General features: G+C 45.2%; 8 protein-coding genes and 2 long non-coding RNA genes across 10 annotated transcripts; 3 read left to right on the forward strand and 7 right to left on the reverse strand.

Moving 5' to 3' along the window:
- Positions 1-780: 780 nt before the first annotated feature.
- Positions 781-2,725, reverse strand: LOC120699792. Its single transcript, XM_039983871.1, has 3 exons — positions 2,580-2,725; positions 2,060-2,130; positions 781-1,518 (listed from the first exon to the last, which is right to left on the reverse strand). The coding sequence occupies exons 1-3, from the start codon at positions 2,675-2,677 to the stop codon at positions 944-946; spliced, it is 744 nt and encodes a 247-aa protein (XP_039839805.1). The 5' UTR covers positions 2,678-2,725; the 3' UTR covers positions 781-943.
- A 6,846-nt stretch (positions 2,726-9,571) lies between these two features.
- Positions 9,572-10,935, reverse strand: LOC120701557 (HIPL2 protein-like). Its single transcript, XM_039985558.1, has 2 exons — positions 10,398-10,935; positions 9,572-10,279 (listed from the first exon to the last, which is right to left on the reverse strand). Exons 1-2 carry the CDS (start codon positions 10,743-10,745, stop codon positions 10,016-10,018), a joined length of 612 nt encoding a protein of 203 aa, XP_039841492.1. The 5' UTR covers positions 10,746-10,935; the 3' UTR covers positions 9,572-10,015.
- Positions 10,936-19,533: 8,598 nt separating this feature from the next.
- Positions 19,534-22,990, forward strand: LOC120701082 (probable prefoldin subunit 3). The gene is made up of 4 exons (XM_039985247.1): positions 19,534-19,688; positions 21,443-21,500; positions 21,918-21,984; positions 22,761-22,990. Exons 1-4 carry the CDS (start codon positions 19,534-19,536, stop codon positions 22,799-22,801), a joined length of 321 nt encoding a protein of 106 aa, XP_039841181.1. The 3' UTR covers positions 22,802-22,990.
- Positions 22,991-23,467: 477 nt separating this feature from the next.
- Positions 23,468-26,169, reverse strand: LOC120699794 (HIPL2 protein-like). Its single transcript, XM_039983873.1, has 4 exons — positions 25,570-26,169; positions 25,155-25,469; positions 24,110-24,273; positions 23,468-23,995 (listed from the first exon to the last, which is right to left on the reverse strand). Exons 1-4 carry the CDS (start codon positions 25,939-25,941, stop codon positions 23,548-23,550), a joined length of 1,299 nt encoding a protein of 432 aa, XP_039839807.1. The 5' UTR covers positions 25,942-26,169; the 3' UTR covers positions 23,468-23,547.
- Positions 26,170-49,107: 22,938 nt separating this feature from the next.
- LOC120701083 (HIPL1 protein-like) lies at positions 49,108-52,445 on the reverse strand. Its single transcript, XM_039985248.1, has 6 exons — positions 52,331-52,445; positions 51,513-51,683; positions 50,819-51,420; positions 50,414-50,728; positions 50,042-50,196; positions 49,108-49,881 (listed from the first exon to the last, which is right to left on the reverse strand). Exons 1-6 carry the CDS (start codon positions 52,443-52,445, stop codon positions 49,425-49,427), a joined length of 1,815 nt encoding a protein of 604 aa, XP_039841182.1. The 3' UTR covers positions 49,108-49,424.
- A 2,107-nt stretch (positions 52,446-54,552) lies between these two features.
- Positions 54,553-55,050, forward strand: LOC120701084. Its single transcript, XM_039985249.1, has one exon. It carries the CDS (start codon positions 54,553-54,555, stop codon positions 55,048-55,050), a length of 498 nt encoding a protein of 165 aa, XP_039841183.1.
- A 10,783-nt stretch (positions 55,051-65,833) lies between these two features.
- On the forward strand, positions 65,834-66,329 carry LOC120699797. The gene is made up of 3 exons (XR_005685592.1): positions 65,834-65,977; positions 66,056-66,223; positions 66,305-66,329. It is a non-coding gene; the product is annotated as an uncharacterized LOC120699797 (long non-coding RNA).
- A 10,018-nt stretch (positions 66,330-76,347) lies between these two features.
- LOC120701085 (HIPL2 protein-like) lies at positions 76,348-78,959 on the reverse strand. The gene is made up of 5 exons (XM_039985250.1): positions 78,879-78,959; positions 78,122-78,514; positions 77,710-78,021; positions 77,252-77,436; positions 76,348-77,112 (listed from the first exon to the last, which is right to left on the reverse strand). The coding sequence occupies exons 1-5, from the start codon at positions 78,957-78,959 to the stop codon at positions 76,971-76,973; spliced, it is 1,113 nt and encodes a 370-aa protein (XP_039841184.1). The 3' UTR covers positions 76,348-76,970.
- An 870-nt stretch (positions 78,960-79,829) lies between these two features.
- Positions 79,830-81,572, reverse strand: LOC120699795. The gene is made up of 2 exons (XM_039983874.1): positions 80,441-81,572; positions 79,830-80,139 (listed from the first exon to the last, which is right to left on the reverse strand). Exons 1-2 carry the CDS (start codon positions 81,059-81,061, stop codon positions 80,104-80,106), a joined length of 657 nt encoding a protein of 218 aa, XP_039839808.1. The 5' UTR covers positions 81,062-81,572; the 3' UTR covers positions 79,830-80,103.
- An 858-nt stretch (positions 81,573-82,430) lies between these two features.
- Positions 82,431-82,936, reverse strand: LOC120699798. Its single transcript, XR_005685593.1, has 3 exons — positions 82,789-82,936; positions 82,590-82,683; positions 82,431-82,480 (listed from the first exon to the last, which is right to left on the reverse strand). It is a non-coding gene; the product is annotated as an uncharacterized LOC120699798 (long non-coding RNA).
- Positions 82,937-107,049: the final 24,113 nt, after the last annotated feature.

The following is a 107,049-nucleotide window of genomic DNA, read 5'->3' on the forward strand; positions in this document are numbered from 1 at the left end:
GCAGGGCGGGATACACCAAACTGGCACTTCAGCTTGAGCTGCTGCTCATGGCACTGCTGCTCCAGTGGCACCACAGATTAACGACACAATAACTATATATACGCCTACTGGTGATCAAGATACAAATTGTCGAGTCGGGTCTGTGTAAAAATACAAGAGAGTATATATCCACACATTTTTATGTATTTGAAAATTGGAACTCATAACATATATTGTTAGGCTACAATCATAGAATATATATGCCACTATGGCAGAATTTATTTGTTATTACAAGGATCTCTCATCAGCTGCTTTCCATTACGTTACATGCATTCTACTAGTACAACCATTTCACCCAATTGAGTTACTAGTTAAATATTAATCAACCCTTCGGCTTCTTTGAAATGTTTAGAGGAACTGAGATATGAATTATTAGCCCAATATTTGATCCAATGAACATGAAATTTTTACCACAGCTCAAGAATATAATTATTAACCCACCATAAAAATTTCACCATAATTGGACCAAGGAAAAATGTAGATATAAGTTAATTACAAAAAAGTATATATCTAAAAGTAAAAAATGAGTTTCACTAAATTATATCATATCATATGTTCACTGCATAGATCTACTCATGTGGAGTCCAACAAAATCAAATTTTCTATTTTATAATTTTTAAAATATTTATCCAAAATAAACATAAAAGAAAAAGACTAAAACCACTAAGAGAAACTGGCCAACAAGGTCATATGTCTGGTGTCGCGAGTTTCAAATTCATGACAAAAATGAAAACATTTTTTTGAGAAACCGGGACTAAATTTTATTCATATGTTTTGGTGATTACAGCCCACAATTTACAAAGACATCCCTGAAAGATAAAGAAATTACACTGTAGTCATCGTAAGCTTCTCCCGGACCTACTCGCCACCGGCGGCCGGAGCATGCAGCTTGAAGCCGACCTCCTCACTGGCGAAGAAACACGGTTTTTTGATGCCGTCTTGAGCAGCACATCGCTTTCAACGTGCCTTGTTGACGCTGAATGACCCGGCTGAACAAGATCGGCCATCGCATTGCCAGACGATGAGGAATCTGATGCCTCAAGAACTGCCAGAAGCCCCGAATCGCCGAACGACGAGGTACCCAGAAGGGGAACTGTACCACCAAAACAGGTGGGAAGAACCAACTCGATTTCTCGGGTTGGAACAACAAACCCACAGAGGATACTAACCTCACAAGGCAGCCACGAACAGCCCTACCTTGGAGGGACAAAAAAATCCTCCAACCAACAGAAGTCATGTCGATGGTTGCTAGGCCAACGATGCCACAGGCAAAACGGGCACACCCGGCGACAGAAAGCTCACAGAGGAATCGAAGACCGACGCACAAGAAAACGAAGAAACGAACCTCGTCGAAATCAAATCCTCCGCATAAAACGCCAGCTTCATGCTCCGTACGCCCATGAAGCACCGTCAAGCACCTACCACCACGGACACAAACCACTGCCTGGAAGCCATGGAGAATACACTCCAACTCTAACCCTAGCACACAAAGACAGAAGCTAAGAAAACAAGGGTACATACAACGGCCTCCCATTCCGCAATTCCTCCCCATCTCCAGCGCTAGAACGGCCTCCGAAGACGAGGAGGAATTGACGGAATCGGCGCCGGAAATCAGAAATCGCTTGCGAGTCGCCCGTGATCTACTGTAGCTTGGGGAAAGAACACTCGAGAGAATTTTTTGATTAAAAAAAAACTTAGTCCACGGGGAGGTGAATTGGACCTTTTCCATTTCTTTTTGCTACCTGAACTAGGTGGTGGTTCAGCCCATGGGCCTGCGTGTGGAGTCCAGGGGAATAAATGGATTACCAGCAGATGTGCTACTATATCAAATCAAGTAATCAACTCACTTATAAACTAAAGATATGGTCAATGAACTCATCAACTAGAGTCATGAGAACCCTGATAAGTATGCAAAGTATCAGATAGTAGAATATACTAATTACCAGCTGACTTTTTTCTTGATATGCTATTAGATCATCAGCATGTAAAGAGATATAATACTACTGAGTTGACAAATTACCAATTGTGGCCTGCTGCAAGCTGGTCAAATGGCACAGACAACTGTTGCATATGGCCTGTGGGTTGCTCCACCTGCAGAATTGGAAGAAGAAATTAGCCATAGCCGTTACAATCAAATTACAAGAAATGAATTATATGAAGAACTGCCAATCATCTTAACCATACTCACATGGTCGCACCACATACGCTGAAGTGGAGAATTTTTTTAAAAAATATTATTTTAATAAAAACATGTAGAAATAAATACCATAAAATAAAAGTTCAAAATTTGATAATCTGTCGGCTAATAGAAAGCCGATAGGTCCTCTGTCGGCCATCAGAGAGCCAAAAGGAGCTGCTCGGGCCTTGAGGAGCCGATAAGTTCCAGTCGGTGATCCTGTCGGCCGCTGGAGGGCCGACAGACCGAAGAGCTGTTTGCTTTGCGATTGGATATGGGAGAGGGGGAGAAAGGAGCAGAGGTTTGCGATTGGATAGGAGAGCAAGGGGAAAGAGAGGAGCAGAGATGAGTGTAGCACTAGAACCTGCTTTGCTTGCTTGCTTCCTGGGTACCTGCTATTGCTAGCTTCTCGGAGGAGAAGATGGACAATGGCGTGTGGGATCGATGTGCAGATGCCCGCATCGATGCGCCGTCGCCTGATTCGAGATGAGAGAGAGCCTGGAAGATTAATTTAGACTAGTTTGGTAGGCGCGCTATATGCACGCCCGTATAGAAAATTGCTAACTCGAAGTAATATTTTTTTTACTGTTCTCGAAAGAGGATCAAACGATGTTTTATATTATATAAAAAAATATATTACTGTGAAATACGAAATTATTTTTTTTGTATAAAAATGTATATTTTTTATTTTACAATAGACTTGTAGTGTGTAACGATAGGTATTATTGTCTTTTATGGACATCATGGACTTTTGAGATCGTATAGTACAGATAAGATGCTATGATATATTTTTTTAAGTTTGGTTTAGTACAATCAGTTAGTTAGATGGTAAATATTTTTAACGATCTAAAATTCTCAATTGATGTAAAATTAACACATAGGCTACCCCTTTATATATTGGATCATTCATATAAGTAAATGTTGTTAGAACTTTAGTCTCAAGTGTATATTAGATAACTGGTGCTATAAATATTAGGAAGTCTCAATTGTATATTAGATAACTGGTGTTTTAAATATTAGAAAACAAATATTGGGAAGTTTTTCTTTTTAAAAAAACAGAAGGCAGACCTATTCTGGAAAGGGTAAAAAAACCCTCACGAACAGTACTAAACAGTGTCGTGTGGGCCACTTGTGAACAGTTCTAAACAGTGCATGTGGCCCACTGTGAACAGTACATATGGCCCACGGTGAATAATGTTGTGTGGGCCCCACGTGGGGCCAGAACTCACGGCGTTGCGCCTATTCTTGGCCCTAGTATATGTACTCAATGCCCACCTCCTTCCGGAGCAGGCTAGCAGCTGGGGCTGTGGAGCTTCCCCGTGCGTGGCCGGGGCCGCGGAGGACTCTCGCCCGCGCCGGAGGGCTCGCACGCCGGCGGCGGCGGAGCTCGCAGCTGCCGCTCGCATGGACCTCGGCATTTAGCTGGCCGTGTCGGCCCACCAACAACCAATAGGCCTCGGCCCATCAGCATCAGGCAACGCAATCGGCCAGATGAGCGTCAGAGCAACCGATCAAGTAATCCCCACTTGATAAAGATCCTGTAGCAAGTTTTTTATTGTAATTTTAACAAGTATACCTTTTTTATGTAACTATTTATTTCGATTTTCGAAACAGATCTATTTACCATTTTCAAATACACAAACTCAACAGATAAAAGGTAATTAGATCAATGTTTGGAAAAGGTTGAATTGAAAAGCATCAATTATATGTGTGATTGGAGAAAGTAGGCCCTGTTTAGTTCCCAAAAAAAATTTATACAGTATCCGTCACATCAAATGTTCGGACACATATATGGAGTATTAAATGCAGTTGAAAAAATAACTAATTATACAGTCTAACTGATTAGCACGAGATGAATCTTTTAAGCCTAATTAGTCCATGATTGGACATTATTTGTCAAGTAATAACTAAATGTGCTACAGTATCAGAACCAACAACTTTTCACCAACTAAACAGGACTACCCAATGTTTCAATGATATGATTAATTCTTACCCAAAATATCTAATACTCTCTCTCTTTGTCTCTCTCTCTGTTCCTCTAAACATTGCATGAAGGGCCAAGGGTTCATTAGTAATTAATTAGTAACTCAACAGAATGAAAAGGATGTAATAGTAGAATGACTGGTAGAATGCATGGAGAGCAGCCGAGAGATCCTTGTAATAACAAATAAATTCTACCACAGTGAAGGGCCAAGGGTTCATTAATAATTAATCAGTAACCCAACTGGGTGAAAAGGATGTACTAGTAGAATGCATGGAGAGCAGCGGAGAGATCCTTGTAATAACAAATAAATTCTACCATAGTGGCATATATATGCTATGATTGTAGCCTAACAATATATGTTTATGAGTTCCAATTTTCAAACACACAAAAATGCATGGATATACCTCCACGTGTCTGGTTTGCCGAGTGTTAAGGCAGTGGCACTCGGCAAACGTTCAAATCTTTGCCGAGTGCCAGTACTTTAGCACTCGGCAAAGTGACTGCGTTGCTGACCTGTGCAAGCTCCTTTGCCGAGTGTTTTGGCTTAAACACTCGGCAAAGTGGTGAATTTTTCTTTTTTTTGTTTCGTTTTTCTCTGTTTTTCCATACAAATACAACAGAAATATATGTGATTGCAGAGGTCAATACAGGCAGTTATAGTCCATCACATATGATTGACAATGACGAGAATGACATCGATACAAATAACACACTCCATCACATATATCACAAGTCCAATACATAACACGAGTCCGATACATAACACAAGTCCATCACATAGAATATAGTCCACATGTCACAAGTCCGATACATAACACTAGTCCATAAAACAGAATATAGTCCGATACATATAATAAGTCCAATACACTAGTACTACAAGGCACTCACTGCTCAGGTCTGTGGGGCCAAATTATTCCCTGGGTGCTCAGGAATAATCAACGACACAAATATGGTTTGTCGTTGAAAGAGAACACCGGGGGGGGGGGATTCAAGGGAATAACGAACACGGGCCAACATGAGTACGATGCGGCCATCATACCATAAGGATTGAACCCATCGGTTGCTAGCGCAACACGTACATTACGAGCTTCTTTAGCTTTCTCATGATGAATCTCATCAAAATGAGTCCATGACTCACTGTCGGAGGGATGCACCATCTTATCTGGGTTGTATCGAACACCTTTTTTGTGCCATATCATCTGTTTCGCGGTTTCCTCGGTCATATAGAGTCTTTGGATCCTTTGAATGAACGGAAGGTAACGTACGATTTTCACAGGAATCGTGAGCTGCCTCTTAGGCTGACCGTCACCTGCATCCACCTCCAGGAATCTTGAGGATTTGCATTTTGGACAGTAAGTTTCAGCCTCGTGCTCTTTCCTAAATAAAATGCACCCATTAGAACAAGAATGTATCTGCTCATATGGCATCTTCAGTGCACTAAGGATTTTCGTCGCCTGATACATTGTCTTGGGCAGAATGTGATCTTCCGGAAGAATGCTCCCAAAAACGGTCAACATACTATCAAAGGCGTCTCGGCTCAGGCCAAACTGGGACTTTAAGGCCATAAGGCGTCCAATGCCGTCCAGCTGAGAAACCTTTGTTTGGCCGTGAAGAGGTTTCTGTGCCGCCTCCAACATCTCGTAAAACGACTTTGTGCTTGCCTCTGGCTCCTCCTCCTGCGGTCCTTCACCGAAATGTGCCTCCTCATAGTCGTGTAACATGTCCCCAATCCCACCAGCAGCATCACATTCATCGATGCGTTGCCTCACGACCTCGTCCCTCATACGATGGGTTTCACCGTGAAAGATCCACCGGGTATAGTCTGGCATAAATCCATAATTGACAAGATGTTCGCCCATGACCTTCTTTGTCTTTCGTTTCTGGTTTCCACAACTCTTGCAGGGACACCACATGAATCTCGACCCTTTAGCTTGCGCCCATGCCCCTTCCAAGAACTGGTTAGTCTTCTCAATCCATTCATTGGTCATGCTAGCTCGACTTACCCGGCCGGTGTACATCCACTCACGGTTATCCATCTTTCAAGATATCAGCGACTACTATCAAAATTCGGCTTAGTCTAGTAGGTAAGGATAGGTCCTAATCCCACCCGACCATGCGTAGATGCGGTCAGCTTCCATGATCCAATCCTATCCGAGACAAAATTTCGGCAGCACCTCCCCGCTGTTCTCTAGATACACGTCCCGAAAGGGAGATTGTGTATCCCGAGAACAACAGGGAGGTGATGCCGAAACTCTGACTCGGATCGGAGCCGACCATAGAACCTGACCCCATCTACGCATCCTCGGGCTGTCCAAAGAAGCGTGGATAATTCGAAACAGATACGATTAAAGATATGCAGAAAAAACTGCATATCTCCACTCGTATCTCTTCCGAACGGGAGACGCCTAACTAGTTTACGCGATCTACGAACATGATTTCCTAAATAAACTAAAAAACATAAAAAATAAACTACATCAGACTTTAAAACTAAATAAATATTTAAATCAGACTTCAAAACTAACTAAATATTTAGAAACTAACTAAACATATAAATAATATTCTAAATAAACTATAAACCAAATAAACTAAATAAATTAACAAAAAATACAAATTAATTACCTTGGCGTGGGGTGGGGGGCGACGGGGCGGAGCCGAGGCGGCGGTGGGGCGCCGCTGGGCTCGAGGCGGCGGCAGCGCCGGTCGTGTGCGGCGGTGGGGAGGCGCGGGGCCCGGGGCGAAGCCGGCGACGGCTGCGGGCGGCGGCGGCGGGAGGCCCGGGGCGGCGCGGTGGGACCTGGGGCGGCGCGGCGGGGCGTGGCCGGGGCACCGCGGCGGGTCGGGGGCGCGGCGCGGTGGTGGGGAGGCGCGGGGCCCGGGGCGGAACCGGCGACGGCCGCGAGCAGCGCGCGGGGCTCGGGCAGCGGCGGCACGGGCGCGGCCGGCGGCGGAGCGGGGCATGGGGCCGCGGGCGCGCGGCGAGCGGGCGGCGCGGGGCACGGGCCCGGGGCGGCGGCGGCACAGCCGCGGACGGCGGTGGCGCGGGGCACGGGGCCGCGGGCGGCGAGCGGGGCAGCGGCGGCGGGAGGCCCGGCCGCGGACAGCGAGGGGCCCGGGGAGGCGCGCGGCCGGGGCGGCGCGGCGGGTCGGGTGCGTGAGCGGGGGGGGGGGGGGGCGTGGATGAAGAAATGAGTTAAGTTCGGGCACCGGGGGGGTTATCCCCGTTATCTGCCGTGTGCCTGGATCCGGCACTCGGCAAACTATGCCTATGCCGAGTGCCAAATCACAACACTCGGCAAATGGTTTTTTTAAAATATTTGATTCATTTCTTTGCCGAGTGCCGGACCAGGTGGCACTCGGCAACCTGGTCCGGCATATTGATGAGCTATGTTAAATCCAAAAGCAATGATACTGAAATTAATATAATGTAAAAAACATATTATTTCATGCATAACTATTCCAAACTCAAATTAACATAATTTTAATTTCAAGTTTCATGATTTTATGCAAGAAAACCTATTATTTCATGTGTTTCTAAAGTCAAATTGAATTTATATCAACAAATTCGTTTTGATGAGGTATGTATAAAAAATTTAGTGACTACCAACTAAATAATTTGCCAAAATAAAACAACAAATTATGGTTCATGATTTCATGCAAAAAACCCTATTATTTCATATGTTTAAAGATCAACTTAAAACTAAATATAATGATTTTCAATATGTGCCAAAAATAATTTAATATATAGATAACAAATTCAAAAATCAACCAAATTTTCACAAGACACATGTTTTGTTGTTATTTCTCTATATAAAAAGTTTCACATTGAAAATCATATGCAACTTTCATTTCAACCACAAATCCAACCGGATACTAAACATCTCTCCGAAACTTCTTCGGAGATTCTCCGACTTGTGAGCGGCGTACATTGTCACGTGTCCGAAGCACTGTCAATTTTTTTCCACTCTATCCTCGCATGAAACCAAGAGTTTTGCACAATTCCCATGATTTTCAGACATTGCATGCTATTTTTGGTTTTTTTCCGAACGTCCGTGCACACGCTTGTGATCAAGTTTCCTGATAAAGATGCTTCAACTTTTAAGTTCTTTCGTGCATACGGCATCAGTTTTGATTCTGGTACATAAATATCAAATTTCCATTCATTGATTTCGAAATTTTGACCCACTTCTAATTTAATATTAACTTCGAATGATTATTCCCCGCAAACAAAAAATTAACAGAAAATAGTAAACCAATCAATAAAAGTTTTTTATGTTACTAGGGATTAAATTATCAAATTTAACTAGAGACCAAAAAAATTTGAAGGTCAAAAAAAATTTACCCAATTTTGCCGAGTACCTAAGCGCTCCAGCACTCGGCAAAAGAAAATTTGCCGAGAGCCAGGCTCGAGGCACTCGGCAAAATATCCCCTTTGCCGAGTGCCAGGTGGTGGCACTCGGCAAAGATTTGACGCCATCAGCCCCCCTAACGGGCGTCGCACGGCGGGCGCGCGTGATGGGCACGTGCGCCGGATTTGCCGAGTGCCGCCAGGCCAGCACTCGACAAAGGTGACAGTTTGCCGAGTGCCATTCGTTGCCGACAGCTGGCACTCGGCAAAGCTCGGGCATGCCGTGTGACAGATGTTTGCCGAGTGCTCGTGTCCTGGCACTCGGCAAAGCACATCTTTGCCGAGTGTCCGTGTTCTGGTACTCGGCAAAGGCCAAGACACTCGGCAAATTTGGGTTTTCCGGTAGTGGATGGATGGCGCCTGGCCGGCTGTTGGACGGCCGTGGTCGACGACGACCGAGATGGCGGCCGTGGCCGGAGAGGCGCTGTAGTTGGAGATCAGGTAGACCTGCTCGTTCTGTTGCTGCATGCTCGTTTGCATTTACACAAGTTCATATTATTAAGCCATGAGATATATATAATACGTACTGATTCTTTTTATTGACAGAAATTGAATACAATTATATATACAAGGCTAATTAGAATTAATATTTCCTCGCAAACAAATTAGAGTTAATATTAAATTAAGATTTATAGTTAATAATTATAATTATGAAATTATCTATCTCACGCTCTCTTTCATCTATGAAATATTCTAACACATACTCTAAAATATGTATTTATCATTATCTAGTTGTAATAAATTTCATTTTGCATATCACACCTTCATGTGTGTTTGATATATGTATTTATTAAACCATTTATTTATGAATTTTTATTCTTATCTCTTCCATCATAGATGAATACATGGCTAATGATAGAAATAATAATTTAGAATATCAAAACAATGCATTTTAATGTTTTATTATAATTATATAATTTAGATTCAGATTTAGAGGTTACTTTGACTTTTAATAATGAAATAATTGGTAATTCATACACAAATTTAGGGGTTTATTTATATTATTTTTACTTTCTTATAACAACATAGGTGTGTAATTTACACGAAGATTAGGAAGTTACATTAGATTTTTTATAATGGGAGAGATGTGTAATTTAGATACATAGTTAGAGGTTACTTTAGTCCATTTTTGTAATAGCAAAGGTGTGTATTTATTAGGAAATATAACAAATCATATAACTATTATAATTAGAGTTGTTAGATTGATAGCCGGATGTTTATGATTTTGTGAAAATTTTTAGAGTTTCTTTATTTTTCTTTTATGTTCATAGTGTACATCTAGGATTCTAATTAAGTGGCTTGACGTGGAAACTTCAGAGAGGAACCTCCAGCGTGTACTTATGTCACCGTACCTCATCCACTCCGGCGCAGTACAAGTCGGAAGGCCTCATGGAATCGAAGCTGCAGCCCCTCAGTCGCCGAGTCCACTGGCAAAAATCTGGGGCTCGTTGCCCGGTATGTGATCGACATCGAACCTGATGATTTTGCCCGAAAACGGGGAGCTCGCTTCGCCTCCTGCTCCATCACCGCGTCCCACGGCGAGGTAGAGATGCCCATCATCGCCACCCGGACGGAAGAAGATCTGGCCTCCACGCGCGTCCTCCAGCTGCGGCGGCAAACCCATGGCGAAGATACCCCTCACTTCAGTTGGAGCAGCTCGAGCTTGATGAGTCCCCTGATGAAAATCAAAGCAGCAGATCAAAGGGAAATTAAGCATCTAGATATAAGAGCAGCACATAGATCTCGATCTTCAAAATTTGGATATGTATTCTTGAGACGAAGTAGGACGTTACCATGCCATAGTCAACGCCCTTCGTGGTGAACTCCTCGACAACGAGCTGGTACCTGGATCCATTTCCAGCAGCAGCAGACGAGAATGATCCAGCGCCGCCGAACGCCGGCGAGGCGGCGCTATCGCAGGTGTAGGAGACAAACAAGCGTCCGTTGGTCGTGAATTCTGGGTGGAGCGCAAGTCCCGTCAGCCTGAGCGCCGAACCCGCGAGGTCGAGGATGATGGCCCCGTCGCCGTCGACCTGCAACGCCGCTCCGGAGCCCCGTGCTGGCACCGCGACGAGCCAGACCTTGCCGTCATCCTGGGTGTACAGAAAGGCCCTGCCGGAGCCGTCCGGGTGCGCCACCATGCCCAGGTTGGTGGCGGCGCCGGCGAGTCGCTCGAGGCATGTGCCAGCATCCTCTTGCTGGGGCTGGGAGGAGGAGGACGTCGACGGGGGCGGCGGAGTGGTGCACCGTGGGGGAATAGGCCTGATGCTGCCGGCATTGACCGGATTGGGAGAGGTCGTCGAGGGTATGCACCTCTGCACGCAAAGAGGGTAGGTACAAATTAAAGGAAATCAGCAACATCCAGAGATAGGCACCAGGCAGATAGCGCGCGAGGGGATCTGGAGACACTTTGGACGTTGGTTGGACAAAAAAAATGAAAGAAAGATTGAAAAGAAGAAAATTGGGCGTCGATGTAGATTAGCCCCCTTGCTTACTTGGCAGAGGATGGCCTTGACGATGGTGGCGCAGGCGGGGTTGGAGGCGGGCACGTTCAGGGCCTCGAACTGCTCTTTGAGCACGGCGTCGGCGGCGGGGTCGCAGCAGCTGAGGCCGACGACGTTGTCGCAGAAGCGCAGCGGCTGCGACAGCACCACCGGCATCCCTGCACATGGAATTAAAAATCATGTCAACAATAATTAATAACAAGTTAACAACACAGCAGCTTTTTTATATTATAGTTCAATTAACCATTCTAGATAAGCATCTATCTCTAAACAAGCATGGTAGTGAAAAACATTAATCATACAACAGTATTATCATCATCAACATATTCCACTTGTTACTCTATGTAGCAAAAGTGTTAAGCAGTCTCATTGTCCGTGAGCGGCGGAACGATTCGAATCGAGTTTATTAACCTTGCAAGGCAAACCTAACACACACTCCTGGAGCAATGATGGGTCACCCCAAGCAACCTTTCCCCTTTCTTCCCAGGTCGTGGATCAGGGCCACCCCCCTCAAGTACATGGCCTCATGGACTACGAATGACGCCCGGTCGTGCCAACACGTGTACTTGCTAGGGAACAAATTCAAGAGGGTGGGAGAAGTCCACTTGCCGGTCCAATCAGGTACCGAGCTTACCGATTACCATATTCTCGGCTTGTGGCTAGTACGTTCAAATGCTTAACAACCACTACCACACACTGCGACCTTAGTACATTATTCCTACACGGACGGAGTCTCATGATCCCGCCGTAAATCTTATGATTGCAGTATGTGGTAAAACAGTCAAATTCTATAGTCTCGCGAGTAGCAGAAAACTACTCGACTTTTACCGATCCTAGTTAGCAGAGCATCTAGTCGAGCTTATCTAAGGGTAAGCATTACAAAGGAACCTAGGATCATGCATCTAAGATTACAAACAACACCTGAAACTTAAATGCATAAATAAATAATAAATAATAGTACAACATAGATTGAAAATAATAGGAATTAGATGCACCGGGGCTTGCCTTCTTGGGCACTGCTAGCCTTGGGCTCGTCCGAACTTTGGTTCGGGTCTTGGATCAGTTCAAGAGCATTCTATTGCGCACCAACGGGCTCACTCTCGTGTGTCGGCACCAACTCGTATGTACCGTCAACAAGGTTGGCAGTTTCTATATGAATGCAAGGATGAAATTTATTACAATAAGATACAAAACACATTTCATTCCTTCACTATAGAGTTGTAATCCAACATAACATGTTGTATTGTGGTGAACTTAGTTAACTTCATTTACTGGGTAATCATTAATTGAGTAGTTTATAACTTTACTTTACTTCATAAAATGAACTGGGTGGCGGTTATTAATTTGAGTTAATATACATGAAGTTAATTTGACTATTTCAAATCATAAGCTAGAAATAGTTTCTGCAGTTACAAAATTTACAAAAGTTAGTACATCTAATCGTCAACTTGGAGTAAAAATTTCAGACATAAACAGTAAAGCATGTAAACATGAAAAATGATCAAAATAGAATATGCTTAACTGAAGATGATTTTACCCAGAACAAACTACAATAGTTCTGGAGCTCAAATTTTTATAGAGGTATTTAGACATGATTCTTAACCTACTGTAAATTGATCACAATTTTTGTAGACATAAAACAGGAACACTAAAATAGATAATCTTAACTCCTATTTAATAAGATTAAAATGTACAGAGAGTTATATATTGATTATTGGTCTCAAAGTTTTACCCAAGCCTAAGATAATCAGTATAAAGCGACAGTAAAAATTTCAGCATTTATATCCAGATACAAAACTAGAATGACATTTACTCATCTATTCTTATGCATAAATATTCTAGCTAGAAAATGTTAAGAACACATGCTCAAACTTTTTGTATAGCATCCATATACCTCTAATCTGACTGTGGTTAACTTTCATAGGCAAAAACTAACTATAGCTACCAGGAGAATACACAAACAAATCCATGTGACAGAAAGAGTAAATAATATCAACTGTTCTACTCAAGATTTGGTTCCCAAACTTTTCATGCGTGGTTATTTACTCAATAATAAGATTTGGTATAAATTTCAGATTTTTCGAGCTAGTACAACTATTCATAACAATATAGTGCTATTATTCAAGACTAAAATCAAAGATATAGCTACACAGTTTTGAAAATGACCGAACTTTGGCAGTAATGTTTATCTAGTGTTACAAGACCATGGAAAAAGTTTCATGTGCATTACTGTCCTAGAGCAACCAGAACCAAAATATCAATCTCTACCCTAGATCTAGCAAAGGCTAGGTTTTCATCTAGCTAAACATCTTATCTGATGCTCAAAATTTTACAGAAAGCTGGACATATCACAAACTATCTACCATCCAAAAATCAACTAAAGGTACTGAGTAGAGCTCCTAGAACATTCATATCCTATTTAATCTAATCTTTTTCCTAGATTAAAATGTAGGCGGATTCTGAAGATGTGCATGTAACAAAACTTGTATATATTATTGTAAGTATTCCAAAACATTTAGATTTGCATTTTTCTTATTTTTCTACAAATTCCTACGCATTTTCAAAGTTCACTGATTTGAGTTCTAGAGTTCATGTTCATTTCTCAGTCTAGCCCATGGAATCAAGTTTCTAAATTGCAGACAAGTCCTTCGCCGGGGAACTTGAACAGAGCCGTCGGTTCGGGCCGGATTCCGGTGAAGTCCGGCACCGGTGGTGAGGGGAAAGTTAGGGAAAACGGCGAGGAGGTCGGGCCGCACCTTTTGGTGGCCTTCTCTCTGCGGGAGATGGTCTGAGGAGGGCTTGCCTTGGCGAGCGGCGGCCGGCGGCGGCGCTCTGGCGGCGATGGGGAAGAACAGCCGGGTCGAGGAGCTTTAGTGTTGGTCTTGGGAGGTGGTGGTGGGGCCAAATCGGGCAATGTGTGGGTGGAGGACGGCGGTCCGTGGCGAGCTCGAGCTCGCCGGCAGCAATGGTGGCGGCGGCGGGCTGTGCGCGCGCAGGGGGCATGGCTCCCTTTTATAGGAAAGGGAGGAGGGGGAGAGTGGTCTGGGAAACGCAGCGCACCACCTGGGGGTGGCCGGTTTGGTCTAGGAAGGGCGGACAGCGAGGCGACGGCCGGCGGCAGTGCTGGCGGGCGTCAGGGTGGCGTGGCGGCCTTCCGCGCTGGCAAGGGCATGTGGCACGCGGAGGAGTAGTCAGAGAGGAGCGGAATCGCTTGAAACTGGGGGGGGCGCGGCCGAACCTGAAGGGGTTTGCCGTTTCCCCCGCGCCGGCGTACGGACGGCGTGCTGTGAGGGAGAGAGGTGAGAGAGAGTTAATGGCATTTTCGTAATTTTATCGAAGTTCAAAAATCCAGTTCTGTAGACTCCATTTTTCTCCCTCATCTTGGCATCAAATGAAAAACTCTTGAATACCATTTTTGTTCAATTTTTCGAGATCTACAACTTTCGTTTCAGGCACTTTTCCATTTGATCCATGATTTGTGAGCCATTTTAAAGAGTTCAAAAACTCTATAAAAGGATTCAATTAATTTGTTTATTAGGGATGAATTTGAGCCCACTTCCAATTAAACACATGTGACTAAATGTACCAGATTTTCATCCATAATATTTTGGTGCGATAATTTATACATGAAATATAGCTGAATCATTCTTTATTTGTCCTCACAAAGTGAAACCACTATTTGAATTGAATTTCATTTGCATTTTGTTGCCATTAATAATTTGTTTGTTCTCGCATTAATTCTCCTCTTTATTCTAATTTGTCAAATAATGACTTTTGAAAACTTAGGATGTCACAGGGAGCAAGAGACGGCGGCGGCGATTGGCTGAGGAAGGAGGCGGCGTGGCGGGCTGCGGTGTCAGGAGCATGAGGCGGTGGCGAGCGGCGTCAAGAGCAGGAGGGGGTGGCGGTGCATGAGTAAGGAGCAGCAGCATGAGTTAGAGTTGAGGAGATACAATGAACGGGATTGTTTGCATGAATGTTAAATACCGGAAGGTGGAGAAGAATTTTTTTTTGAAAAGATATAAGATTCTGGTCGAAGATAGGCAGGACTGTTGTGTGCTTTCTCGACTCGAGGCCTTTGTTGTCACCGATTGCCCCGCTGCCGGCGGCGGCCTAGATTGTTATTATGCGCTCAATGGGCCTTCTCAGAAACCCAATCCCTAACCTTGTGTTTTTTTATTTTTATATTTTTCAAAATCATTTTTTACAGAAATATATTTTTCATTTCATAATTTACAGATTTATACCCCTACCGCCCGGCTGCGGGGCGGCCGGCCCCCTGCCGCCCTCCTACCGGGCAGTAGGGACCTTAATATAAATAAAATTTATTTTTAATTGCATTTTGGCCCCTGGGGGGAGCCTGCGGCCCGGCTGCCGGGCGGGAGGCCTACCCGCCGCCCAGCAGGGGGCGGTAGGCCCCTCCCGCATGTTAAACCTTGACCGTCAGTGCGGCAGTGCGGCATTAGATGTGGTTTTAAATATTTTGGATAGAAATAAAAACCGTTAGTAAAGTAGATGAATATGAAAAGTATAACTTAGCAATTCATACACATACACAACTGAGAACGAAATAGGTGATGCATGAGAACGAAATAAGTATAACATGACGACATGTTCATAACAAAAATACAGAAACAACTAGAAGCACCTCCTAACCACCCCGGCCATGTCGACCTCTTTTACGCTGTGCGTGGACGTGGTCTGTAGGGTATGTGTGTCGGTCTGGAGGCCCTACGTCTCTACCTGGACGTCCGGTGGCCACATGTGTCTGGAAGGTAGGATCGGCCTGCTGGTTAGGTGTAGAAAATAACCGACTCCAGTCTTCGAAGTTCGCCTCCAAGGTATCTTGTGTGGCCCCTATGCAGTAGCAATTAAGATATCTTAATCATCGTCTTATAAGTCATCTATTTGGGTACATATTCATCATACGTACCTGTTGGTGGTGGGTACGAAGAAGGACCCATATCAGGAAGCTGGTGGTGCGATCCTATAAACCGTTCAAATTATTTAAAATATTCATAGAAATAAGAAGAACATGATAAATTTGGATTACAGATTAGGTATTTACCTTTGCGTTCCTTCTGCTGTCGCCATAGGGTAATACGAAGAAGGTCCCGCATCATATAAATGTTGTGATCCTATATGTAAATGCAAAAGGAATTAGACTTCATACCAAAATTAATTGAAATTAAGATATGGACTATATGTTTACCAAAATGTCGTGGTGGTGCCTGTGTTGGTTGAAATGACATCCCTGCAGCTGGTGCCATGGTACTAAATTGGGTCCCTCCGTGAGGTTGATAAGGTGGGTGTCCATCACCTGTATGGACTGAGAATTAATTGTTGTTATCAAAGTAGGAAGTCAGTAAGTATCCTCACATACCTGGATAATGCTGCTGAGACCAATAAGATGCTGGGGAAGGCTGCTGCTGTGTGGGACCACAAGGAAACGAGGTCGAGGCTTGAGACGAACCGTAGGAGTCCTCGTACGATGTCCGGCTACCAAAGGCTTCAAGCATGGAATGGGCTCTTTGTGAAACTCGAGTCCAGGCCGACTCTTGCTCATTCCTATCCATCATAGATCCCGCTCGAATCCTCATCAAATTCGCCTTGGCATCTATGTCCATCAACCTGCACATTTCAAAATGCATGCAAGAAAAAGAAAGACATTAACACTGTAATCCAAAGTATTTGAAAAGCGATGATAACTTTGACTCACCGCCCCAGCTAATGCCTCATTCCTATGTCGTGCATAGCCATCATGTGAGGTCGCAACATGCGGCTCTGGATGCATGTCAGCATATATGAAGCGGCAATGAGTCTTAGGCTGGTACCAGCTCAGGTACGCCCTGTACGAAGCCTTCGTGTGTGCAGGGGTTGGAAGCGCCACGTTCTCCTCTGCCTGGTCCCAGCCATCGACCCAAGGCTGCACCCTTGTCACCCACATGTTCGAGAAGGGTTGACCAGCCCTCGACAAACTAAATATTGATTAGTTAAAGCAGCAATGCATTATCACTGAAATGACATATGAATTGTTACCTGTGGTCATGACGTTGGACCCGATCTAATGCTGATAGCACAGGATACAACTGCCTTTAACCGAACTGCCTCCTGACTCTGTCCGGGCAGTGGGCCTCAATGTAAACGTCGTACACCAACGCTGTAGTTGTCATCCGAAGGCCCTGGTCCTGAGAGCAAACCGAAGATATCCCGAACAGTGCACGAGTGTTTATAGCCAACTGGGAGTAGGGCTCCCACACAACGTCTTCAGGTGTCAACCGATCAAACTCAGCTACAAACTCAGGATAGGACCGCTGAGACTGTACGTGGGCCCAACTCTTCTGCACGAAATTAATAATATATACCAATAAGAAATACAAAGAGGATCAAATAAAGCAACAGAATTGCCAACAGAATAGTATGAGTTGCAGTCATTTCCGTACCCGACGAGCATACCAGAGAGTCCCCATGGTCGGCCTATCATCCTCTGTGTCACCGTACATATCCAGCTCATACGGTGAGTGGTCAATAATCGGACGACCAATTGCTATCCTCTAGTACGACCAAAGCTGTAGCAGAATCGGACATCCTGTAAGAATTGCATTGTGCTTATTTTGCACCGATGCCTTGCAGAGGCCACGGTACGTGGCTGCAAGTACCGCTGAACCCCAACTGTATTGAGGCATTTTCTCCACAGCTGCCTCTGCGATCTCCTGTGCATAAGGCACAAGCACCCTATCCACATAGGCCCCGTGTGAGTTGTTGAACATTATGTATCCAAACAACCACAACAAGTATGCCTCAAGGGATCGAGTGACGCTATCCACATCAGCATCATGTGCCAAATTGTCGGACTGCATAGAAAAGATGAACATTTATGAGTACAAGATCAATTATAAAATAAAACCATAACTGCACTAGTCAAAAGCATAACTCTAACATTACTCATAACAAAACGAGGTATGTACCTGAAACTGTAGAATCCATGACTTGGCAGGCCCTGTTGCTTTTGGGTGCTCCTCTACATCAATCGCGATGTCAATATTTGCAAAACGCTCTTCTAGATCGTCCAACCACGTTGACGGGACAACGCAAGGCCCTACGGCATCCCCACTGATAGGAAGACCCAGCAGCATCGCAACAACCTGTAGGGTCGGTGACATCTCCCCATAAGGGAGGTGGAAGGTGTGTGTCTCAGGCCTCTATCTATCAACCAGAGCCGTCAGTAGGGACCTGTCCAGCTTTGCCAAACCACTCTCAGCAAGACGAACTATAATAAGAAGACCAGCCTCACTCAACCTGAAAAGTAGAACGATCAAAGGTAAGTACATTATGTAGGAAACGTATACGAAACAAACGTATTCTCAGAAACATAATCCGACGACATATCACCTGGGCACCCATCGTGGGTCAACAGGAATCAACTCCGCTGGTGGACGTGGACACAGCACGTTAAGTTTCACGCGCTGAACCACTGCAAGGAAGGACCGGTGCGACGAGTCTATGACTCAGTCAAGTAGAGCTGGCGTATCTTCGGTCATACCTAACACAAAAAATATAAGTTTTTTGCATTTTCTATAATTTATTTGAAATTTTCATAAACTTTTCTAGCATTTCCTACAATTTTTGTACAATAATTTTTTATAAATAACATTTTCTACAATTTTTTTGCATTTTCTACAATTTATCCTTATTTTTGATATACTTTTCTAACATTTTCTACTATTTCTGAGCTTTTTTAAAAAAATTCTCGCATTAAACAACTAATCAATACCACAAAAAGGTTGGTAAACCTAAATGGTTTTTCTAAAAACTAATCCTAATTCTACATAAATTATTATAAAAAACAGTAACTAAATTGCTAAAATATCATTACTGCTGCATACACTAATTATAGAATTAAACATACAAAAAAATTAGAATAAGAAAGTTGAGAAATATTTATTACCTGCGGTTCGGATCCAAAATCCAGCAGGGCTTCGCCGCTGCAACTCTCTCCCTCACCCCTCCTCTCTCCCTCCCCCTCTCTGGATGTCATGGGAAGCAAATGAGGGGGGAGAGGGGAGCTCAGCCTTTTATGTAGAGGGGGTCCTGCCGCCCCCCTGCCGGGCAGCGGGACCGCCGCGCCACTGGGCGGCAACCTCCCCTCAGGGCCCAAAATGCGAATAAAAATAAATTTTATTTACATTCAGGTCCCTACCGCCCGGTAGTAGGGCGGCAGGGGGCCGGCCGCCTCGCAGCCGGACGGTAGGGGTACAAAACTGTAAATTATGAAACCGAAAATATATTTCTGTAAAAAACAATTTTGAAAAATATAAAAATAAAAAAGGCCCCTAGCCTTCTTCCTCTTTGGGCTTTGACGAAGCTGCCGCCACCGCCTTCTCCCTCCTCTCTCTACACTTGGGCCTTCGCCTCTCTCTCTCTCATGGCGGTGGTGGCGGCGTCGGCATCGGCGTCGACGCCGCAGGGTGTGGCGGAGCGGCGGGGCATCCCGGCGGCGACCTTCGTCGAGGACGTCGAGGCCTACCTCCGCCAGGCCGGGCTCGACGTCAACTCCGCCCTGGCCTTTCTCCAGGAAAGGTAAACCCTGAACAAACTCGGTACCCTAGGGATCTCGCCATGCTCCGGAGCGCGCTTCATCCGGGAACAATGTACCAGAGTCATTGCTCCCGCGCCGTGGCATCGGCTCTGAACTGGATCCACACTGTCTGCCTATCTGCGAGTTCCTCCGACCAGTAGCTTGTGGGGTGGAGATGTGGCTGCTCTGTTTTCGATCCTACCTGCTTGTTCCTGAGAGCGGTGGCTATTGTCCCACTACTACAGATCGGGCCATTTGTCCCGGTTCCAAAGGGCTATTTGTCCCGGTTTTGGAACCGGGATTCGGCCGCCGGGACAAAAGCCCTGGAGGCTTTTGTCCCAGGTGGTAGAACCGGGACAAAAAGTCTCTCGCGCTAAAAAATCTTTGCGCCCTGCGGGATTCGAACCCAAGACCTATTGCCTAGCGCATGGCTTCCTTACCAACTCACCTAAGTAGTACATGTGACTCAGTAAAGAATAACTCCCTTTTGAACTATCATGTGGAGGGTCCTTTTGTCCGGGTTGGTAACACCAACCGGGATAAAAGGGTTGGGCCTTTTGTCCCGGGTGGAGCCACCAACCGGGACAAAAGGGGGACCTTTTGTCCGGGTTAGTACCTCCAACCGGGACAAAAGGCCCCTGTCTCCCCCGCTGGCCCGGCTAGCCTTTGGACTCGGGACAAAAGCCACCTATTGTTCCGGGCCCAAAGGCAACCGGGACAAATGGCCTGGAATAAAGGCCTATTCTGTAGTAGTGTCCCCTCCGCTTGTTAGTTGAGTTGACGAACTGGGAGCGATTGAATCGCCTGGTTCAGGGCTTCTGCGGGGGGTTTTGCGATTTTCTACTGGGTTCATAGAACATAGGCTGATCCTTCGCTTGGATCTCTGCAAGTTCCAACCTTGATAGCCGCCTTGGCAGACTAAACAGACGGTTCGGTTCCTTTCTTTGCGTCCTTCCTGGTTTTGGACCAGGTATATTGCAGAGGTGCATGCTCCCTGATTACGCACCTGGTAGGGGGAGCTGGGGGTGTTGGGTATGGAAGCCGGCATAATTCCCTGAAACTCACTTTTTTTTAAAAAAACTTAGTGTTTTTTGTGGGTTTATAGCTTGTGCCACATTTGTTGCCCCCTTGGATTGGGCTTGCTCTGGGAAAGGCTGTTCACTCTTTTATATTTCACTAATGGATTAGCTTGCAATTCATTAACCATTTCGACCTAAAAGTCTGGAAATTGCCTTTGAACATGTGTCCTTTCCTTTTAGCATGGAAAATTCCATTTGGGCAATTTCTGAGAGGTTGGTGATCACGTTGGACATATTTGTTTTTTTCTTAATTATTAGTGAAATATTGAGTGCAAGCCTGCAATGGAGTGATATAATGCAAACCCTTCCATGAGTTGTCCAATAAATGAGAGGAAGGATTATTTCTGTTCAATCATAAGACAATGTTCTTTCCATGTGGGTTGATTGCTTGTGCTGGCTATTTGCATGTTGGCACTAAAGTTGTGGCTGACTGGCTGCAATAACCGCTGGATATGTTCACTAACCCTAGATATTAGTCCATTTACCTTTTGTTCCTGCTAGAAAAAAAATATTGTAGTCCCATCCATGATATTTCCTTCTGCTTTTATACTACTTTCTCAATTGTCCCCTCCGCTTGTTAGTTGAGTTGACGAACTGGGAGCAATCGAATCGCCTGATTCTTACTTGGTTGCACTGATTTTGAGGAGAAATGGAACATGTATTTGTGTTTTGTTTAGGCTGCAGCAATACAAAATAGTGGAGATGAAGCTTCTAGCACAACAAAGGGATCTTCAGGTGCTCATGCTTTTTTCCTTAGATTTTTGTAGACTTTCTTCTGTGAAGTATGTTTATATACAATTATTAAATTTAGTATTGGTTAACTTTATTAAATTTAGTATTGGTTAACTAAGTCAAACTTAGCTTATGAATATGTGTGATGATTTGGTTTTTACATCTTATGATTTAATCTCTAACACCTTAGCAGTAGCTTCAGAATTGTTTAGTTTGTTCATGGTATGAGCACAAATCTCGGTGTTCCTCATCACAGCTATTCCTGATCTGGTATTAATAAAGTAAATCTTTTAATTTAGTAATGTAAAATTCAAACTATTGTTGATGGAATGAACTTACAATTATCATCATACTGATAAATGTAACAGGCCAATGGTGGGCTTGCATAAGTACCTTATTAACCTTCTATTCTGTTGACAGGCTAAACTTCCTGATATAGAGAAGTGCTTAGATATTGTTGCAGCGTTACAAGCTAAAAAGGCTTTGGGTGAGGTTTTTCCAGTTTCTGAGAAACCAAATTATCTACTTTTGCATTTCCTATCATGATATTGCACTATTGTTGAAGGCTGTACTCTCGCACTCAAGCGAACAAAATGTTACAGTTTTGATGCTTTTGCCATGGTCTGTTGGTTATTTTACCTTACTTGAAGGCACTAGGTTATTACTCTGTGGGTCTGTGTCGGCACTTTTGCTACCCTGAAAATGTAGCTCTTGAGCCTATGACTATATTTCAAATTGTACTTAGGCTCTGTTTAGTTCCCTTTACATGTAAACGCAAAATTTTTTTGCGAGGCAATCTTGCCAATTTGAAGTACTAAATGAAATCTATTTACAAATTTTTTGCACAGATGGGTTGTAAATTGCGGATGGTTACTGTAGCATCACTGTTGCAAATCATGGATTAAGTAGGCTCATTAGATTCGTCTCGCGATTTACAACCCAACCATGTAAAAAGTTTTGTAAATAGACTTCATTTAGTACTTCAAATTAGTAAGATTCCTTTTCACTTTAATGCGTTTACAATTTTTTTGCGTTTACGGGTGGAAACTAAACAGGGCCTTAGTATTAAACGTTGCTATCTACCAACATTCATGCAGATGTTGACCATGTATTGTGCGCAGCTTTGATGTAGCTGTCACTATGTAGGTGTTGCCATCAATGTCGCGTAATAATTTGTGTCGCATAAAATGGTTAAATCAAATGCAACAGATAAGCGTGGAAAATATTGTATTCTAACTAAGCAATGCTACCATAACTCAACAGGTCTTATAGGAAAACAATCCGACCAGCACCTCCACAGATGAGCATCAGAGCAACCGATCAAGTAATCCCCACTTGATAAAGGTCCTGTAGCAATTTTTTTTGGTAATTGTAGCAAGTATACCTTTATGTAACTATGTATTTCGAAACAGATCCATTTACCATTTTCAAATACACAAACTCAACAGATAAAAGGTAATTAGATCAATGTTTGGAAAATGTTGAATTGAAAAGCATCACTTATATGTGTGATTCGAGAAAGTACATACCAAAAGGCTGTTATTAATAGCCAATGTTTCAATGATATGATTTAATTCTTACCCATAATATTTAATACTCTCTCTCTCTCTCTCTGTTCCTCTAAACATTTCAATGAAGGGCCGAGGGTTGATTAGTAATTAATTAGTAACTCAACAGGATGAAAAAGGATGTACTAGTAGAATGCATGGAGAGCAGCCGAGAGATCCTTGTAATAACAAATAAATTCTACCATAGTGGCATAGATATGCTATGATTAATTGTAGCCTAACAATATATGTTTATGAGTTCCAATTTTCAAACACACAAAAATGCGTTGATATATACTCGCTAGTATTGCTAGTATTTTTACACAGGCCCGACTCTACAACATAGCTAGACTCTGCACATGGACAAACTACTTGGTGACAAAAACAAACCTGCTATGTACATGAACAAAATGATAATAAAACCGAGTAACTCAAGCCGTAGACCACCCTTATTTCTTGACCACCAGTAGGCGTATATATAGTATTATTGTGTCGTATTGTCGTTAATTTGTGGTGCCACTGGAGCAGCAGCTCAAGCTGAAGGACCAGTTTGGTGTAGGCCGTCCTGCTCCTGCTCCTGCGCCGCCGCACAGGCACGAGGAGATGGATGGGATCGCTACCATTGAAACGAGTCCAAGAATGGAGATGAGCCACGTAAGCCATGGTGGCATCTGCTGCGGCGGCGCGGGAGGAGGAGCGCCACCGGCGCAGAGGCCTGGCGGAATGACTCGGTAGATGCCGCCAGTGGTGATGATGTAGGCGTCCATGTTGCTGTCCTGGCCCAAGAAGACGATGCTACCGGCGATGGCCTCGCCGCCGCAAGGCACGGGGCTGCTCTCGGAGCACCGGACGTTGGGGATCCGGGCAGAGGGGTATGCGTGGAGCCCGCCAGCTTTGCTCGATGGAGTTTCCGCTGTGGCCCACATGGAAGAATTATATACGTACACGTACCTGTATGTATCCATTGGACAATAACTCAATAAGTATATGGGTTAATCAACGCCTTAATGATCAGCAGCACTGACAGTTTGCTGCAGCAAATTAAAATAAAGCATATGTACGTACCTTTCATTCAAGAAGGGGTCAGCGGGACCTCGTTTGACGAAACCACCTATGATGGATGGCGCCTGGCCGGCTGTTGGACGGCCGTGGTCGACGACGACGGAGATGGCGGCCGTGACCGGAGAGGCGCTGTAGTTGGAGATCAGGTAGACCTGCTCGTTCTGTTGCTGCATGTTCGTTTGCATTTACACAAGTTCATATTATTAAGCCATGAGATATATATAGTACGTACTGATTGTTTTTATTGACAGAACTTGAATACAATTATATATACAGAGCTAATTAGAATTAATATTAAATTAAGATTTATAGTTAATAATTATAATTATAAAATTATCTATCGCACGCTCTCTTTCATCTATGAAATATTCTAACACATACTCTAAAATATGTATTTATCATTATTTAGTTGTAATAAATTGCATTTTGCATATCACACCTTCATGTGTGTTTGATATATGTATTTATTAAATCATTTATTTATGATTTTTATTCTTATCTCTTCCATCATAAATAAATGAATACATGGCGACTTATATTGTGAGTAGTATTTTTATATAATCAATATATTAATAATGATAGAAATAGTAATTTAGAATATCATAACAGTGCATTTAGATTCAGATTTAGAGGTTACTTTGACTTTTAATAATGAAATAATTGGTAATTCATACGTAAATTTAGGGGGTTATTTACATTATTTTTAATTTTTATAATAGCATAGGTGGGTAATTTACACAAAGATTAGGAAGTTATATTAGATTTTTTATAATGGCAAAGATGTGTAATTTAGATACATATTTAGGGGTTATTTTAGTCTGTTTTTGTAATAGCAGAGGTGTGTAATTTATTAGAAAATATAACGAATCATATAACTATTATAATTAGAGTTGTCGGATTGACAACCGGATGTTTTTGATTTTGTGAAAAATTTTAGAGTTTCTCTATTTTTCTTTTATGTTCATAGTGTACATCTAGGATTCTAATTAAGTGGCTTGACGTGAAAACTTCAGAAAGGAACCTCCAACGTGTACTGATGTCACCGTACCTCATCCACTCCGGCGCAGTACAAGTCGGAAGGCCTCATGGAATCGAAGCTGCAGCCCCTCGGGTTGCTGAGTCCAGCGGCAAAGATCTGGGGCTCGTTGTTGCCAGGCATGCTGTCGACGTCGAGCCTGACGATTTTGCCAAGAAACGGGGAGCTCGCTTCGCCTCCTAGTCCACCACCGTGCCCCGTAGCGAGGTAGAGATGCCCATCATCGTCGCTAGGAGGGAAGAAGATCTGGCCGCCACGCTGCTGGTTGGGCGCGTCCACCAGCTGCGGCGGCAAACCCATGGCAAAAATCCTCCTCGCTTCGGTAATCTTGATGAATTTAAAGCAGCAGATCAAAGGTAATAATAAGCACATACATCTCGATCTTCGAAATAATTTAGATCTGTAATCTTGACACGAAGTACGTTACCATGCCATTGTCAACGCCGCCCTTGGTGGTGAACTCTTCGACAATGAGCTGGTACCTTAATCCATTTCCAGCAGCAGGAGGAGGAGGAGACGAAGATGATGATGTTCCAGCGCCGCCGCACGCCGGCGAGTTGTCGCTATCGCAGGTGTAGGCCACAAACAAGCGTCCGTTGGCCGCGAACTCCGGGTGGAGCGCAAGCCCCGTCAGCCTGATGAGCACCCGATCCCCGACGGCGAGGTCGAGGATGGCCCCGTCGCCACCGTCGAGCTGCAACGCCGCTCCGGACCCCCGTGCGGGCAGCGACGCAAGCGAGACCTTGCCGTCCTGGGTGTAGAGGAAGGCCATGCCGGAGCCGTCCGGGTGCGCGGCCATGCCCAGGTAGGTGGTGGTGCCGCCGGCGAGTTGCTCGAGGCATATGCCGGCATCTTGCTGCTGGGGCTGGGCGGACGTCGTCGACGGGGGCGGCCGAGTGGTGCACCGTGGGGGAATAGAGCTGATGCTGCCGGCGTTGACCGGCTTGGGAGAGGTCGAGGGTATGCACCTCTGCACGCGCAAGAGGATGGTAGTTACAAATTAAAGGAAATCAGCAACATCCACAGATAGCGTACGAGTGGATCTGGAGACAGTTTGGACGTTGAACAAATGTTTTGTTTAGTTCTCGAAAAATTTTGGACGTTGAACAAAAGCCTTGGTTAGTTCGGGAAATTTTTTAGGTTTCATACTGTAGCACTTTCGTTGTTATTTAGTAATTAATGTCCAATTATGGACTAATTAGGCTTAAAAGATTCGTCTTTTGCTAATCAGTTAGACTATGTCATTAGTTATTTTTTTCAACTACATTTAGTGCTCCATACATGTGTTCAAAAATTCGATGTGATTGGTACTGTAGAAAATTTTTTAGGAACTAAGCAGGGCCAAAAAAGAAAAGAAAGATTGATTAAAAAGAAGAAAAATTGGGCGTCGAAGATGTACAGTAGCCCTTGCTTACTTGGCAGAGGATGGCCTTGACGATGGTGGCGCAGGCGGCGTCGGAGGCGGGCACGTTGATGGCCTCGAACTCCTCTCTGAGCATGGCGTCGGCGGCGGGGTCGCAGCAGCTGAGGCCGACGACGTTGTCGCAGAAGCACAGCGGCTGCGTCAGCACCACCGGCACCGCCCCTGCAAATGGAATAAAAAGAACATGTCAACAATAATTAATAACAAACAGAGCAGCTGAAAGAAGAGAAAAAAAATAGTACCCCAGTAGCAATACAAAATTCAGCAGAAGGGCCGGTAAGTGAGTTTTTTCTAGGCGATAAGTAGGCCTTACCCGAAGGCCGGTGAGTGGGCCGCCACGATGTGGGTGCGTGCGTGTCTATGTGAGTGGGCCTAATTGGGCGCATGAGATGGAAGACTAGGGCGCGAGTCTCCTCCATCGAGGGAAAACTCGTGGCGCCGAACGCGAACGGCAGGGGCGGGAGCGGCGCCGCGCCGTGGGCGCCTGCTAGGCTGGCACACTCGACGGTCGATGGATTAGGCGTCTTGAGCTTGCTCGACGTACGTCAGCCTCGTCGTCGACGGATACGGACTCCGCCGGGGCTGCAGCTTGATCGGCGGAGCTCACACCATGGTCCATGGAGCTCAAAATTGGCCTCAAGAAAGAAAGCAATTGAAGTGATCTGTGTTACGGATCGGCGCGTGACATACGTACAGCGCGTACGAAACACGCGAATTGTATGTATTATTGAACACCGTACCGTACCGATCGGCATGCAGACGAAGAACAAGAGAAGGTGCAGGAAGCATGATTGGAGGAGGGTGGGACGTAAAGCAAGGTGCATGTGAGGCAGCGGCCACTGCACTCACCGGAGGCGGCGCACACCGACGACATGGCTGCAGTATTCGAACCAGGGGATGAGGAGGAGGCGCCGCAAGCGCAGCGGCAGGTGCAGACCCACACGAGCAGCAGCAGCAGGAGCGGGTGCTGGAGAGCCATGGCTGTAGTACGTGATCGAGGGCGAGGCGGAGTTGGGTGATCGTGGGTCTGGAGGATGATGGCCCGGCCCCCTAGCTCCTTTAGCTCCTTTATAAAGGAGCTGGAGGGTGAACAACGCGTGGCGCGGGGCTGTTGGGTCCAGTGGTCCAACAAAGTGCGCGGTTCGCACTCCTGAGGCAGCTGCGCGGAGGGTGACGTGCGAAATGGCTAGAGCTTTTTTTTTTGGGGAACAGCGAAATGGCTAGAGCTGCTGCTCCAACCACCACGCGCAGCAGTACAGCGACACCTCTGGCCGCGTCGGAGTCGGAGGGCGCGGGGCGAGAAGCTCGCGCAACAGGCCGCACGTCCTCGTTCCATAGTGTGCGCTTGCCGCTGGGGAAGAAGCCGTCAGTTTCAGAAAGAGGATGAAATGTGGGTAAAATCGCCATAACAGAAGGAGACGGGCGGAGTTTAGCGATGCGCCGGTATGTTTACGTACCCGTGCTGTGTATTTAATTTTTCTTCCATTAAGCAACAATGTTATTATTTATTTTCCTTTTAAAAATAAGATATGTTGGTTTCAAAAAAAATAATGCATGTCTTTCTTCTCCTTCATAAAATAATAATGTTAATTACTATTCTTCCTAAATAAATAATGACGCGAATTACGAATGAATGCATGTGCAAAAGAGCGCGGCAAAACCGCTCCAGCCATAGATAAAATAATAAATTCATAATTCTCATACATGTTTAAATTTTAATTGTATTCAATAAACAAAGGGCGCGGCAAAGCCGTGCCAGATTTCTAGTGAAAGTACTGTATTATTGAACACCGTACCGTACCGATCGGCATGCAGACGAAGAACAAGAGAAGGTGCAGGAAGCAGGACCGGAGGAGGGTGGTACGTAAAGCAAGGTGCATGTGAGGCAGGGGCCACTGCGCTCACCGGAGGTGGTGGCGCATACCGACGACATGGCTGCAGTAGTTGAACCAGGGGGCGATGAGGAGCCGCCGCAAGCGCAGCGGCAGCTGCAGACCCACACGAGCAGCAGCAGCAGGAGCGGGTGCTGGAGAGCCATGCTGTAGTACGTGTTCGCGGCCAACGGATGCTTGTTTGTCTCCTACACCTGCGATAGCGACACCTCGCCGATGTGCGGCGGCGCTGGAACATCATCATCCTCGTCTGCTCCTCCTCCTCCTGCTGGAAATGGATCTAGGTACCAGCTCGTTGTGGAGGAGTTCACCACGAAGGGCGTTGATTATGGCATGGTAACGTACTTCTTGTCAAGAATACAGATCTAATTTTGGAAGACCGATATGTATATATGTGCTGCTCTTATATCTAGATGCTTAATTATTATTTCCTTTGATCTGCTGCTTTAACTTCATCAGGGGACTTGAGCTGGAGCCGCACCAACTGAAGTGAGGAGGATCTTCGCCACGAGGGGCTGCAGCTTCGACTCCATAAGGCCTTACGACTTGTACTGCGCCGGAGTGGATGAGGTAGACATAAGTACATGCCGATTTATATGACTGTATTCAATTCCTGTCAATAAGAACAATCAGACAGTACTATATATCACATGGTGGCTTAATAATTAATTAATATGAACTTGCATTGTGTAAATGCAAACGAACGTGCAGCAACAGAATGAGCAGGTGTACCTGATCTCCAACTACAGCGCCTCTCCGGCCACGGCCGCCGTCTCCGTCATCATCAGCCACGGCCGTCCAACAGCCGGCCACATCCTAGGTGGTATCCTCAATGCTTTGATTTACTCGGCACTTACATTGCATCATTTTAATTTACTGCAGTAAACTGTTAGTGCTGCTGATGAAGGCGTTGATTAACCCATACTTAATTGTCTAACAATGGTTACATACAGGTATGTGTACACATATAATTCTTCCGTGTGGGCCGCAGAGAAAACTCCATCCAGCAATGTTGGCGAGCTCCATGCATACCTCTCTGCCCTGTGCCCTGCGGCGGTGAGGCCATCGCTAGCAGCATCGTCTTCTTGGGCCAGGACAGCAGCATAGACGTCTACATCATCACCACTAGCGGCATCTACCGAGTCATTCCGCCAGGCCTAAGCGCCGGCGCCGCTCCTCCTGCGCTGCCGCAGCAGATGCCACCATGGCTTGCGTGACTCATCTCCATCCTTGGACTCGTTTTCTTGGTAGCATCCCAGTCATCTCGTGCCTGTGCGACGGCGGAGGAGCGGGCCGGCTTGCACCAAACTGGTCCTTTAGCTTGAGCTGCTGCTCATGGAACTGCTGCTCCAGTGGCACCACAAATTAATGACACAAACTATATATTCACCTACTGGTGGTCAAGAAGGTTTGTTTTTGTCTACAGCTTGAGTTACTTGGTTTTATTACTGTTCATGTATATAGCGGGTTTGTTTTTGTCACCAAGTAGTTTGTCCATGTGCAGAGTCTTACTATGTTGTCGAGCCGGGTCTGTGTAAAAATACGAGTGAGCATATATATCCACACATTTTTTTGTATTTGAAAATTGGAACTCATAACATATATTGTTAGGCTACAATCATAGCATATATATGCCACTATGGCAGAATTTATTTGTTATTACAAGGATCTCTCGGCTGCTTTCGCGTTACATGCATTCTGCTAGTACATCATATCCTTTTCACCCAATTGAGTTACTAATTAAGTATTAATCAACCCTCGGCCGGTCGGCCCTTCTTTGAAATGTTTAGAGGAACTGAGATATGAATTATTAGCCTAATATATGATACAATGAACATGGAATTTTTATTACAGCTCACGAATATAATTATTAGCCCGCCATAATAATTTCACCATAATTGGACCAAGGAAAATGTAGATATAAATTAATTACATAAAAGTATATATCTAATAGTTCACTAAATTATATCATATCATATGTTCACTGCATAGATCTACTCATGTAGAGTCCAATAAAATAAAATTTTCTATTTTATAATTTTTAAAATATTTATTCAAAACAAACATAAAAGAAGACGTGGAAAACCACTAAGAGAAACTAGCCTAAGAGGTCATATGTCTGGCAAGTCCGAGAAAGTCAAAATACCCGATTTTCAAACACCACGTTCGGCAGGCTGGAGCTCGAGGCTGGAGCTGGAATAGTGTGAGAGAAAAACACTGTTACCTGGCTGGTGGCTAGAGGTTGGAGCTGGAGCGATATGAGAGGAAAATACTGTAGCGCTGGAGCTGAAGGCACCAGCCGAACACAGTGAAATTCAAGATGTACACGAAAACTTAGTCCACAGGGAGGTGAATGGGACCTTTTCCATTTGTTTTTGCTACCTGAACTAGGTGGCGGTTCAGCCCATGGGTCTGCGTGCGGTGCCCACGGGAATAAATGGAGTACCAACAGATGTGCTATTATACTAAAGAAAAAATCATCTATCAATTTGTACATTAGTTTTATGCATAAGTTGTTGTATAGTTGTACATAAGTTACTACTTGCAATCAAGGTTTTTTTTTCCAACCGGAACCGGTCCGGAAACCGCGGTTACCGGTGTAACCGGTCCGGACCGGTTCCGGTACCGGCCGTTTTGAAAACGACCAAATTCAAAACTTCAATTTTGAATTCAAAAAAATGAAAAATTCCTAAAAAAATTCTAAAAATATTTCAAGTTGCAACGAATCTAATGGTGTCAAATCTTTTCAAATATTCGTTCTTTTAATATACTTTGCGGGCATTTGAAGTTAAACCAAAAAAGAAAAAGAAAAAAAATGCGCCGGCCCATTAAGGCCCACTTTGGCCCGATGCGCCGGCGACCAATATACCCCCTCCGTCCCCCAGAACCCTCACTCCCCTCCCACTCCCGTGACTCCTCAGCCACATCTCGCTTCGCTCCGCCGCCCCCACGGTCGCGACCGGCGCTCACCGCCGGCCAGCCGCCCGGAGCCCGCGGTTAGCCGGGCGGTAGCTCCGGTTAGCCGGGTGGGCAGCGGATCTACCGCCCCCCACCGGTCAACCGCGCGCGTAGCCGGTTAGCTACGACACTCCACAGTACTCCACAGTACTCTTCTTCCTCCTACAGCGATACCTCGCAGTCTTTTCACTATCCCATATCTGACATCAGTGTGGCAGAACCGCCTAAATTATCCCGGCTCAAGTGCGTAAACCATCACCATAAAGGCAACATTAGCTTAAACGTACTTCAAACGGAACAATTTTTGGTCTGTCGGGTAACGTCCCGATACAACCACCGATTCTCGGATCGAACAAGCATACCTCGCACGAAGGCGAGTCCAGAGATATTACAACCACAAAATTTACAACACAGGCAAGTTCAGTAGTGATTACAAAATAGTTCAAACCATTATTACAAAACCAACTTAAGTAAAACAGTTATACAAGCCATGATTATAAGTTCAGAGTCTAAACAGCGGAAGATGAAACACGATCTCTACAACACGTCGCCAAAAGTATACCAAGCTAGCCCAAGCCGGGTATCACTCGTCATAGTCATTGCCGGCCGAAGACGTATCCCATTCTACGGACCAGCCAGGAGGCAACGAGCAAGGATAGGTCAAGCTAGCGACCTGATCCTCAAAAGTCATACCTGAAAAAGGGTTTCAACAGCAAGGCTGAGTATTCTAATACTCAGCAAGACTTAACCGACAACGGGTATAAGTAGCCCACCTTAGCTAGACTATGCAAGGCTTTGTAAGGCTCTGGTTTCCCTTTGCTGAAAAGCAATAAAGAGTAGGTCCTTACTTTCAAGTTTTAGCTGCAAGATTCTAGTTGATTAACCATTCTATGTAAGCATCTACTAACCATTCATGGTGAAACTTCTAAGCAAACATCAAGATTAATAAGAATATTGTTGCTCTTATTACTCTGTGTGGCAAAGAGATCAAGCAGTCTCATTTCATCGTGAGAGGCGGACGATTCTGAATCGAAATTCAACCTTGCAAGGGTAACCTAGCACACACGTCTGGAATACCGTCGGGTCATTCCCAAACAACCGTTAACCTTTCTTTCCGGCTTGTGGATAGTGCCACTCTCCCCGACTACAGGGCTCCAAGGCCGAACCTTGTCCCTAGAAGTCGTAGTGTTGCGCAACATAAAATAAAACCTATCCCTACTGAGAGAGTGGGAGGTATATCCACTCCCCGGTCCAATCGGCTACTAGGCTTGCCGCGTACCATATTTACGGCATGTGACTAGTACTTTCAAAAACTTAACCAGCACTACCACACACCGCGACCTTAGCAAGTTCATCAACACAGACGGGGTCTCACATAGGACATGATATCGAACACAACCCCGTCCGTCGTCCTTATATTGTTAACAGAAAGTAAACAAGTAATTCCTATAAAGCTCGCGAGTGACAGGCAATCACTCGACTTTTACCGTTCCTATAAGCTTAGCAGATAGTCGAACTCAGGTCTAGTGTTCAGTACATAGGTTCCTAGGATCATGCATCTAGGGTTTCAATTCAAATCCTAAGAACTGTAAATGCACAAGTAAGTAATAACAGTAAATGATAATAATTTGAAATATAGGTTATGTCCGGGGCTTGCCTTCTCGGTAATTGCTAACTATTTCAGCGCTAGGCTCTTCCGAACTTTGGTTCGGGGCTTCAGTTAGTTCCGCAGTGTTCACTTGAGCTTCGAGATCACCTCCGTCAGACTCCGGAATCAACTCGTACGTCCCGTCTGACAAAGTAGTCGTATCTATATGTAATGCAAGAACAACATTATAAACAAACATGGGCAATCGTTTATAGAGTAGTTAAATAACAAATTTAACTACACAAGGCATCATGATCAAAAGCACAAAAGAAGTTAACTAACTTCATAAAAAGAGTGGTGGCGATTTCCTATACAAATAAGTCATGGTTTGTAAATAAATCAACAAATCAAAGTACAAACAGTAATAAAATCTACCAAATTACTCTAAACAGAACATGAATAAAGTAATCTACCCTACAAAAATCATGTCAAGACATGTAATCATTTAATCACAATAAATCATTTACTCAGATAACATCTAGAACAAGCAAGAATTACACAGGTCAAACTAAAGAAGATCAGAAGCTCAAAATTTAACATGAGATCTAAACAGGGATGATCTAGCTACTGTGAATTTTTCATGATTTTATCTGCACGGAATTAATTCAGATAAATTAAACTAAACAGACATAAGTTTAGCAAGATTTAATTTTTGCTCCTGTTCTGGACATGAACTAAATCTCAAACTTCCTGGACAAGCTAACATACTCCAGAAGAACACTCATGAATATTTTCATGATTTATTAAGAAAAGAAACTATTTACCATGAATAAAGTCTATTAAACAAAGATTAAAACAAATAAATAGCTACAACAAAGAACTGATCATGAAATTTTTATAGCAAAGCTAGTGTAACATGAGTAAACTACCACCAAAATTTCAAAGCAATAAAAGCTTTCAAGCATCAGATAAGAAAAAGATTAAAGAACAAGTAGTTATACACCTAGTAACACAAAACAACATCTACAGCAAAAACTTGCAACTAAGGCCTAACATATTCTGGTTCTACTGCATAGAGCTCTTCAAGAGGATTCCAAAACATCAAGATTTGCTATTTTACGAATTTTCTACGAATTGATCTAGAATTTCAAAGTTCACTGAAAATATTACAAAGCAGCCCCTACTGGCACTATTCATCTGAGTCTATGCCTATGCAAATAACCCCCTGGGTTTTCTTTCCTTTCAACCCGAGGTCCCTGGGCCGGGTCAGAGAGGGGAGGCGGCGGTTGACCGGCCGTTTCCCGGCGAGGGGCTCACCGGCGGCGAGAGTGGAGGGGTGCGTGAGCTTCACGGGTGCAAGGCGCACCTCTGGGTGGCCTAGGGTTGCGCGGAGGGGCTCGGAAGCGGCGGCTCGGCGGAGCAGGGCGGGTCGGCGGCGGAGGCAAGCGACGGCGAGGGTGCTCCGGTGAGGTTCAGGCGAGGGGAAGTGGCCTGGGAGCTGCGCGAGGTCGAGGCGGTGCTAAAGGTGGGGGCTGTAGGGGTGGAGCGGGTCTGGGGTGGCGGCTCCGCGGCGGGGTGAAGCTCACCGGCGTTCGGGGTGAGCGGCGGCGGCGTTCTGGGGCGTGGGGTTAGGGAACTGGCGAAAAGATGAGGGGAAAAGAGCGCGGGGCTTCTTGTAGTGCTCAGGCGCGCGAAAGATCGAGAGCTGGGCCTCTGGTTTGGGCTCTCCACGGCGGCGGCGAGGTGGCAGCCGGCGGGGAGGTTCTGGGCGCGGCGGGGCGGCGTGGCGAGGGGTGGAGGCGCCAGCGCGAGGCAACAGGCGGGGGAGGAGCTCGTCCGCGACGCGTGGGCGCCAGCGCACGGCGAATTGATGGCCGGGAAGGCCGGGGAATCGTCGGCGGGCGGCGCTGTCGGTGGCCGGCGGCGAGAAGCAGAGCAAGGAGGGGAGATGGTCATAAGGACGATTTTGCAATTTCCAAAAGTTCCAGGGACCTTTCTGTAAACAAGCAATAACTTTTGAACTAAAGCTCAAATGAAAAAGTGCCCAACATGAAAGTTGTTCAACTTTTCAAGATCTACAACTTTGATGTTGTGCAAAAATTTATTTGACCAAAGATTCAAGAGCTAAAATTAAAATCATTGAAGGGATTTTGAAATCTAGGAAATTTGTCTTTTTCAACGTAAATTCACTACAAACATAGACTTACAAGCAAAATTGGTTGCCATGCAATAAATGCACTGAAATTTTGCACAAACACCCTCCATAAAAGCTATAAACACAATTAACTATATAAAGGACCTTGCATAAAATCATAATTACACATATAACCTTTCATAATTACAAAAAGATCCTTTTTAAGTAATTCAAGCACATGATGCATAGCAAACCTACACCATTACTGTGCAGGCACCAAATTAAAATACTGTGTAAACACCCGGGGTGTTACAATCAGCATGCAGCCACCGACGAGATGGGTGTATGAATAGGAAGACCCCCATTTTTACACTATGTTAGTTCAGGAATGGGAGACAACATCGGCGTGGACGGACCAAACTTGGCAAGACTACAAGGCTGAGCTGCTTAAAGTGCGAGGTTTAAATGTGATGTCCACCTTCGAATACCAAACACTACTACAAAAACATTGATTTGTCCCGGTTGGGAAACCGCTGTTGTCCCGGTTTCCCAACCGGGAACGCCTGTCCGGGACAAAAGGGGGTGCCCTTTTGTCCCGGGTGTGGCAACCGGGACAAAAGAGGACCTTTTGTCCCGGTTGGTAACACCAACCGGGACAAAAGGTGCAGCCAGCGCCCACGTGGCTGGCGCACCCTTTTGTCCCGGTTGGTGTTACCAACCGGGACAAAAGGTCTCTTTTTTTTCATGTTTTTCTTTTCTCAATTCTTTTTCTATTTCAATTATACTTTTGCATTTCAATTAAACTTATGTATTGGAATTCAGTGTGTATGATCTCCACTAATATATACATATATATATAGTTACTTATATAATATTTGTCCTAGATAGTTTTCATATATAAATTAATTCACTTATATATATGTATACACATATCTATACATGTGAATTCCTTTACATATGAAAATGTCTAGGACCAATATTATATAAATATATATACATACACATATATATTATTGGAGTGCTTATATATATAATACATACATACTCCATCATATTTGCATAGGTATATTCGTTCTTAATTACATAGTAGAATTCGCCTTTTGGAAATTTAATACATACATACATACTCATAAATAGAAATTTAATACATAGACACACATATATATTTACATAGTTATATTCGTTCTTAATTACATATATACGCGTATATTGTCATATTTACTGTGATTGTCAATATTAGATATTCCATCATAATAGAATTCGCCTTTTGGATCGAGGACTTGCTCAACAATAAATCCGGAGAATTGTTCTTGAATCGCCATAATCTTTTCCTCCGGTATGAGTTTATCGCGCATCTCCCCGACCTATGGAAAAAGGGGATAATTAATTTCGACTAATTAAAATACGAGTTCAAATATTAACAAGTTCTTTTACTTACTTCCTCCTCCCAATCTGTCCAGCCCTTTGGAGGACCTACCAGACTATGGATGTTCTCGCATACATAGTATGCGCACAATACAGTGCCTGGTTTCTGCCTCATACACTTTAAGAGAGAAGAAATTATCAGGTATTTACATGAATATATAATAAAACTAATGAATCGTGCAACGAATCATCCAAGCGCGTACCGGAAAATCTGTCTTGATCTTCAATTCCTTGTCAAATTTGCCTGGATGATTTTTAGCGAATTCTTTCCAAACCCTGTGCATGATTAGAACAATTATAGTCAAGTAACAAAGTGATTCAAATTATCGGTCATGGACGGAGTAGTGGTAGAATTACTTTTTCATCATGTTAAGAAGATTTTCGTATTGTTTTGGAGGTCTCCTCAATGAGTCCATAACCACGAGTAGGCTCTTCTCGGGAATTATGACAATTAGGACAAAGTGTTCACTGCAAGATTATACGGAGGCAGTTCTTGGTAGTTAAGGTTTAAACAATTTGATTATAGAATAGAAAGAGTTAGACGGAAGGAATCACTCACGCAAAGTTGTAAGGAAACAATATCATTTGCTTGTTGTGATGAACGCTTATGTACTTGAACAAGTTTTGGAATATGTCATCGGGATTGTCCCGTAGAAGCCTCCAATTACAAGTAATTGGGTCGATGAAGCCGAGGTGAGAGTATCCCTTTCTTCTGCAAGTATGTATCTCCATTCTACATGATACCGAATAAATCAAGAGATCAGTATGTTAAGATCATGCAAAACAATACATAAGGAGAGTAAAATACTTACAGAACCCACAAGCCGACCATAGAGATGTCGAGGGCCTCCTGATGGAATACTTGGTAAATTTCTTCCCAGTTTATCCATATAATGGCCTCCCCCCATAAGAAATCGTCATCTTTAATCTTTGCGCCCTGCATGAAGATGCAATCGGCCATCGCACGCATGTAGTGCTGGTGCAGCTTATACATTTGCGTTGGAAGCACAGACACTACTTCGGGGGGTACAAGAGTTTTGCCGATCTCAAACGTCCATTTGACGACCACATCGGCCTTTGGAATATCTTCTCCCCCTGCAATCTGAGCAGCCGTCAGGTTTGATTCTTTCAGAAATGTAACAAAGTCTTGTTCTTGCATCGTCTGACCCACTACGAGAGGCTCTATTGATTGTTTCTTTTGGGCTCCGAGCGTCGGACGACGACGACTTTGATTGTCTCTTCTTTTTCTCAGTAGTTTTGATAATTGTGCGTTCGTAGTCTGAAGGGGGGTCTCTCGGAATGAATTTTCTCATATTTGCTTCGCACATTCCCTTAAAAAATTTCAAATCTATCGGATTTATGACTTTCTCGGGCTCCGGCTTCGGCTTCGGCTTGAAGTGCTCTTTAACTCTTTCTTGAGTTATCCGATCGCATTCTTCAAGGCTCATGTCCCAGGGTTTAATAGGAGCCTCCTTGGTTTTCTTCTTCTTTTCCTTCTTCTTTGGAGGCTCCCTAGCCGGTGCAGCTACCTTCTTTGCCGGCGGCCGTTTCTGCTTCTTTGCCGGCGGCGGAGGGGGTGACCATGGAGGCGACGGTGACGCTTGAGTGTTCATCGGCGCATGAGATGATGGTGATGGAGAATGTGCCGGTGAACCTTGCCGAGACAGTGCTGCCCTTGGGGAGTTTTGCGGAGATGCCGGTCTTGGAGAGGCATGCTGAGATGCCGGTCTTGGTGTTTGATCATCCGACTTTAGGACAATGTAGCGCTTATCCCATAGGATGTAGCCATGAATGGCTTCTGCTAGTGTCCTCTCCCCATCGCCTCCAGGAATATCAAGCCCGAGCGTCTCCCAACCCTGGCACACCTGCTCCACGCCAACTCTTGTGTATCTAGGCGGAATTTGCTGCCCGTGGTACACGTCGCCTGGTTCGGTTGGCATGGCGGTACCGTACGCAACAGTGAACATTAAGTTCTTAACGGCAGTCTGCAGGTCACAAGGTGTCCGGTGGGTGATCTCATCCACTGGAAATCGCTGCGGGGCCGACGCTTCAACTGCGGCCTGGATCCCCGTGGGCTCGGCGGCGGCGACGTCTGTGGAAGCGCAGCTGCTTTTCCGCTGAGACAGGTGATCGGCTGCGACACTAGGCTCTGGAGGCAACGTTTGCGCTTGCTATTGCTGGCTCATTGCTACGGCCACTTGGCGTTGAACCTCTTCCTCCAGTCTTTGATCGTGTGACATGAGCCGTTCCTCTAGCCTTCGCAAGTGCTCCCGCTCATCATTCTTTCTTCTTTGCCGGCTTCTATATGAATCAATGTAATCCCTGAACCCAAACTTCCACGGAACCACGCCTTTGCCTCTTGTGCGGCCCGGATGCTCTGGATTCCCAAGGGCGTAAGTCAGCTCGTCCCTCTCTCTATCCGGCTGGAATGTTCCCTCGGCCGTTGCTTATATGGCCTCCTGTAGTCTCTGGGCTGCTCGCTGGATGTTTGGCCCATAGATGCAGTCACCAGTCAATGGGTCCAAGCTTCCCCCGTGACCATAAAACCAGGTCCTTGACCTTTCAGGCCAGTTCATGGTCGCAGGTTGGATGCCTCTGTCAAGCAGATCCTGCTCCATCTTCTCCCATTTGGGTACTGCAAGCATGTAGCCTCCTTGGCCTAGAGTGTGATGGTACACTTTCTTCGAGGCGTTGTCTTTGGCCTTCTGCACCTTCTGAAGCCCAAGCTCTGAAGACTTGTATTCCACAAATGCATCCCAGTGACCCCTGAGCTTTTCGAGCTCGCCGGTAAATACGGGTGTGGTCCCGGTCTTGATATATTTCTTCGTCAAAATTTTCTTGAATGATCGCAGTTGTTCGGCCATCTTACTCAGGGTCCAGCGCTTGCATATCCCTTCGGATTCAGCTGGAACCGTGAAGTTTTTCTTAAGCTCCCGCCAGCACCATTCTTTTTCTCTTTCGGGTACCGCATCCCGTTCCTCGCTTGGATTGGAAGCTTTCCAGAGCCTGAAGCTGATCGGGATGTGGTCCCTGACAATACATCCGGATTGTCTTATGAATTTTTTGGCGGCAGCTTCTGGAGCGATCGGTTCGCCATCTGGGCCAACTTCCGTTATAATGAACCGCCCTTCCAGTTTTTTTGTTGGGCCTCGCTTCGTCTTTTTCTGCTGCGACGATGATCCAGACGGCTATAAAAAACATTCATAGTATTCATATAGATTCAGATGAAAATATGATTGTCACTACAAATAATTATAGTTGTGATATGTACATTAGCACTTTGTTCAGCAGCAGCGTCATCCTGAATAGATGGTGCCTCAATTCCATCACCGGACATATTCAAATATATGTCGGTATTGCTGCCATCATCAGCTTGTTCAGCGACATCTCCTTGACCTTCGCCAATCATATTCAACAAGAACTGTTCGTCTTCCGCGTCTGTGTGTCGCGGGTCCATCGTAACTAAAATATGAATACAAATAAAACCCTTAAAAAATTATCTAAATAATCCACATATTTGCGAGCATTTGACTAAGTACCGATCGATGGACGAGGTCGAGTAATATTCTCTAAGTAATTCAAGAAATGAACTTGAAATATTCTATCGATAATTTCACTAAGTACCGATCGATGGATGAGGTCGAGAAATATTTCACTAAGTAATTCAAGAAATATACATGAAATATTTAAAAGAAATTTAAACTCACTTTACACATACATACATACATACATTCATACATTTAAAAATTTGTAAATATACCTTTATTTACACAACAAATTATGATTTCACTCTTAACAACAAATTATGATTTCACTCTAAATAACATGAACTCTAAATTATGATTTCAAATTATGAGCATGTCCCAAAGTTACATGAGTGTAGCTTCCTAGCTACTGAAAATGAGCCATAATTGGTCGACGATGTCGATCTCAGTGCTGCAAACACTCGACACACTCTGAAAACTAAAAATTAAAGAACATTGGGGAACTATACAGAGGCAGGAGCTTCCCAACGTAGCGAGAGGTTCTGGGGTTCAATGGAATGGAGAAGGTGTTGAGGGGACTCTCGTAGTAGGACGATCTTTTAGGAGATGAAACCTCGGTGTCAAATGCAGTGGGATTCGGCCTTTCTCCAGTATGATTCCATCTATTTTTAGGTACAGGCAGCTTTAGTAGTTTATGTACCAGGCTGCTGCATTACTTTTACCTTTTAGGTATAACAAATGTATTGTTGAATGATTGATCGCTCTTATACTAGTTTACCATGCTTCTTAGTACACAATTCTCGTAATTTTCTAGACCTTCATTGATCCTGTACAATGCTAAATTAACCATATAATTTGCTACTTTCTTTGTATTGTGCCGATTTCATCAGGTTCTTTTGTTGTGGTTGATTTTATGGACTTAGGTCTAAGTAGCACGAAACTAAAAGTTTTTTTATTAGTAAATGTTATAGAAAATTTATGGATCCATGTTACTTACTTGCCAAGAGTTTTCTTTCTAGTAAATCGAAGTCAGCAATTTACGTCAATTAAGTTGGACCCTGAATGTTATTATAGTAAATTCATAGATTCATGTCAATTACTTATCAATAATTTTTCTCTCATGCAGATCATAATTAGAAAGTTATGTTAGTCATTGTTGTGGTACTGTAAGTTTGACAGATGATTTACACGGTGCATTTGTGTCGATCCGTGAGCTTATTTCCTTCCATTTCCTATTTGTGACAGATGATTTAAGTCAGATTCAGGGTGAACACTATAATAGTTTTGTGAAGCCTCATTTCCTATTTGATGACCAAGCATCAATGCTCCTACATTTGAGAGCAGCAAACAAGCATGGTGATTCTGTTAGTGCTCTGTGTTGGAGGGGACGAGATCGAGCTCTACCTTTGGGTACGCGGCGTGGGCTGGGATGGCCTGTAGCGGTGGGTCAACGGCGAGCAGGGGATGGTGGCGAGGGCGTTACGGCGGCGGCGGTGGCTCTGGGCGGCGGTGTGAGGTCGGGGCTCTGGGCGGCGGCGACGTCGATGGCGGCGGTGCTCGGCTCGCGCGGTGGGGGGAGCAGGACGGCAGCGGCGGTGGCTCTGGGCGGCGGCGTGAGGTCGGGGCTCTGGGCGGCGGCGACGTCGATGGCGGCGGTGCTCAGCTCGCGCGGTGGGGGGAGCAGGACGGGCGCAGATGAGAAACCAAGTGTTAGGAGAAGGGCGAAGGAGGAAGAAAATATATGGGGGGGCCTTTTGTCCCGGGTGAAGCCACGACCCGGGACAAAAGGACCTTTTGTCCCGGGTGGTGGCTTCACCCGGGACAAAAGGCCCCCCCTTTTGTCCCGGGTGAAGCCACGACCCGGGACAAAAGGTCCTTTTGTCCCGGGTGGTGGTTTCACCCGGGACAAAAGGGGTTTTTGGGCGGGCCGGGAAAATTCCCAGCCCGCGGCCCACCTTTAGACCCGGGTGGATCTACCACCCGGGACAAAAGGGGCCCGTTTTCCCTCGTTCCCGCCTAATGTTATGTTTGTTTTTGTTTCTTTTTACTTCTCTTTTAAAATTGGCTTTCATTTGTTAATTCAGTTAATAAAATTATGATTCCAAAAATTATGGAACAAAATTTCTTATCTCTATATAAACTTGATACACGCAACAAAAATAATTAATTTTCATTCAAGTGATTGGGTCAATGAAATATCTAACTTTTTTGAAATCATATTTGTTATTTTGACCATGCAAAAATATATTAGGTGAATTTTTTTTCAAACTGTTGCTTTTCGATAGAAAGTGGATTCTATCACGATATTAACGTTTAAAAAGTGAATTTTAGATAAAATTAAGCAATTTCATGATATTAATGAGTAGTGTGTGAGTTTGAGAGATAGTGTGTGTTAGTGAGATTGTGTGTGTTAGTGAGAGAGTATAGTGTGTTAATGTGAATGTAATTTAAGATTCCTTTTATATTGGATGAGTATCCAGATGGAACCTTTATACTGCTCAAGCAGTCAAACATGGTTTCTTTCTCTTCCTTGCTAAGAGTATAGCTGGCATGACTTAAGTATTGTCGTCCATTATCTCGCTGTTGTGGATGTAAGGCATCTCGTTCTTCCATACGTTGCAATTCTTGACGTGCTTTTACTGTATCTTTTGTCTTTCCGTACACTCCCAAGAATGCTATCAGGTTGACGCAAAAATTCTTCGTGAGGTGCATCACATCAATTGCATGACGAACATCTAAGACTTCCCAATATGGTAGCTCCCAAAATATAGATTTCTTCTTCCACATGGGCGCCATTCCGTTTTCGTTCGGAACAGGTTGGCTACCAGATCCCTTTCCAAAAACAACTTCTAGATCTTTTACCATGTTGAAGACGTATTTACCACTACGGTGCATCGGTTTTGTTCGGTGGTCCGCTTGGCCTTTGAAATGATTGCCCTTCTTTCGTACCGCATGCCTGATGGGAAGAAACCGACGATGACCCATGTATACAACCTTCTTACAGTGAGTCAACCATATATTATCGGTATCATCTAAACAGTGTGTGCATGCTTTGTATCCCTTGTTCGAATGTCCTGACAAGTTACTAAGAGCAGGCCAGTCATTGATCGTTACGAACAGCAATGCTCGTAGGTTGAAGTTTTCCTGTTTGTATTCATCCCACATCCGTACACCTTCATCGCCCCAGAGCAATAAGAGTTCTTCGACCAATGGTCTTAGGTACACATCAATGTCATTTCCGGGCTGCTTTGGACCCGGGATAAGCACTGGCATCATGATGAACTTTCGTTTCATGCAAAGCCATGGTGGAAGATTGTACAGACAAAGAGTCACAGGCCAAGTGCTATGACCACTGCTCATCTCACCAAAAGGATTCATGCCATCCGTACTCAAACCGAACCTTATGTTTCTCGCATCCAAATCAAATTTAGGGTACGTTCTATCTATTTTTCTCCACTGCGACCCATTAGCGGGGTGTCTCAACATCGAGTCATTCTTGCGTTCATCTTTGTGCCATCGCATCAACTTAGCATTATCTTTATTTCTAAACAGACGCTTCAAACGTGGTATTATAGGCAAATACCACATGACCTTCGCAGGAACTCTCTTCCGGGGAGGCTCCCCCTCGACATCTCCAGGATCATCTTTTCTAATCTTGTAACGCAATGCACTGTATACGGGACATGCATCCAAATTCTCGTACTCGCCTCGGTAGAGGATGCAGTCGTTGGGGCATGCATGTATCTTTTGCACTTCCAGTCCCAAAGGGCAAACAAGTTGTTTGGCTTCATACGTTGTGGCAGGCAATTCATTGTCCTTAGGAAGCATTTTTTAACAAGTTTGAGTAATTCACCAAATCCCTTGTCGGATACACCATTTGTCGCCTTCCATTGCAGCAACTCCAAGGTGGTGCCAAGTTTCTTAAATCCATTTTGACAATCTGGGTACAACAACTTATGGTGGTCCTCTAACAACTTCTGGAACTTCAACCTCTCCGTTTCACTCTCACAGTCTGCCTGCACATTGTGCAATGCTTGCCCCAGATCGTCGCTGGGATCATTTTCTGCTACATCTACTTCGGGCTCTTCCATGGGAATATCGTCATCGAATGCACCGATTCCAGCATTCCCGGGAAAGTGGTCGTCAAAATCTTCTTCTTCATTGTCTTCCATGGTAACCCCCTGTTCTCCGTGCTTCGTCCAACAAACATACTTTTTCATGAAACCATTTGCGAAAATGTGGCTGTGTAGGATTCTTGAAGATGAGTAATCCTTGTTATTGTTGCAATGAACACACGGGCAGCACATAAAACCATTCTGCTTGTTTGCCTCAGCCACAGACAAAAAATAATGCAGGCCATCAATGAATTCTTTCGAACGTCGGTCAGCATTGTACATCCATTGCCGGTCCATCTGCATTTTAAATAAATCGATTTGAATTCTTTACACGTATCGAATAAATAAAATATATCAAACCTAAATTAAACTAAATGTAACATAACATGAATAATTAAAAGATATGCAATATCCATCATACATCTTGATTAATTAAAAGGAGTACTTAATCCATTACAGAACTTAACAAAGGAGTACTATACATGAAATTTAAAAATTCGGTCAACAACACATAGGTTTTCAACCGTCCTTGCGTTGGAACGCAAAATGTTCTAACGGATTTCTTGCTGGCGCAGAAGAAGATGGTGGAGCTGAAACCTCCGAGTTTGGTGGTGACGAACCGTAACGCCGCAATAAATCCTCAAGATCAAACGGAGGTTTCTCGCCCCTTGCCATGCATTCTCTATATTCTTTTTCCAAATAACGGAGCGCTGCCCTATGAAAAGCACTAGGTTTTTTGGACCGACGACCTACTCGAGTTGTGCCCTTCTCTCCAGAAGGACAACGATCACCCCCACCGGCGCCACTCCCTCCAGTTGCTGAAGCCATATTTTACTGAAAAATACCTTTATTTTCCACAAAATTATAAATTCTTACCATTACAAAGCAAAAATTATTTACTATTACAATTACAATGATCAGATTAATAACTCTTGCAAATAACAATGAAATTATATAAAAAAGACGAAATGTATCATTAATCCTCAAGAAATCTCTAATTAATTGAAAGAAATCTCTATAACTTCTAATTACTTTGACACCCTTCAGTTCCAGGAGTACACTCTTTTCAATATCCAGAAACCCTCTAGAAGAAAAATAAACCTTTATTTCTGAAAATGTATATGTCAGTAACCTCAACCCTGCGGTGATGACACTGACTTTCGGGAGGACACGGTGCGGTACAAGGATGTCACCAATCGGCTAGTCGCAGCACCAACATTTACGATTAATAGGCACAGCACTTGGCACAGGCAGCATGCTCGTTGATATGCTCTCAGTACAACAACGGGCATACTGACTGTGTCAAATGCTGTCTTCTTATCAATCGGAAGTGCTGGTGATGCGACCAACCGATTTACGACGTCCTTATAGCGCATCGTGTATCCCTGAAAGGTAGTGCCATCACCGTTGGATGGAGATTAACGACGTATACTTGTTTCGAAAAAAAGATTTTTTTAGCTTCTAGATGGTTTCAATGTGAGCCTGATTAAATACATCACTAGAGTGTCAAAATAATCCATTCATAATACAAAAAATTCTATAATATACTCATTTCATTAATTCATTCATGAATAAAAAAATCAACTATCCACAATATGGTCATATATACAAGTACATCACATGAAGTATCTACACTCATTCTAAAAATTTCTACTATCCATATACTCATCTAAATCTAAAAGAAAATTACACCTACATATGCAATCTAGCTAGCTAAATGTCCAAGAAATGAGCTAGCTACACATTTTCTCTATTTCTAAAGTATGAAATGAGCTATACAAGCCAAGGAAGAAGAGAAAAACAAGCCCCAAACCTTTAGAGCAGATGGATGGACGGGGAATCAAAGATCTTCACAAATGTGGTGAAGAAATGAGCAAGAACTCCTCTATCCCGAGCCAAGAACCGCAAGAAAACAAGTGAGCTGAATGGCTCGGGCGGGGGGAGAGGGAAGGGGATAAGGGGCGCAAGGCCTTTTGTCCCGGTTGGAGGCACCAACCGGGACAAAAGGGGGGACTTTTGTCCCGGTTGGTGGTTCCAACCGGGACAAAAGGCTACGCGGGCCTTTTGTCCCGGTTGGAACCACCAACCGGGACAAAAGGCTCCCATTTTGTCCCGGTTGGTGTCTCCAACCGGGACAAAAGGCCCCCGTCCCCCCCGCTGGCCCGGCTAGCCGTTGGACCCGGGACAAAAGCCACCTATTGTCCCGGGCCCAAAGGCTGCCGGGACAAATGGCCAGGAACAAAGGCCTGTTTTGTAGTAGTGAAATGACGTCCCAAATGGGGGTCTTCCCGTTCGTACGTTGAACTTTTATTAATGTGTATCAGTGTATGCACGATTATGACTATGGTATTTGTATGCGCGCTTATTACTATTATATTTGTATGCATGATTATAAATTGTTGCTTTGGTGTAATCTTTTACATTAATACGTGCATAGCTCATACCAAAATTTTCATTTATTTCACACCGGAGAACCACTTTAAAACCGTCAATTTTTTTGTTCAACGCCCCGGTTACCGCTCAAACCGGAGCGGTTTACCGGCCTAACCGGGCGGCTAACCGGTGGAAACTGATTGAACTATCGTTTTTTGTTTGAAATTTGAATTTGGCCGGTTTTTTCTGGTTTCCGGTCAAACCGGAGCAGTTAACCACTACCGGACCACGGCGGTTTCAACCTACTGGTCGGGGAAAAAACCTTGCTTGCAATCAATATAATTTGACTAGAGCATAACAACTTCAAAACATATCACATATGGATCCTGGTTCGTAGGTTTTACTCTAAGAAACATAATGGTGCAAACGGATTTAAAAACGGACACTCAGTGAGAAAGTAATAATCATTTTAAGAAAATATACTATTTTTCATTGCTCATGTCACTTGTGAAAGCGACATCCTCTCCCTGCATGCGCTTCTCCTTCCATTGATCACATGGAAGAAGATAAGATATTAGTAACTAGCAGCGGGAAACCCAGAGGTACATGGCATCGCGACTAGTCGTGCGCTAATCATTTAGCGCGAAACACGGTCCTATACCAAATCAGCAACTCACTTATAAACTTATGATATGGTCAATGAACTCATCAACTAGAGTCATGAGAACCCTGATAAGTATGCAAAGTAACATATTCTCTAAATTATAAGTCATTTTCTAAAAATTTTGAAGAGTCAAAGTTTTAAGTTTGACTAGCCCCGGCCTCCGCGCGCTCCGGCTGCTGGGCTGTCGAGGTGTTTGCTTTGCGATTGGATATGGGAGAGTGGGGGTGGGGGGGGGGGGGGGGGGGGAAAGGGGCAGAGTTTTGCGGTGGGATAGGAGAGCACGAGGAAAGAGAGGAGCAGAGATGAGTATAGCACTAGAACCTGCTTTGCTTGCTTGCTTCCTCGGTACCTGCTATTGCTAGCTTCTCGGAGGAGAAGATGGACAATGGCGTGTGGGATTGGTGCGCAGATGCCCGCATCGATGCGCCGTCGCCTGGATTCGAGATGAGAGAGAGAGCCTGGAAGATTAATTTAGATGCCCACCTCCTTCCGTAGCAGGCTAGCAGCTGGGGCTGCGGAGCTTCCCCGTGCGTGGCCGGGGCCGCGGAGGACTCTCGCCCGCGCCGGAGGGCTCGCACGCCGGCGGCGGCGGAGCTCGCAGCTGCCGCTCGCATGGACCTCGGCATTTAGCTGGCCGATTGAACTTGTCGGCTCACCAACAACCGATAGGCCTCGGCCCATCAGCATTAGACAACGCAATCGGCTCCAATAGGTGATCCAGTCGGCCAGCAAGTAGCCGACAGCCCTATCGGCGTCGAAAGTCTGGCCAGCCAGGTTACGGTGGATGCCACGTAGGCTGTTGGCCCTTCAATAGTCGATTACTGTCCAGTGGGCTAAACAATGGCCAACAGGCTACTAGATTTGCTATTGGTATTTTACGATATTTATTTCTACAATTTTTTATTAAAATAATATTAGGACCTCCTGCACCTATGTAAGTTGACACAAATGAATGGAACTCTCTTCTATAGGTGCAGAGAGCGACTCCGACTCCAGCCAGACCCTAGTTGTCCCAACCGGGCAAAAAGTGCTTCTCCGTAAGCCTGTTTGACAACCAAGAGGGCCATGTGCCCCCCTACTATTCCTATTTTTTTTTAAACAATATGGAGTACCCTATTGTAAACAAAATATTATTTCAGGATTTGTCAGTGCAATTTCCTAAAACTCTTTACAAGCACGCAAAATCAATTGATTCTGGTATATTCTGAATCCTTATATGTAGCTGAGTTATCCAAGCGATAGCTTTTGTGGTACATGTTCACCTCGATTAATCTAATTAATGAAGATGATACTAACATTAGGCCACCAAATTACCTTCAGGATCATTGGTCCTCCGTAAAAAAGCATAGATTATCACCACTCATTACCCACACTTGATCTGTATGCATCTACCATAACTCAACAGGTCTAGCTTATAGGAAAACAATCCGACAAGCACCTCCCCAGATGAGCATCAGAGCAACCGATCAAGTAATCCCCACTTGATAAAGATCCTGTAGCAAGTTTTTTTTTATAATTGTAGCAAGTATACCTTCTTTATGTAACTATGTATTTCGAAACAGATCCATTTACCACTTTCAAATACACAAACTCAACAGATAAAAGGTAATTAGATCAATGTTTGGAAAATGTTGAATTGAAAAGCATCACTTATATGTGTGATTCGAGAAAGTACATACTAAAAGGCTGTTATTAATTAATAGCCAATGTTTCAATGATATGATTAATTCTTACCCAAAATATTTAATACTCTCTCTCTCTCTCTCTCTCTCTCGCCACTGCCTCCCTCAGTTCCTCTAAACATTTCAATGAAGGGCCGACGGTTGATTAGTAATTAATTAGTAACTCAACAGGATGAAAAGGATGTGCTAGTAGAATGCATGGAGAGCAGCCGAGAGATCCTTGTAATAACAAATAAATTCTACCATATAGTGGCATAGATATGCTATGATTGTAGCCTAACAACATATGTTTATGAGTTCCAATTTTCAAACACACAAAGATGCGTGGATATATACTCTCGCTAGTATTTTTACACAGACCCGACTCGACAACATAGCTAGACTCTGCACATGGACAAACTACAACTTGGTGACAAAAACAAACTTGCTATGTACATGAACAAAATGATAATAAAACCGAGTAACTCAAGCCGTAGACGACCCTTATTTCTTGACCACCAGTAGGCGTATATATAGTGTTATAGTTATTGTGTCGTATTGTCATTAATTTGTCGTGCCACTGGAGCAGCAGTTCCATGAGCAGCAGCTCAAGCTTAAGTACCAGTTTGGTGTAGGCCGCCCTGCTGCTGCTCCTGCGCCGCCGCACAGGCACGAGGAGATGGCTGGGATTGCTACCAGGAAAATGAATCCAAGGATGGAGATGAGCCACGTAAGCCATGGTGGCATCTGCTGCGGCGGTGCGGGAGGAGGAGCACCGCCGGCACAGAGGCCTGGCGGAATGACTCGGTAGATGCCGCCAACGGTGATGATGTAGACGTCCATCATGCTGTCCTGGCCCAAGAAGACGATGCTGCCGGCAATGGCCTCGCCGTCGCAGGGCATGAGGCTGCTCTCGGAGCACCGAACGTTGGGGATCCGAGCGGAGGGGTAAGCATGGAGCCCATTGCTCGCCGTAGTTTCTGCTGCGGCCCACACGGATGAATTATATATGTACACGTACCTACATCCATTGGACAATTACCGGTTAATCAAAGCCTTGATCAGCAGCAGTGACAGTCTGACAGTAGCTAATGACCTCCCGATCGAAGAGATTACTGCAGCACATAAAAATAAGAATGCAAGTTAAGCAGTTAAGACAGCTGCGAGCAAAGCAAATATACCTTCCATTCAAGAAGGGATCAGCGGGACCTCGATTGAGGATCCCACCTACGATGAGGCCGCCGGTTGGACGGCCGTGGCTGATCACGACGGAGACGGCAGCCGTGGCCGGAGAGGCACTGTGGTTGGAGATCAGGTACACCTGCTCGTTCTGTCGCTGCACGTTCGTTTGCATTTACACAAGCTCATATTAGCTTTGTTTAGTTTGCGAAAATTTTTAAATTTTGGTACTGTATCACTTTTGTTATTATTTAACAATTAATGTCTAATTATGAACTAATTAAGTTTAAAAGATTCATCTCGTCATTTATAGTTAAACTGTGTAATACTATATTTAATGAGAACTAAACATTGCCATCCGTATGTCATCGTACCTCATCCACTCCCGCACAGTACAAGTCGGAAGGCCTCATGGAATCGAAGCTGCAACCCCTCGGGTTGCTGAGTCCACTGGCAAAAATCTTAGGCTCGTTGTTGTCCGGCATGCGGTCGACGTGGAGCCTGATGATTTTGCCAAGAAACGGGGAGCTCGCTTCGCCTCCTGCTCCGCCACCGTGCCCCGCGGCGAGGTAGAGATGCCCATCATCGTCACCCGGACAGAAGAAGATCTGGCCGCCATGCTGCTGGTTGGGCGCGTCCACTAGCTGCGGCGGCAAACCCATGGCAAAAATCCTCCTCGTTTCGGTAATCTTGATGAATTTAAAGCAACAGATCAAAGGTAATAATAAGCACATACATCTCGATCTTCGAAATAATTTAGATTTGTAATCTTGACATACCTTGCCATAGTCAGCGCCGCCCTTGGTGGTGAACTCTTCGACAACGAGCTGGTACCTGGACCCATTCCGAGCAGCAGCAGACGAGGACGATGATGCAGCGCCGCCGCACGCCGGCGAGGTGGCGCTATCGCAGGTGTACGAGACAAACAAGCGTCCGCTGGCCGCGAACTTCGGGTGGAGCGCAAGCCCTGTCAGCCTGATGAGCGTCGGACCCCCGAGGTTGAGGATGGCCCCGTCGCCGTCGACCTGCAACGCCGCTCCGGAGCCCCGTGCGGGCACCGCGACGAGCCAGACCTTGCCGTCCTGGGTGTACAGGAAGGCCCTGCCGGAGCCGTCCGGGTGCGCCGCCATGCCCAGGTAGGCGGCGCCGCCGGCGCCGGCGAGTCGCTCGAGGCATATGCCGGCATCCTGCTGCTGGGACTGGGCGGAGGACGCCGTCGACGGGGGCGGCCGAGTGGTGCACCATGGGGGAATAGACCCGATGCTGCCTGAGTTGACCGGCTTTGGAGAGGTCGTCGAGAGTATGCACCTCTGCACGCAAGAGAAGGGTAGGTACAAATTAAAGGAAATCAGCAACAACAACAGATAGCGTCCGAGTGGATCTGGAGACAGTCTGGACGTCGGACAAAAAAAATTGACTGATGATGATTAAAAAGAAGAAAAATTTGGCGTCGATGTAGAGTAGCCCCCTTGCTTACTTGGCAGAGGATGGCCTTGACGATGGTGGCGCAGGTGGCGTCGGACGCGGGCACGTTTAGGGCCTCGAACTCCTCCCTGAGCACGGCGTCGGCGGCGGGGTCGCAGCAGCTGAGGCCGACGACATCGTTGCAGAAGCCCAACGGTTGCGTCAGCACCACCGGCACCCCTGCAAATAGAATATAAAAAACATGTCAACAATAAATAAATAATAACAACACAGGCACACAGCAGCTGAAGAAGAAGAAAAATAGTAGGTATGTAAAATTCAGCAGAAAATTCAGGGACAGCTATATTTCTACAAGGGCCGGTAACTGGGCCTTTACGGAAGGAATGGGCTTTCGGGGGCCAGTGAGTGGGGCCTCGGTGTTTGGCGGTGGTGTTTAGTATTTATGTAAATGGTGCTCGGCTTGGCCCGTGGGCCTAATCGGAGTTGAGGCTGTAGGCGGGTTAGTTTTGTTTTTTCATGCGGCTCCCAGTTCTTCTTCGCGCTCAAGGAGCTAACGTACTCCTCCTGGCGTCTGGTCGACGGGTACCCGCCGGCACATCGAATCGCAGGGCGCGCGCGGGCGGGAGCACTGAGCATCGCTGCCGCGCGGTTGACGTACTTCCGTCGTGCTCAAGGAGGGGTTTCTCTCCGCGGTTGACATAGAGACGCCGGAATGCCGCAATGGCGTGCCGCAGTACTAGCGCGTGGATGTATAATTAAAACGGACAAATTGAGCAGAGAGCAGCTGAGATCAAGTACAAAGAGAAAGAATGAAGCTGGGGACGGCGGCGGTGTGAAGAAAAGATGAGCAGCTAGAGGCCACTCACCAGAGCCGGCGCATACAGGCATGGCTGCAGTAGTTGAAGGGGACGGGGAGCCGCAGCAAGCGCTGCAGACCCACACGAGCAGCAGCAGGAGGCGGATCGGGTGCGGGAGGGCCATGGCCTGTGTGAGATGATGAGAAGATGGATGGAGAGAGAGAATGAGGCAAGGTTTTATTTATAAGAAAAGAAACCGGTGAAAGGAGATGAAATTGGTCGCGCATCGCTATCGCAAAAGAAACCGGTGAAACGAGATCAAAATTGTCGCGCATCGCTATCGCAAAAGAAACCGGTGAAAGGAGATCAAAATTGTCGCGCATCGCTATCGCAAAAGAAACCGGTGAAGTGAAAGGAGATCAAAATTGTGGCGCATCGCTATCGCAAAAGAAACAGGTGAAAGGAGATCAAAATTGTCACGCATCGCTATCGCTGCCGTAGCTGACGCGTTGTTCTAGCACGGCGGCACGCACACATGCACGCCCTCGCACCAACCCTGCTAAGACTGTCCGCAGTGGGCGCTCTAAACGATCCGCAACGCCGTGCTCCAGTATCGATTTAGAGCAAAAACTGCTACAGCGGCGCGCGGTATCCCATCCGCAACCCTTGCGGACGAGGCGCCTGTCCTCCATTCCGAGCACAATAGAGAAGCCTCGCTACAGGCACACGTGGCGTGGGCCCCGAGCACCAGCGCCATCCCCAAGACCCCAACCACCTCGTGCCGCCCGCCGCGAACCTGCTCCTCCGCACCGCTGCCGCCGCCATGGCCGCCGCCACGGCACGACCGGCTCATAGTTTTGGAGGGCCCCAGGGCGAGCCAGATACTATGGGCCCTTTAGGCCAACTATTTTTTATTTGAGACGGTATTTTAAAGAAAGATAGAAATTCTAATAATATTAATATATATAATTCATGAAGAATAATGTCAATATTATAAACTAAAATGACAGAAACATAAAACTATTATTACGATGATGTGAATTATAATTACCTCTTATAAGAACCAAACTCCAATAACTCCTTGTATAATAATCCTTCAATTCTTCTTAAAGAATTTTCTACGAGCATTTCTTAATTCAAAATCATTAAGGACAACATCAAGATCAATATTGTCCAAGATCTCCCACTCAATGGAGCCCTAGCAATTAAACAAATAAGAAATTGAGAACCTAACAAAACTTACGGCTCATTAGTCTTTCCTGCAAGGCTTCAAACTGCTAGGCTGCTAGCGTCTCGGTCTGGCCGTCTGGGCAGCAGCAGCACGCGCACAGACCCAGCACTAGCAGATATGCTCGCAGGCGCAGCTCGTGCTCGTGCAGTCGGCAGTCGCGTGGGCCGCGGTGCGCCTGCCGTGCGTGCGCTGTGACTCCAGCCGGCGAACTCGCGATCGCCGATCGTGGCGCGGTCGCGTGGAAGGCGGAAGTCCAAAAGACTGGCTGCGTGTGCATGCCTGGGCCTGACTACTAGATTTACTCTGAGTTGGGCCTTGGATCAAGTATTACTACTACCTATTACATACTAGATGTTGGGCCCCCTGTTCCATGGCCCCAGGCCGTCGCCCTGCTTGCCCCCCCCCCCCCCCCCCCCCCCCCCGGTCTCCGGCTCCGCCCGAGCTCCAGGCCGTCGGATCTGGCCGGCCCCGCTCGTCTCCCAGGCTCGGCGGAGCTCGAGCTCGCCGCAGCCCGGCCACGCAGGAGAAGGGAGAGAGAGACAGAGAGGTGGTCGCCGTCGTCGCGCCTCCTCTGCCTGCGGAGTGAGCAGAGGGACCTCCATGGCGCTCGAGCTCGAGCTGCCCTCCTCCTCCATCACGCCGCCATACCGCGTGCACGCCGTCTCCGTCGCGCACGGGCCCGTAGCAGAGGGAGGCCGCATGGCCCTCCGCCGCTAGCCCGCCATGGTCTCCGCCGCCGCGAGGCCCTCCTCCGCCCCCGAACCACCCCGCCGCCACCGCCTAGTCCACGACCCTCCTCGCCATGGCGGCCGCTCACCGTACCGCCCGTCGCCAGGGCGAGGGACGCGGACGCCGCCATGAACCCGCCGCGAGGAACGCGGCCATCGTGCGCCCAGGGCCCGGACGCGCTCTCTGCCATGGGCCCGCCATGAGGAACGCGGCTGCCGCTGCCCCGCTGTGCTCCCCGGCCCGCGTGCCGTAGCGCCCCGGCCACCCCGCCGCGGAGCAGGGGCCGCGCGCCGTGGAGCCGTGGCTCACACCGGCCGCCCCAATCCCTACCATGGCCATGCTCCGCACACGCTTGCCGGCGAAGCTCCAGGCCGGCGAACTCGAGGCCCCGAGCTACCTTGTGCCGGTCCGTCCCGCCGTAGAGGCCGTGTGGAGGGAGGAGGCCGCCCTCCGTCCCGCACGTCTAGAGGGAGAGGGGCGCGCCTCCATGGCCACCAAGGAGCCGGCCTGCCATGGCCCTGCTTTGCTGGATCCGGACGCCGTCGTCGGAGCTTGGCAGGGAGGCGGCGCAGGGGAGGGGAAAGGAGGCGGGCCGCGCGCGCAGGGGAGGAAGGACGGCCGAGGCCGCCTCGCCACAGGGCGCCACAGCACCGGAGGCCCGCCGCGCCGCCGCGGGCTGCCTCCGAGAGGGGCACCGGCGGGGATTCGACAGAGCAGGGAGAGAGGCAATGCCGGGGATTCTGCCACGCCGGCGTCCGCAGCGAGCCACGGCCAGCTCGGCCCTGGTCCCGCGTGGGCATCCGCATCTAACCGTCTGCGAGGGAGATGAGGGAGGGAGCGTCGGCGTCGGGGAGGAAGGCCCGAGGAGGGGGCGCCGGCGTCGGGGAGGAAGGCCGGAGGAGGGAGCGCCACCGTCGCTTGGGGAGAAGGAAGGGAGGAGAGAGGAGGGGAGGGCGAGGGGTTGGTGGAGTGGGAGGGATAAAAAATTAAATAGTGTATGACAGGTGGGCTCCGCGTGTTGGTAGTTGGTATAGAGTAGGAGATAGAGAATGAACGGGTGCAGCAAAACTGAATATAGAGAAGAGAATTTTGATGACTAGACAAGAATATTCCTTTTAGAGAGTGAATTTGGAGTACCACGAGTGCGGACAGCCTAATGCTTTCATCCTAACTTCACGTAAAAAGATTAAACCAAGAGTTGAAATATACTTGGCACTTAGATTTATATGTTGATAAATCTCACTCTTAACTAGTAAGATGGGACAACTTCCACTACTAGAGAATTGTTCATTGCTAACGGGCTACCACCGCCGGTTTAACATGAACCGGCGGTGATGAGGTATCACTGCCGGGTCCAGAGTAGGTGGTCGTAGTGACCGTTGGAACCGGTGGTGATGCTAATTATCACCGCCGGTTCGTGGTAGGAACCGTTGGTGATGTCCTGCGAGCATATCACCGCCGGTTTGTAACACAACCCGGTGGTGATATTAAGCATCACCAACGGTTCGTGTTTTGAACCGGCGGTGATAAGCCTGTACAGTACAAAACTCCAACCCCTCCTTCCTCCCACCACCTTTCTTCTCCAACCCGACGGCCACACCTCTCTCCTCCATTTTTGCTGCCGGATTTTACCGAAATTCTCATGAAACCTCACCATTCTTGATGTATTGGCTCCACCAACTTATTCTAAGGTTAGTAGCCATCAATTTATTGGCTTTGTACCCATTTTCTTTGGATTAATCATGCATTTCGTGATGAATTGATCAAGGAGGGCTTTTTTACCCCATTTTCGGATCATTTCTCATCATTGGGGCTTCTTTTTTTGTTGTTTGAGTGAACCAACTTGTGCTAGGTTTGTAGCTAGCAATCCCTTTGATTCATAGCCTTTATCTTAGGATTAGTCATTCATTTTGTGATGAATTGATCAAGGAGAGTCTCTTTTTCTTCACTTTAGGATAATTTCTCATGAACACTCATCATGAAGTCATTATGGAGGCTCATTAAATTTTGAGGACTGGACTTCACATATTTGATTCAAGGTAAGAACTAGCTCTTTATGGTTAGATTGTTGTCATAATTGCAATGATTGGGATGTAAGGGGTCTTTCTTAATTAGTTTATAGGATATTTATTAATTGTGATGATCGAGATGTCAATGCTTTTTCTTAATTAATTTAGATGGCATTTCTTAGTTTTGATGATAAGGAACTTGACAAAAATTGAAGTAGATATTTTAATTATTGAAGTAAAGGCTCTTTCTTAATTGATTTAGATGGCCCTTAAAGTGTGATATTTGTTACGAAACTTGATAAACTGAAAATCTATGTGTTGAGATGATAATTTTATTAAATTCAGATTCTTATATGCTTTCTTGTGTGCATGGATGAATCGAGGTTGGATGTACGGTACAAAGGCTGGAAATTTGGAATTTGTCAACGGTGTGGACTCGTTTGTGCAGACTGCCAAGGCACACAAGAATCTACAAGATGATGGCTACGAGTATTGCCCACGCATTGATTGCAAAAATCAGAAGCAGTTTGGCAATGTTGAGCAGATCCGCTTTCATCTGTTATTTAGAGGTTTTATGCCCAACTACCAAATTTGGAACAAGCATGGTGAGGTTGGTGAGACAATGCACTCCGTCCATGAGGACAGGCATGAAACAGTGGAGGAAACAACTAACCCGGAAATAGTAGAGGAAACCAGACATGAAAGCGTAAATGAAACCATGCAGGAAACATTAGTTGCTGATGATGTTGTGGATGCACTAGACCTGATGATACGTGATGGGGAACCGGATTTTCTTGACGAAAAGAATCTGAAGAAGTTGGAGCAGATGAGGATAGATGCAAGAACACCACTTTACCCAAGTTGTAGCGTGTCTAAACTTGAAGCAAATCTGATGCTATTGGAGATGAAGTCTAGTAATGGTTTGTCAGACAAGGGATTTGATGATTTGTTAAGCTTATTGCAGAATTTGCTGCCAAGCCCTAACGGGTTGCCTGAAAACACATACCAGGCGAAGCAAATGATTTGCCCAATGGGACTGGAGGTACAAAAGATCCATGCATGCCCTAAGGATTGCATCTTGTATCACGACAAATATGAAGACTTGGATGCATGTCCAGTGTGCTCAGCTTCACGGTACAAATGTCCTGAATCGGCATTGTCAATGAAAGGTGACCGCAACAAACGACCACCTGCCAAGGTCGTCTGGTATTTTCCTATCATTCCTCGTTTGAAACGGTTGTTTGCAAACGCGAAGACTGCCAAGCTGATGAGGTGGCATGCCGAAGATCGACTCGTTGATGGGAATCTCAGACACCCTGCAGATGGTTCACAGTGGAGAGCTATCAACTACAAATACAAGAATCGGTTTGCAAAGGAAATAAGAAACATAAGATTCGGTTTGAGTACGGATGGGATGTGTCCTTTTAACATGGTGAGCAGCAAACACAGTACGTGGCCTGTAACTCTTTGCATATACAACCTTCTTCCTTGGTTGTGTATTTGGAACCACATCATGATGCCATTACTAATCCAAGGGCCAAAACAACCTGGAAATGATATCGATGTGTATTTGGAACCACTGGTGGATGATCTAATGAAGTTGTGGAACGATGGTGTCAAGGTGTGGGATGAGTACAAGCGAGAACACTTCACTCTGAAGGCAATGTTGTTTGTAACAATCACAGACCTTCCCGGCCTTGGTAGCTTAGCAGGCCAAGTAACGAAGGGTTACAAGGGATGTGTGGTTTGTTTGGATGATACCGACGCAAGATGGTTGAAGAATAGCAACAAAATGGTTTACATGGGTCATCGTAGGTTCCTTCCAAAGGCTCACCCATATCGCCGGAACAAAAAATCCTTTGATGGTACAAGGGATGAACGTTTACCTCCCAAGTTTCTAGATGGGAAGGAGATATACAAGAAGGTTAGTAAACTAAGAGTTATACTAGTAAAGGGCAAAGGAAGTGTACCCGCTCCAGCTGATTCGTTGTGGAAAAAAATTCCTTGTTCTGGAGACTCCCTTATTGGCAGGACTTGATTGTTCGTCACGCACTTGATGGCATGCATCTAACTAAAAATATTACCGAGAGCACGCTCGGAATATTAATGGCCATGAAAGGTAAAGGAAAAGACTCACTTGAAACTCGACAGGACCTGCAAGATATGAATGTCAGAAGTGAGCTGCATCCAATTACTCAACATGATGGGAAGACGAAGCTTCCGGTTGCATCTTGGACCTTGGATAAAATTGAGAAAAGGAAAATTTGTAGCTTCTTCCACGAACTCAAAGTGCCAACGGGCTACTCATCAAACATCAGAAGGCTTGCGAACATGAAGGAGTTAAAGTTCAACATGAGCTGCATGAAGGCCCATGACTGCCATGTCATTATGACACAGTTGCTCCCAGTTGCTCTGAGGGGCGTGCTTCCCGTGAAGGTCAGAGATCCGATCATAAAGTTGTGCTCATTCTTCAACGCAATCTCACACAAGGTCATAGACCCAAACACACTTGACAAGCTGCAAGCAGACCTGATTCACACAATTAATCGGCTCGAGATGCATTTTCCACCAACTTTCTTTGATATATCGGTGCATCTTATCACTCACCTTGTTGCCCAGATAAAAGCTCTTGGTCCAATCTTCTTACATCAGATGTTTCCTTTCGAGAGGTTGATGAGTGTTCTAAGAAAATATGTTCGGAATAGATATCTTCCCGAAGGGTGCATAGTTAATGGATGGTCTACAGAGGAGGCAGTTGATGGTCCCGGGCTCCAGACGCGGCGCCGTCCCCGAGGCCCGTCCCCCGCCCCTGCGCCGTTCCCCGCCCCGGGCTCCAGACGCGGCGCCGTCCCCGAGCACCGGCGCCCCGTCCCCGAGCCCCGGCGCCGCCGTCCCCGAGGCCATCCACGCCGCGGCGGCGCTCGCCCCCTTCCCTCGGCCCTGCCCCTGCAGGGGCCGACAGCTCCGCCGCGGCCGCTCTCAACGGCGTCGCCACGCGGCCGCACTCCCGGCGCGGATCTCCCACAACGGCGTACTCGCGTATGCGTACTTGCCCTCCTCCCCTACTCCCACCTGATGTGTGTCATGTGCTCTAGAGTGATCTCCTCCCCTACGCCTGACCTGACCCACGCCCTGAGACTCTGACGCTGCACTCGCTGTTGCTGCCCAAACGGTAAAGTGGTGGCTTTCCGCGAAGCTTCGTCCTGCGGTAACTAGCTCGAGTCATCAATATAATCATACTCATACCATAACGTGATCTACTACTGGCTGGTAGATGCATACGAGAATGGGATTTTCGTCCGTAGTCAGAGATCACTCTAGAGCACATGCTTTCTTGTTTCTTTTTCCGTTGTAAGGATGGTTGGTCCTTGGTGTAGCATTGTTACATCGCAAAGATCAGTGGAGTCGTTTCAGTTTGAGAGAGCATCGGTCTACTATATATGTGCAGATGCAGAAGCTTAATTATTAATTCAATTCGTTCCAGCTTGCTGCATGATGCACGCAGTTACTCAGTAATACACACTCAGGTTTGGTAATTTCACCTCAAACATGTAGCTAGCTAGTATATATATCAGCAGTAGTATTTGTTGGAGTAATGGGCTTGGCCCGTTACTTCTAAAGCATTAAAAGAATTTAAAGCCCACTATTAATGCTAGGGAATCAATGCTTAATTCCGTACCGGGAATTGAGGAGGATCTCAACCGACTTAAAAGGTGGACTTCGTGTACACCACTTGTGAAGCCGGTAAGAGGAGGACGGTGAACCACACGCGCGCTCGCTCGCTCGCCTCGCCGGGCCGTGGCCGAGGCGCGGCGCGCGGTGCGGTGCAGGTGCGATGTGAAGGATGTTTTGCAGTAAAGAGTATTAAAACATAGGGTTAATGTCGTCACTAATGACCGGACATTGAAGGCTCTATGGAATTGGGCTTGAGACCCACGTGAGTCATTCTATAGTGGAAACCTGTCCTATGTGATCGGAGATCCCGTGAATTAGGATAGTGAAACAAACTAAAGTCTGACTGTGAGAAGAAAACCTTTGTGAAAAGGGCTCATTCCGTGTATAAGGTGCATTTCTCTTCTAATCTGTATGGCAGGTTGGTCTATACCTTAATGTGTGCCAGGTGGTTTCTTTTAAACAAATGAGTTGTTTTCTTGAAACAAAGATGTTGTCCTACAGAACATCTAAAAGGAACACACCTATATGAGTTTGACCACTGGTCATGGTCTATGAGAATTGGGTATTCTCTAGAAACTCACGAAGGGCCTGGAGTATGACTTATAAGCTCCAAACCGCGGGGATGCTTTTGCAGCCTAGTACCAGTGTAGGGCTTTGGTCAAACTTGTTTGCACAAAACTGGCAATTCAAGGCATAGTCCATTGCACAGTTGTGAATAAGTGTAGCCTTTGTCCTAGATGGAAGTTCAACTTAACAGTCTCTGTCGAATACTGGTATATCAATGAGGGAATGAGGGTATTTCTAGTGTGGCTTGAATTTCTTGGTGGGGATTGTTGGAGTAATGGGCTTGGCCCATTACTTCTAAAGCATTAAAAGAATTTAAAGCCCACTATTAATGCTAGGGAATCAATGCTTAATTCCATACCGGGAATTGAGGAGGATCTCAACCGACTTAAAAGGTGGACTTCGTGTACACCACTTCTGAAGCCGGTAAGAGGAGGACGGTGAACCACACGCGCGCGCGCTCGCTCGTCTCGCCGGCCCGGGCCGGGCCGTGGCCGTGGCCGAGGCGCGGCGCGGCGCGCGGGCAGTGCGGTGCGGTGCGCGTGCGCATGCGCGTGCGCGGCCGGACGTGACGTGCAGGTGCCGGTGCGGTGCGACGTGATGTGCTGAGATGAGAAGGATGTTTTGCAGTAAAGAGTATTAAAACAGAGGGTTAATGTCGTCACTAATGACCGGACATTGAAGGCTCTTTACGACGTCCAGGTTCGTTGAACCTGAGGCACATTAACTGCCGCTCATCAAAGCCATTCATGATGTCCAGGTTCGTTGAACCTGAGGCATATCGTGCCTATATAAACCAGCACCCTCTCCTCTCATTCTCACTCATCTCAAGCACTCATCCAGGTACTCCTCTTCAGGAGACCTCTCCCTTCTCCCTCAGCTGCTTTCTGCCTTCCCCACCGCTAGCACTGCGCGCACAGGTCTAGCGAGAGCAGGGCCTCCGGAACCTCTGCTCGCTGAAGGTCCTGCACGGGACGCGGGCAATTAGGTTTTCGGGGAGCGTCTTGACGCGACTGCTCGCTCCCTGAACGACTCCTTCGTCTACTTCCCGGCGTAACCGCTCGTGCGAACGACTACTTCGTCTACTTCCCGGCGTAACCGTTCGTGGGACTGCACTGCGAACATCTTCCTGCATCGACATAGTTCGGCTACTTCGAGCAAGACCAGTCGAATAGCATGTCTATTCCAGCTGGTAACGGCGCAACCGGTGCCTCCGGCACTGGTCCCGCCTTGGGGTATTTACTAAACCTACTCTGGTTTAATTCTTTGTTTATGCTTATTAGTGAGAATAACATGAACACATGCACATATCTTGTACACACATTATCACTCATCTATATCATGAAATTGATATTAATATTTGGAATTAAAATATACCGAAAATTGCCTAGATATCTAACAGTATTTGGCTGACGACATACGATTACTGTTCAGAAAATCCTAGAACATGCTAATTAATATTTACAAACAGCATGCTTGTTAATTGATCCGGATTCATTTCTTTTTCTCGCCGAGATGCCTGGCTTCTAAGGCTACTATCCGGTGTCTGAATCTTCGTACGATCACCTCTGTAGCCTTCTGTACGTTCACCTGGAGTAGTGGATGGAACAACTGTAAGAGGCTTAAGTCATCACGAGAGTAACAATATCAAGAGTTGCAAAATTGTACGGGATAGTATGCAAGTGCATGCGTAGCACCTTCTTTTTGGAGCTACTTATTGGCCTTGCAAGCTCTCACCAGGTTCCTCCATTTGTCCTGAGAGCATCAACGAAGCAACATTATACTGAACTGTCTAAGCACCTGAAAAAATATGAAAAGCAGTATTCATTTTCATTTAACCAAGTCAAAAATTCATTTAATTTTCAGTAAGAAAACAAATACCAGTATGCCACCCAATTGTCACTCAGATATTTGTTCGAGCATGTGTGTCATAGAAAGCATTACAATATTGCTTCCACATGTGTGTCATATTAGACCGTAATTAAATATAAATAGCTGAGGTAAATTTTTTGGCTGTAAAGTAATAGATGCCTAATGTAACATGTAAAGTAGTATATGCTTTCTTTTTTGGCTCCAAGTTTGTCTTCCTCCTTTTGGTTTTGCTTATTCCTTTCTATGTCTCTCACTTGTATTTTATACTCCATGAGTTTGATTATCTTCAGTTACTCTGAAACTATGTAAGATTAATACTTAACAAATTATTAGGTAACCACTGGCTACTGAATTAAAATTAAGACACAGTCCTTATAAGCGTATGTCCATAATAAAATCAGGATGTGGTGGTGGATAGATATTTCTATACACTGTGGACTTCAAGTGACAATCAGAAATAAGAACCATAGCTAAATCTCTAAAGCTAATAAGGACGGTTAATTGCCATGGGGGTTATTTGCCATGGGCCGATCTGATAATAACGAAGTGCTTTATTTTTTTCAACAGAATAATGCCCAGTTTGTATCCTATAAACTAATATAACGAGTAGCATTTCCTTAGAAATAAACATACTGCATTAATATACTAAACATGGACCTTTAGCATCAGTGTTTCCCTGGTGGTTAAGCCCTAGCCACCATCAACTAGTCCCGATTTGTAATCAGAATTTTGTTATTCCAAATAACTGCAATTGCAACTCAGGGTTGCCCACAGAATTACGTTCCCAATTCATTCAGTCAAATAACTGTACCAGAGGTGTTTCTAACTCTATAGTTGGAAGGAAAATCAGATTAGCGAAGTTACGGCCTCTTGTTGAACCTAGGCAGGGAAGGGTCACTGGTTGCACCATATTTTTATAGAAAATGGATAGATCTCCGCAGACTGATCGCAAAGCCCAGTTTTACAGTATACTATCTCAGCTCACAAACTGATCACAAATAAGTTGCACCATATAGTAGATCTTTGATCCTAGCCCTAGTGTTCTGTTCCTTTTCCATATTACCTTGTTCTGATGGTATAATATTTTGTCAGACGTCATGGATGCATCACGTCTTATTTTGTGGTGTCAGAAAATGCTGCTCTGTGCCGTAAGCTTTTTGAGCAAACCATGCTTCTTTACTCATATGCAGGTATAATGGGGCGATTTTCACGATTCAAGTCTCGTCGTGGGAAACAAGCTGAAGCTGAGAATAATGCGGAGAATGATGATGGAGGGGCCCGTAGTAATAGTGAGGGTGGAGGGGATGGAAGCCCTTCTGAGTACTTAAACCTCAACCAAAATGATGAGGTAATTCAGTGTCGCATATATGTGTGCTCTTCTAATTGGTCAATTGTAGGAAATAACTGTTCAACATATGTGCAGGCGCCAGCTCAGACTGAGGAAGAGACCACGATATCAGCTGCCAGTAGGGCCAAACGAGGTCGGAACAAGATGCCTAAGGGTCGGTCTCTTATTACCGAGCTCGATGAATTAGGTGAGCCCGTCGCTCCTGTCAAGGTGATGGGGCCATACAAGTCAGCTATTGGGGTGGTGGTGAAGGAAAATGTGCCCATCACGTACAGGTATTGGAATGCGAAGGATAAGACTTGGGTGGTACCGGACTCAATCAAGGAAATATGTTGGGGCAAGTTGAAAGAAAAGTTCATCTTCCCCGAGGATTCAGAGCCATTAGCACGACGTCGAGCACTGTTTCTCATGGGCAACTCTTTCAGATACTTCAAATTTACCTTGAACAAGCATGTGAAGAATGAAACTGAGCCAGATTGGAAGGATTTTCCGAACCAACGACCTTTTTGGGAACAGTTTGTCTTGTACAAGAGGTCAAAGGAGGCATAAGCTAGCAGCGCCACAAATTCACAGAATTGTAGGAAAAATGATAAGCCCTATAAGACCGGCTCTCGTGGGTATATTAGAAAAATACCCGAGTGGGAGGAGCAGGCAGAGAGGCTGGTCCATAGTGGTGTTACGCTGCAGACAGATGGGTGGGATCCTTGGGCCGTGAGGTATCTTCTAGCGAGGGGTGCGTACTACAATCCTGATGGTTCCCTTGGTTTTCATGATCGTGATGCTGAGGATCTTGGACGCAAGATTCATGAAGCACACGAGGCTGCTTCCACAGGCGCTTTCGTGCCAGACAGGGAGAACGATGAGCTAACTCGAGCACTTGGATCCAAAGAGCACCCAGGGTGCACACGTGGGACCGGCAATGTTCCATGGAGGTTTGCCTTCCCCGAACATTTGGGCACATACAGGAGCCGTGGGAGGAGGAATGCTCAACAACAGGCCGAGTGGCAAAGTCTTTTACAAGCTGTCCGTGAAGAAGTAAATGCAACGAATGAGAAGTTTCGGGCTGAGCTTGTGGAATCACTTTCCCGTGGTGCTCCCTTGGCACCAGGAGAAGCAATGAGAGATGCTGCGCCAGATCTTACAAGTCCACAAGGGTTGGTTCGGAGTAGCTGTGGAAGCACAGCATTGCCTGAGGAGGATATTGGAGTCACCTTCCCTGTGGATAAGATCACACAACCAACAACCTGCAAGCTATACATCCATCAGAAGTTCTTTGATATGAAGGTGGCTGTAGGTCAGGCTTGGCCAACCGGCGAAGGGGTTATGCTGCATAATCGCCCTTTACCTGAAGGTTATGCAAAGGTTACCGTTGATTCTCTTGTTAAGAGAAAATACAAAAATGTGGAGTTGGATATCCCCGGTGATGACAGTAGGTTGCTAGGGGATAACATCGGAGGATTTGTGGCGTGGCGGAAACGCTACATAATATTTGAATAAGAATCTGAGTCATCCGATGATGATCCTCGAGAGTCACCGGAGAGGGACCTACCTCCTTCACCAAAGTCCAACAGAGAATCAAGCCCGCCGTCACCTCAAAGAGAGCTAACTCCTCCTAGCCCTCCGAAAAAAAGGCGAACATCATCAAGAACACAGAAAATATCATCTCAGAAGCAATATTCAGAACCGGCAGAAAAGCCAGAGGGACCATGTGAAGGGACGGGCAAGAAACAGGTGAGTGGAAGCATAACAATGCTACTCGAAGAAAAAGGAAAGAAAGTAGAGGAGGACTTCATAGTCCCCAAAGGTGCAATGGACCATTTTTTAAACTTAATGAAACTGCCGCAAACTGGAAATAATCAACCTCCGCTTTCAAACTATGAGCGAACTATGAATATAGAGAGGTGGCGTGAAGGAACCCGAGCTGCACACAAGTTAAATGTAGCTGAACGGGCCACATTTTGTGAACAAAACAACATTACAGAGTTAGAACTTCTTCAAATTGAGTATGGAGAAGATTGGTGGAAACAACCACCGCCACTACCACCGATTACCTGGAAATTTGAATTGGGGAAAGATCTGGTGGCCCTAGAACAAATCCCGAAGCTACCCACAAGAATGCGATAGTTGAATTCTTGGTGCAAGATGCAAAAAAGTAAGCTGTTTGGGGCAAGTTATCTTGATGAAGATCTTCATAAGGGGGAAGGCAGAGTGTGGGTTGATTTCGAGCACTTGTATCATTTCTACCAACAGGTTGCTCTCGACGTCTCAATTATGACCTTGTGGACTGTGTAAGTATCCTCACTACTGATCATCTGTCGTCATTTATCACTCATTAGCATGTTTAACTTTTCATTATTTTTTTCTAGAATGGAGTCACACAAATGTAGACGATGTGGGATTAACAATATAGGCTTCTTGGACCCTAGCACCGTACATGAGAACACAGTCAATTTACCAAGTACCGTTGACTACTTGTACAAAGATTTCCTCTCCATGCAGGATAAAAGATCCATACTTCTTTCATACAATTGCTTGTAAGTTTGTTTTTTAATTCCATATCAAAGTTATTCTCACCACAGTTATTATTAATTTACTTTGTTGTGTCTTATATACAGTTATCATCATGTCCTACTCGATATCGGCCTTAGCGATAGTCGAATCAAGGTTTCTGACTCACGAAAGAGGCCTTAGCGAATGTCCTCAACAAGTAAGTAAAGCAAGTGAATTTATACGATATTTCCATGTCGTGTATCTTATTCATGCAATTTCTCTTTCATAATTTCGCTCATATATAGGGCATTCGCTAAGTACCGTAAGAAAAACAAAATCCATAGACCTTTTTGGGGAGACTTCACTGTAGAAGAGGCTAAATACATCCTCAAGCAGCCTCCGGGCAACGATCACTGTGGGTTCTATGTAATGCATTACATGCACTGCTACACCGGCGATTGCAGAAGCGCCGAAATGGTTGGTATGAAATGGTTAATTGATATATGTTCTTGTGTCTTGAATTATCTAACTTGTCTAATATCTTGTTGTTGTGACATTTTGTTCAGAACATTGAGTTGGATTCAGGTGAATTGCTCATGGGCGAGCTAGTAGCACTTCAAGAAGAACTAGCCGGATGGCTTGTGGACTACGTGGTGAAGCCAGGATCTGAGTACAGCATAATCTAGGTGTAATGTCTAGATCGTATCGTTCTTGTCAAGTATTATAATATATTTGGTGTATGGACTAGATGTTCTTAAACTTGATGTGTGGACTCTATATTTTTTTATTATGATGTTTGAACTCTCTCATTTGATTTCAATGTATAATATCTTATGGTTCAATTCTGCTGTAATAATTATATATTATATATGCTATACAAATATTGTATTATTGATGTCTGAATATATTTTTTTTATGGGAAAATAGTCATCACCGCCGGTTCTAAACAACGGTTTTTGAACCGGCGGTGATGCGCCACCCATCACCGCCGGTTCTACAATAACCGGCGGTGATAGCCCCCCTCATCACCAACGACATAAATCCAACGCCTCCCGAACCGTTGGTGATACTCCTTACGAACCGGCGGTGATGTGGGGTGCTGGAGTAGTGTTCCCACACATATTATGCCACTCACACATGTGCCACTAGTAGTCTCAAATTCATCTTGGGGCGGGATGTCACATTTGGCGTCACAACCAATATAACACAGTGGCGGCTTCCATGTGGCGCCTACGTGGCAAAGCCAGTCACACGAGAGAGCGTGATTACCTTCCGGTAACCTGCTAGCTGCACTAAATGCACAAACATGCAGCCCATTTAGCTATATTTCCTCCATTGTTTTTAATTAGCTAATGAACCCTAAAATTAGTCAAACTTGGTAAGTTTAATCTATGGAGTGTACATGTTCCATTTTTAGTGTTTGCACTCTAAACTATGGTGCAGAAGATAAAAAAAATCAATTTCTAAATAGGATAAGTATAATCTTCAGAGACACTCAACAGTCGGTATGTTTTTTCACGGGCCACTCAAAATCAATGACCTTGTTTCCTATTTAGCAAATCGGCAGTGGTGGCAGTTCAACCGGCGGCCGAGGCGAGGCAGCACGGGAGTGCTGCCGGTCCGCCGGGGGCTGGACCCCGCGGGCAGTGGCCGGTGGCGGGGACCGGCGGCGCGGTGGCAGCTGTGGACGAGCGGGCGGAGGTGGAGTCGTCGGGAGGAAGAAGAGGAGGAGAGGCCCACATACAGCCCACAACGGTGGAGGTAGGGGAGCCTTCTGCGAGGCTTCCACTCCACATTGCACATGCGATGTGCGACTGTATATGTGCGACTGGGAATAGCCCCCGGAATATCCTCCTCTCCTATCTGCCCAAGATCACTACTCCGTGGTGTGCGTTTGCAACAAAGATGTCCAAGTCCAAAGACGCTGGCTTCAGGTGAACTGAACATGTAGAACGACAAAGAGAATGATTTGCAGAGTTTTGGGATTGGGAGCAAGCTTTTACGCCTTCTCTCTTTGTTTTTTCGAAGAAATGCTTTTTTTCTTGTGTTTAATATGTTGGAAAAAATAAGAGCCCTTTTCGTTTGTTCCCTGCCTATGTTGTCCTTGCATTCTCTTTGGACTTTGGTGTTCGGTCAGAGACAGGCAGATTGATTGGGCTGCTGTGGGCTTTCTCCAGACCTTCTGGGCCTTTGTTGTCACCCTGTGCCCCACCGGCGGCGGCCTTGATTGTTGTTGTGACTCAATGGGCCTTGAATCTCCTTACAGGCTGGGCCAAGGCCCAAAATATGGTCCGATGGACCCACCGAACAGAAACCATCCATCCTCTTTGGGCTTTGACGAAGCTGCGGCCTTCCCTCCTCCCGCGGTTTTTTCTTTTTTATATTTAAAAAAATAAAATTTCAAAAATATATGTCCGTTTTGAAATATTTCAAAAATATACCCCGGTCGCCCTCCCATAGGGCGACAGGCCCAATGTGTAATTTTTTTTTTCAAATTTGCAACGAAGTCCTTGGAGAAAAAAAAACAAGCCCTGTCGCCCGTTGGGGGGGCGACCGCCGCTGGGCCCGGCCCACAGTCGCGGCAGGGGGCCTGTCGCCCCCCCCCCCCCCCCCCCCCCCGCCCCCCCCCGCGGGCGACCGGGGTCTCCCCCTTATAAAAGCCCCAGCCCTCCCCTTCCCTCCTCATTTGAGCCCGAAAATTCCACCAAAAATCCAGAAAAAAAAGAGAGGAGTGAGGAGAAGGAAAGCGGCGAAGCCCTACCGGATTCAGCACTTGTGATCTGCAGGTTAGTACATTTAGTTTAAATATTGTTATATTTAAGTACTACGTATTTAAATATGAGTAATTTAATTTAATTAGTGCTATAGTAGATCCATTTAAGTAGGAGTTCAATGATACTTTAGTTTGTAGTTACGTAGTAGTAAATTAGTTTAGAAAATTAGTTCTACGCATTTATTATTACAATTGCAGTGCTATTAGAGACATGTTTATAAATTAATTATGATTTAGAATAGAATTTGGCATATGCAGTATAGAATTCGAGAGTCATCACGTAGTTATGAATACTTATACGTTGTAGTTGAATTCCATACTTAGTTTTTACGGATTATTGAATAAGGTAGTGAAGTAAAGAGTATAACTCGATAAGTATTATGTGATATACAGATATGTCGAGCAAAATGCAGTTTCAAGTATTTTATGGTGAATACAATGTTATGTATGGGCCAAATGGAGTAGATCTTTCTGCCTTTAAGCGCACATCTAGCGGCATAGATAAACCTCTGGAAAGGAGTTTTGGTTCCATATGTAAGTGGCTGCAGCGTGGGTTCCATGTTGATCCGTTGACACATGTGATCACTGTCCAGTCTCTTGTTAATTGGGAGGTAGAAAGTGAATTATGGGAATTAATGATGATACACAGCACTGATGACTGGCAGAAGTACATGCAAGCAGCTCTAGAGCGTGGGTGGCCTCTGGCCATTCTTGTTCAAATCCGGGAGAAGACACAAAATGAAATCCAACATTGTGCAGATCAAGGAACTCCGAGTATTCGAAGAGAGACCAATTATGTTGAGCAAGATGAGTCAGAAGAGACAGAGAACCAAAACATGGGACCACAGGGGCTTGCTGATGAGGGAGAGAGGATACATAGCATTGTGGACGAGATGGAGGCAGAAGACCAAACCGCAATAGAGATGGAAGAATATGAGAACTCATCTGATGACGAGCAGTACTCATTGCCAAAAGAGTGGAAAGAGCATGGTTTTGGCAGTCATATCGCAGAAGATGTACGAAATCAGGAGTGGGAGTACAGAGGGAATGAGGTAGTGCAAGGTGCAACATATCCAAACATTGAAGCCGTAAAAAATGCTGTGAGACTATGGGCAATCTCATTGAAACGAGAATTCAGAGTCGTAAAGTCTGGCAGTAAAGAATATGAGGTGAAGTGTGTGAATGCTGGATGACCATGGCGAGTACATGCATTCAAGGGAAAATGGAAGTCAAACTGGAAATGTTCCATTGTCACAGAGCACACTTGTTTGCTGTCAGAAGTTATTCCCTCGCATCGCAATATATCATGCGACTTTGTTGCAAAGCAAATGTATGAGTTTATTATGGACAACCTAAATTATGAGCCAAAATTGATTATTCGACACATTGAGCAGACTTACCAGTACACCATCAGTTATTTGAAGGCATGGCAGGCTAAACAAAGGGTGTTCGAGATGCGGTTCGGCACATACGAGGCATCATATGATAACCTACCTCGTATGTTATCCCAGGTTGCTGCTAGAAATCCTGGAAGCTTTTATGACACATACCTTTTACCAGTCGTGACTAGGGGACAAAGAATTATGCAACGAGCCTTCTTTTGCATAGGTGCTTCTGTTAGAGCATTTCAGTTTTGTCTTCCGGTGATCTGCATTGATGGCACATTTTTGACTGGAAGGTATAAAGGTCAGATACTCACCGCAATCGGTGTAGATTGCAACAACCAAATTGTTCCGCTCGCATTTGCATTTGTTGAGAATGAGAACATAGACAGTTGGTATTGGTTCCTTGAACGAGTGAAGAATCATGTTGTTGCTGCACGTCCAGATGTGTGCCTTATTAGTGATAGGCATGCAGGTATCCTGCAATCAATACTAAAATTGCAACATGGAACTGCGACAACGCCTCCATTATGGCCTGATGTCCAAAACAGGTGGTGCATTAGGCATATGGGTGCAAACTTCTATGAACACTTCAAGAACAAGGATCTTAAAAACCTATTTAAGAGGTTGTGCACCCAAAATCAACAGAGAAAATTCAATACATTATGGCAGATGCTTGATCAGTTGACTGCAGAGCTAGTGAAGGTAAGGGCATCAGGAGCAGGCACGAGTCAGGCTGCAGAGGCTAGGGATTCAATTGAGAAGCCATTTTCACACTGGATTCGAGGTGCACCTAAGGAGAAATGGTCATTCCTTTATGATACCAACGGAATACGGTATGGTATTCAGACAACGAACCATGCAGAGTGTTTCAATATGGTTATGCGTTCTTGTCGTGCCTTTCCACTTGTGGGAATTGTTGAGTTCATCATGTATGGGTGCATGAAGTATTTCAGAGAGCGTTACACGGCTGCAAGCATAAACATCAGCAACCCCCAAATTCAGTTTTGCAAAAGAGTGACACAATATATGCAAGAGAAGATAGAAAAGGCAAAACTGCACCGCGTCATATCCACAGGTACAATGGAGCATAGATTTGAGGTTCTATGTAAGGATAGAAGTGGTCGTGGTATCCGTTGAGATAGAGTGGTACAGGAGAGTTTGATTACAGTTGATGGCAAAGCATTCTGCTCCTGCATGAAGCCTAAGTTATTGCATATGACATGCTCCCATCTCATTGCGGCATGTGCAGAGTCTGCGTTACAGCCAGGACTATTTGTTTCACCGTACTTCAGCAAGGAAGCAGCTGTATCCACATGGGGACATGAGGTATACGGGATTGGAATTGTGGGGCCTTTCACTCAGGATAATGAGAATAAGATGTTTATTCCTGATCCAGCCACTAAGAAAGGCAAAGGCCGCCGTCAGACACGTCGTATTCGGAATGGTATGGACGAGTCGGAAGCAAGCAAGGCACAAAAGCGTTGCAGCCAATGTGGATCATTGAGTCACAACTACAAGAAGTGTCCTCAGAATGCACTTCACGATGCTGCTGACGTCGGTCCTTCCGGAAATCCCAGAGATGGAGCACCTCCTACGTTCAAACGAGCATCGGCGAGAATTGCTCGTGGAAGGCATTCGGTGTCATGATCCACAATTGTATTTCATTATTTGTAATATGTAGTAATGAAATATGGCAGGTATGTAATGAAGTATTATTGTATTTATGTGTCCAGTTTGTATGAAATATATATTTACCTATGTGTTCTCATATATTTTTGAATGCAGGTATGGAGATGGACTCCTTGCTAGACCCAGTGATCGACTCGAGCCACAGGTCTTACTTTGCAGCTGTTGAGCACCGAGTCCTAGAGGTGCTACGTCCTCGTCCACCCGGCGAGGCGATCTCTATACACCACGATTGGTGTGACCGGTATGTAATGAAATATTATTGTTTATCACTTTTGTATTCGCCGGTATTCCTTTGTTTCGACATTTTTTGTTTTTTTGCAGGTTACGTGAGGCCGGCCTACTGACTCTGAGCCGTCTTGTCGAGGTTGGGCCTATTCAGCTCGACCGATCCCTCCTGACGGCGCTCGTTGACAGATGGAGGCCGGAGACATACACGTTCCACCTCCCGTGTGGGGAGATGACTCCTACGCTGCAGGACGTGGCCTACCTCCTCGGCCTCCCTATCGTCGGGGAGGCTGTAGGTCCGCGTGTGGTGGCGGCCTCGTGGAAGGATGAGCTGGAGGCCCGTTTTGCCCAGGTTGACCGCGTGGACGAAGCAGGTCCGATCAACCCGCACCCGCGAGCAGCAGGTCCTTCGAAGACCTGGTTCCTACAGTTTACAGTACGTATTCATTGCATATATAAATTTAATTGTTACAATTCACATGTTCCATTGCCAGTTGAAACCATTAATCTTAATTGTTTATGCAGCCTGCCTTGTTGGCTGCGGATGCCGATGAGTACAGTGTGACCAGATCGCTGGAGGCGTACCGACTTTGGTTGTTTGGTTACATCATGTTCAACAACACTCATGGCAACTCGGTCGATAGGATTCTCCTTCCGTATGCACGGGAGATTGCGGATGGGGACGAGGACGTACCGCCCTACAGCTGGGGTGAGGCGGTACTTGCAGCCACTTACCGTGGACTCTGCGATGGGTGCATGAAGACACATGGGAACGCTATCCTGTCAGGGTGCCCACTACTGCTACAGCTTTGGTCGTACGAGAGGCTAGCCGTTGGTCGCCCCTTGGTCAGCCACGAGCCTTACCACGGGGGCATGTACGGCGACGAGGAGGACGAGAGGCCCACTATGGGAACTATCTGGATCTGGCGTCAGGTATGTTTGCAACAAACCTAATTTTGTTATTCATTGTTACATGATGTATTAGCGCAATTTTAATTTTACTTATTCGGAATGCAGAGGTCCTGGGCACATGCGCGGGTTAAACGCGCATATCCTGAGTTTGTTTCGGAGCTCGACATGCTTACGCCCGAGGACGTTGTCTGGGAGCCTTACAGCCCAGAGGCTGTGGCTACCCGTGCACCAGCAGGCCTGTCTTCACACTGCTCCGCGAATGCGAGCCTGTGGCTTACTTCCGCCGCCCTGGTTTATGGCATCGCGGTTGAGGCATATTGCCCCTGGAGAGTCAGGAGACAGTTTGGGCAGCGCCAGGAGTTTCCGGTGCCCACCGCGTTGGAGCGTGTCAGTCGCCAGGACCACAGGTAATTATGAATGAACTTGGCTCATACATTCGTGTCGAATCTAACGATTCTTCGTGGTCCACTTTTTAGGTTGTCAAGGAGTGGCTTGCCGTGCTCTGATGATTGGCTCACCAAGATCCAGCCGTGGGTGGACCAATGGGAACAGGCAGACGAGCACTTGGTCCATCCAACAGGACCACACACAGATAGCTCCTTTAGGGCTTACCTCACCTAGTACTTACCCCGGACTCGGGCTCGTCTGGTTTTTGTTGACACTCACCCGCAGCCACACCAGGCGAGGCCTCAGGATGGCTATGCCCGGCACCACGTGGAGGCACTAGCTGGCGCGGTGAGTCTTTTGATCATATTTGCATATATAATCATATTCATAAGATAATTCATGTGTTTGTAACTTTACTGAATTGATGCAGCTTCGCCTTTGCAACATGATGGAGACGGACTGCTCGACTTACCTGACGAGGGTACGTGCCGATCCCCAATGACCCAGTTTGAGCAGACAGAGGCATGGTCGAGGCAGCGTGATCAGTTGCGTCAGGTGGCGCACAACTTCGGAAGCCGTGTGCAGTACGAAGACAGCCACGGGTCGTCTCAGGCCTCGTCGTCGTTCCCGTGTCCGTCGACCATGCACGGGCCGACGTCGCAGTTCTTCCCAAGTGCAGGTAACGTACATATCTCTTTAAAATTACATCAGAGGGCTAAGAGGGTCCGACGCCCTAGGGGTGGTTAGATGTATATGATGTTTATTTGTAATGAGATAGCTGTGGACCGCTTATTTGTATCCGATGTTTATGATTGTGGTAGGTTACTTGTCATTTGTTTTTATAGATATTATTTATGTGAACTTATTATGCTTGTGGGTTCCATAATGCTCGTGAAATAAGGGAAGTTCTTGCGATTTTTTTCCGTGATTTAATGAAGGACAAGTTACGTGCGGTAGGAGTTAGCGGCCGAGATCTTGCCGACGATGATGACGAATACACGCTCGAATAGCTCAAAATAGGTCCCTGCAAAAATAAAAGTCCGAGAAAAAAAAAGGGGGGGGCTGTCGCCCCCCCAACGGGCGACAGGGCCCTGTCGCCCGAGGGGTGGGCGACAGGCCCCTGTTGCCCGTTGGGGGGGCGACAGGTCCCCCCCTTTTTTTCTCCAGGGACTTCGTTGCAAATTTGAAAAAAAAATTACACATTGGGCCTGTCGCCCTATGGGAGGGCGACCGGGGTATATTTTTGAAATATTTGAAAACGAACATATATTTTTGAAATTTTAATTTTTAAAAAATATAAAAATGAAAAAAGTTCCCTCCTCCCTCTACACTTGGGCCTTCTATCTCTCTCTCTCTCATGGCGGCGGCGGCGGCGTCGGCGTCGACGCCGCAGGGGGTGGCGGAGCGGCGGGGCATCCCGGCGGCGGCCTTCGTCGAAGACGTCGAGGCCTACCTCCGCCAGGCCGGGCTCGACGTCAACTCCGCCCTCGCCTTCCTCCAGGAGAGGTAAACCCCGAATAAACTCGGTACCCTAGGGATCTCGCCATGCTCCGGAGCGCGCTTCATCCGGGAATCGCCTACCGGTGTCGTTGCTCCCGCGCCGTGCTATCGTCTCTGGCCTGGATCCGCTGTCTGCCTCCCTGCGGGTGTCTCCGACCAGTAGCTTTTGGGGTGGAGATGTGCCGGCTCTGTTTTGGATCCTTCCTGCTTGTTCGTGAGCGCGGTGGCTCTTGTCCCCTACGCTTGTTAGTTGAGCTGACGAACGGAGAGCAATCGAAACCCCTGATTCAGTGTTTGTGCGGGGGGTTTGGTGACTTTCAACTCGGTTCATAGACTGATCCGTCGCTTGGATCTCTCATATGTGCCAATTCCAACCTAGATACCGTCGGTTCAGTACCTCTCTTTGCAGCTATTAACTTGTGCACCTCTGCTGTTTTTAATATCCATGCTCCCCGATTATTTGGTGAAACCATTCGCTGATTCGCACAAAAAAAATGAGAGAGAAATGAGAACACTAGCTGGCTGTGTGGCTAGCTGGATTTATTCCCTGGGACTCGCTATTTTTGTGAACTTACTGGTTTTTGTGAGTTCATAGCATGTAAACTTATTGGTGTCATGTCATGCAGTGCTTCTGTTCACCAGACTGACAGTATTTCTTATGGAACACGGGAGACATAGTTAAGATTAATTTGTTTCAATTTCTTTTTTCAGGAACAAAAGCATTTATCAGATTAGGCTAAGATAGTCTGTGTGAAATTTCATATTTTTTTCTTACTTTTTTTTTGCGAAATATTTTTTTTCTTACTTGGTTGCACTGATTTTGAGGAGAAATGTAACATGTATATTGTGTTTTGTTTAGGCTGCAGCAATATAAAATAGTGGAGATGAAGCTTCTAGCACAACAAAGGGATCTTTAGGTGCTCATGCTTTTTTCCTTAGATTTTTGTAGAGTTTCTTCTGTGAAGTATGTTTCTGTACAATTATTAAACTTAGTACTGCTTAACTAAGTCAAACTTAGCTTATGAATATGTGTGATGATTTGGTTTTTTACATCTTATGATTTAATATTTAACACCTTAGCAGTAGCTTCCAGAATTTTTTAGTTTGTTCATGGTATGAGCACAAATCTCTCTCTCCCCCCCCCCCCTCTCTCTCTCTCTCTCGTCACTGCCTCCCTCAGTTCCTCTAAACATTTCAATGAAGGGCCGACGGTTGATTAGTAATTAATTAGTAACTCAGCAGGATGAAAAGGATGTGCTAGTAGAATGCATGGAGAGCAGCCGAGAGATCCTTGTAATAACAAATAAATTCTACCATATAGTGGCATAGATATGCTATGATTGTAGCCTAACAATATATGTTTATGAGTTCCAATTTTCAAACACACAAAGATGCGTGGATATATACTCGCTAGTATTTTTACACAGACCCGACTCGACAACATAGCTAGACTCTGCACATGGACAAACTACAACTTGGTGACAAAAACAAACCTGCCATGTACATGAACAAAATGATAAAAAAAACCGAGTAACTCAAGCCGTAGACGACCCTTATTTCTTGACCACCAATAGGTGTATATATAGTATTATAGTTATTGTGTCGTATTGTCGTTAATTTGTCGTGCCACTGGAGCAGCAATTCCATGAGCAGCAGCTCAAGCTTAAGTACCAGTTTGGTGTAGGCCGCCCTGCTGCTGCTCCTGCGCCGCCGCACAAGCACAAGGAGATAGCTGGGATTGCTACCAGGAAGATGAGTCCAAGGATGGAGATGAGCCACGTAAGCCATGGTAGCATCTGCTGCGGCGGCGCGGGAGGAGGAGCGCCGCCGGCGCAGAGGCCTGGCGGAATGACTCGGTAGATGCCGCCAGCGGTGATGATGTAGACGTCCATGATGCTGTCCTGGCCCAAGAAGACGATGCTACCGGCGATCCGTTGCAGGGCACGGGGCTGCTCTCCAGCACCGGACTTTGGGGATCCGGACGGAGGGGTAAGCATGCAGCCCATTGCTTGCCGGAGTTTCTGCTGCGGCCCACACGGATGAATTATATATGTACACGTACCTACATTCATTGGACAATTACCGGTTAATCACAGCAGCAGTGACAGACTGACAGTAGCTAATAATGAACTTCCGATCGAAGGGATTACTGCAGCACATAAAAATAAGATTGGAAGTTACAGTGAGGAAAGCAAATATACCTTCCGCTCAAGAAGGGGTCAGCGGGACCTCGATGTGGCCGCCGGTTGAACGGCCGTGGCTGATGATGATGCGGGACCTCGATGTGGCCGCCGGTTGAACAGCCGTGGCTGATGATGACGGAGACGGCGGCCGTGGTCGGAGAGGCACTGTGGTTGGAGATCAGGTACACCTGCTCGTTCTGTCGCTGCACGTTCGTTTGCATTTACACAAGCTCATATTAGCCTTGTTTAGTTCGTAAAATTTTTTAGGTTTTGGTACTATAGCGTTTTCATTATTATTTGGCAATTAATGTTCAATTATAAACTAATTAAATTTAAAAGATTAGTCTCGTTATTTACAGTTAAACTGTGTAATACTACATTTAATGCTCAATACATATGTCCAAAGATTCAATGTAATATGTATTGTAGAATTTTTTTTTTGAGAACTTAACATTGCCATCGGTATGTCATCGTACCTCATCCACTCCGGCGCAGTACAAGTCGGAAGGCCTCATGGAATCGAAGCTGCAGCCCCTCGGGTTGCTGAGTCCAGCGGCAAAGATCTGGGGCTCGTTGTTGCCAGGCATGCTGTCGACGTCGAGCCTGACGATTTTGCCAAGAAACGGGGAGCTCGCTTCGCCTCCTAGTCCACCACCGTGCCCCGTAGCGAGGTAGAGATACCCATCATCGTCACTAGGACGGAAGATCTGGCCGCCACGCTGCTGGTTGGGCGCGTCCACCAGCTGCGGCGGCAAATCCATGGCAAAATTCCTCCTCGCTTCGGTAATCTTGATGAATTTGAAGCAGCAGATCAAAGGTAATAATAAGCACATACATCTCGATCTTCGAAATAATTTAGATCTGTAATCTTGACACGAAGTACGTTACCTTGCCATAGTAAGCGCCGCCCTTGGTGGTGAACTCTTCGACAACGAGCTGGTACCTGGACCCATTTCCAGCAGCACCAGACGAGGACGATGATGCAGCGCCGCCGCACGCCGGTGAGGTGGCGCTATCGCAGGTGTACGAGACAAACAAGCGTCCGTTGGCCGCGAACTTCGGGTGGAGCGCAAGCCCCGACAGCCTGATGAGCGCCGGACCCCCCGAGGTTGAGGATGGCCCCGTCGCCGTCGACCTGCAACGCCGCTCCGGACCCCCGTGGGGCCACCGCGACGAGCCAGACCTTGCCGTCCTGGGTGTAGAGGAAGGCCATGCCGGCACTGGCGGACCCAGTGGGTGGGCAGGTATGCCGTCGCATATCCTAAGCCGGCCCTTCTCTTTCTAATGATTTTTTGACTGGAATTAATAAAATTGAATTGACAATCATATTGATGACACTAGACATGAGGACAGCTTCAAAGGTTTTACTAATCTTGATGACCTCTCAGTTCTAGTTCAAATTGGGAGGCATAAGATTTATGATATGGTTTACAATTTTCTAAAATTACTCTTGTTTCTACCGGTGGCAATATTTTTTCCAAAGTCAGCTTTTCATTAGTATAGATCCAAAAGCACTTTCTCCTACTTTTACTGATTTTTGGGCATACAAATTACCCACTTGCCATTGATTATGTAGATATCGGTTTATGTTTTTTTTACGTCGCTCTCTCCTCCCTCTCGCGACCGCTTCCTTGGTGCCCCTCACCTCCTTTCCCGCCAGCGCACCAGAAGCCTTATCCGGCTGGTGCGCGGCCCTGCTCTGATGAGTGCGCGTCTCTACCCTCATCGTTGTTGAGGCTCCACACCCTCCCCCACGCCGCTCCCCTCCCTTGAGAGAGCCGCATCGAGACGATTGTGGATGATATATGGGTCTCCTTAACAGTTTTCTGATAAACAATTACAGCTGCCGAACTAGATGGCCTTTTGCTTTTTTTCACAGCTATTTTTCTATAGCCCACAGCTCACAACAGTTTTTCCAAAAGTCACAGCTCAACCAAACACACTTTTAATTTGTTTCTACTATTTATATTGTAATCTATGCAAGTATTGAACCTAATTATTTGTATACCAAATTGCTCGTGGGATTTTTTATTGTGCATTGATTTTTTTAGATTATACCGAATACCGAATTATATGTTAAAATTTTAACATGGCGTACCCCAAGTTTTAATCCTAGATCCGCCACTGCACGCCGGAGCCGTCCGGGTGCGCGGCCATGCCCAGGTAGGTGGTGGTGCCGCCGGCGAGTTGCTCGAGGCATATGCCGGCATCCTGCTACTGTGGCTGGGCGGACGTCGTGGACGGGGGCGGCCGAGTGGTGCACCGTGGGGGAATAGAGCTGATGCTGCCGGCGTTGACCGGCTTGGGAGAGGTCGAGGGTATGCACCTCTGCACACGCAAGAGGATGGTAGGTACAAATTAAAGGAAATCAGCAACATCCACATATAGCGTGCGAGTGGATCTGGAGACAGTTTGGCCGTTGGATTGGACAGAAAAAAAGAAAGGAAGATCGATTAAAAAGAAGAACAATTGGGCGTCGATGTACAGTACAGTAGCCCCCTTGCTTACTTGGCAGAGGATGGCCTTGATGATGGTGGCGCAGGCGCAGTGGCGGAGCCAGGAATCTGTGTCTGGGTATGCCAAATGCTAAAAAAAATTGAAGCAAAATGTATATAATATAGTGAATGAAAAGTTATAACAGCCATTACATTTATCGAATCCATAATAATAACCAAAGTACAAGTTCGAAACATAAATATTATAAAATAGTAACAATTACTACAATATAACTCTACGATCCCCTTGTTGGAAGAGATTGATGATATCCTCGTCTTTCACTTGACTAAAGAATTCCCTCTCATTAAATGTAACCAAGCAATTGTTCAAATATTCATCACCCATTTTGTTCCTTTGCTTGTTCTTCACATAATTCAGTGTGGAAAATACTCTTTCAACACTAGCAGTGGCTACAGGAAGAATTAGCACCAGCTTAAGAAGCTTGTAAACAACATAATATTGTTCATCCTTTTGTGTGTTCACAAGTTTAACTGAAAGCTCACACAGGTTCTTCAAATTTTTAAACCTTTCATCTCTACGAACATGAGAAATGTACATATTAAGCTGTCATGGAAGTTTCCCTAATTCCTCAGTTGTGAAATCTTTAGGATAAAACTTTGTAGCAAGTGTAACCAACTTGGCTTGATCATAAGCAGCAAATGAATCAAGTGGGCTAAATGCTGCCATGCAAGAAAGTAGCTCTGTGTTTACCTCATCGAATCTGTCATTCAGTTCTCGAAGTTGCCTATCAATGACGCTCACAAACATGTCAACATGGAAGCGATGATAGTTCATTGCGCCATTATAGAACCCTCTTTTAGGCCTCCCAACAGGATAATAAGAACCCTCCATGTCAACAACTTTAATCTTGTACTTCACACAAAAAGAAGTAACCCTCTGAAGAAAATTATTCCATCCTTCCTCTTCCCGCAAGCACTGCAAATGAAACTTTGTAAGATCAACAAGCTCCATGGCATTCACAATATCCTGGTCTTTCTTTTGCAAGGCCCTACTCAAGTCCTCGGTATAACCAAATATTTCTTGCATCAAGTGTGCCATGAATACAAACTCGAATGACCGAAATGATGTCAACATAGTCATAGCTGATTGAGCCTCCGCTGTAGTATACTCTTTTCCAATCTTCACCAAAACACGCCTGATTGCAGGATACATAGAGATAACATGCATCACAGTTTTGTAGTGAGAGCCCCAACGAGTATCACACGGCCTTCCCAAACCCATTTCTTGATTCAAACCCTTTCCGATTTCTTCTTCCTCCAACTCTAATGCATCAATTAGTTCCTCAGCCTGAGCCATTCGAAGCATTCTCATCTTTTTGCAAGAATTGCCAAGAACATTTAACAAGATAACAAGCTATCCAAAAAACCATGTGCAATCCCCACTCTCCTTAGCAACAGCAACAAGAGTTAATTGCAGCTGATGAGCAAAGCAATGAACATAATAGGCATATGGAGACTCATCCATAATAAGTTTTTTCAGCCCATTAGCATTACCTTTCATATTGCTAGCTCCATCGTATCCTTGCCCACGAACCATTGCAAAGGTCAAATTATACTTCATAAGCATATGCTCCACTGCAGCCTTAAGTGTCATAGCACTAGTATCTTCAACATGGGCAACACCAAGAAATCTTTCAACTGCCCTTCCTTTCTTATCAACGTAACGCAAGCAAACAGCTAGCTGTTCATTCTGGTACACATCAGCAGACTCATCAGCAAGTATTGCAAAGTTTTGACCACCAAGTTCCTCAATTACTAGCTTAGTAGTCTCTTGTGCACAACATTTGATGAGCTCATGTTGTACTTGATGTCATGTCATCTTACAGTTCTGTGGAGCATTCTTTAGAACCACCCTGTCAACCTCTTCAAAATTTCCTACAAGCCAATTTAAAAGCTCAAGGAAATTTCCTTTGTTTAGCGAGTCTTCACTTTCATCATGCCCTCTAAATGCCAAGCCTTGGCGCAATAGAAACCTTAAGCACTTGAGTGTCCATGTCAAACGAAGCTTATATAAAGCTTTGTACTGCGTGGTGTTTGAAGCAATAGACTCTCGAATTGATGTTCTTGGTGTAGTGAACCTATCATATTTCTCTTGAGCTTCAGCATGAGCACTACTGACAGTACCCATGTGTTTTTTCAATCTTGATTTTAGGTGCCAATTTCGCCACCCACCCTTCACAAATGTATCACCACCTGGGCATTTTCTTTTATCTTTGAACAAATAGCAAACGAAACAGAAAGTGGCATCTCTTTCTACACTGTACTCAAGCCACTTATTTTGCTTAAACCAAACTGGGCAAAAGCGGCGTGGATGACTACTTATGTCTCTATATGGAAAATCATGATTCTTTGGCTGACATGGATCCAACTCAATATATCTCCTTCTAACTCTATCTTGGTCATTTACAGCATACCTTGAGATGGCTATTCGCTTCCCAGGATCATGCTCAAGTGCTTCCAAATCTGCTCCATCTTCACCCTCTTCATCAGTTGCTGCATCATCTTGTACAATTGGAGTTGGGGAGCCTCTGTCCGATTGGGGAGCTTCATCATTTGCTTCAACAGCGGACTGTGCCAGTGCTTCATCATCATCCTGTGCTTGCACAAGTGCTATCTGCAAATTGTTCTCGATCTCAACAGGAGGAGGATTTGGTGTAGATGCCAAATCTGCTTTTTTTGCCTTTGCTTTCTCCCATAATGTAAATATACTGCTAGTAGCCTTCTTCTTCATCTAGATTACAATTTACATAGAAATAAATGTTACAAAATTATTGAATAAAGTAGCACACATACAGCAGTATAAAAACAAATAAATTAGAACAGAAAAATAAAATCTTTACCTAGTTGCCTGCTGCAATTGAGATCGATGACGCGCCGGTGCTTGCTGGCTGCTGGTTGCTGGTCACCGGCCGCCCGTCGTCGGTCGCCACAGCACTGCAGAAGAAGCAGATAGAAATGACGAGATCTGGGGTCTGGCCGTCTGGGGATTGGACGCCAGCAACGCAAGGGGACGGACGAAAGGGGAAAGAAATCGCCTACCTGGCTACCTGCTTGCCGGCTGAGATGTGGCCTCCGCAGCTCGCACAGTCACAGGCCACAGCGAGATGCGCCGCCGCTGCTTCCGCTTGGGAGTCGCCCACGAGCACGATGAATCGTGCTCAGAATAGGAAAGGGCAAGGCCAGTGGGAGCTGACGGGAGATGACCTCTTCACTTTTGCTCTTGGGCCTAGCCAAATGATGGGCTGTTCGGCTGCTCACTCCAACTTGGTGGGCTTTTGCATCTTGGTAATTAAAAAATAGAATATGCATGTATTTTGGTATATGTATTTATTTTTTGTGCTGAAATCCGCCAGTGCGCAGGCGGCGTCGGAGGCGGGCACGTTCATGGCCTCGAACTCTCACCCTGAGCGCAGCGTCGGCAGCCGGGTCGCAACAGCTGAGGCCGACGATGGTGTCGCAAAAGTGCAGTGGCTCCCACACCACCACCGGCACCTCTGTAAATGGAATAAAAAAAACTTGTCAATGAAATTTTTCTCTATCCGATTTGTGTGCTTTCAAATAGTACTACCTCCGTCTCAATATATAACAAACTTTTAGAATTAGTCAAAGTGAAACATTCTCATCTTCAACCAATATAATATCACTAAAAATAATTACTTTTAAATGAAGAAAGTTACATACTACGATAGTTGGGTTTATTGCGAATAAACTAGTATAACTTTTATGTTGATAATCTTTATAATATTTTTAACAGGTACAGTTAATAAATTTTAAAAGGTTTTACTTTGACAAAAACCTAAAAATAACTATATTTTGAGGGGGAGATAGCTGTAGTAATGCCAAAATTCAGCAGATCTGTTCCGCTCAAAATGGGAACGGGTGTCATCTTCCCTAACCCAAGATCGGAGAATGAAGACAGCAACAATTTCTACAAGGGCCGGTAAGTTTTTTTTTTTGAGAACACCCAAGGGCTGGTAAGTGGGCCTGTAACAAGGCCGGTAAATGGGCTTTTGGTGGTCAGTGAGTGGGCCTCAATTTGTACAGCTGCTTGCTCGGCTTGGCCCGTGGCCCTGTAGACGGGTTAGTTGGTTTTCTTACGGCTACTTCGTTGTCGTCGGAATTGATGCTCGACGAGAGCTTCCGGCCTCGGGCGCCTGGCTGGCTGGCTGCGCGCATGGCGGCATGGGTACCCGCCGGGCGCCGGCTCATCGTCCCGCAGGGCGGGAGCAGACGTACTTCCGTCGTGCTCAAGGGGCCTCTCTTTGAGGCGAAATTAGTAATGTTTTCCTACGGTACGTACGGAAACATATTGAAAGTCGGCTAGCTAGTTCCATGATCCATTTCCATGCATGATGGACTGCTTCTCAGCGCCGGGGAATCCACCGCTCCGCTTAGCACGACGACGAACGAAGCATCCGCGCCTCACCGGTGGATACACAAGGCCCAGAACCTTGCGCCGGTGGTTGCGGCAGCCATGCCCCAGACCAGGGCGCCGACCGCCGGCGGCATCAGCGGAGCCACCCGCGACGCGAACATCGCCGTGAGCGCCCAGACCGCGGCCCTGGTCGTCCTTCCGCCGCCGTCAGCGTTCGTACCTGCGGAGGCGGTGGAAGAGCAGCGCGATGGCCCCGTAGGCGCCGCCCACGAACGCGACGGGAAATCTCAGGAAACAAAGGAGGGCGCCTATCTAGCTACGGAGCGCGTGGATGCATGTAAAACGGACAAACAAATTGAGCGGAGAGCAGCAGAGATCAAATACAAAGAGAAAGAATGAAGCTTGGGACGGCGGCGGTGTGAAGAAAAGATCAGCATGCAGCTAAAGAGGCCACTCACCAGAGCCGGGGCATACCGGCGACATGGCTGCAGTAGTTGAACCAGGGGACGGGGAGCCGCACCAAGCGCCGCAGCAGCTGCAGAGCAGCAGCAGGAGGCGAAGCTGGTGGCGTGGGAGGGCCATGGCATGTGTGTGAGACGATGAGAAGATGGAGATATGACAAGGTGACTGTGGGTTTTATACTTGAAGAACGCCCAGAAACCATAAAGATGACGTACTCTCAGTACCGGAAACATGACATATAGTTGTTGCCGTGTATGTCCCTGTTGTTGCCGTGTATGGGAAGTCACGTTTTATGTATCGCTGACAATAATTATCGATTTATCGTGCTGCGCATCCTGCGCATCGCTATCGTGCTAATTAAATTTGTATAAGGCCGTGGATTTTTATGTCTAACTTGGAAGAAAAGCGTCGCCTTACGTTTTTATCCCCGCTTCGTGTAAAAGAATTAATCTGGGATTCAAATGCACTCGTCCCTTAAATTTATATGTTGGTGAACCTTATCTTAACTAGTAAGATGGGACAACTTTTCACACATACCATACCATTTAACGTAGGCTATTAGTGGGCTCAAATTCGTCCGGACTGAGATGTCACATTTGGAGTCTCGACCAATATAACACAGTGGCGGCTCCCATGTGACGCCTACATGGCAAAGCCAGTCACGCGAGGGGAAAAAATCTGGTGGAGACGGTACGTAAGGAGCGTTCCGTGCATACCGTGTCCGTGGATGAACGACACTTAGGCATCATTTCCATCTACCGTCTATACCAATAATCTTCACAGTTACTATACTAGATATCTCTGGCTTATCCTAATGAAATTCTGACTTAGCTTCTTCCTGGTGATGGATATAGTCTCGATGGCTTTGCCCCTAGTATGGCTTAAAAGTAAACTAGGATATCCTAAAAAAGGGAATTTCATGTGTGATCACCTTGCCTCTTTTAGGGGAGGCTATTTACCAAGTGAGTCTGTGCTGCATGCTACGAAACAGAAGAATCATTTTAAATCCCATTTGCACCCGGATTCAGCTTCTTTCGAACTAGCAAATGCACTTTCAGAGCCAACAACGGATCGGAGTTCGCCAGAATACGACGACATGCTGAGTTCTCAACGACTAGCATGAATTGAAGGACGCTGATTGCCGTTGTACCTATTGATAAAGGATTGGACAACTCGACACAGACTACGCAACAGGCTTCAAGGAATTGAAGCGGCTCCCACGCTTGGAGGATGCTGCAGCGCTCGGCTCCTACGCCGCATGACGACCGAGGACACGGCTTGGCTCCAGATGAGACTCGGAGCAATCAGCTTATAGGATTGACGGGAGAAACGCATCATCCATATCGTGCATACCGGTTGAGGGTTTACGGGATTGACGAAGAAACGAATCCACTCTCGCACAACGTACCACAGCACTCCGGTGACGGTGCCTGCGGCGTGGCGATGCAATTGCTCAGGCGGCAGCGGCGTGGTGATGGTGCCGCCAGCACGGCGACACAAAAAACACCTAGATGGACGGGATGCTCGCATGTACCGATGGCAAGTAAGCAGCACACGCTGAACATCTAGCCGGAGGCCCTTCCGGCGCGTCAGCGGCCGCGGAGGTGTGTGCCTGCCGCACGCTGCTTCCCGCGCATCACATGGGCAGCAAGGACTGGAGGCACTGCCGCCGCCGACGGAGGCAACTGCAATAATGGCAGATGAGGGAAGCTGGGGCAGCGGCAGATGGCGGCGGAAGCTCGCATATGAGACGATCCCAGGGATTTGGAGCTTTGGATGATGGCCCTCGTCTGCATCGGGAGCACAGCTGAGGCGCTGGAAGCCTCGTTCATCTGGAGCCGAGCGGCGTCCTCACGCTGCGCAGGAGCCGAGCGCTGCAGCATCCTCCAATCGTGGGAGCCGAGATTGTTAGCAGACGTCGGATGGAATGGAAGGGGCGCCTACGTGTAGTTCATCCACGGACGGTTTGCACGGAACGCTCTTTGCATACCATCTCCACCAAATTTTTTTCCAAGGTCTCAACCATGGCCCTAGTGCGTGATCGAGGTCTCGACGAGGACGCCCGCGAGATGGTCTGAGCGTAGGTATTGGTCCGGCCGGGGAAACGCTACGTACCTGCGCAATGCTTTTATCGACATATCTATGACTTGCGCCATAAAAAGACAGGGTGCTAGCTACTAGTCGCTCCCGTGCAAAAATTTTAAATCGAGGCACTCCTTGCATGCTCACACTGCCGGCATTAATAACCTTTTGTCGACTATTCCAGTCAATCCAAATCCGTCTAACGTAATCCAAATTTCAAGCACGTAGTGGGAGGCACAAAGGCAAGCAGCCGCAAGCTTATCACAAACACGCTGGACGCATATATTCCTTGCCCGCGCGGCACGCTCGGTCGCAAGGAGCGGCGCGGCCTCCTCTCGTTCCCACTGCGACGACGCCCGGCCGCAGCCACCTCCAATCCAATGCCTTTTGCTGGCCTAGTTCTACAGCTAGCCCTGCTAATGGGTTCCGCTCAAATAGGTTTTATGGAGTGAGTTTTGACGTGAAGTGTGTTTGGATGGGTTAAGATTGATTGTATTAGTTAATGAGATAGAGCGGGTTCTATGTAAATACGGTTTGCACTAAAAAAACCTATTGATCTATGATGATTAAATTTCGTGCGGATTGGCATGGGTTGAAATAGATACCGTGTGCAAAACTGTATAACTGTATATAAATGTGGGTCCACATTGAGAGTCACACCCTGAAATTAAAACCACGTGTTTACACCATAAAATTTTATCAAAATTGACAGAAATTTGTTAGAAATGACTCAGTATGACTGGCAACTACTCTGTGCAAAGCTAGGTTGCTAGAACTATATGCGAACCCCGCATCAAGAACCGGACGATAAAATCTCGCATTCACATTATAGAATTTTATCAAATTGACTGAAATTTGTTGGAGATGACTCAGTATGACTGGCAGCTACTCTGTGCAAAGCTGGGTGGCTGGAACTACATGGTCCCCACGTCAAGAGTCAGACCTTGAGGCCGTGTTTAGTTGAAACGCAAAAAAAAAATTGTGAAAGAATCTTGCTAATTTGAAGTACTAAATGAAGTCTATTTACAAAACTTTTTGCACAGATGGGTTGTAAATCGCAAGACGAATCTAATGATGCTAATTAATCCATAATTAGCAGATGGTTACTGTAGCATCAATATTGCAAAATCATAGATTAAGTAGGCTCATTAGATTCGTCTCGCGATTTACTGCCTATCCATGCAAAAAATTTTGTAAACAGACTTCATTTATTACTCCATGCATGTGTCGAAACATTCGATGTGACGTTTTTTTTTTGCGTTTACGGGGTTTATGGGGTGGGAACTAAACAGGGCCTGAAAATAAAACCTCGCATCCACACTATAAAATTTTTATTTAAATTGACTCAACTTTGTTAGAGATGACTTAGTATGACTAGCTGCTACTCTGTGCAAAGCATTGTGACTAGAACTACATGCGGATCCCGTGTCAAGGGCCGGACCATGAAAATACAACATCGTGTTCACACTATAAAATTTTTATAAAAATTGAATGAAATTTGTTGGAAATGACTCAGCATGACTGACAGCTACTCTATGCAAATCAGTGTGGCTTGAAGTACATGTGGGCCCCACATCAAGAGTGGAGCCACTAAATTTTTAAATATAGTAGAATCTATTGGTTTTTATGGATTACCTGCTTGTAATGAGACGGGTTGGTTAGAGTAGAGAAATTAACTAATTGGATAGGGTAGAATTAAGTATCTAGGTATATTAATTTTGGGTGGGGTTCAGGGGTTGAGTATGGTGCGGGTTAAATCCCATTAGCAGGGCTATCTACAGCCACACCTGGTTGGTAGAGTTCAGGGCTATAACACCTTAGGTGTTAATCTTAGCCATGATGAATCTCATTAGGTCATAATTGAGCATCATGGCATCTCATTTGTTTAAGTCATTTAATTATTGCTTAGTGTGCAAAATCTAACTTTGTGAATGAACTTAAGTTTTTGTTATACAACTGTGGCTCCTGTTGGTTTATTTAAATACTGGATACAACATCGTGAATTTATAGTAGTTTTGCTTGATTTTTTGGCTGTCGATTTCTTGGGTGAAATATCAGTTGTAACTGCATTCATTTTTAAATTCAAGTTTCAATGTGTTCTTTGTGATTTATATTTCCCGTAAAAATTTTGGGGAATTTTTTTGAGCATATGTGGCTTGCTAGCTTGAACGGGGAGAACTTTAGTTCAAAATAAATATCTTGCTAGGCCCGCCGGGCATCATCCGCTCTTCCTCCTCCGCTCATACTCTGGCCATGCCGCCGGCTGCTTGCTGGTCCTCCCCCGCCGAGTAGGTTCCCCGTTTAGTTTCCAAAAAATTTTCTATAGTACTAATGAGATTAGCACAAATTGCTGTTTATATGCTCAACAATCCTGCGTGAGACGAATCTAACGAGGCATTTAACCGCATGATAAAAGAATAGTACTGTAGCATTATTGTAGCCAATCATAGATAAATTACAGTCATTAGATTCGTCGCGAAAAATTACACCCATCAGCGAAAAGATTTTGCAAATAAATTTTATTTAGTTCTTCATGCATCGAGATTAGCACAAATTACTGTTCATCAGCACAACAAACCAAACAAAGCCCTTGACTGAATGAAGATTTACAGTACTAGGGTACTGCGGTAGGCGTTATCCTGTACGTTAGTATATGCACCGAGATCTGTGCTGGGTACCGTGGCGCGACAGTTAATGAAAATTATGTCTAATGACATATGTATAGTATACCATGGGGTAGGGATGTACTGTTGTGATCTGTTCACATATGTACGCAATAAAAACAGGTGGCTCCCTCTCTCACCGTTTCAAAATCAGGCTCTGTTTAGTTTCCAAAAAAAATTCTACAGTACCCATCACATCGAATCTTCGGACAAATACATGGAGCATTAAATACAGTTGAAAAAATATCAAATTACACAGTTTAACTGATTAGCACGAGATAAATTTTTAAACCTAATTAATTCATGATTGAACATTATTTATCAAATAACAATAAAATATACTACAGTACCAAAATTCAAACATTTTCATCAACTAAACACACCCTCATTTGAACCGGCTGTCCGTCTCACCCCTCCGAGGCCAGAGGCTCGTCGGCCGCGCCTCCCTCCCTGTGCAGGACGTCGCCAGCCCCAACGAGGTCCGGCTCGCCGACCGATGGCTGGACATCCTCGGCGACGGGCGACGGCCGCTGCCCAACGAGCCGAAGCTCCATGTCCATGTGCGGTTCGCCGGCGCCGCTGCCGACCCCGGTGGGGCGCCGGAGTCGGCGTCGCGGCGCAGTACCCCGGCGTGCCCCGGACCTTCTTTAAGCAGCGACAGGGGTGCCGGGTCACCATGTACCAGGACGCGCACGTTCCGGACGCGTTCCGGCCGTCGGCGATGCGGCCGGCGGCCCCGCCTACGAGCCGTGCCGCCGGTGCTGGGAGGACCTCTACGACGCCATCAGCGGCGCGTGGCACCTCGTGTACGTCCCCACTGGTCGATGTCCGCCCACATCACACTAGCGCGCGACGCCGGCCGGCAGCACCCCGGTGGCAGCGGCACCCTCAGCGAGCTCTTCAAGCGCAAGGACGGCGAGGGCGGGCGCGTGCTCATGCTAGTGTGGGACCGGGGCCAGCCCTAAGGGGGTGCGGACGGTGCGACCGCACCGGGCCTCCAAAATTTGGGGCCACCAAAAATTACTATGTTAAGAGGCATATCAAGTCATAAGTAACACTTGTGCTCATAAGCTAAGCTAGTTCATTTAGGTGTTGAAAGAGACTTGGATTACATAAGTATTTGGCATGATCCCCTCCTAAATTTTGTAATCTGTATTGTTGGGCGTGATATCTCTGTCCAGTTGGAGGAATAAAGCAGCACACTGCATTGGAATAAAAAAAGTACCAACAAAGCCCAGTTGCAAGTTTACATAGAGAGTAGACCTGATAGAGAGGAAGACCAATCGACAACTTCTCCTGTCCAACTACACGCTTCAGTGCCTCCTTGACTTCTTTGCGAGACGCCGCTGCTGTCTACAGATTCGCCACCTGCTTGTCATGCATGATTGACAATTTTATTTTTTATATTTTTATGGTGAATGGGGCCTCCATTATTTTTATCGCACCAGGCCACCGAAATGTCAGGACCGGCCCTGTGTGGACGACCCCATCTCGGCGTCCTCCCCGGCCAAATGGGGACCAATGATGCCGACACCTGCGTGCCGTGCCCGGGCAGCCCCGACGACGCCGCCAGCTTCGCGCAGGGCCTCAGGACGCTCGCCTTCAGCCACCACCAGAAGTCCGTCATCGTCGACGTCATCAGCGAAGGTGGGCGCTGCCGAGTCTCCTGCTTCGTCGGCGGGCTCGACCTCACCAATGGGCGCTACGACACGGCGGAGCGACGCCGAGCTTGCCAAGTCCGGCTCCAACCTCCGGAAGCTCGGCGAGCGGGCGGTACGGTGGTGCATGCCAGATGCCAGGCAGCACGCCGGGGCCGCGCACCATGGCGATGAGGAGCTGTCCGGCGCATGCGCTCGGGCGCTGCACGCCGTCGGCGGCGCTGGCGTTCCGGCCGCGCCGCTCCATCCCTGGCGTGGCGCGCCATCTCCGGCGTGGGCACGTGGCCTACCGTGCCGGCGGCTGCAAGACCGTAGCGCAATGGGAGCTGGCGCTCCGGGGGCACCGCGGACAGCAGGACCCCGCGGTGTGGCACGCGATGGGGAGGTCCCCGCGTTGCAGCAGGGACAACGCCGCCCTCGCGATGTCCTGAGAATGGGTTGCCGCAGTGCCCTGAACATCATGCTGCCCGACTTTGCTTCTTCTTCCTCCTTGGCTAGAGCTACGAAGCTGATATTTTTTCTGTTCTTTCTTTCTTGATATCTAGATCCAGTTTGCATATACCTTGATATGCGCATCTTTCTTGCGCATCTTTCTTGTAGAAGCATGTTGTTGACAAGCTAATATGTTCATATGTTCCTGTAGAAGCATGTTCTTGAAAAGCTAATATGTCCTTGAGAAGCTTAACTCGGGCAGAGATTTTTCTTTTATTTTGTAGAGATATGCTTGCTTATGATTTATATTGATTCTAAAATAAATATTATTTAGAATCTTGTTATCGAAATACAATATGTACCCGTACATGTGTGGCATGTTGATATTCTTTGACCATGTTTTAGAAGTTCCTGGCTATTGTTTATCTCTTTCATGGTACTGGTACTGTAAAATGGTAAATGTGCTTAGATTTAGGTACCGGATGGTACCAACGAGCACATGGAGATAGAAAAAATGATATAGATATGATACAACAATTGATTTATAGGCAAGGTACCAGTATGTACCGGTACCATGCACGGGTACAGTTATATTTAATAAAGTTTAGAATCTAAAAAAATGGCACTGAGTTTAGCACTTTAGCTGGCTTCGTTATATGAAAGTTGTATTAACAAGTATAAAATTACCCTACATATTCTACACAACCTTACTTCTATTTAAAATTCAAAAGATCACATCTGTGATTAAATGTACATGTATCAATTGGAGCAAGATCGCCATCTCCTATAAACGGTATTGGTTATTCAAAATATTCAATAAAAAGATCCTCTCCTGAGTAAAATGAAAAGAAAAATAAGTGATCAAGAGATGATTGAGCGGCTAACAAAAAAAAAAGACTTATCTACATGCGCGAGCAAACGGTAAAAAAAACATGGAGAGGTAACGGTCAAAAAATGAGGGGTGCAGAGGAAGTGTGGCAGCTAAATAAAAAAATATAAAAGTCACCATTCAACGTTCACTAGTTCAAAATTCAAATGAGAAAAAGATGGAGGACTAAACCTATCCACCTTCGTTACCTTCGGCAGCAAAAGAAAAAAAAAAGAGTTAACCAGGACCACATGTTCCAAAGAGTTAACCAGGACAGCAAAAAAAATGGACTGAGTATGTCCTTTCATCTGTTCCTAGCGCAGTGCCCAGCTCCATCCACCTGTTCCTTGTGAGGTGCACGGACCCCTTTTCCTTGCAGAACTATATGTCCCATCACCTGGCAAACACACCAATGCTGTCCTAAAATACATAAGAAGAAAAATATAAATACAGTCAAATACACATAGCACACATCTCGGTGCATAACGTGCAGACAGGATAACAACTACCGCGAGTGCCGGGTCCAAAATAGAGTTTTCGGGGTGGTCTAGAGTATCAGAGAAAGACTAGAAAAATGTCGTGCCGTTGGCGTCCCCGAGAGACCAGTCACCGATACATATTAAGTGGTTGATTTCGCAAAAGTCTTGAGAGTTTTCTATGAAATAGATATTTGTGGAGTGCAGATTGATTTCGCCAAAGTTCAGAAGGTTTTATGTGAAAGCGAAGGCAGAGTGCCAGTTGATTTTACCCAAAATCAGAGTTATTTTCATAAAATTGCCAATGATTTCGTCAAAGTTGAATGGGTCTTTTGTAAAATTGATATTCATAAAGTTTGGGGTTTTTTTTTTGCAAAATTTCTATCGGTGGATGGTGGGTTGATTTCACTAAAGTTCTGGGACTTTCAAGCAGCATGCTCGAGTCAAAAGCAGTAGGAGGCTCGGCACAGCTCGAGCATCTTTTGGCCCAATGCAATTGCGATGTGCTCAGCATTGGATGATGGCACTAGTAAAGAATAGCGTCGGAGCTTATCTTGCAGCTGCGTGGTGCTAGGGAGATGGGCCTGGCGCTCGGCCCTCAGTCTGGATGATGGTCATTGGTCAAAGGAAGCTATAACTTCTGGAAACCGGAATATTTCTGTCGGTTAGAACTACACAGGAAATTGGACTCTGATCCCCGCCTTTTGCCGTCTTTTGTTGTATACCATGATATTTGAGGCATTTATGATTTGCCGAGTAGTTGGCGTGCGCGATCACTCTTTCTTTTCTAGTGTTATTATATACCATGATCTTGTGTCGTAGCGATTTTGGTGTCGCCGTCGTTTTCCTGCTTCCTTGGCCCGCTTCCGTGTCATCCTTTTGCAATGGTCCATCATCTGCTCTGCGCGGTACGTCTTGTCCACGGAACCACCGGTTCACATGTACAAACGGCCGGCAGAAGCTGTCAACAGGTCGGTCGCACAAGGTTAACGAGGGGGTGGTTGATCTAAAGAGATAAAGTCTCAAGAGCTAAACATGAAGTAAATTACAAAATTAATTGCATAAGTCTAGAGATGATTTGCGAGACAAATCTATTAAGTCAAAATTATCTATGACAGCATATGTTTACTATAGCATCACATGAGCTAATCATGGACTAATTAGACTTTATAATTAAATTCGTCTCGCGAAATAGCTAGAGGTTATGTATAATTAATTTTGTCATCTTACTATTACTAATTGAAAGCTCCTTTTGAAGCCTCCAAGTGAAGCCATCTAGAATCCTAGGTGGACATCCTAGAAAATAAGAGAAATCAAAGAAATTTTTACATGAAGCCACCTAAGATTCTAGGTGGACATCCTAGAAAATAAGAGAAATCAATGAAATTCTTTAAAAAAAATCATCTAGCCGTCAATCTATATAATGTAATTATAATAGCCTTTGGATCTAAACACATCCACCCGTACGGCACCTAGCTGAACGCTGAACGGACGCAAGCAAAGGTCCCCAAGTAACGGATGTAGTTTAATATTGACTGATTTCCTTATATCTCATTGTTATTTAAATCATAGAGAATCTATATCTCCAAGGCTAATCTTTATCTCCAACTAACAAACATAAAAGGATAGTTCCAAAATCAGATCAGGTAATCACGTACAAGTCTCTATCTCCAAGGCTAATATCTATCTCCAACTAACAAACACGAAAAAGGAGAGTTCCAAAACCAGATCACGTAATCGCGTACAAGCACACCACTAGCCGTCCACCGGCAGGAACATACGTTGGCGTTGTTCATCGACTCCCCACCGGCAGGAACATACGCCGGCCGTTCTAACGTCGCTTTGATCAACACATAGGCACGCTGGCTGTTCTAACGTCGCTTCGATCAACACAGAGGTAAGCATGTTGAATCAATACCGAATGAAAGACACATGCAATTAGTTTAGTGTCAACTAATGTCGCTTGCAATTCTAGATTCGTTTCATCATCTCGCAAGGGTATTACTCTTTGTATAGAAAATAGTTCAATTTTACATTCCTTCTAAATATATATTACTAATTGGAGGTTTCTTTTGAAACCTCTATGTGAAGCCGCCTAGGATTTTATGTGGACAATCTAAAAAAAATAAAGAAATCTTACAAATTCTCACAAAAATCAGAAACATCCACCCATCAATTCGGCAACTCTAATCATATTAGCCATTGGATCTGTTATCTTTTTAATAAATTACCCACCTTTGCCATTATGATAATAGACTAAAGTAACCCCCTAAATATGTATCTAAATTACTCACCTCTGCTATTATAAAAAGTAATCTAAAGTAACCCCCTAATATTCATGTAAATTACCTACTTATGCCATTACAAAATAATATCAATTAACCCTCTAAATTTATATATATATATATATATTATCCAATGATAACATAATAAAAAGTTAAAATAAACCTAAAATCTGAATCAAAATTATATTATCACAATAAAATCTTAAAGCGCGTCAATATAAAATTCTAAATTACTATTTCTATCATTATTAATATATTATTTATGTTATTATTTATATAAAAATACTAACCATAATGTGTGTGTCACCATATATTCATGTATAAGAGAAGAGATAAGAATACCAATTATTATTTTGTTCACGTAGCTTAAAAAAGTGTTCAATTAAATAAATATCAAACATATTAGATGGATGATGCAAAGCGAGAAAAAATTATTACTAACTAAACCTATCACATTTATTACAATTACATAATGATAAATATGATCTTTATCATACTGAATTAGAATATTTAATAATTAGTTAAAGAGAGCGTAAAACAAATAATTATTAGATATATCTTTAACTAGCCCGTGCGGGAGCACGGGTTGACAGACTAGTTAGTCTAATTAGCAATTAAACATATGATGTAACAGACTAAAGTTTAGCCAGCCCGGATCCAAACAGGATCTTAGGTCCTGTTTAGTTGGTGAAAAGTTTATTGGTTTGGTATTGTACCTCATTTCGTTGTTACTTGACAAATATATCCAATCATGAACTAATTAGACTTAAAAGATTCATCCGGTGCTGATCAGTTAGACTATGTAATTAATTATTTTTTAAACTACATTAATGTTTCATGCATATGTCCGAACATTCGATGTGACGGGTACTGTAGAAATTTTTTTGGGAACTAAACAGGGCCTTAGTTGCTCCTTTTCTTTCTACCTGAGCCATATATGCGCTTCTGCACATTTTTCTTTTCTATGTGCCTTGCTTCGCTGTCATTTGTTGTTTATGTGTGATTGTTAATGCTAAATTTACAAATCTAGCTATAGCTAGAATATTACTCTTATTCCTCTTACGCGTGTTTTTATCAAACCTAATCATAGGTCTTTCCGTGCAGCTAATATTCGGTTGCAGGTTGTTTCGCTAATTTTAATTTTAGTAATTTGCAACCCGTTATTTTGGATCAACTCTGAATCTGAAATAAACAAACTGATCCTATGTTTCTAGCTGGGGTAAGAAGGGGAAAAAACTCCGCCGGTGTTTAACACTAGAATTGTTCTTTAGGGCTAAGTATAGTATCAATAATATATAGGGTCTCTCATGGCTAGATGAAGACATATTTACTGGTTTTAGTACTACAACATACCAATTTTGATGTGAGCTTGTAGCAACGTACAAGTATATTAATCTAGTAATAATGATCAATTTCCGGCCAGCGTAGGATCTAACCATTCAACCGCGCTTTTACTAGTACTAGTAGGTACTGCGGCACGTGTATTAAAAAACTATAACATAGAAGTCTAGTAAATAATAATTTTATATTTATAGTAAAGATGTTATTGTGGCGAGGATAAATTTTAAAAGAAGTTTTGAAAACAAAAATATAAGTAATTGACAATGTAGTATCACACGGATTAAATTTGGTAAAAAAAACTTAACCTATACATAATTATTTATACTCAACAATTAAGCACATATTTTAAAGAAAATTGGTAAACAAAACTTTATATTCATATATCAAAACAAAAAGTACTTAATACAATGAATGGTAACAAAGAAACTTTGTAGCATTGAGTTGAACTAAATAAGAAAAAAATCATGATCCATGTATGTCGCCTACATATGCCAACATATACATTAGCTATCTATTTGGACTAAGTGGCAATTTTAAACAGAGTAAACAGTGATTAAATAAGGAAAATGACCGATTAAACAGACACGGTAAGCCTGCTAATTAAGTGGTAACTAACTGTATAGAGGCGCTGTCGATCGAGCTTGTTCCTCATGCACTTGTTGCTCAAAAGCTTTGATCTTTGGGGCCCATAACCTAAAGGGACCTACAATCCATTCGACGTGTTTCACCAAACCAAATCCACATCTTCTCTCTCTCTCTCTCTCTCTCTCTCTCTCTCTCTCTCTCTCTCTCTCTCTCTCTCTAAAATTAGAAGAAAACAAACTTTTAAAAAGAAAAAAAACAACAAAAAAAAAGAAACTGCCTTGCAGTTGCATCTTTTTGCAATGCATGCACCCGAGGAAGAAGAAAAAGAGGCAAAGCCAGAAAGAGAGCCAAGGAGCGAAGCAAACACATCGCAACATCATGCATGGACATGGAAAGCTAGCAACGATAGATGACGACGGGATCCAGCACGCGGTCGGCTCGCCGGCGTTGTTGGTTGGTTACCTGGACGGTGTTGACGGTGCAGTTGAGCAGCGTCGGCACGATGTGGCGGCCCCCCCAGACGTCCGCCTCCATGGTGAGCCTCTCGAACTGCGCCTCCACCTTCGCTGCCTCCACGCCCAGCCTGACCATGATCCATACATGTCGATTCGTTCACAGCAGCACAACCTCATCATCATGCGTGCAACATGCATCCACGAGCACGGGCAGTTTCGATCGATAATGATGCATGGATATATATTCTTTTTCTCGGTATAATTAATGATCATCCACACACGGATCGATCGGACCTCTCCTTCTCGCGGAGCATGGGGAGGAAGCCGCGGTTGTCGTCGTGGGTAAGCTGCGGCAGCTCCCTCCTCCCCGCGCGCCGCCGCCATCATGAATACATCGTCGTACCACCCTTCGCCTTTCGGCAGCCGGCTGCCGCCCCGCCTCCGTGTACTCTATCCTCTTTCGGCGGCGCTAGAAGCTAGCTAGCAAGCTACGAGGACGCACGACACGGCCGGCCGGCTATTTAGGAGATGACGGCCCTATTGATTGGAAACTTGGAATGCCTTAGGAAACAACATCAGGGCACCCATATTTTTGCCAAAAAAAAAAACAGCCGCCCATGATCAAACGCTGCGGGTATAAAAGGAAAATATTAGGTGGGTACAAAGAGTGGGTATGTAGAAGGCTTTAGTGAAAAAAGTTTTAGCTTTTCGGTGGAAATATTTTTCTTTTATTAATTTCGTGGGTCTACACCCTTTTTCGTCAAACTTTTGGCCTGACAAGTGGGGCCTCCGAGAGAGGTACGGTGAGCCTAATCTTGGTGAAAAAGTGTTTCAATTGTTTCAACTTTTATAGTATAGATATAGTATAGATAGACTAGTGGAGATGCACGTGCCAAGCACGTGTTTAAGGTCAAATTTAAAAATAATTGAACTACATCAAATAACTACTAAAAATATCATAAATAAATAATGAAGTTTTGTTGCACCACGTACGAGAGCTATATGCGTGTCAGCAAGAGGAAAATGGATCATATAGATTCCATAGAGGAGTGACAATCCGCGCGAAAGGCAATGGACTTCCGCAAGGGTGGGTACGTTAGGCGGGTAAAGGTGATCGCGGTGACAAAAATTTTTGGATTTGGGCGGAATCATTTTGAAAGACGTCGTTTATTTGCCCACTAGTCCCTGTCAAGCACCTAGCTTAAGATGCATTTTGTGAAAGGGCGGATAGGTTAATTCTTGGTGGGAAATGTATTAGAAAATTTTAACTTTTAAAGTATAGATAAACAATAGTTTCTATCTCTACTCTAATTCCTTTTTCAAAAAAAATATCTCTAATCTAAGGATATACAAAACTTTTCAAAACACATTCACCTTTTAAAAAAGATCCTCCTACTACTTCTAACATGAACCACTTAGACAGGTCAAATGGAGATGGACGTTTTGAGAGTAGGAAAAAAGATAACACCTTTCTAAAATGTTTCTCATATTTATTTTAGCTGTCCTTTTTTCTCACCTTGGAACTTTGTTTACCAGCTCGCGTACGTGCTGACTCAAATTGCACTGGTGACTGATTATTTTATCGCCGTATCAATCGTGATTGCCCTCGTCGTTCCTTTTCCAGCTAATGACCGTACCTTTTGTATTTCAATCCTTTTATGGAAAGAATTTCACAATTAGACTCTTAAATTTTGAATTCAGAGTGTCGGCGCCACGACCCATGACACTAAGTTAACACGTCTCGACGCCATGAGTCATGGCGCCGAGGTTCCTACCACCTGTTTAGTAGCTACTGAGATGGCACAGATGTGGCAGCCAGCTCGACGCCATGCGACGCCAAGTTCAGCACCATAAGCTACGGGCTACGGCGACGAGTAAGCTGCCTCAAACCTGCAGACTGCGCCCCACTACTCTCTACCTCGACGTCGAGGCTGCATGCGTCGCTGTCCTGCCCTGCTAAAAAGTGCCTCCACCCACCAATTACATTTAAAACCTGCCATCTCTGTCCCACAAACACCTCCACACCTCTTTAAAAATCCACTCACCTACCTGCCTCATGAATTATTTGCTTAGCATTTGCTGGGAAAATTCATGAACTTTTTCAAGACTGTTTTCCAATTGGACGGTTGAGAACAGTGGCAGACCCAGATTTTTCCTACAGCCTGGGCCACTCAGGCGCGTCACGCCGCTCATCCGATGCCTGTTACATTGCGTAGGCTGCTTGATCTGAAGATGAATCGAGTGTTTAAGTTACGTCTCTGTTGGGCCAACACACCAAAACGCTAGAGTGCGTGGCGAGCGACGGCACAATGCAACGCCGATACTCAGACCGGTCGGGTATACCGGTCAGATCGGTTGTCGCCGGGCAGGCCGGCGGCGAGACCAACGAACGTCGCCCGGGAAGGACCCGTCGGGCAGGCGCACGCAGGGTTGTTCTAGAGTCGGCAGGCCACCTAAAACGCCCTCAATCAACATAGAGACAAAGGAGGAACAGTAGATAGTAGATGAAAAAAAACTAGGGCAAAGAGAAAGTAAAAAGATAAAAGTTTTGGTATTTGATCGATTGGATACCCTAATCGGCCGTGACCCTTTATATTTATAGGGTGGGGTGGACTTATCCCGAAAGAAATACTATTACAAAATCTAAATCTATTAAAAACTCTAATTGTACTCGGATTCCACTTGGACTGGTCAGACCCACCGGTCAGACCGATTGGTCGTGCCAGACCGGCTACAGACGCTTCGACCGGTCAGACCGCTTGAGCGCACCGGTCAGCACAGGTTGCTGCCAATTTTGGTCATCAACATATGCCCCATGTTCTTTGGCAAAGCTTACGTGCCAAAGAACACTCTTCTGGACCAAAATTGTCTAAGGGCGATGAATACACTGACTATTTTTTTTGTGCTAAGGGCGATAACAATTTATCGGCTGTATGTTGCTTCTTCTTCAAGCTGATGACAAAACAACTTGCTTAAGCCTCCATACCTGCTTCATGACCGCTGACCTTGTTGGTATAATTTCCGCTTGATGTTTCATGGACTCCTTTTTGCGCATCCATTGCAGCCTTCTTTTTTGGGTGTGAGACAAGCCTGAGGGACACCACCTCGACTGTAGATATTTTGAATCTTGTCTTATATTCTTCTCACACTCCTTTGCTGCAATCAATGCCCCTTTTGACCAGATTATCGCTAATCTGTCTTTGTGAAGCAAAACTTGGATATATAGAATAATAATAAATATAATATGACAGCATGTGCATCCTACTATAATCCAAAGGCATATAACAAGGATACCAGCAATACTATGGAGCAATCGGTCCATTAAATGAATTACCTTGGTTCAAACTCGATTGCTCTTGAGACGATGATGGCTTTGTATCCTTGACTTTGTCCGGCCGCCCCCTCTGCTTCTGGACGACTCCTTTCTTCTCATATTTGGCCAAGAGTTCTTCAAAACTCGGTCTTTCTTTTTCTTTCTTGTTTATGGAATTATTTCCACAATTTCCAGAGCGACCGGTCAGACTGGTTTCCTGACCGGTCTGAGCAGATCTGGCGTCCTTCTTCTGTTTTTGCCTCTCGAGCGCTGAATTCTTCAATGAATCTTCAGGGACCTTCTTTGCTGGAGCTTCCTGATGAGATTTCGAAGGCTCAGACCTTTCTTCACCAACAATTATATTTTTTCCTTTTGTTGATTCGGCTTGATTTGGCCGAATTAACACTTTAGGATTACTCAATTCAAGCACATGTGTATGTGCAGGAAAAGTATTCTGATCCATCTCATTTGTGAAACAATTATTCGGCCTTCGTTAACAGCCGATTGAATTTGCCTTCGAAGCACATTGCAATCATTAGTCGCATGAGAGAAAGTATTATGAAATTTGCAATAAGCTCGCCGTTTTAATTCTTCAAGCGGCGGTATAACATGCGACATCTTGATGTATCCATTCTTATATAATTCATCAAATATCCTCTCACATTTGGATACATCAAAAGAAAATCTTTCTTACCGATCTTTATGAATCGGCTTAAGAGAACCGCAAACGCAAGGTTTATCATTGGAGGGCCAAACAAATTCAGCAGTATAAACATCTTTACCTTCATCGTCCGAACAATTGGAATCACACCCAAGCACATAAACATGACGATTAGGTTTTTCATTGGACTTTTGAGAGTCTCTAGCTTATTTAGCTCGGCTTTCATTAGCCAGAGCCTTTTGTAGGACTTGACTAACATCTAGGAACTCTTGTCCCTCTAGCTTTGCTTTATGAAAATCAAGTAAATCAGCAAAAGCTAGATCAGCCAAATTTCTATTAGAAATTGTCAAACTATAACATCGGTTTCTAGTATCTCTAAATCTTCTAATATACTCAGAAACAACTTCATGTATTTTTTGTTTAACCGATGAAAGATGTGACAATCTCAATTCAGTTTCACCAGTAAAGAAATAATCATGGAATTTCTGCTCTAAATCAGCAAAAGTGAAAACTGAAATGGGTGGCAATAAAATAAACCAAGTAAATGCAGCACCCGATAGAGATAAAGGAAATAACCTCAATTTGTAAATGTCATTGGTGCTAGCTTCACCACATTGTATAATAAATTGACCAATATGCTCCAATGTAGTTCTATTATCATCACCAGTGAATTTAACAAATTCAGAAATTTTAAACCCTTTAAGATATGCAACATAATCGTAATTCTCAGGGTATGGTCTTTGATAAGTTCGGCATTTGGCTTTAGGTTCTATACCAAAGGTTTGCCGAAATATCTTCATCACCTCTTCTTTAATACTACCTGATCCAACATCATCAGCATTAGGCCGATTTGTGATCGGTGTACTACTAGGTTGAGCAAAGTTCGGCGGTGTAGAATGTCGCAACGAACTTGCTGCCCCATATGGCATATTGGCATTAGGTGATGCATTATAATTAATTTGGCTATGCTGATTAGCCGAATTAGTCGCAATAGCATTATTTGTTGGAATTGCCGAACCACGCATCGTCTTATCAGTATTAGATGTAGATGCATTATTACCGACAGACTTCATACCAAGATGTATTTCAATTCGGCTAAAACAGTCATCAAATATATCATGAATATTTTGACCAATAAATTCCAACTTATTATTTACATGAGAAGCAACATCACTATCTATCATATTAGTTACTTCTGAATCAAGAGTAGGTTGTTTTATCCTCATCAAATTTTACCTCAAATTGTGAAGCATCGAAGGCGTCATCCGTCGTGACCTTCCCTTGTCGGTCGATGGAGAAGTGCGAGATGTACTGGTTCATGGCTTCTTCTTCTAGCCTCTGGATCTCCTTCTCCTTCTCTTTTCCGATCTTCTTCTAGATGTCATCAAGAATCTTCTGATGCTCGGCCGGAAGTTGTTGAACATTCGGCCTCCTGATATTGGCAGAATCAACTTCACTAGGTTTAGGAATACCGGTCATGGCAACTGATTTATTTTTTTCGTCCCCAGCGGAGTCACCAAAAAGTATGTTGGCACAGAACTAGGGCTAACACACCAAAGCGCTAGAACGCGCGGCGAGCGACGGCACAACCCAGCGCCGATGCTCAGACCGGTCAGACCGGTCGAGTATACCGGTCAGACCGGTTGTCGCCGGGCAGGCCGGCGGCGAGACCAACGAACGTCGCCCGGGAAGGACCCGTCGGGGCAGACGCACGCAGGGTTGTTCTAGGATCGGCAAGCCATCTAAAACGCCCTCAATCGACGTAGAGACGAAGGAGGAACAACAGATAGTAGATGGAAAAAAGTTAGGGCAAAGAGAAAGTAAAAAGATAAAAGTTTTTGTATTTGATCGATTGGATACCCTATTCGGTCGTGACCCTTTATATTTATAGGGTGGGGTGGACTTATCCCGCAAGAAATACTATTACAAGATCTAAATCTATTAAAAACCCTAGTTGGACTCGGATTCCACTTGGACCGGTCAGACCCACCGATCAGACTAGTCGGTCGTGCCAGACCGGCTACAGACGCTTCGACCGGTCAGACCGGTCAGCACAGATTGCTGCCAATTTTGGTCATCAACAGTCTCACAATATTTTCTTTGCCACAAGTTAATTGTTGAGTGATGTCCTGTGCAGGGTCATAGTGATACTCGCCAGTGGGAGCCCGGGCCGGCGCCCAGGCTCGCCGGGCCTTGGATCCGCCCATGGTTGAGAAACTCCATGTTTCTTGTTTTACCGTCAGTGAAGTTCATAATAGAAAAGTAGTAGCAAAAAGACACTTTGCAAGTAGTAAAGAATATGATCATCTGATTACATGGTGCATGCACTAAGAGCAACTAAGTTTATAAGGAGATAAAAAAGTTCTGGTCGAGGAGCTTTGACCACCTAATTGACAGTACTCCAGTAGTCTCTACCTAGTAACCACGATCCACAAGAGACTAAGAAGACCTCTATTAGGTGGCGAGGAGGTGGCGGCAGCGCAGACGTGGAAGTCACATGACGGTGCACGAGTTGGCGTTCTCCCCGTTGAACATCATGTTGTACGACTCCGGCGGATTCCTTTGCCGGCTTAGGGGAGCCCTTCTCCTTCGGTGCAGTAACAGCCTCTGTCATTGGCAGTTCTGTCATTGCAAAACATCCTAGGTAATCCAAATTGTTAATTCCATCAAAGAAACCTATCTATGTGCATCAACAAGCAGACCAAATTAGTGCATTACAAAGAAGTAGCTAGTAAATAAAAGCAGTAAATAACTGGAGCAGATTCTGCTAATGTTCTGAAAAGACTACCAAACTATACAGCAGCAGCAACAAAATAAATATAAAAGGTATTTTGAGTAAATTCAATTATATTAAGATCTGCCAAAAAATCATGTTAAGAATTACAAGGGCATAGTAATGAACAAACCATCCTATTCATGAACCATGAGTAATCTAGTGCCAAAAAATCATGTTCAAATCTCCTCATTTCGCAAATACATTGTGATCAGTGACTACAAAGGACTTCTTGGTTGCTTGCAGGCAGGGTATTGACAGGATCACAACCCCAGAATTAGCGGAGGCTTTGCTTTCAGGCGGGTGATTTTGTTTGCTTCTGAGCTCTCATATAACCGGGCCATAGTAGCAACTGTCTTTGATCCAGAAGCTCCGGTCAGAGGTCATGGATCGATCCCATACAGGAATTATTACCTAAGATATCAAGAAAGTGGCACATAATTATACTGTTGTCTTCTCTTTTATCCATGTCACTAGATATTGTAATGAGATAGCTCATGTACTTACTAGGTCAGCCGATCAACTTGCTAGGTCGGGCGACAAGGTGCCTGAGACAGCTGTTGGGACTCAGGAAAGATATATATCACGCGCGCTATATATCATTGATCCATCGCCTGAAGGAGGAATTAAAGCAATTCGGCCCAATAAATATTTTCAGCCCAAAATCTCTCACTTCCACTCCACGCATATAATATATTTTGCTTTTTATATTTTCCCACATTACTTATACACGCATGTGCATGCATACAGCATGCAACCTATGACTAAGTTTTGTCCGTAATTTTTCTCTCTTCTTATTCTTTAGGTTTTTTCATTTTCTTTTATATTTTCTTTCTATTCTTTTGTACTGCTTTGTATTTATTATTTATTTATTTCTTCTTTTCCTCTTCTTCGTTCTAAAGCTCATATACAACCAAATGTTCCATGATGTTGATTTATTTGTTCGCTTTATAGATTAAATTGTTCCGTGATGTTGACCTACTATTTGTTCATGATATTCATTTTCCATTACTCATCCTATACAATAAAATGTTCGCGATGTTTAATATTTTTGTCCGTTATATATTATTATTTGTTCGTTATATTTAATTTTTTGTTCATTAAAATAATTATTTGTTCGCGCTGTTAAATTATTTTTTCCCAAGATCTGAAATTAATTATTTAGTGTAAAAGAAAATATTTAAGAAAAATATCGTGCAAATATAGGGAAGTGTTATGGGAAAACAATGAGAAAGTGAGTAACTTGGATAATGAGGAGCTTACTAAGCCTTTCTCGGAAGCAAAGATCAAGGAAGCTCTCTTTCATATGGAAAAGAATAAAGCTACGGGCCCTGACAAGATCCCAATTGAAGTCTACCAACATTGTTGCTACATTATTAAGGATGATATAGTAGAACTATTTGGAGAATTTCACAATGGCAAGTTGGATGTGAGTAGGCTGAACTATGGCATTATTACCCTGCTACCAAAGGTGCAGGATGCTGAAAGAATTCAACAGTTCATACCTATATGCCTACTAAACTGTATATATAAATGGATCACCAAAGTGCTCACTCTAAGGCTTGAGCCTATAGTGGAGAAGCCGATCCTTATTAACCAATCTGCTTTCATGAAAGGTAGAGACATAATGAATGGAATCATGGCTCTGCATGAAATCCTACATGAAACAAAGAAAAAAAGGGAGGTGGGTATAATCTTAAAACTATATTTTGAAAAGGCATATGACAAGGTGTGTTGGGATTTCCTGTTTAAATGCCTTGAACTTAGAGGATTCTCTGTGACATGGTGTGACTGGATTAAACAAGTTGTCTCAGGTGGCACCATAAGTGTCAAGGTGAATGACCAAACTGGCCCCTACTTTGTCAGTCATAAAGGTGTGCGCCAAGGTGACCCTCTCTCACCTATACTCTTCAACTTTGTTGCAGATTACTTGACTAGAATGGTCAGACACTCCCAAAGAAATGGGATGCTGACTGGTCTAGCTAATAATCTGATCCCACATGGAGTGGCTATCCTGCAATATGCAGATGATCCCATTACCTATTTGAAAGAAAATTTTGAAAATGCAAGGAACATGAAAATCCTTCTTGACATTTATGAAATCATGACTGGTCTGAAGATAAACTTCTCCAAAAATGAAGTAATTCTTGTGAATGGGGATCACAATATGAATTTGCAATATGTTGAATTATTCAACTGCCAGATTGGGACTTTTCCCTTGAAATACTTGGGTGTGCCGGTCAGCCCTAGCAGGCTTCATGTCAAAGACTGGGCCTTGCTAGAAGAGAAAAATGATAAGAAGCTGGCTACTTGGAAAGGAAAATCCTTATCAATAGCTGGTAGAACCACCCTGATTGATTCCAGCCTATTTAACTCCTTTATCTATCATATGTCCATGTACCTCCTTCCTAAAACCATTACTGATAGGTTGGATAAGCAGAGAAGAATATTTTTTTGGCAAGGGGGTGGACAGAAAAAGAAGTATCACCTAGTAAGGTGGGATACTATAAATAAAAGCAGAAAAAAAAGGAGGGCTAAGAATAAAAAACATCCAAAAAAATGAACATCAGCTTATTATGTATTATTATGTAAATAGTGGTGAAAACTAGAATATGAGGATGGGATGTGGCGGAGTATAGTCAAGAGAAAATATTTGCAGGGGGAGACTGTTGGTTCTGTGAGACACAAAATAGATGACTCACCAGTGTGGCATGATCTGTTGAAAGTGAAACACATCTATCTGAGAGGAGAACCTTTTCAGTCAAAAATGGGAGAAAAACCTCTCTTTGGACTGATGTTTGGATTTCAGACAAACCATTATGTATTCTTTACCCAGTTCTATTTGATCTCTGTGATAACAAAAATATCTCA

Source organism: Panicum virgatum, chromosome 3K (assembly GCF_016808335.1).
Source record: "Panicum virgatum strain AP13 chromosome 3K, P.virgatum_v5, whole genome shotgun sequence".
Classification (NCBI taxonomy): domain Eukaryota; kingdom Viridiplantae; phylum Streptophyta; class Magnoliopsida; order Poales; family Poaceae; genus Panicum; species Panicum virgatum.

Coding starts and splice junctions, on each gene's coding strand:
- LOC120699792 (XM_039983871.1), bottom strand. CDS start 2,677: ATGCGGGCATCTGCACATCGATCCCACACGCCATTGTCCATCTTCTCC. Junction 2,131..2,579: donor GAAGCAAGCAAGCAAAGCAG/GTTCTAGTGCTA, acceptor CCAATTCTGCAG/GTGGAGCAACCCACAGGCCA. Junction 1,519..2,059: donor CTTGCAGCAGGCCACAATTG/GTAATTTGTCAA, acceptor TTTGTGTGCTAG/GGTTAGAGTTGGAGTGTATT.
- LOC120701557 (XM_039985558.1), bottom strand. CDS start 10,745: ATGGTGGCGCACCCGGACGGCTCCGGCAGGGCCTTTCTGTACACCCAG. Junction 10,280..10,397: donor AGGGCGTTGACTATGGCATG/GTAACGTCCTAC, acceptor GATTTTCATCAG/GGGACTCATCAAGCTCGAGC.
- LOC120701082 (XM_039985247.1), top strand. CDS start 19,534: ATGGCGGTGGTGGCGGCGTCGGCATCGGCGTCGACGCCGCAGGGTGTG. Junction 19,689..21,442: donor CTGGCCTTTCTCCAGGAAAG/GTAAACCCTGAA, acceptor TGTTTTGTTTAG/GCTGCAGCAATACAAAATAG. Junction 21,501..21,917: donor CACAACAAAGGGATCTTCAG/GTGCTCATGCTT, acceptor TTCTGTTGACAG/GCTAAACTTCCTGATATAGA.
- LOC120699794 (XM_039983873.1), bottom strand. CDS start 25,941: ATGGCCGCGCACCCGGACGGCTCCGGCATGGCCTTCCTCTACACCCAG. Junction 24,274..25,154: donor ACTGCGCCGGAGTGGATGAG/GTACGGTGACAT, acceptor ACGAACATGCAG/CAACAGAACGAGCAGGTCTA. Junction 23,996..24,109: donor GACCCCTTCTTGAATGAAAG/GTACGTACATAT, acceptor GGATACATACAG/GTACGTGTACGTATATAATT.
- LOC120701083 (XM_039985248.1), bottom strand. CDS start 52,445: ATGGCCCTCCCGCACCCGATCCGCCTCCTGCTGCTGCTCGTGTGGGTC. Junction 50,197..50,413: donor ACTGTGCGGGAGTGGATGAG/GTACGATGACAT, acceptor ACGAACGTGCAG/CGACAGAACGAGCAGGTGTA. Junction 49,882..50,041: donor GATCCCTTCTTGAATGGAAG/GTATATTTGCTT, acceptor CAATGGATGTAG/GTACGTGTACATATATAATT.
- LOC120701084 (XM_039985249.1), top strand. CDS start 54,553: ATGGCCATGCTCCGCACACGCTTGCCGGCGAAGCTCCAGGCCGGCGAA.
- LOC120701085 (XM_039985250.1), bottom strand. CDS start 78,959: ATGAGGGTAGAGACGCGCACTCATCAGAGCAGGGCCGCGCACCAGCCG. Junction 78,022..78,121: donor GCGGCGCTTACTATGGCAAG/GTAACGTACTTC, acceptor AAATTCATCAAG/ATTACCGAAGCGAGGAGGAA. Junction 77,437..77,709: donor ACTGCGCCGGAGTGGATGAG/GTACGATGACAT, acceptor ACGAACGTGCAG/CGACAGAACGAGCAGGTGTA.
- LOC120699795 (XM_039983874.1), bottom strand. CDS start 81,061: ATGAGAATGCTTCGAATGGCTCAGGCTGAGGAACTAATTGATGCATTA. Junction 80,140..80,440: donor TGAATGACAGATTCGATGAG/GTAAACACAGAG, acceptor TTCTTCCTGTAG/CCACTGCTAGTGTTGAAAGA.